We start from the raw sequence: 121,409 nt of genomic DNA on the forward strand, positions 1-121,409 counted from the left end.
GGGGCTGCAGAGAGGGGTGGGGCGGCACGAGGCTGGCACTGCAACTGCCCCTCCCCCTCTGCTCCTGCAAGGGGAGAGGGCGGGGCTGAGCCTGCCCGTGAGCTGACTGGCGGGGAGCGCGGCCAGTGCCTGCCGCAGGGAGCTGGGGCTGACCCCGCCATCCGAGCCGGGCCGCCCCGCTCTGCTCCAGCTGGGGCGGGTGTCACCTGCCACCCGGCCGGACCCCAGCAGGCAGCCATCGGGAGCGGGGGGGCTGTGGGTGCAGGGTGCCCCCTGAGCTTCCCCCCCACTGTGCACAGTGCCCCCTGCTCTCCAAGGTGCCCCCTCAGCTCCCCCATTCTGCATGGTGCCTCTTGCTCTCCGTAGCCCCCCACAGTGCCCCCTGCTCTCCCTGCCCAGTGCCCCCTGAGCTTCCCCGCTCTGCATGCTGCCCCTGCTCTCCCTGCCCCCCATGGTGCCCCCTGAGCTCCCCCTGCTCTGCATGGTGCCCCCTGCTCTCCCAGTCCCCTGCTGACCCCCACTCTGCATGCTGTCCCCAGCTCCCCCACCTCCAACTGTGCACTTAGCTCCCCATATCCTGCAGGCTGCTCCCCATCTTGCTGTGGACCTCCTACTCATCCCAACCTGCACGGCAGCCCCTGCTCCCCCTACTTCACCCCCAGGGGCACGGGAACAGTTTTTGCAGTGGGGGCGCTGAAACCCGTAAAGCACTGGGTTGCTATTATTTGCTTCAAACCAGAGGGTGCTGCTGTACCCCTAGTTCCAGCACCCCTGCTCCACCCAGCTTCAGGAGTAAAAAGAATGCAGGCAGAAGTCCAGCAACAGAGTGGGGGCTTCCCAGTTTATTGCACCCAATGCAGTATGTATGATTACCTATGCGTGCATTCGGTGCAAGGAGCTCCTGGCCCTCAGAGACTGTGTACGGGCTCTGGAGACCAGGGTGACTGAACTGGAGGAGCTAAGGGAGACAGAGAAGTACATAGATGAGATTTTCCGGGACACAGTAGAATGGTCCCACTCCCCAGTCTGACAGCCTCTGTGCTGTTGAGGAGGATGAAAGCCTCAGGGAAGGAGAACAGCACCTCCTTCCAGATGTTGATGTGGTATCCTCTTGCACTGAGGATACCTCTCTGGGGGAGGGAACTCAAGTTATTAGGAAGAGACAGGTATTAGTAATGGGTGAGTCGATCATTAGAAACATAGATTGCTGGGTTTGCGACCCACCGTCAGCCAAGCTCCCCCCTAGCTTCCCCCCCAAGCGCGTCCCCGCTCCTCTACTTACCTCCCAGCGTTTCCCGTCCAGCCGCCGCCAAACAGCTGTTTGGCAGCATTTGCAAGCTCCCAGAGGAGGGTGGAGGAGCGGGAACGTGGCGTGCTCGGGGGAGGAGGCAGGGAAGAGGCAGGGCTGGGGTGGGAATTTGGGGAAGGAGTTGGAATATTTGCAGGGAGGGGGCAGAGTTGGGGAAGGGACTTTGGGGAAGGGGTTGGAAAGGGCGGGGCCTCATGAAAGGGGTGGAGTGGGGGGCAGAGTGGGGGTCAAGCACCCACGGGAAAGAGGGGAAGTTGGCGCCTATGCCACATGGTGACTTGCCTGCCTGGTGCGAAGGTTGCGGATCTCAAGGAGCCGGTGGTTGTGGTTATTGTAGTACCAATGACATAGGGAAGGATAGGAGAGAGGTCCTGGAGGCCAAATTTAGGCAGCTAGGTAAGAGATTGAAGTGCAGGACCTCCTTGGTAGCATTCTCTGAAATGCTTCCAGTTCCATGCATAGAGACAGTTAGGCAGGTAGAACTTCAGGGTCTCAATGCATGGATGAGACGACAGTGTAGGGAGGAGGGGTTTAGATTTATTAGGAACTGGGGAAACTTTTGGGAAAGGGGGAGCCTATACAGGAAGAGTGGGCTCCACGTAAACCAAATGGAACCAGATTGCTGGCACTTAAAATTAAAAAGGTCGTAGAGCAGTTTTTAAACTAAGGGCTGGGGGAAAGCCAACAGGTGCAGAGGAGCATGTGGTTTGGACATCCCTTGGAGGAGGATCTATAAATGGAGATTCCCTGTGTCCTAATAAGGAGGAGAGGATGGAAGATGATAGAATACAGGTAAGATCTGATGTGAAACAGTCAAAAGAAAAGAAAGTCCCATTCAATTACATCATGTAATGGCAGACAACTAAAAAGTGACAAGTTTAAGTGCTTATATACCAATGCTAGAAGTCTAAATAATAAGATGGGCAACTAGAGTGCCTTGTATTAAATGAGGATATTGATATAATAGGCATCACAGAAACTTGGTGGAATGAGGATAATCTATGGGATACAGTAATACCAGGGTACAAAATATATCGGAAAGACAGAACAGGTTGTGCTGGTGGGGGAGCACAATGATAGGAGAAATCTGTCTGTCCGTCAATCCATCTATCCCCCTTTCTCTAGATATATATATCCATCCCCACATTACACACACACCCTTATCTTTCTTAGGGTCAACTGGCATTTAGAGAAAAAAAAGTCAGTTTCTGGTAGAGCTGGTTGGGAATTTTCCATTTAAACTCTTCTTTGCTGGAAAATGCCAATTTGTCAATACTGCTCCTCCCAATTCGAAAAAAATCTCCCAATTTGAAAAAAAAAATTGAATAAAAGATTTGGAATCGTCTGCATTTTTGAAATGAAAAGTTTCATTTTGTGGTCCGAAATGAATTTTCATTTCCAAATTTTAGTTAATTTATACTCAAAAGTCCAAATCTATACAAAAGATTTTAAAACCATTGAAATGAAACATTTTGATTGACTAGGTCCAAACCAATGTTGAGATATCGATTTGTGAATGTGTTCAAGATTTGGACTTTTTATCCCGATTTGGGACAGAGAAAATTTCTGAAAGCTCAAACTTTTGTGGGACAGCTCTAGTTTCCAGTCCTCATGGGGATTGAAATTGGAAAATTTCCAGCCATATGGAGCTGGGGAGACACCATGGGGTACTGTGAGGGGCAGGGGAGTTAGAGATGGCACAGGGAGTCACCATGCATAGTGGGATTGGGGGCACTGGGAGCAGAAGAGGATGGGGGCTGTGGGAGATATGGGAAGCAGGGTGGGTGGAGGGATAAGTGAAGGCACTATGGGGGTCCTCCTCCCATTCATCCCAAGTGCCCCATCCCCATGTGGCGCAGCCTGGGGCTAGGAGTGGTGCACCACAGCCTGGGTGCACATCCACAGTGGCTGGAGCTGCTGCCTCTGTCTGCACCTGGCTCTCTGTGTGGCACAGGCTGGCCTGGGGCAGGCTCCATGTGGAGGTGCAGCCTGGGGATGGTGCTGGACAGAGCGGAGCACTGGGCTCTGGGGATCAGACATGGACCCAGCGTGTTCCCGGTCTCCAAACTCTGCAAGTCCTGTAGGGCTGGGCTAAGGGCCTTCCCGTTCCAGCCCAGGACATTTGGGTCCTGAGCCTGTCTCTGTCCCATGTGTGAGCATGGTGAGTTCCCATCTGCAGCCCCAGGGGATCTCCCTGGCTGGGCAGTGAGTGGGGGCACGAGGCACAGGGGAGACGCGGAGAGTTGCAGCCAGAGGTGGCCCCAGGGAGGGAGAGAAACAGCAGCATAGTAGAGATGGTGAGCTTTGGAGTTGCAAAGAGTTCTTAGAATTAGTCCATCGTTTGAGTCCAATGTTCCATACCAGGGTATTCCAGATGGGACTGGAGATCTCAATCTTGCAGCTCAATACTTCCCTGGATAAAGCAGAAGCAAATTTGAGATGAAAGGATCAGGTCCGAAGAATTCTTTATACAATTCCTGGACAGCACTGAGTTCTTGAATGAACAATAGGCCTTTGATGTAACTTTCGGTTTCCCAAACATTACCGGTAATTAACTACATGGATTAACATAATGTAATTTATCCATTAAGCAGTTCATCACAAACTTTAAAGAAACATATAGACAATGACATTATCACACACACATTTCATCTAAATGTGAACAGTCCCTTTTGATCTCTGAATCAATAGCTATAGTAATAGACAGGAATTGTCTTTTTACATGGTTAACATCTAACAATATAGATGTAAACACATACAATTGGTATTACCTCTAATTCTCTAACAATACAGGTTTGCATTTCAACGTTCTAGCCTATCTAACATGGAACGGCCCGAATTACCATTTACATACTTTTCTAACATGTCTCTAAAGGTTGAATCTGGGTCACTTAGCCTGTGAGCTGCTTAACCCTTTCTGGCCATGTGTCACATCAGGGAATCCACATGGGGGAGAGACCGCACAAATGCAATGAGTGAGAGAGAAGCTTCAGTCTCAGCTCAGATTTCAGAGGCTTCACATGGGAGGGAACCCCTACAAAGGCAGTGACTGCAGGGAAAGCTACCATCACCACGCACACCTTATTGAGCACCAGGGAATCCACACGGAAGAGATTCCCCACAAGTGCCCCGAATGTGAGGCAAGCAGCAGCAGCTCATACATTCTCAGATATGAGAGAATCTACATGAGAAAGAGACCCTATAATGGTCCAGATCTTGGGGAAAGCGTCCACAAGAAGTCACACCTTACTGAACACCAGAGAATCCACACAGGAGAGAGACCCTGCAAATCTCCTGGAGTACGGCAAATGCCTCAGTCACTTCTCGGTTTGTATTAGGCATCAGAAAATCCACCCATGACAGAGACCCCATAAGTGACCAGACTAGCGATGGGCCAAGTGAACAGCACCATGGCTGATTTGCACCAAGCTCACAGGCAGAGCCATCCCTTGGGTATGGCAAATCGGGGTGACTGCCTTGGGCCCTGTGCTTTGCGGGGCCCCCCTGGGAGGGGAGATGAAGCAGGAGGCGGGCTGGCGAGTGAGGTGAGGAGGTGAATGGGAGGCAAGTGGCAGGTGAGCAGGTGTGTGGGGGGGCTGAGGAGGAGCCCCCATACCAGAATCTCCCCCTCCCTCCAGTGTCCCCTGCCCTCCAGCAGGCCCCGCTGATCAGCATCTCCCCCTTCCTCCCAATTCCTACCACCTGCTGCGGATGTTTTGCAGCATCAGGAGGTGCTGGGAGGGAGGGGGAAGAGCAAAGGTGCAGCACGCTTGGGGAAGGGGGCGTAACTGGGTGGGGAAGAGGAAGGGAAGGGGTGGGGAAGAGGTAAGACGGGGCGGGAAGAAGCAGGGCAGGGGTGGGGCTTTGGGGGAAAGGGTGGAGTGGGGGCGGGGCCTGGACGGAGCTAGAGGGGAGCACTCCCCCGGCAGATAGGTGCTGTTGTCCTGGACCCCGCACTCCCCTAGGGACGGCCCTGCTCACAGGATTGGGCAAGGCTGGAGTAGCCACGTAACAAGGGCACTCTGCAGGTTAGCAATAGGCAGACAGCACCCCTCCCCCCCCCTTGAAGTCCTCCGAGAGTCCCCCGAGTCCACTGGACACATACAGTATTCACTGATCTGCTGCTTCCAAAGGAGCAGTATACTCCAGCTTACCAGTTTCACCTCTAGTCACTGCTCTGCTTAAATCACAGCACGTAGATTTGTTTATAGTGAAATCAACCATAAGTTTATTTAACAAACCCCAGAGATCCAAGTAGCAGCAAGTAGAAGTGTTGGGAACAAATGGGGTACATATAAAATAAAATCATAACTCACAATCTAGAGCCTAGATTTAATTAACAAGATATTCTCATGTCTAATAAAGTTATTGCTCACCCAAAATCCCTGCAGTGCTTTCATAGAATATCAGGGTTGGAAGGGACCTCAGGAGGTCATCTAGTCCAACCTGTGGCCCTTCTTTCGTGACACAATCATACTGTCGGTTTGCCCCCTAGGTGAGGGTTTCAGTGTGTCTTTTTGAACTCCAGGGTATACCAGACCAATTTTTTTTCTTTACTCAAGAACATGACACCCCCCCTGCAGTTGTTTCTTCTGTAGATTTCTTCCCTTGTAGATTTCACAGTCACTCAATTCACACCTGGCTCATAGAATCATAGAATATCAGGGTTGGAAGAGACCCCAGGAGGTCATCTAGTCCAAACCCCTGCTCAAAGCAGGACCAATTCCCAACTAAATCATCCCCGCCAGGGCTTTGTCAAGCCTGACCTTAAAAACCTCTAAGGAAGGAGATTCCACCACCTCTCTAGGGAACCCATTCCAGTGCTTCACCACCCTCCTAGTGAAATAGTGTTTCCTAATATCTAACCTAGACCTCCCCCACTGCAACTTGAGACCATTGCTACTTGTTCTGTCATCTGCCATCACTGAGAACAGCCGAGCTCCATCCTCTTTGGAACCCCCCTTCAGGTAGTTGAAGGCTGCTATCAAATTCCCCCTCACTCTTTTCTTCTGCAGACTAAACAAGCCCAGTTCCCTCAGCCTCTCCTCGTAAGTCATGCTCAGTATGCAATATACAATACACAAATGGCCAGACAGGGAGATAAGTGTCAGTTCACCTCCTGCCTGAAAGGAACATCTCTGAAGTATGTCACCTCCTGGTGACCTATCTGAATTCCAAGACCTTAAGACTATAATTCTCAGTATAGATACATAACTCCTTAAATATTATCCATATATACATTTTGCAATGATTATGAAAACCAGTGGGCTACTGGCTCTCAGTAGAGACCTCAGCATGCCACCTTTTGGTGAACTAAAATGCATATATCCAACCAAGAAGATCCCTGTGAAACCCTCTTTTTTTTGCCAGCTGGCACCAATGCGTCCCTGCGTCACAGATCCTGTCTTTCCCATTCCCCTCTCTGAGGTTCCCTTTCCCCCAGCACAGGGAAAGAATGACTCCTGTCTGGATTCTCTGTCTCTGTCCCAGCACCAGGTTGGACAGTGAGTGAGAACAAGGAGAAGAATCCTCAGTAGGAAGGCACTGAGCAAGTGGAACTGCATGGGATGATATCAGGAAGAGCCAAGGGGAATATTTCCCACAGTCCTAAGCAGGTAGAAGCCCATGAGAGTCAGCACAGGGTAGAGAGGCACGCAGGGAAACCAGCCAGGGAAGAGAGAGAATAAATCCACTCACAGGAGCAGAGTGATGAAGAAAATGAAAGGAACTACCCATCAGAGAATCTCCACTGGAGGGAGACCCAACACATGCAGTGACTGTGGGAAAAGCTACACAATCAGGGCCATCCTTACCCATACGCAAAGCACGCAGCTGCATGCTGCTCCAGCCCCTGCTCCAGCTCTTCCCCAGGACCCCTGACCTGCTCTGCCCCAGCCCCACCTCTTCCTGCCCCTGCTCCGCCCCAGCCCCGCCCCCCACTCCCCTGAGCTCTGCAGCATGGCCGGGCCTGCACTCACCGGCAGTGGGAAGTGCAGACCTGGCCTCAGCCGTGCCGCTGGTGAGTGCTGGAGGGTGGTTCCCCCCTGTCACCCAAGCCAGCCCCGCCCCCCCTCCACAAAGGCCTGGGGACAGCCCCCCCTGCTTTCCCCCCACAGAGGCCTGCCCCCCCCCATCCCACGGGGGTCTGCGTAGGGCCCCAGAATAGCTAGGGACGGCCCTGTACACCATGCACAGCTTATTGAGCACTGGTGAATCCACATAAAAGAGAAAGACCCCACCAGCTGCCCCAGTGTGGGAAAAGCATCCACGGCCGCTCATGCATTCTCAGACACGAGAGAATCCACACAGGAGAGAGACCCTATAACTGCCCAGAGCGTGGGTAAAGCTTCAGTATGAGCGGGAGCCTTACTTCTCATCAGAGAAGCCACATGAGAGAGAGACTCCACATGTGCCCTGAATGTGGGAAGAGCGTCCACCAGAGGGCACCCCTTACTGAACACCAGAGAATCCACATGAGAGAGCGATCCTGCCAATGCCCTGAGCGTGGGAATATCTTTGGTTGGTACTCGCAGCTTGTTGCACACTCGAGAAAGACCCTACAAATGTCCTGAGTGTGGGAAAAGCTTCAGTCAGTTCTCAGCTTGCATTAGCCATCAGAAAATCCATGCATGACGGAGACCCTGTAAATGACGTTGACTAGGGAAGGGGCAAGTGAATAACATTTTGGCCTATTATTCCCATCATGCTCAGGGGGTTGGGCATGGCTGCAGTGGCTATGTAACAAGGATGTGCAATTGTTGTTATGTAAGCAGAGATTGAAATCACCATCCTGGAATGTGTCCCGAACTATGAGCCACGGGCTTCCTTGGGGAGCCAGTTCATGGGAGAACCAGCCACAAGTGTTTTGGAGAAATTTTTTGATAGATAGGCCCTTTTTTTTTTTTAATTATGACATTATTAAAGAAGGCGTAAAAATTATCTGCATCTTATCTTTGGGTCTGCGACTTATGCTGCTGCAAGGGCTGGGTGGGAACCTCTCTGTGGCCTCTGCTCCTGCAGGGGGCTTTCAGCAGAGAGATTCCATGCGGGTGGAAGCATTCAGCAGGAAGTCCCTTGGCTGAAAGCCCCCTGCTGGAGCAGAGAACAAAGAGAGGGTTCCAGTGCCGTCACCATTAGCAGAAGCAGAAGCACAAGCAGATGGGGGAAAGGGGCTGAGGGAAGAGAATCATGCATCTGTTCTTATCTAGCCCTGGTGCGAGTGCTGCTGGAATAGCGTGTCCAGTTCTGGTGTCCACAGTTCAAGAAGGATGTGGATAAATTGGAGAGGTTTCAGAGAAGAGCCACAAGAATGCTTAAGGGATTAGAAAACCTGCCTTAGGAGTTGCATACACTTGAAACGCACCAGCCACACAACTGCAGCGCAGCAGCTGCACCACTGTAGCACCTCAGTGTAGACACTATCTACGCCAACGGAAGGAGTTCTCCCATTGGTGTAGGTAATCCACTTCTCTGAAAGGCAGTAGATAGGTTGACGGAAGAACTCTGCCATCAACCTAGCACTGTCTACATAGGGACTTAGGTCAGCTCAACTATGCTGCTCGGAATGTGTGTTTTTCACACCCCTGAAAAATGTAGTTATGTTGACCTAATTTTCTACTGTTGACCAGGCCTTAGAGTGATAAGCTAAATAGATTGAGCTCCTTGAGACTAACAAAGAGGAGGTAAAGGGGCGACTTGATTACAGTCTGTGGTGGTGTATGCACACCCTGTCCCTCTTTGGGGTGGATTGTGGATGTGGTAGTACCGTGGTTACAGTCTGACAGACTAGGGTCCTGGGACTCAAGGCAGTGCGGCTCAATGGTCAGAGTCAAAGTGGCTGCTCTTGGGTTCAGGGCTACGCAGCCTAGTGACCGGAGTCAATATAATGGCCCTCAAGTGCAGGGCTGCGCGGCATAGTGGCCAGATCCAGGGACCACCATCCAATGGGGGTGGTGGCTGGGGTAGAGAGCCCCGGGGTAGTGGGTCCACTGGGATCCCAGGCCAGGACCGTGTCAGCAGTGAGTGCATTCAACATCCATTCAGTGGGGATCCTACTGCAACATGCTGACCTTACACGGATGGGAGATACCACTCACTCCACCTCCCTGGGCCACTTCCTACCATGCTTCTTGAAGCTGTGATCCATGTGACATCGGGGTCTCCAGGCTCCTTGGCACAGGTCACTCCCTGGGACTCTGACTCCAGACGGTCAGTTGTAGGCAACAGGTCTCCGTTCTGGGTCTCGAGATCTCCAGCTCCCACAGGCAAGAGCTGTAGCGGTTCCTGGGCTGGAGCCTCCACCAAGCATCCTTCCTCCTTTGGTGGCCAGCCCAGAGTGAGCTGGGCTGCTCTCCTGTATACTAGCACAGCAGTTGAAGCATGCCCAGCATGGTCTGAGGGGTGGGACTTCCTCCGTCCGTAGTGTGGGATTAACCCTTTCTTGCCTAGTGTGGGTTATGTACACCCCGTCACACAGTCTATACGTATCTACATGGAGAACAAATATTTAATAATGAGCTCTTCAATCTAGCAGAGAAAGGTCTAACATGATCCAATGGATAGACGTTGAAGCTAGCCAAATTCAGACTGGAAATAAGGAGTAATTTTTTTAAGTGAGGACAATTAACCAATTTACCAAGAATCATTCGTGGTGGATTCCCCATCACTGACCATTTTTAAATCAAGATTGGATGTTTTCTACAAGATATTCTCTAGGAAATATTTTGGGGAAGTTTCATGGCCTGTGTTACACAGGAGGTCAGATGAGACCATCATAATGATCCCGTCTGGCCTTGGAATCTGTGACTCTTTATAAAGGAATGATTTTTACCAATTGCTAAGCCTACACATAGCAAACATTTGACTGAAGATGATAATGAACAGACAAGGAAGGAAAGCAGACAGTACGATAATAGTTACATTATGTTTGGATTTGAGTGTCTCCATATTACTGTGGAAAGGCCATACCATAATATGTCATTTGTTTTCAATTGTTAGTAAATGAAAGTATGAGGCCAGGTCAACTACAGAGACATTTAGAAACCAAACACCCAGAATATGTAAACAAGAATTGTGATTTTTCCCCCTTCAGAAACAGGGCCGGCTCCAGGCACCAGCTTCTCAAGCAGGTGCTTGGGGCGGCCGCTCCGGAGAGGGGCGGCAGGTCCAGGTATTCGGCGGCAATTCAGCGGACGGTCCCTCACTCTGCCTGGGAGTGAAGGACCTCCTGCCGAATTGCCGCTGCAGATCATCATCACGGCTTTTTTTAGATCGCGATCGCGGCTTTTTTTTTTTGGCTGCTTGGGGCAGCCAAAACCCTGGAGCCGGGCCTGTTCAGAAATAAGAAGAATTAAAGCGGGAGCGTGGTGTAGGGGTGGGGGTGTCTAAAGAAGCAACTGCCTTTCAAAGAGCCTTAGAAGATTCTTACGTTGTGGGCATGCGAATTGCAAAATACAAACAAGCACACACCATTGGCGAGACCCTTGTACTCCCAGACGCAATAGATGTGTAGAATTAAGATTGGGGAACAAGCAGCCACGGCACTGAAAATCATTCCTATTTCAAGTGATACCATTTGTCAATGCATTGATGGCTTTGCAGAAAATGTCAGGACCCGTTGATGGAGCAAGTTAAGAAGAATAAATATTTTGCACTGCAGGTTGATGAATCCACACCCACAGCCAACATGGCTCAGCTTCTGTGTTATATGAGATTTGTCACAGCAAGTGCAATACCTGAATAACTTTTGTTTTGCAAAGAAATCCCAACCTGAACAACTAACGAGGAAATAGTCAAGATCCTTGATAAATTCATAGTGGATAGACTCATAGACTTTAATGTCAGAAGGGACCATCATGATCATCATTCTAGCCTGACCTCCTGCACTTTGCAGGCCACAGAGCCTCACCCACCCACTCCTGTAAAAGACCCCTAACCTCTGGCTGAGTTACTGAAGCCTTAAATCATGATTTAAAGATGTCAAGTTACAGAGAATCCACCATTTACACTAGTTTAAACCTGCAAGTGAACAGTGCCCCATGCTGCAGAGGAAGGCAAAAAAAACAAAACAAAACAATCCCCAGGGTTTCTGCCAATCTGACTAGGGGGGAAATCCCTTCCTGACCCCATATATGGCAATCAGTTAGACCCTGAGCATGTGGGCAAGACCCAGCAGCCTGATACCTGGCAAAGAATTATCTGTAGTAACTCAGAGCCCTCCCCATCTAGTGTCCCATCACAGGCCATAGGGGATATTTGCTACTAGCAGTCACGGATCAGCTACATGTCATTGTAGGCCGTCTCGTCATACCATCTCCTCCATAAACTGATTAAGCTCAGTCTTGAAGCCAGTTAGGGTTTTTTGCCCCCACTGCTCCCCTTGGAAGGCTGTTCCAGAACGTCACTCCTCACATGATTAGAAACCTTCACATAATTTCAAGCCTAAACTTGTTGAGGGTCAGTTTATAGCCATTTGTTCTTGTGTCCACATTGGCGCTTAACTTAAATAACTCCTCTCCCTCCCTGGTATTTATCCCTCTGATGTATTTATAGAGAGCAATCATATCTCCCCTCAGCCTTCTTTTGGTTAAAGGATGAAGGTCTTAACTGGGCTATGTGGGGGTGGGGTGTATATGCTGATGGGGCAGCTGCCATGAATAGAAAGTAGAGTGGAGTTGCAGCATTAGTAAAGAAAGTGGCACTAGCAGCAGTTTGGACACACTGCATGCTTCACCTTCAAGCTTTGACATCAAAGAAGTTGCAACCTGAAGTACATGAGGCCCTCGGCACTGTTATTAAAATTTACAAAATCGCAGGCAGTGAACACATATTGTTTTAGTATGCTGTGTGGAGATGGGCTCTGACCACACTTTGCTTCTGTTTCACAGTAGAGTTGTCACATGGGAAAGTGTTACAACGCATCTTTGCATTGTGTAATGAAATCAGAATTTTCCCTCTTGGGAAAACAGACCTTGCAGATTGCGTGTGTAATGTGGATTTCTTGACTATGATCGTTTACCTGGTGGAAGTATTTGGCGAATTGAATGCACTGAACCTAACACCTCAGGGTAGGAATACAAATATACTCGATATGACAGAGCAAGTCAGGAGACTCAGGAAGAAGACTCATCCATGGAGATGCCACATTGAAAAGGAAATTACCGAAATAGTTCCATTGTTTCCAGTCCAACTTTTTAAAGAAATAGAGTGAAAGTGATCAAAATGCTATTAAAGACCAAATATTAACTCATTTCTATGGATTATATTTCCATTTTGATTAATATATTCCTGGAGTTGAATGTGAATCTCCAGATACCAAATGGACTCTAAACTGGTTCTCGGGAACAGCTGACTCCATTCCAACTTTAAGTATCTCAGCTCAAAAAAATCTCTTAAATTGTCAAGTGATCACATGCTACCAAACCAGGATTTCAGTTAAAGGAGAGTATGAAGAACCCAATGATAAAGCTGTGAAAGTGTTGCACTCATTTGCTTTATTGCTGTGAGCCTGGGTTTTCAGCAATGGTTTCCGTGAACACTAAACATAGAAATCGTTGACACTTGGAAAATGATTTGGCCCTGGTGCGACTGCTGCTGAAATGCTGTGTCCGGTTCTGGTGCCCACAATTCAAGAAGGATGTTGATGAATTGGATAAATTGATAAATCAATAAGCAGAGAATCCCCCAGGGAGGGAAAGACCCCATCAACATCCTGGCGGAGGGATGAGCATTAGTTGGAGTGCAGCCTCCATCAGCCTTCAGCGCTTCCCAAGGAGGGAAAGACTCCATCAATGTCCTGGCTGGGAGGTAAGCGTCTGTGCAAGCTCTGATTTAGGATCCGTCCTCTCTTGAAGTGGATTATCATAGAGGTTAAGACCAGAAGAGACCATTAGATCATCCAGTCTGACCTCCTGTATGTCACAGGCCATAGAATTCCACTTAATTACCCCTATATTGAGCCCAATTACCTGTGTTTGGCTAATGCCTCTTCCAGAAAGGCACCCAGTCTGGATTTCAAAACATGAAAAATCTATGCAGAATCGATTTTTTCCCTTGGGAGTTTATCCCAATGGCTAATCCGTCTCACTGTTAAAGTGATGACTTCTTTCAAATTCAACTGTATCTGGCTTCAGCTTCCGGTCATGGCTTCTTGTTCTGCCTTTCTCCACCAGATTAAACAGCCCTTTGCTATCCAGTCTGTTCTCCTGTGAAGATATCCTGTAATCAAGTTAACAGATTGAGCTCTTTAATTCTCTCATTGTAAGGCAGTTTCTCCAGCTCTCAAATCATTTTTCTGGTTTTTCTCTGCACCATTTCCAAATTTTTTAATAGCTTCATAGATTCCAAGGCCAGAAGGGACCATTGTGATCATATAATCTGACCGCCTATATCACATGGGCCATAAAACGCCCCCAGAATAATTCTTTTTGAACGAGAACATATCTTTTAGCAAAAGAAATCCAGTCCCCACAGCTCATGGACCGGCCTACATCTGGATTATTTCCATGCCAGCAGGGGACCAGGACCCTGTGCAAGGGTGGATGGGGGAGAGGGACTTTGGAGCAGGATGGGGAACCACATAGGAGGTTCTCAGGATAGTCCAAAGGAGACACAGCAATTGAGACCACAGAGCAACAGGAGACCCTGCCAGGGAACTTCCCACAGCATACTCCCACGGTCACATGGGGATTGACTCTATGCCAGTGCCGGGGGTGGGGAGAGTCCCAGCTGGGGGGCACATCACGTGATCCACAGGGTGGGAGGAGTGGCCCAACCACCCTGCAGAGCACATAAGACGGCCTTTGGGGAATGGCCTTTGCACCACTTCAGAGGCTGTGCCCGAGGTGGGGATGGGAGCCCTGGGCAGCGAGTTTGTCCATTCCACTGAGGCCATGGGGAAGATCCATTCCGGATGGTGCAGTGTGTGAATCGAGAAATTATTCTTAGAGGTGTGATGCATGTGTCTGGGTGTGTATGGTTTGGTGTGCGTCTCTCTGGGTGTGCTGTGGTGGTAGATGAATGACAGGGCTGGGAGGAGGTTGTGATGGGCTCGGGAGTAGGGGGGTCATTTTGAGTGTTGGTTGGGTTCAGTGAGAGCCTCATGGGTAGATGAGAGAAATTATGTACACATTGGAAAACTAGCCCCAACAGCAGCCATGGTCAATGTAAATCAAACCCTTAGGTTTCCATTGTTGCTGGACATCTTGTAATTGGGATTGGTGTGACACTAGGCCCAATCTGGAATGGAGGGGAAGTTAACAAGGCCCTAGTCATGGCAACAGAGCGTCAAAGCTTAGTGCAGAGCCCTTCAACCCTTGGAAATGTGTCACTGGGCTAATTTTTAACTGGTCTCGGAGGCCACCAACTTGCCAGGGCCTCAGCTCCGAACACATCTAAGACTCCACACCTCTCTGCATTGCTCCCCACTTCCTCGAGGGAGGAGAGCCGATGACAATTTTTCAAAAGAAAAGGGTTTTTTTCCATTGAAAAACTTTTTTTTTATTTCTCAAAATGATTTTCACATTTTTTTAATCAAAACATGATTGAAAATGTCATTAAAATGGTCATTGAAACTGTTTAAGGTAAATGGAAAAATTTTATTTAGCAAAAGTTGAGTGTTTTGTAAATGAAAAAAATCTCACTAACATTTTTTATAATATTTCTTATAAAAATGTTCCACCAAGAATTTAGGGAAAACAATAAATGAGTGTTTGGAAACCTGTGAACTGAAAACAACCTCAGCATTTTTACCAAAACTAATTTGTCCTTTTTTGCTGGGCTCTGCCATATGGTTTTTAGCCAAAGGTTACCTTGCTACAGTGCATTCTGCACACATTTCTCTGGCCTTATTCAGTCTATTATTTATGTTATGGTGGTGCCTACAGGCCCCAACTTAGCTCTGGGCTCCATTGGGCCAGGCACTTCACAGACACACGGTGACCAAGATTGGGGCCCTGTTGTGTTTGGCGCTGCATAGATACAATGTCTGCCCCAAAGAGCTCATGTCCCATAGATGTGAAGGCCACAAGGGCCCATTCTCACCATCCAGTCTGGCCTCTTGCATAACCTGGTCAAAGAATCTCACCCAGCAATTCCTGCATCTGGCCCTATGCCTGAGCTAGAGTGGACCCTTGAACAGCTCCCCTCTTTATCCCAGCAGATATCGAGGTCTCCTGCATAAGAACAAGGAGGCAGCATCCATGGGCCTACATGGGTCATTCTCAAGGAATCGCAGAGAGGGCTCATTGCAGACTTCCTCTAGGACAAACAGCTTTGAATGCCAGCACTGGCTGGAGAGTTCCCCACTGGAGTAGGCCAGGGGTGAAGGTACCACAAGTGCCGTGGCAACAGGGGAACTGAAGGACAACATGGCCCCCCACAGGGCCTGCCCCCACCAGTGCGCCCAGCGCTTCCAACAACACTGCACACTTAGCCCTGGTCTACACTACCGGGTTAGGTCAAATTTAGCTGCATTAGGTCAATTTTATAATGAATGTGTCTACACAAGCAACCCTGTTCCGCCGACCTAAAGTGCTCTTAAAATCGACTGCTGTTCTCCTCCCCGGCGAGGGGAGTAGCGCTAAAATCGACCTTGCTGGGTCGAATTTGGGGTAGTGCAGACGCAGATCTACGTTATTGGCCTCCGGGAGCTATCCCAGAGTGCTCCAATGTGACTGCTCTGGACAGCACTTTCAACTCCGATGCACTAGCCAGGTACACAGGAAAAGCCCCGGGAACTTTTGAATTTCATTTCCTGTTTGGTCAGCGTGGCAAGCTCGGCAGCACAGGTGACCATGCAGTCCCCCCAGAATCGCAAACGAGCTCCAGCATGGAGCGAACGGGAGACACTGGATCTGATTGCCGTATGGGGAGAAGAATCTGTGCAGGCCAACTCCGATCAAAAAGAAGAAATGCTAATATATATGCCAAAATCACACCGGGCATTGTGGACAGAGGCTACAACAGGGACACACAGTAGCGCCGCATGAAAGTTAAGAAGCTCAGGTAAGCCGACCAAAAGACAAAGGAGGCAAATGGTAGCTCTGGGTCAGAGCCCCATACATGCCGCGTCTATGATGAGCTGCATGGCATTCTAGGGGGGAACCCTACCACTACCCCACCACTGTCCGTGGACACCTGCAAGGGGGGAGTTTCACACAACAGGGAGGAGGATTTTGTGGATGAGGAAGAAGAGGAGGAGGAGGAGAATGCGCAGCAGGCAAGTGGTGAATCCGTTCTCTCTGGCAGCCAGGACCTTTTCATCACCCTGGAGCCAATACCCTCCCAAGGCGGGATTCCCGACCCTAAAAGCAGAGAAGGCACCTCTGGTGAGTGCACATTTGTAACTACAGTACAGGGTTTAAAAGCAATAGTGTTTAATGTTTGATTTGCCCTGAAGACTTGGGATGCATTCGCGGCCAGTACAGCCACTGGAAAAGTCTGTTAACGTGTCTGGGGATGGAGTGGGAATCCTCCAAGGTCATCTCCATGAAGCTCTCCTGGAGGTACTCTGAAAGTCTTTGCAGAAGGTTTCTGGAGTGGGCTGCCTTATTTTGTCCTCCACAGTAGGACACTTTACCACCAAGCCAGTAGCAAGTAGTCTGGAATCATTGCAGCACAAAACATGGCAGTGAATAGTCCTGGTTTTGGTTGCATTCAAGCAACATTCGGTCTATATTTTTCTGTGTTAGCCTCAGGAGAGTGATATCATTCATGGTCACCTGGTTGAAATAGGGGAATTTTTGTAAGGGAACAGTAAAGGGACCCTGTTCATACTGGGCTGTTTGTGCTTGGCTAAAAGGGATCATCCCTGAGAATAGTCACGCGGTGGGTGGAGGGGTGAAGGGATCATCCCAAATAGCCACGCGGAGGGGTGGGGGAAGGTGTGTGCTGCACATCCACCTGATAACCGCAGCCCCTCCTTTTAAATGGCAAACCCAACCGGCATTGCTTGCTATGGGAAAGGAGGGTGCTGCAGTTTGAAAACATTCCCACATGTTATGAAGGCATTAGAAGCCAAACCCGCATACCCTTTGACTTACCATGGCTGCCTGGAAACCGAATTCTGTTGCCCAGCCCTGTGTGATGTGTCACCATACTGACAGGCGCTCAATATAAAAGGCAAAATGCGACCTTGTACCTAAAGAACATGTGCTGTCTGCTGTGAATTGCTTGATTCACTGTGAAAGAGTCTCGCTTTTGTTCTCAGAAATGTCTCATCTTAAATTTTAATCTCCCTTTTTATCCCCCCTCGGGTACAAATGTTTCTATGCTCCCCCTATCATCTCCATCCCTGAGGTTATCGCAGATTAGAAGGCGAAAAAAAATGCACTCACGATGAAGTGTTTTCCGAGCTCATGCAGTCCTCCCGCACTGATAGGGTACAGCTGAATGCATGGAGGCATACAGTGACAGAGTACAGGAAAGCATTAAGTGAGCGCGATGAGAAGAGGCAGGAGGCGATGCTGAGGCTAATGGGGGAGCAAACGGACATGCTCAGGCATCTGGTGGAGCTGCAGGAAAGCCAACAAGAGCACAGACCCCCCCCCCCGCATCCACTGTACAACTGCCTGCCCTCCTCCCCAAGTTCCATATCCTCCTCACCCAGATGCCCAAGAACATGGTGGGGGGAGGCTCCAAGCACCCAGCCACTCCACTTCAGAGGATGGCCCAAGCAACAGAAGGCTGTATTCAAACAGTTTTGATTTGAAGTGTGGTTACAATAAGCAATGTGGCCTTGTCCTTCCCTCCTCCCCCATCCCACCCCACCCTACCCCAACCGGGCTACCTTATCAGTTATCTCCCTTTTTAAAAAATTAATAAAGTAAGAATGCATGGTTTCAAAACAATAATGACTTTATTTCCTTTGCCAGCTCTGATCAAAGGGGGCAGGGTGGTTGGCTTACAGGGAATTAAAATCAACAAAGGGGGCGGGTTTTCATCAAGGAGAAACACACACAACTGTCACACCATAGCCTGGCCAGTCATGAAACTGGTTTTCAATGCCTCTCTGATGCACAGCACATCTACCTGTGCTCTTCTAATTGCCCTGGTATCTGGCTGTTCAAAATTGGCAGCCAGGCGATTTGTCTCAACCTCCCATCCCGCCATAAACATCTCCCCCTTACTCTCACAGATATTATGGAGCACACAGCAAGCAGTAATAACAATGGGAATATTGGTTGCACTGAGGTCTAACCTAGTCAGCAAACAGCGCCAGCGAGCTTTTAAATGTCCAAAGGCACATTCTACCACCATTCTGCACTTGCTCAGCCTATAGTTGAACTGCTCCTTACTACTGTCCAGGCTGCCTGTTTATGGCTTCATGAGCCATGGGAGAAAGGGGTAGGCTGGGTCCCCAAGGATAAATATTGGCATTTCAACATCCCCAACAGTAATTTTCTGGTCTGGGAAGTAAGTCCCTTCTTGCAGCCGCTCAAACAGCCCGGAGTTCCTAAAGATGCGAGCGTCATGCACCTTTCCCGGCCATCCCACGTTGATGTCAGTGAAACGTCCCTTGTGATCCACCAGTGCTTGCAGCACCATTGAGAAGTACCCCTTGGGGTTTATGTACCGGTTGTCAAGGTGGTCCGGTGCCAAGATGGGGATATACGTTCTGTCTATCGCCCCACCACAGTTAGGGAACCCCATTGCATCAAAGCCATCCACTATGACCTGCACATTTCCCAGAGTCACTACCCTTGATAGTAGAACGTCAGTGATTGCACTGGCTACTTGAATCACAGCAGCCCCCACCGTAGATTTGCCCACTCCAAATTGATTCCCGACTGACCGGTAGTTGTCTGGCGTTGCAAGCTTCCACAGGGCTATCACCACTTGCTTCTCAACTGTGAGGGCAGCTCTCATCTTGGTATTCCTGTGCTTCAGGGTGGGGGAAAGCAACTCACAGAGTTCCAGGAAAGTGGCCTTACGCATGCGAAAGTTTTGCAGCCACTGGGAATCATCCCATACCTGCAACACTATGCAGTCCCACCAGTCTGTGCTTGTTTGACGGGCCCAGAATCGACGTTCCACTGTATCAGCCAGCCCCACTGCCACCATGATGTCCCAGTTGCCACATCCCGTGCTTTCAGGAACGTCTGTGTCCATGTCCTCCTCACAATCGTCCTTGTATTGCCATCTCTTAGCCAGGTTCTGCACATACTGCAGTATAAAGTTTTGAAAGTCAAGAAATACATAGTTAAGGGTCCTCAAAACAATCTTAGCTCTGAATTGAAGGATTTGGATACTCACATTGGAAATTCCATCAACAACTGTGTTGTAGATCGAAGCAACAACCCACCGGCCTCTGCATGGACCCTGTGTCCACTTCAGCCTCAGCGACAGCAACAAACCCAAACACCTCACCTCTCAATTCAGGCACATGCAGAAGCAGCATGAGAACAGCCTCACTTACTCCCTGAAGCTTCATAAGCCACTAGTATGTCATGACACATGGTATCATAGTCTCATGAGTTGGGTTGGGGTCAGAGTTAAGGTTATTGTGGAGCCTAGGCTATGAATTTATTTAGAAAGCAAATGGTTTGCTTGCTCTCGTAACTGGGAAGCTCTGCTGATGCTGGTGATGTGGATGCCTGTGAGGTATCTTAGAGGGCCCAGTGGTCCCCTCTGCTTAAGAGCAGGAGAAAGATGGTGTATCCTCTGTATGTCCCTGTGACAGGGGACCTGCCCCACACTGGCTACAGAGAGACCAGCACCTGGGGAAGGGCAGGTGCTAGCAGGGACCGGGGAAGCTAGGGAGAGCTCCTGATGGGCTGCCAGGATTTACAGGCTCAAGGCTCTGGGAAGAGGGCACATGAGCTGGAGCCAGAGGCAGGAGCAGAAGGAACTGAGGCTGCGGGAAGTGGCTCAGGGAATAGAGACAGTGGGCTGGCAGGAAGAGGCACCAAGAAGCTGCTGTTTGCAGGGTCCCTGGGCTGGGGCCCGGAGGAGTGGGAGGGCCTGCCCCCCCCCACTAGCTGCTGAAAGAGTGGCCCAGCTGTGGACTGCCAAGCCACTGCGAGGAGTGGCTGGACTCTTGTTGGACGAGTTCCCCAGAAGGGGGGGAAAACGGATGGTGACACAGCCAGGGGGCTGTGCCACAAAATAGATGCCGAGCAGAAAGGAGCCATACCGGGCCTGCAAGCAGAGACGAGGACGGGAGACCCACCACCACCCGAGGGCGCACCTGCTGGGACTGAGCTAATTCCCAAAATGGCCAGCAGGAGGCGCCTATGTGGTGAGTGACCCTGTGACAGTCCCTTTTGCCACCTCTGTAACATCGTCCCCCACTCATCCTGGACACCTCTACAATTGTGCTCTGGGGGACTTGGGGAGGGGACATCCACTCACTGCACTACAGAGCTACTTTCTGTTGGAAAACCAAACACCTGATAACAGACCATTTCTGGCAAGAACCTGAACATATTTCTGTTTTTAGCAGGTTTTAGCTCCCCCCACAGAGATGTCTGTAGTTGCATGTTAAGTGCCAGCCATTCGCTCCACCAGCTCCGGGTCCAGCAGGGCCTCTCTGCGGTGCCAGAAGTGCCTTCGTGCTGCCCATCCTCTCCGAGCCGTTAGTGCATCCCACGCCAGGCCGGCTTCTCCATTGCTGCCTAAGTGTGAGCTTATGGCATTGGCATTACTGCCCTCCTGCACATTGATGGGGTTTCACACCTGGTCTGTGAACCCCCAGCTTAATGCATGTTCCTACGAGCCAGCCCCAACCCTACTGCTCAGTGACAGGGCTCCCCACAGTCTCTGCCCCCCATGAGTCATCCCTGTCCATACCATGCAGTGACATGAGAGGGCTCCCCTGAAGTCTGGGCCTTGTGTCCCTGGAGCACGTTTCAAGGCAGCTCTCCCCTTCCCCATGGCCAGTGCGGGTTTGGGGGTGGCTCTCCCCTTCCCCATGGCCATTGTGTCTCTTGAGGCCTCTCTCTCCTCTCCCTCTGAAGCAAGTTTCTGGGTGACTCTCCCTTCCCCTCTACTGATGCATCTTTTGTTGCTGCTTTGTCTTTCGCTGCCCTCAGTGCATCTTTCAGGGTTGCTCTCTCCTCATCCACCGCTGGTGCATCTTTTGTTTGGCATTCTTTGCGGCATGGCCTGGGGTGGCTCTGTCCTCCCCCTGCCCGGGCCATTTTGAGGGGCAGCTCTCCTCTCATCAGCCCCAGGTTTGGGGGTCAACCTTTTCTTCCCTGCAGCCAACGTGATTTTTGTTGCTGCTTTCTCCGTACCTATGCCGGTGTGTGATTGGTGGTAGCTGCGTCCTTCCTTGTGGCTGATGTGTCTTTTGAGGCCTCTCTCTCCTTCTCCCTGCCAAAACATCTTCAGAGACAGCACATCTTTCCATGCTGTCTTTCCTCCCCTGTGCCCAGCCCATGTCTGGGGGTGTCTCTCTCCTCTCTTGTGCCAGGGCCATTTTGGGGAGTGGCTCTCTCATCCCCCATTCCCGGCCCATGTCTGGGAGGAGCTCTGTCCTCGTCTGGCCTGTCTCTGGGGGTGGCTCTTTCCACCCCACTGTCTGGTCTGTGCCTAGGAGTGTCTCTCTTCTCCCCTGTGCCAGGCCTGTTTTGGGGGACAGCTGTGTCCCTGGCCAGCACAGTGCAGGGGACTGCATGGGTGCGTCGGTGTTTGACCAAGTGTGAGGCCTGACTGAAGCACTTGCCACACTCGGAGCAGGTGTAGGGGCGCTCACCCGTGTGGACGCGTCGGTGCTGAGCCAGAGTGGAGCGGTCACTGAAGCGCTTGGCGCAGACACTGCACTCATAGGGCCGCTCGCCAGTGTGGGTGCGTTGGTGGAGGACAAGATTTGAGTTGTGGTGGAAGCTCTTGCCGCACACAGAGCAAACATAGGGTTTCTGGCCCAAGTGGATCTTACTGTGGGTCCGGAGGGTGGAACTCTGCGAGAAGGCGCGGCCGCACTCCCCGCACTGGTAGGGCCGCTCCCCAGTGTGCGTACGGTGGTGCACAATCAGGTTGGACTGCAGCCGGAAGCTCTTCTCGCACACCGGGCAGTGGAAAGGCTTCTCTCCCGTGTGGATGCGCCGGTGCCGCTGCAGGTCTGAGCTCTGTCTGAAGCCCCGGCCACACTCAGGGCACTGGTTGCACCTCTTAGACTGGGGCAGGCTATTGCTAGTGGGGGAGCCTCCCATGATCAGGTTCTTGCAGCAGGAATTGACGGGCGACGACAGAGGGGGCTGCTGTGCCTGGCGGAGAGTGGGGTGTGGCTGTGTCCTGGGCAGGGCAGGAAGCAGCTGTTCCATGCACAGAGGAGAGAGTGGCTGTTCCTTGTGCATAGGAGGGGATGGATGTTCCCTGCCAGGAGTGGAGGGCGGCTGGTCCCTGCTCAGGGGAGGGGGCGGCCGTTCCCAGCACACACGAGGGGACGGCTGTTCTCTGCTCAGGGGAGGGGGCAGCTGTTCCTGGCACACAGGAGGGGGCAGCTGTTCCCTGCTCAGGGGAGGGGGCGGCTGTTCCCGGCACACAGGAAGGGGCAGCTGTTCCCTGTCAGGAGCAGGGGGCAGCTGTTCCTGGCACACAGGAGGGGACGGCTGTTCCCTGCTCAGGGGAGAGGGCGGCTGTTCCCTGCTCAGGGGAGGGGGCGGCTGTTCCCTGCGCAGGGGAGGGGGCGGCTGTTCCCTGCGCAGGGGAGGGGGCGGCTGTTCCCTGCCAGGAGTGGAGGGCGGCTGTTCCCTGCTCAGGGGAGGGGGCGGCTGTTCCCTGCTCAGGGGAGGGGGCGGCTGTTCCCTGCTCAGGGGAGGGGGCGGCTGTTCCTTGCCAGGAGTGGAGGGCGGCTGTTCCCGGCACACAGGAGGGACAGGATGTTCTCTGTGCACAACAGGCGATGGCTGTTTCCTGCGTACAGGAAGGAAATGCTTTTGCATGCGCACAGAAGGAAGCGGCTGTTGCATGTACATGGGACAGGTGGGGAGCTGCTGTTTCCCACCCTCAGAGGGGGCTGCTGGCTCTTCTCCATCCAGAGAGGGTTTCTTTCTCTTCCGGCCTGGGCTCTGGGCCGCTTTCCTCTTGGGTCGACTTGGTGAGGCCTTGGGCGTTGGAGCTGCTTTGACAGGTACCTCCGCCTCCCCGCGGTGCAGCACAGCCAGCTCCTCGGTGTCTGCGGGAACCAAGAGAGAAGTGGTGCGTGAGCCGGGCCCCAGGCGCAGGGGGAAGCCAGCAGAGGGATCTAAACTAACAGTGGCGGGAAAGTGGAATTCAAAGTTCACAAAAAATATTCGAGTTTTTGGAAAAAAGTTTGTCCTGAATTGGGACAAAAAACCCCAAACTGGAAATGTTCCCCACAACTTGAACCCCGCAATACTTGGTTTGGGACACACCGAGCTGCAGGAATGTGTGTGTGTGTGAAATGAAATGTGTTCCCTGGGATTCTCAGCTGCCCGTCCAGGCAGGTGCCGTGGAGTCAGGAGCGCCTGGGAGCCCCGGCTCCGGGGCAGCCACCAGGCCAGCTGCTGATGGCCCTGGGAGCTTGGGAGCCGGGTATCCCAGTGCTTCTAGGCTCCTGACACCTCTGTAGTTCAGAAACCCCAGGCCAGTGGCAGCTGCTGAAGTGCTGGGGAGGGACGAGCCGGAGAGACACCAGGCAGGTTTCTGTCAGTCCCCGGCCTGCTTTCTGCCCAAATTCTGTCAGAACTGAGATGTTTCTATGGAACGTTTCAAATTTGGCAAATCGTCATTTTGTTATGGAAAAAATCTCCAGCCAGCTCCAAAGTAACCCCGTTATCTAAACCAGGGCAAACTGTTTCCACTTGCATGGAACTGAATCAAAACAAGCTTGGTTAAAACCAGAACAAGGACATCCACACGGCCCAGTGCAGTGTTTAACTGTGTATTACTGTGTAATACTGTGTATTGGGGGGGAATAGCTCAGTGGTTTGAGCATTGGCCTGCTAAACCTAGGGTTATGAGTTCAATCCTTGAGGGGGCCACTTAGGGATCTAGGGCAAAATCAGTATTTGGTCCTGCTAGTGAAGGCAGGGGGCTGGACTCAGTGACCTTTCAAGGTCCCTTCCAGCTCTAGGAGATAGGATATCTCCATTATAGTATGCAAAAAGCCTAGAAAACAAGCAGGGAGAACTGGAAGTCCTGGCACAGTCAAGGAATTATGATGTGATTGGAATAACAGAGACTTGGTGGGATAACTCACCTGACTGGAGTGCTGTCATGGATGGATATAAACTGCTCAGGCAGGGCAGAAAAGGTGGGGGAGTTGCATTGTATGTAAGAGAGGAGTATGACTGCTCAGAGCTCTGGTATGAAACTGCAGAAAAACCTGAGAGTCTCTGGATTAAGTTTAGAAGTGTGAGCAACGAGGGTGATGTCATGTTGGGAGTCTGTTATAGACCTCCAGACAGGGGGATGAGGTGCACAAGGCTTTCTTCAGGCAACTAACAGAAGTTACTAGATCACAGGCCCTGGTTCTCATGGGAGACTTCAATCACCCTGATATCTGCTGGGAGAACAATACAGCGGTGCACAGACAATCCAGGAAGTTTTTGGAAAGTGTAGGGGACAATTTCCTGGTGCATGTGCTGGAGGAACCAACTAGAGGCAGAGCTTTTCTTGACCTGCTGCTCACAAACAGGGAAGAATTAGTAAGAGAAGCAAAAGTGGATGGGAACCTGGGAGGCAGTGACCATGAGATGGTAGAGTTCAGGATCCTGACACAAGGAAGAAAGGAGAGCAGTGGACTCTGGACTTCAGAAAAGCAGACTTTGATGCCCTCAGGGAACTGGTGGGCAGGATCCCCTGGGAGAATAACATGAGGGGGAAAGGAGTCCAGGAGAGCTGGATGTATTTTAAAGAATCCTTATTGAGGTTGCAGGAACAAACCATCCCGATGTGTAGAAAGAATAGTAAATATGGCAGGGGAACAGCTTGGCTTAACAATTAAATCCTTGCTGATATTAAACACAAAAAAGAAGCTTACAAGAAGTGGAAGATTGGACAAATGACCAGGGAGGAGTATAAAAATATTGCTCAGGCATGCAGGAGTGAAATCAGGAAGGCCAAATCACACTTGGAGTTGCAGCTAGCAAGAGATGTTAAGAGTAACAAGAAGGGTTTCTTCAGGTATGTTAGCAATAAGAAGAAAGTCAAGGAAAGTGTGAGCCCCTTACTGAATGGGGGAGGCAACCTAGTGACAGAGGATGTGGAAAAAGCTAATGTAGTCAATGCTTTTTTTGCCTCTGTCTTCATGAACAAGGTCAGCTCCCAGACTGCTGCACTGGGCAGCACAGTATGGGGAGAAGGTGACCAGCCCCTTGTGGAGAAAGAAGTGGCTCAGGACTATTTAGAAAAGCTGGACGAGCACAAGTTCATGGGGCCGGATGCACTGCATCCAAGGGTGCTAAAGAAGTTGGTGGATTTGATTGCAGAACCATTGGCCATTATCTTTGAAAACTCATGGTGATCGGGGCAGTCCCGGATGACTGGAAAAAGGCTAATGTAATGCCCATCTTTAAAAAAGGGAAGGAGGAGGATCTGGGGAACTACAGGCCAGTCAGCCTCACCTCAGTCCCTGGAAAAATCATGGAGCAGGTCCTCAAGGAATCAATTTTGAAGCACTTAGAGAAGAAGAAAGTGATCAGGAACAGTTTGCATGGATTCATCAAAGGCAAGTCATGCCTGACTAACCTAATTGCCTTCTATCATGAGATAACTGTCTCTGTGGATGAGGGGAAAGCAGTGGACATGTTATTCCTTGACTTTAGGAAAGCTTTTGATACGGTCTCCCACAGTATTCTTGCCAGCAAGTTAAAGAGGTATGGGTTCGATGAATGGTCTATAAGGTGGATAGAAAGCTGGCTAGATCATCGGGCTCAATGGGTAATGATCAATGGCTCCATGTCTAGTTGACAGCCGGTATCAAGCGGATTGCCCCAAGGGTCAGTCCTGGTACCGGTTTTGTTCAATATCTTCATTAATGATCAGCAAGTTTGCAGATGACACTAAACTGGGAGGAGTGGTAGATATGCTGGAGGGTAGGGATAGGATACAGAGGAACCTAGACAAATTAGAGGATTGGGCCAAAAGAAATCTGATGAGGTTCAACAAGGACAAGTGCAGAGTTCTGCACTTAGGACGGAAGAATCCCATGCACTGCTACAGACTAGGGACCGAGTGGCTAGGCAGCAGTTCTCCAGAAAAGGACCTAGGGGTTACAGTGGACGAGAAGCTGGATATGAGTCAACAGTGTGCCCTTGTTGCCAAGAAGGCTAACGGCATTTTGGGCTGTATAAGTAGGGGCATTGCCAGCAGATCAAGGGACGTGATCGTTCCCCTCTATTTGACATTGGTGAGGCCTCATCTGGAGAACTGTGTCCAGTTTGGGGCCCCACACTACAAGAAGGATGTGGAAAAATTGGAAAGAGTCCAGCGGAGGGCAACAAAAACGATTAGGGGGCTGGAGCACATGATTTATGAGGGGAGGCTGAGGGGACTGGGATTATTTAGTCTGCAGAAGAGAAGAAGGAGGGGGGATTTGATAGCCGCTTTCAACTACCTGAAAGGGGTTCGAAAGAGGACGGATCTAGACTGTTCTCAGTGGTAGCAGATGACAGAACAAGGAGCAATGGTCTCAAGTTGCAGTGGGAGAGGTTTAGGTTGGATATTAGGAAAAACTTTTTCACTAGAAGGGTGGTTAAGCACTGGAATGGGTTACATATGGAGGTGGTGGAATCTCCTTCCTTAGAGATTTTTAAGGTCAGACTTGACAAAGCCCTGGCTGGGATAATTTAGTTGGGGATTGGTCCTGCTTTGAGCCATAGGTGCCAACTTCTCCTGGTGCCGGTGGGTGCTCGTGCCCTCTGGCCCCGCCCCAAATTCACCCCTGCCCCGCCCCCATTCCAACCCCTTCCCCAAAGTCCCCGCCTCAACTCCGCCCCCTGCCTGCCCCATTGAACTCCTTTCCCAAATCCCCGCCCCAGCCTCGCTGCTTCTCCATCTCCTCCCCTGTCCCCTGAGCACGCCGTGTTCCCGCTCCTCCCCCTCCCTCCCACAGCTTGTTACGCCATGAAACAGCTGTTTCGTGGCAACAAGCAGTGGGAGGAGAAGCAGGGAAGGCACGCTCAGGGGAGGAGGTGGAGATGAGCTGCGGCGGTGGGCGGGGCAGGGAGTTGTCGGTGGGTGCAGCACCCACCAATTTTTCCCCGTGGGTGCTCCAGCCCCGGAGCACCCATGGAGTCGGCGCCTGTGATTTGAGCAGGGGGTTGGACTAGATGACCTCCTGAGGTCCCTTCCAACCCTGAGATTCTATTATTCTAGTGTCTATCTCTGGCATTGACAGGCCCCAGCACCATAGTATGCAGGCACCTCACAATCCTTAATGTGTTTATCCACATGCATGCCTGGGAGGCAGGGCAAGGCTGTTATCCCCAGTGTACAGATAGGAACTGACACACACAAGGACTAAATGACTTGCCCAAGGTCACACAGGGAGTCTGTGTCAGAGGTCAAACAGAAGCTAGGTCTTCATCATCCGAGGCCAGTGAGTAAGCACTAGGCCACACTTCCCGATCATGCAGCTATCTGCACCACTGCATTGCTGTGCACAGCCAAGCCCGGTGGATGTCAGAGTAACAATAGCTTGGAAGTGGTGACCGTGAGAGTCTCACGCCTGGATTCATCGTGGTGAGGAGTGGAAAGGAAAGGCAGAACATGTCTTGATTCTGCCTCCCACATGGCTCAGTGGATTCGGCTGGGGCCGGGCTGCAGGAGCTCCTGGCTGTGTGACTAAGCTCTGCCTTCCCCATGGCTCTGCAGACTCAGCCAGGAGGCACTGCCATGGGAACTTGTGGCTGGGATCCCAGGATTTTACTTTCTGAACTGGCTGATTCATCCCTCACCTGTTGGGACGTCCCTCTGGGTCTCCTGCTCCTCAGGGGCTGGGGGATCTGGGATGCACGGCTCCTCCCCTCGCTCCAGCTGAGAGATCAGGGCGGGTTTGCGAACCGGACAACCTGCCCATGGGGAAGAGAAAAGAAGCAATAAGGGCACGGTCAGCGAGCCCCAGGGCTTGGTACAAAGGTCCCTGTCTGCTGGGGAGAGGACGATGGGGAAGTGTGACAACCAGTGGGAGGAGGGGCAGGCACAACCCAACGGTGACAACTCTGAATCTGCAGAGACAGACCAGAGCACTCTCTGCTGGAACAGGAACCCCAGCTCAGGCAGACAGGGAATACAGGCAGCGTGTGTGTGTGGGCATGTGTGCATGCGTGTACTCAAATAGGGAACCCCAGGATAGCATCACAGGTTCAAAAGCCAGCAGGGCCCATTCTATCCAGACAGTTTGGCCTGCTGCATTGAGCCAGGGAGGGATAGCTCAGTGGTTTGAGCATTGGCCTGCTAAACCCAGGGTTGTGAATTCAATCCTTGAGGGGGGCCATTTAGGGAACTGGGGCAGAAATCTGTCTGGGCTTTGGTACTGCTTTGAGCAGGGGGTTGGACTAGATGACCTCCTGAGATCCCTTCCAACCCTGATATGCTATGATCTAGGTATGTAAAATTCTACAAAAAAAATGTTTCCTTTGGACAATGCCATTTCAACTTAAGGAAATTTTTCACACAAGCAAATAATTTTCAAAATGAAAATTCTTTGGAAAATATAAAAATGAAAATACTGCAAAATAAATGTTGTTTTGAATATTTTCTACATTACATCGTTTACATTATGAGCAGGGCATCACAGGACATAGTTCAAAGTGTCTCCTGTTCGAGCTGCGGTTTCTTATTTATTTATTATTTGTGTTATGGTAAAGCCGTAGGAGCCCCAGTCATGGAGCAGGACCCTATTGTGCCAGGTGCTGTACAAGCACACAACAAATAGACAGTCTGTACCCAAAAAAGCTCACAGTCTAGTACATGACAAGAGACAACAGATCTATACAGACAGACGGAGGAATACAAGGAAAAAATGATGTAACTGTTACCATGACAACCAACTATACAACAGTAACATTGTCTAAATAGACAAAACATAGGGTGGGGGAAGAGGTAGAAGAGAGACAACAATGTCATGCTAGTTCCAAGATTTATGTCTCACGTTAGTTCCACAGGTATCACACTGTTTCACTGCAACATAAATAGGAGATACTTTGATCTAGAAAATAAGTCAAGATGTTTCAATCTATACTAAGCAGCCATGGCCCTTTGTGTATTTAATAAATAAATATTTTGACTATTATGTCATAAGATTACAAATCATGACATAAGAGTACATGTCCTCGTGTGCACCGTATATCATGAAATAATGTAAAAATAATATAAAAATGAAAACAAAACACATTTTAAAACAATAATTTTCAGAGAGTCTGTTTCATGGGAAATTACAAGGATATTTGGTTTTGTTCTGATCCAGGGTGAAAACAAATTTTGAAATGTCGAAACGAAACAGAAATGTGGAGTTTTGACCAGACTTGCTCCTGCATAACCCAGGCCAGAGAGTCTTACCCAGCGATTCTTGCTTCCAGCCCATCGCAGAGGTGCTCAGGAAATTACTTTTTCAAAAAAATGTTGATTAAAAGCAGGGTGTGTGTGTGTGTCTTTTTTTTAACCTTTTCTGGCTTTTGATGGAAACACACACATTTGGGGTTTTTTAGCAGCTGACACCCAACATATTTGATGGAAAGTTTTTGTGAAAATGTCAGTTTTGTTGAAAAATCCAATTTCCATAGAAAATAATTTTGATGGGAAAGTTTGGAGCAGTTCTATACTTTATGTGCATGTATTGTGTTTCTCAATCTCCTTGAAAACAAGGGGTGCAAAGATTAGTCTGGGACTCTAATGCCACCTCCCACCAGGAACCCAAGAGACCAGGGAATAGCCTGCAACTAGAGATGGGTGAAAAAGTTTCCAACACAACAGTTTCAGTGGAAACCATGAAGCTGCAAGATTGGCTGGCTCTCTGAGAGATGTTTATAAATTCCATTTTGGTTCTTCTGACACGAAATTTTTCAAATATTTCAGTTTCATGGGAAATTTCTAATTTCTGACTTTGTTGTCTGAATTTTAGAAATGCGAAATTTCTCACAAGCCAAAAATTCTGGTTCCTCACGGTGCTACCAGGAGCCCACCAGACCTGGGCATAGCAGAGAACTCACCGAGAGAACTGCTCAAAGACTAGCCATCCAAACTTTATTTTCAACTAAAATTGGGACATTGAACATAAAAATTAGCAGAAATTTTCTGCTTTGCTCAACATTTTTTGTTTTTTTTTTTTCACTGAAAATTTATACAAAACCCAAACCAAAAATTAGTTTCCACTGAAATTTTCCATGGAAAAAAATCTCCGTTTTCTGTCCAGGTCTACTCACAGCCAGAGCTCGTCAACATTTTTTTGTTCGACAAAATTTTCGGATGAAAAACAGACTTGATTTCCATGTAAAAAAATTCTACTTTTCAACAAAAGAGTTTCCAGTTTTTGTTTTTTCTCTCTCGTTTTTCGTTTATTCCCCCCAGTACCAAAACAGTAAAAGTCACGGGGGAGAGAAAGGAAAGAATGGGGAAAAAACATAGACGATTTAGTTCTTGTTGAAAAACTTGAAATATTTGTGAAAAAAATATTTGTAGTTTCTTTCAAAAGGTGGAAAAGATTTACGATTTTCCAGACAGCTCTGCCCAGAGCGTCCACATGAGTCAAGAAGTTTGGATAATCACCCAACTAACCCAGTGAGCTAATGCTCCGGTAATTCTCCTGCATGACAGTCTCATACAGCTGCCTCTGCTCCTCATCCAACAGCAACCACTCTGCCTCAGTCAGAGTCACAGCCACGTCCTTGAACTGCACTGGCATCTGCAACCACAAAGACATCCTGCTCAGCACTGACCGCTCCCGACAAATCCTGCCCCGCACTACGCTGTGTGCCAGTCCTCCCCTGCCCAGCTCAGTGCCAGCTGCTCTGGGGCCTATCCCTGGAATTAGGAAAACATGCACAGAAGCAGGGCAGGGTGTGACGTAGTGGGGAATTTCCCTTGTTCTGTTGTATGTGAGCCTATGTGAGTCTTCCTGTTTTGCATGAATGCTGTGTGTGCCTCAGTTTCCCGGGGTATTGCACCAATGGCTAGGTGGTGGGAATAAGGGTGTGTGACTTTTGAGGGGGCTGCTCCAGCTGGAAGCAAGTCAGTCTTGGCTGGCTTGGGGTTCAGGGGGGAGGACCAGAGCCCTGGCTCTGGGCTCCCCGCCCCACAAGATAGACTTGGCTGAAAGTCACTGATTTCTGTGCTAACAAGTTCTGCCCTACGCTGTGTTCCTGTCGACTAATAAACCTTCTGTTTTACCGGCTGGCTGAGAGTTACGTCTGACTGAGGAGTTGGGGTGCAGGGCCCTCTGGCTTCCCCAGGAGCCCCGCCCGGGCGGACTCGCTGCGGGAAGCACACGGTGTGGCAGGGGATCCTGAATGCTCTGAGGTCAGACCCAGGAAGGTCAAAGCTGTGTAAGCTTCTTGCCCTGGCGACAGCATGCTCAGAGAGGGGAGGCTCCCCCAGAGTCCTGACTGGCTTCGTATGAAGTAGTTCCAGAGCATCGCCCCGGTGACTCCATGACACCGAGCCAGTGTCGAAGGAAACAGGACACACAGAAATGGGATGTGCACGGTGGGGATTAGTGTGGGGAGTAGTGTTCGCAGCCACATCAAACACTAACCACACTGTGCCTAGACAGTATCTCTGGTGAGGAGGTGGCCCGCCTGTCAGTGTGAAGCGCTTCAATTTGGAGAGCACATTCCCTGCAAGACAGATAGCCTCACACAACGAATATGAGGACCAGGCTGGCACGATAGCATGAGGCCCTCCTCCATTTTGGGAAGCACGTTCCCTTCAAAATGGCGGCCCTCACAGACTGAATCACAGACTCTCATGGAGACTCAACACGGGGCCTTTTCACCTCAAACCAAACCTGTTCAGATCCAAAGCTGGGCTGCGTACTTGGGAACGCACAACACTGCAGGAGAGAGCACTCAGATGTCACTGTTATAAGGGAGACTTTAAATGAGAGCAGACCGTCTCCCACTCTCCCCAGTAGTATATTTTCCGGCCTCTTGGAACGTCTTAGCACAGGTGTGTTTGAGATGCCACGTGTGGCAAATTCACTCCCCCAAAATCCCCTGATTAGCAGGACTGGCAGCTCTCGCTAGCTGAGGTCTCTCATTGACCCTTCTAAATTGTTGGGGCTACATGAGTCCCCAAGTGCTCAGATGCCCACGAGTGGCCGCTAACTTGGGGCACTACAGTTTTTAGTTGTCCAGCTGGGAGACGGGTGGGACCTGGTTTCCAGGGGGGATGTGCTAAGGATAACACAGATGTATCTGCGCAGCACCTGAACCCTCTGGCCCCAGTTGACTCATGTTGGGCACCCAAACTCTGAAGCACCCACACTCCATGGAGATTCTTGAGCAAGGCTTTACAGGGACAAATACAGGAACCCTGGCTCCCCTGTGGCTTCCATAGTCTGTCTCCCCTTCCCACCCTGGTCTCTCACTGAGATGATCACTCTCACCTGTAGCCCCAGCCACTGGGCCTCTGGCTGCCCCACCTGGAACCCCTCTGCCAGGGCCACCGCTTGGGCGCCGGTATCAGGACCACATTCCCAGACCCAGTCCTGCATTTCCTCCGGCAGGATGGTCAGGAACTGTTCCAGGATCAGCAGCTCCAAGATCTGCTCCTTGGTGCGGCTCTGCGGCTCCAGCCAGCGATGGCAGAGCTCCCGGAGGCGGCTGTAAGCCTCCCGGGGCCCCTCGGCCTCCTGGTAGCAGAATTCCCTGAAGCGCCTGCGCTGTGTCTCTGGGCTGATGCCATAGCGATGCAGGATGGTGGCCTTCACCTTCCCATAGTCACTTGTCTCTGTGATGTCCAGGCTGCCATAGGCCAACTGGGCTTTCCCGGTGAGGTACAGCTCCAGTCGGGTTGTCCATTCCCCTCTCGGCCACTGGCAGGCGTCAGCCACCTGCTCAAAGGTGGCCAGATAGGCCTCGATATCGTCCTCTGGGGCCAGCTGTGGCAGCTCCAGGGTTCTCCATGCAGGTGCTGGAGTTGGCTTAACCTCGGCAGGGGTCTGCGTGGCTGACAGCTGCTCCTCTCGACACGGTGCCGTCTCCTCCAGCAGCTCGATCCCAGCCTGCTCCAGACCCCTGGGTGACTCACTGTCCCCCTGGGAGGTGGGGTTTTCACACCTATGTGCACAAGTCGGTGCTGGCACAACTCCGGGAGGAGGCAACAGCTCTGGTTCTCCATGCCTGAGGGCGCAGGCTGGAGCCGGCCCCACCTCCGGGAGGATGCGCAGAGCCTGCAGCACCTCCTGCCAGACGTCCTCCCAGTGCTGCAGCATCTCCTTCTGCGACGCATACTGGGCCTGCTGCGGCGCCACCCATCTCAGCAGCTCCCCAATGGTGCCGGACTGCACCACAATAGGCAGCCCGCCCGACCGCTCCAATCCCACATCTGGCTCGGGCCCAGCTGAGACCTGCTGCTCCGTCAGCCCAGCGGGGCACACCGACTGCTCCACCTGGATCTGAAACTGCAGGTCCAGGACCCCCTCTGCCCCCGGCCCTGCAGCCATGGCTGCTCCCCGGGGGTGTCCTTATCCCAGCAGGGGATGAGCCCCGACCCCAGGCCTTTCTGTCTCATTCATGCCCCTGGCAGGAAGCATCCAGCCTCTGACTTCATACACCAGTGCCTCGTTATTGACACCACGTGAGCCGGGTGGGGGATCAGGTCCGAGGGCCCAGAAGCACAAACTGTCTCGTAAAACCAGAGCGACCTCCTGGAGCGGCAATGCTGCTGTCTGGAAAGAGGGGCTTCTCCCAGGGCTCCTGAGAGGGCAAGGGAAACACAGACAGTGAGGGAGCAATTCCGTGGTACCGAGGGATTTGACTGCTTAGCTCAACCTGATAACTCCTGGTAAAAATGACAACGGCCGAGTTGTCCCCTGGAACTGTGCATCGTGTTCACTAACATTCCTGTCCTCCTAGTGTGGACGCACCCTTCCCTGCCAGAAAAGCTGTGTTCTTACAGCCAGCTAGTGACCACCTCTCCTTGTTAGAGGGGGGATGGGGAAATGGGGGGCACAAGCCAGGGACCTTTGATAAGCCGAGTTCAGTTCCCTTCTCTGTCAGACTCTGTGTGTGAGGCTGGGACACATGCAGAGCTTCCAGAGAAACATTCATAACAGAAAGACCCCTGCTCACCTCTCCCACCCCCAGCTTCCTACCCCTCTTAGCACAGCCAACCCTCTCCTTGCATAGGGTGATATGGGGTTGCAGCTGTGTTATTAGGGTTTGTCTACATAGGGAAATTGGCTGGCACAGCGACAGTGCAATAACCATGTTGTTGGGCTGAATCTGCCCCCCATGCAGCATAGGGCCCACACTGGCTCTGACAAATGCCCAGCTGGCCTGACCCCCAGAAGAATCATAGACTATCAGGGTTGGAAGGGATCTCAGGAGGTCATCTAGTCCAACCCCCTGCTCAAAGGGGGAACCAATCCCCAGACAGATTTTTGCCCCAAATCCCTAAATGGCCCCCTCAAGGATTAAACTCACAACCCTGTGTTTAGCAGGCCAATGCTCAAACCACTGAGCTATCCCTCCCCTCAGGAGGCAAATGGGATCCCGGGTGGGTCTGTTGCCCCCTCCCCGTCACACACTTTGTAATCCTTCGCCTCCTCTTACACAAACACCCCCCAACTCCTTCTGTTAGCATCACACTCCACATGCTCTCCCCATGCACTCGCCCCCCACACTCCCCACCGGCAAGTGCTGGGGTATTGTTCAGCCGCGCCGGCAAGCCCCCCCGCTGTCTGTGTGCAGGGAGAAAGCTGCAGGCTGATCAAACCGGCTGTTGTTCTCTCCAGTTCCCCCTTTGCCTGAGCTTTCCCTGTCGTGTCTAACTCCTCCCTACTTGTGCCCTGCATTTTAACCCCACGTTAGCCTGCTCTGTTTCCACCGGGCTTAGCGCTTCCACTGCATTTGGACAGAGAACTCCTCCTCCCTCCTGCCAGACAGAAGCCTCCCGGAAACGGGGAAAATGTTTTGTGGGCAGAATTTCCCAATGATTACGTTGGCAGATGACACAAAGCTGGGTGGGGGGTTACCAACACTTTGGAGGATAGAGCTAAAATTCACAGGGATCTCGATAAATTGGAGAACTGGGCTATAGCCAACAAAATGAAATTCAGCAAAGACAAATGTGAAGTGTGGCACTTAGGGAAGAAAAACCAAATGCACAAACACAGAGTGGGGGGAAACTGTCCTGGCAGCAGCACTGCTGAAAAGGATCTGGGAGTTGTGGTGGATCACAACCAAAACACGCGCCAGCAATGTGATGCTGTTGCAAAAAAGCAAATGCAATTTTGGGTTGCATTAACAGAGGCAGAGCATGCAAGTCATGGGAGGTGATAGTACCGCTCTACTCGGCATTGGTTAGGCCTCAGCTGGAGTAGTGTGTCCAATTTTGGTCACCAACGTATAAAAAGGATGTAGAGAGAAACTGGGAAGGACCCAGAAGTGAACGACAAAGATGATGAGAAGGAATGCAAGTCATACAAGCAAAGCCTGAAGGAACTGAGTATGTTTAGTTTGGAAAAGAGGAGATTAAAGGGGGACGTGATAGCGGTCTTCAAATACTTGAAAGGCTGCCATAAAAAAGATGGAGAAAAGAGGCAATGGGGTCAAACAGAAGATTTATGTCTATACTGGCAATTGAGCGACAAAACTGTTGTCGTTCAGAGGTGCAAACCACTCCCCCTCCCAAGACAAAAGTTTTGCCATGGCAAGTGTTATTGTGAACAGTGTGTTGTCGGCAGGAGCGCTCTCCCGTCGACAATGTGAACGCTGTTCATTGGGGGAGCAAGTATTTTGTTGGCAAGAGTGCTGACAAACAGCGGCTACACTGCCCAACTTTTAGCGACACAGCTGTGTCGACACGGCCATGTCACTAAAAGCTGTGTAGTGTAGACAAAGCCTAAGATTAAATCTTAGAAAAAACTTCCTAACAGTAAGAACAGGAGAACAATGGAACAGACCTGCCTAGGGAGGTCAAGGAAGCTCCTTCACTGGAGGTTTTCAAAAGGAGGCTGGATAACCAGCGGTCTTGGATGGGTTAATGTGACACATGGCTAGAAAGGGTTAAACATCCTGCAAAATAAATACCCCTAAAAAGACATGTGGGGAGATGATGTTTGTGTTTTTGTGTATTTACATATGTATGAGTAGGGTCCACAATGTAATCAACACTCATATCATTTAAATTAATTGTAATGTACTGCGAATGGTGGAGGAACAAGCAAATGGCCTTATGTTAATTCATATAGCTAAGTACCGGTGATGGACCTCCTTCAAAGTCATCCTAATTACCTTTTGTTCCCTGAGGAACTCCAACTTGTCAAAAGACATGTGTAGCGGGGTGGTCACCCGCTCCTGCCCTGAAGGGCTTGAAACAGCCCTTGGAGAGGGTTATGGTAGGGGAAACCTGGGCTGATTGGGGAAGTAGTCACAGCTGGGCCACGCCCCAATCAGGCCACAGTTGGCCCTATAAAAAGGCTGTGAGCCAGGCACTCAGGAGACTCTCTCGCTAGCCTTTGCAAGGGAGGGGCCTGGCTGCTGGGGAGTGTACCTGAGGTGGAGCAGGGCTGGGGGAAGGCCAGAGGAGCTGGGGAGCTCTGGCCTGGAAACCCCCCAGGCTGCAGGCCTAGTATCAGGCTGAATAGGTATTGGGATTGCAGGGGCCAGCCCAAGGGCAGAGGAAGGCAGCAGGCCCAAACCCACCTTGCCAGTGATGAGTGGCTTATACTGCAGTCTGCCCCAGGGAATGGGGGCTAGTTGGTGACTGGCAGTACCCTACGACTGAGGCGAGGTGGAGATAGGGGGTGGGGATTCCCTGGGGAGGGGAGACCCTGAGACTGAGGGGTGTACAGCCAGGGGGCAGCACCCCAGATAATGGGGCACTGGAGTCCAGGGAGGGACAGGGGGGCCAAGTGGCAGCGGGACACCGGCCTGCAGAGGGCGCTCCGGAGGCTGGAGAGCTAATTCTCTGAGACGACCAGAAGGAGACGCCGCAGGGGTGAGTCCCACATTGCTACAACATGAAATTGTATAAAAGATCCTTAGGTCCTGATTCTGTCATCTCAGATCTGCTTAGGCTTCATCAGGGGAAGTTTGAGTCACAAGGCTGAGGTCCCAGTTATGCTGGGACGCCCTGAATATGAGATTTGGACATTGGACTATGAACTATTTTTGAAAGAACTCTTTGCAACTACAAAGCTCACCATCTCTGCTATGAATTTGAACCTCAATATACATACAGACATGAGTTCGATTTATTGATCTTTTAATCATACTCTCTCTCTTGTTTTTTAATAAAGTTTAGTTTAGTTAATAAGAATTGGCTGTAGCGTGTATTTGGGTAAGATCTGAAATATTCATTAACCTGGGCGGTAATGAGTCCGATCCTTTGGGATTGGCAGAACCTTTTCTTTTATATGATGAAATAATATTTACAGAAATTTTCATCATATTTGACGTGGGTACCTGGATGGGGACCTGAGGCTGGATCACTTCAAGGGAACTGTGTTGTTTGGACTTCTGAGTAACCAGTAAGGTAATAAAGAAACTGTTTTATGCTGGCTTGGTAAATCTAAGGGTACGTCTATACTTACCTCCGGGTTCGGCGGTAAGCAATCGATCTTCTGGGATTGATTTATCGCGTCTTGTCTAGACACGATAAATCGATCCCGGAAGTGCTCGCTGTCGACGCCGGTACTCCTGCTCTGCGAGAGGAGTAGGCAGAGTCAATGAGGGAGCCTGCCTGCCATGTGTGGACCTTTGGTAAGTACCTTTAAGTTCGAACTAAGGTACTTCGACTTCAGCTACATTATTCACGTAGCTGAAGTTGCGTATCTTAGTTCGAACTGGGGGGTTAGTGTGGACCAGCCCTAAGTATTGGAATATCCACCAGCTTTGGGGATTGTCTGCCCCATTCTTTGCAGTTCACCCTAATTGAGTGACCACAGCTGGCTCCCCACTAGAACCCCGGTCACAGTTAGACACAACAAATCCTGCATCTTGCAGGAGGTTAGACTAGATCAGTGGTTCTCAACCTTTTCAGACTACTATACCCCTTTCAGGAGTCTGATTTGTTTTGCGTACCCCCAAGTTTCACCTCACTTAAAAACTACTTGCTTAGAAAATCAGACATAAAAATACAAAATGTCACAGCACACTAGTACTGACACATTTGCTTGTTTTCTCATTTTTGCCATATAATTATACAATTAATCAATTGGAATATAAATATTGTTCTTACTTTTCAGTGTGAAACTTGAGTCTGTTTTTTCACTTGGGAGCCTTGTCTGAAGCCGGAGCCGCAGGCAGTGGGGCTGAAGTCCAAGCCCCACCACCCAGAGCTGAAGTATGTAACTTTGCTTCACAGGGGTACCTGTCTATAACTGCCTATAACCTGTCCCGTGACCACTGATCTAGATGAGTTGAGTACCCCTTGGAAGACCTCTGCATACCTCCAGGGTACGCATGCCCCTGGTTGAGAACCACCAGACTAGATGACCCCTGCGGTCCCTTCTAGCCCTGTGGCTCTATGACCCGGAGAGGCAGAACTGTCAGCTGAGCATTCTACAAAACATTGTGTGGTTTGCAGACCAAATGGCTGACAGACATTCCCATTAGAAGTTCTTGTTGCCAAAAGCTGTTAGCTTTCACCTCCAGGATGGCCTACATTGATCATGAGGCAAATTATTGAGTTATTTACATGCACTGCTTTTCTCTTGTCATTGCACAGACTGCAGCGCTGTGCTATGCAAGAGAGAGCAAGAGCACCCTGTGAATGAAATGAGAGAGCAGCCCAGATTAACGCACTGCTCAGCACCAGGACATATCCCACCCCAGTACCCGGCAAGCGCAGCAACATTAGGATGCAGTTACATGGGTCTGGCACGGGTAGCGCATAGTAGCAGGGAGTTTCCCATGCCCAGGCTAGCTCTGCCGTGAAGAAATACCCTTAGTGTGGTGCTGAGATTCCAGGCTGAGACACTGACCTGAGGAGGGGACTGCTGACAGCAGAGGGACCTTTAACCACCAGACAAAGGCAGAGCACGATCCACTGGCTGAGAGCAGAAGGGAGACAAATTCAGACAGGGAATAAGGGGCCCGTGTTTACCAGGGAGGGGAATGAACCACTGGGAGAACTCCTCTCAGGATGGAGTAGATTCTCCCTCACTGGGTGTCTGTCGGTGGAGAGGGGGCATCTTGTTCTCAAAGCCCTGCTCTAACCCAGCCAGGAATTACTGGGCCAGGGGCAGGAATTGCTGGGGGGAGATGGGTTAGCTAGCTGGGTCTGGGAGGCTGGGCTGGATGGCCATAAAATGAGATCCCAGTGGGTAGGGAAAGGGCTCAGAGTGTTCCATTGGAGGGAGATGTCCGTGTACGTGAAAATGAGACAATTTCATGTGCTGCCTCTAGTGAGACTGGAAAATATTTAGACTGAGGCAGAGCTGGTGAATTTTCATCTTTCATCCAAATGTGGGAGGGATTTTGAAAGGAAACAGCTCTTCATCAAAATGGACATTTCTGCAAATATGTATTACATTTTTTTTGTCAAATTCCTTGATTTTCACTGGAAAAAACGCCAAACCCCAATAAATGTTCAGTTTTCAGTAATCCAAGCCCAACAGAGTTTCAGCTTTAAAAACAAAACCGTTTTGGTTTCAGAAAAGTAAAGAACTTTCAGTTTTTCAAGGGAAACCAAAATATTAAGACAAAAATGGAATATATTTTAAAGGAGGGAGGAATAATCTGCTTCCCCATCCATCGACTCCTCTGTGTCTTGTACTTTGTGCTAAGGGCAGGGCTACACCCAGCCTTGGGCACTGCTTGGTATAGAGACTACACAACCAGGGATGCGCCCTCTCTTTGGATTGTGAGAGAAGAAATCGCTCTCCCACTCCCCAGAGCCCCAGTCCTGTTGCCAATGGGCAGAAGCACATTGAGATCTGGATGGACATGTTTGCCGATTGCAATTTAAGGTTCCTGGAGTCTGGCTGTGGGGGAGATGTTTGCGGACAGGCGCTTCTAGAGACACAGGGCTGGCCTTAGGTAAAATGGTATCCTGAGTAAACTTTTGGTGCCCTTTCTTTGAGTCTGGATATGGGGGGGCGGATGGGTGGAAGGGGGCAGGCCTGGGGGCACGTGCCCTCTCTCCTGGGATCCCCCAGGCTGGGTGTGCCTGCACCCACAGCTTGCGTCCACATTGGGAGTGTCTGACTAGGAGGCATTTCCACTCACCTGCCACAGTGAATAGCCAGCACCCAACTGCCCCCAGCAGGTGAGATGTGGTTGGAGACCAGGGTTCCCTGGGAAGTAGAGGCTGGAGAGCTGCTGGCTGCCCCCAATCATAGTGCTTAGGAATAAAACCATCCCAACAATTAACAACAGCTGGGCAGAGCTGGGACTGAGCCATCCCAAACGCAGGGCCTGGCTCAGATGGGACTAGATGCAGGGGCTGTCCCTGATGCCCCATCTTCTCCATCAACTTCCTGCAGGGCCAGGATAGTGCTAGGTTCCCAGTGCAGATCCCTGGCTCCCTGGTGCCACTACTCAACAGCCATCGCTGGCTCTGGAGCTCTTCCCACATTGATGGGGTCTCTCCACCACCACAAAGAGGGGCTATTGGGGACTGAGTAAACTGCCCCACTAGTGGGACATTGATGGGGTCTCTGCCCCCACAGGCTGGCTCTGTCCCACAACCAGCACATGAGCAGGGTCTCTCCCCAGTGTGGGCAGGGAGGTCCCTGGTGGGTGGCAGCCAAGGGTTGAGCTGAGAGAAAAATGGCTCCCATGCTCCAGGGACTGACGGATTCTCTGCTCCACATGAGAGAGAGAGAGGGGCTCTTAGGTGTGTGCCATGGGCTGATCTCTGGGGTAAACAACCCCTAGCATAACTAATGCAGCAACAACTGCCTGCATCTGCAGGGAGCCTGAGACAATTGCTCTGAGGGGGAGCTGTCCTGGGTAGGACCAATACAGAGACGCTGGCTCAATAACCAGAAAACTAATACAAAGAACCCAAGGTGTATTTTTAGTTTACTCTCCCTTTTTTTTTTTTTTTTTTTTAGTCAGTCTCCTGGTCGGTGACCACTTTGGGTTGGCGAGGGTGTCTCAGTGGGAACTCCCCACTTGACGGCTGTGGAGCAAGTCACACAGAGACCTGAATATAACCCTGTCCCATGGACAATGGAATCAGCTGTCTCTAGTGACTGAGTATTCATAGACTGGTAGAATTAAAGCCGGGAGGGACCATTTGATCATTAGTCTGACCCTCTGTATAGCACAGACCACTACATTCCATCCAGTTCCCACTGTATCGAGCCCAGTAACTTGTGTTCAGCTAAAGCATCATCCAGGAAGGCCCCCAGTCAGGATCTGAAAACATCAGGAGATGAAGAATCCACCACTTCCCTTGGGAGTCTGTTCCAGTGGTTAATGACCCTCACGGTGACAAATATGTGCCTAGTCTCTCATTTAACTTTGACTGGCTTCAGTTCCCAGCCATCAGTTCTTGTTCTGCTTTGCTCCGCTAGATTAAAGAGCCCTTTAGCACCCAGTATTTTTCCCCCAGGAAGGCACTTTGACTTCCTGGTGCAGATAGCAACAGGCAGAGTCACAGTAACATAGGCATTGTCAGACTGGGTCAGAGCCAAGTTCCATCCAGTCCAGGGTCCCATCTCCAATACCAGAAGCTGCAGAGGAAGATATAAGAACCCAGCAGTAGTAGATGGGGGATAATCTGCTCCCCTGAGCCCTTAAGCAGGAGGGGTTGCCAGGCATTTTTTGCATTAACTATTCTAGCTCTGGATATTCTTGTTATCCATAGAAATGCCCAGTCCCTCTTTGAATCTTGCTAAGCTCTTGCTCTCAGTGGAATCCTGTGGCAGTGAGTTCCACAGGATAATTATGTGCTGTGTGGAAAAGTATTTACTTTGATCAGTTTTGAATTTCCCAACTTTTATTTTCATAGTGTGTCCCCTTGCTCTTGCATTATAGGACAGGGAGAACAGAAACGCCTTTCTCTCAGATCTCCTTTCTCTCGACCAGTCAATATTTTATAGACTTTGATCATGTCCCTTCTTGTTCACCCCCTATCAAAGGTTACAAATGCAGCTACGTCTCTCTCTCTCTCTCTCTCTCTCTCTCTCTCCAGGAGGGAGCTCTGTCCCTTCATAGGTTTTTAATAAAGCAAAATGTATACAACTGTGCGATAAAGACCTAATAACTCAAGTTGTCTCTGTTATAATATAACGCGCTTTTATTTTATGGGGAGGTTTACTGTGAACGCAGCAGAATAGTCAGCAGGCGATCTAACCAAATTTTCTGTTATATCGGGTGGAACAGAAATAGGTTTGCTGCCAGGGTTGCCAACATGTGAATACTGGGCGATCCCTGTCCCAGGAGGTTGCAGAAGTTTTGAGGAGAGCAAGGAGTGCACTGTGACACAGGGGTTGCTGACTATAGGCAGATTTGGTGGCCTGCATCCCCGTCATCTTTTGCCCAATCTGCAGCATCTAAGGCCTTGACTACACTACAAAGTTTTGTCGGTAAAAGTTATGCCGCTTTAATTAAAGCGCGTTCATTAAAACCGCTGTTGCGTGTCCACACTAGCGTGCGTGTCCACACTAGCTCCTTGTGTCGGCAGAGCGCATCCACACAAACAGCTCTTGCGTTGACACAGAGCAGTGCACTGTGGGTAGCTATCCCACTATGCAACTGGCCCAGGGTGCTTTGGGAAGGGTTTGCTGCTTGCAATGCCTCATGGGGCAGGTAGAGCATCACATGATGCAGGATTCTGTCAGTCGCTTTTTCAAGGGAAGGGGGGAAGGGAGAGGAGAGTGGTGTGTCTGGGGCAGGGGAGACAGCAGACAGCAGGCTGACTGACCTATCCTGCGGCAGAGGGAGGGGGATAACCCGCCATGTCAGCCCCCGGCTCAGCCCACTCTGCCTGCAGTTCTGTGATTCCCTCCCACTTCTCCCACAGCCGCCTCAGCTGCCGGGAGAGGCAGCCTGAGCAGCTCTGTGAGCTCTCCATGGCAAAGCGGCCCAGCAGTCTCCCTCCCCCACTCCCCGCAGCAGCTGTGTTCCTAGTGCAGGTGGACCAGGCATTCCACGTGAATGATTTGCTCTTTGTTCCCCAAAGGGAGCAGCACACTCAGCGGTCAGCTACTTCCTGGAGCTATGAAAGGGGAGGGGCGCAGGATGCCTGCCGGGCAGCAGAGATCAAAACGCTGAGCAGAGCGGTCCCGGCAGGCATTGTGGGATACAGGCGGATTCCGGAAGCCAGTCCTGTTGACAAAACAAACAGCAGCGTCTACACTGAGGCTTTGTCACTTTAATTTGGCTGCATAAAGTTTTATGCTCTCGTTGAGGTGGTTTTATTTTGTCGGCAAAACAGCAGAGTTTTGCCGACAAAACTTTGTAGTGTAGACAAAGCCGAACTAATGACTTCAAAGATTGTGATCGACCAGACATTGTGCTGATTCACTCAGGCAGAAATGATCTGGGCCTTATCCTCATTCAATGGATGAAAGCAGATTGGGTCTGCATCAGAGATTTGCGTCCAGGACCTCTGATAGTTTGGCTAAAGCTTTGTCTACACTACCAATATATGTTGGTATAACTACATGGCTCAGCAGTGTGGAAACCTAACCCCCCAGTGTAGAAAGCGTTTCTCCTGTTGACATAGCCAATGCCTCTCGGGAACGCGGAGAACCTACGCTGATAGGAGAAACTCTCCCGTTGGCATAGGTAGCATCCTCACGAAGCGCTACAGCCGCGCAGCTGCACCAGCGCAGCTGGGCCCCTGCAGCACTGTTCATGTAGACAAGCCCTGATTGTCTGCATAATTCCAACAATGACAATATGGCAACCATTACTAAGTGTTGGAAGAACATTAATCGGGAAATGAGAGGGTTCATGGCTAGGGTTACCATATTTAAAAAATAAAAAAAGAGGACACTCCACAGGGCCCTGGCCCCGCCCCTTTCCCACCCCTGGTCCCGCCCCAACTCCGCCCCTTCCCCAAAGTCCCCGCCCTAACTCCGCCCCCTCCCCTGAGCGCCCCGCATTCCCCCTCCTCCCTCCCAGGCACGCGAAAAGGGCTGCCCGAGCGCTACCGGCTTCACGGTTTGCTGGGCAGCCCCCAGACCCTGCGCCCCCGGCCGGCGCTTCCCCAGCGCAGCTGGAGCCCGGGAGGGGAAGCGCCCAGCCGGGGGCGCAGGGTCTGGAGGCTGCCCGGCAAACCATGAAGCCGGTAGCACTCGGGCTTCGGGCAGCCCCCTTGCCTCCGGACCCTGCGCCCCCGGCCGGGCACTTCCCCTCCCGGGCTCCGGCGGCTGCTGTGCTCCCTGAATTCCTGGGCTCTGTAAGCACCGAGCTGCCCAAACGCTACCGGCTTTGGGCAGCCCCCATGCCTCTGGACCCTGTGCCCCCGGAGCCCGGGAGAGGAAGTGCCCGGCCGGCGGCTCAGGGTCCGGAGGCATTGGGGCTGCCCGAAGCTGGTAGCGCTCGGGCAGCTCGGCTTTAAACAGAGCCGAAGAGTCAGAGGAGGAGCACAGCAGCCGCGGGAGGGGAAGTGCCCGGCCGGCGGTATTTTTCCCGGACATGTTCGGCTTTTTGGCAATTCCCCCCGGACGGGGGTTTGATTACCAAAAAGGGTGTCATGTCCAGGAAAAACCGGACGTATGGTAACCCTATTCGTGGCTGACTGGACAAGGTGTAGGGTTTGTCACAGAAACATTATGAGCTCTGACCCAGCAGTGTTTCTCAGAAATGGAGTCCATCTATTGGGCAGGGGACAGAGGATCTTTCTCTCAACCATAAAACTGTCAATATTTTGGAACAGAAACCCTGTCTGTGATTTCTCCCACCGGCCCGGCTACAAACTCCACCCTTCAACCATTCTGAAGCACAACCAGGAACACCACTGCACTGTAACAGAGCTGTCCTTCATTCCAGGCACTGCATGTGAGTTGGGTTATCAGAGGGGATAAGTAATGGCAATAGAAACGTTGTATATCAGGGAGTGAGGAGTCCAGAGAGATGCATTCCCTCCTTGCTGTGGGGTGGGCGGGGAGGGGAGCCTGGAAACAGTAGTGTGGAGGAAGCTAGGCTGGAGTGGGGAAAACTGTGGGACAGGGGCATAGCTGGGGAGGTGTGCCAAAGAAGTGCTAGTGAGGGGCCCAGATGATGTGTAGTGAGGGGCTGGCTGGCTGGGTATGCCAATTGCAGGACATGATATGTACAACTGCCTAAATGACTACTAACTCCTACCAAAAGAATATCTTCTCCTGTTCAAAAAAGTAGGAAATTCAATGACAGAAATGCATTGGTCCGATATACCACCAAGCAACCATCACTCTGCGTTAACATCGTTTCAAACTTCTGAAAACCAGGAAATGCAATTTGTGCTGATGCCATGCCCTGGTGAACACCTGCCACTAATTATTGTAGTCCCAACCTTTGTACACCTGTGCAATAAAGATTTAACAACTCAAGTTGTCTCTGTTAGAATTTTTATTTTATGGGGAGGGTTACTGTGAACACAGTAGAATAATCAGCAGACAGTCTAACCAGCTCTGCCCTCTTTTAGCAATGCCCCAATATACCATGTTACAGGTATACCTTTTTACTTGGCCAACCCCACAATTGCTGAAATGTAAAAGCTCCTTTTACCACTCATTCACAGGATTCCATCTGGCACTATTAAAGGACAAAAAGGAAAAAACAAAGTTGCCCAACTGAAAAAGGGCAGAATTAAGGTTATACTGGCAACCTTAACTCTTCATTTCCTGGTTTTCAGAAGTCTGAATTTTGCTCAACTCAGCATTCTGAAAGGGCATACAACCAAGCTAGCTTAACTCAGCCTGAATGTAGTTCTTTTGACATTGAAATCTGGATTACCCTTGTGGAAAAGATATCTTTGGTGTGTGACATTGTTCTTGTAGGTTAAAAGTTCTTTTGGAGTGCGTGTAGGATTTTACGTGGGTCAACCTGGTCTGCTGCTGACATAATCCGGATGCTGTTGGAGCATGTGGCAGCCCTTGATCATTACAGCTAACTGTGTGGCTGCTTTTTATTTTGTTTTCCTTTTTATCCAGCCCCTTTGTAATTTTGTAGTTTTCCCATTGTGATCTAAAGAATGTCCAGTGGCTGAACACATCTCCTTTTGTGTCTGCTTGTTCAGGGACAGGGATTTGGCAGGTCACCAGGATTTTTGTTAGGCTTGGGAGGATGAAAGTTTTATCGGTAAATGTCAGTAAACGTCAATTTCTCCCAACACACACAAACAGATGAAAAATGATTGCCACCAGTTACAACTGAAATTTACAGATAGGCAAAATAAAACCAATGCTGCTGGAGAACTACTTAGAATTCAATTTAAGAATATTTACATTGTATATTTTGACATGTGGCACTGCCAATTTGTGTTTTAATGGTTATAAAACTTTAATTTTTTGAATTTCAACATCTGTCATTAAATAAGTATTGTCTGACCCACCCATGCAATTTCAGGAAATTGCGAAAATGTAAATCGATAAAAATAGAAAAAAAAATATTTAAAACCCACACATTTGTGCAAATATGGAAACTGAAATTGACAAAAATCTAAAAAAAAAAAAAAACTTTAAAATAAGCACAGATATTATCCAGTGAAATTAGAAAAAAGAAAATTCAGTCCCGACAAGTCTAATTATTATTTCCTCTTTGAGTTTTGTTTTTCTGCAATATTCTTAGTTTTGAATCTCAGGTACCTCCTGACACCATGCTCAGTTTTCTAGCATAAGAGAAAGAGCTAAGGTAGCGCGACAGTCTGGTTTTATTCCTTCCACCACATCTCCAGTCCTCTCTCATCAAGCAATTACTGACCGTGGAGTTCTCTGCATTCCTAAACATTACCCTATATGAGCATCCTATCATACAATTGTAACAGCCCCCTGCGCTGGGGAGAGACCCCGCTAATGTGCTGGCTGTAGGGCAGAGCCAGCCTGTGGGGGCAGAAACCCTATCAATGTCTGCGTGGAGGAGGGGGCATGAGGGCAGATCACTTAGCCCCCAGTAGCCCCCCCCCATGACGATGGAGAGACCCCATCAATGTAAGAAGAGCTCCACAGAGCCAGCGACAGCCACTGAACCATGGTGCTGGGGAGCCAGGGATCTGAACTGGGCACCCGGTGCTGCCCTGGGTCTGCGATCAGCCAGTTGGGGAGGGGCGGGGTGTCAGAGGCAGCCCCTGAACTCATGGGGCCCTGACACCCCCCAGCCTAGTTTGTGCTAGTCCCTGAGGCTGGGATGGCTCAGTCGCAGCACTGTCCAGCTGCTATTAATTGTAGGGTTGGTTTTATTCCTAATCACAGTGGCTGGGAGCAGTTGGCACCACTCCAGCCCTTAGTCCCCAGGGAGACCTGGTTATGAGTCATCTGCCAGTTTAGAGCTGGCTATTCACCCTGGGGGATGACTGGAGATGTCTCCCGGTCATATACTGCCAATACAAACACAAGTGCTGGAGTCAGTGCAACGGTGCACTGGGCTGCCCCCAGGCCTGCCCCCAGCATCCCAGAGTGGCTGCATCTTAGCACCAGGCTGAAGGATCTCTGCTTAAACAGCCTCCACACCCCACCCCAGAATCAGCTGCATCTCTGCACCATGCAAAGTATAAACCGCTGGCATGCCCCACTCCAGAGATGGCTGTAACTCAACACTGGACAAAGGATCCCTGTATAAACAGCCCCTGCAGCCCACCCTGGAGGCAGCTGCATCTCATATTGGGATGAGGGGCCTTGTATAAACATCCCTAGTGCCCCACCCCAGAATCAGCTGCATCTCAATGCCTGGCAAGGGATCCCTGGATAAAGGACCCCCAGCACCCCAGAATCAGCTGCCTCACAAAACTGGGCAAGGGATCCCTGGATAAACAGACCCCGTTCCCCACCCCAGAGTTAGCAGCATCTCAGCTTTGGCTGAAGGATCCCCGTATAAGCAGCCCCGGCACCCCACCCCAGAGGTACCTTTATCTTAGGATGGGCTGAAAGAACCTGTATTAAGAGCCACTGGCATCAGCTGCATCTCAGCACCCTCTGCAGAGAGGGCTCCCTGTATAAACAGCCTCCATGCTGACCCCACCCCAGAAGCGGCCTCATCTCGGTGCTGGGCAAGGGACGTCTCTGGGCAGCAGGACCCGAGAGCAAGCTGGGGGTGAGCGAGCGAGTGGGGGAGGCGCAGCAGCACCCTGCAAGTTGCATGATGGGAAAAAGTCTCCTCCCTCCACCCCCGGCATCCGGTCCAATAACTTCTGGCTGAGCTAGAGCGTAGCCCGGAGAAAGAGAGGGACAGACCGATCCCCACCAGGGAGCAGCCGCCCGGGTTCCCAGCGTGAACCCCCAGCCCAGGTAACCACGGGCCCCGTATTCCCAGCCTGGATGGGGCTCCCAGCCGCTCCCAGCCAGCGGATCTGGCTCTGCCTTTGTCTGGGAGCTGGAAGCGACCTCTGCTTCCTGCCCCCCGCCCCGGGACGCACCGAGGCACAGCTCAGGGAGGGAAGCGGAGAGCCCGGGACCCGCGGGGAGCCCGGCCCGGTTGGGTGAGTGCGGACGGGACAGGCGAGCGCACGCAGGCACCAGAGGCAGAGTGACGGGGGAGGGTGTGAGCAGCGCTGGCTGCAGGCAGCAGCAGACTCCTTCCCGAGGGGCTCCGTGGGAGCCGGTTGGGAGATCTGGTTTTTGGTTTTGTTTGTGGAAATGAAGCAAATCGTATTCTTAGGGGGTGGGGGAGGGGGAAATGGGGGCCCCAAAATATTCCTGGTGGCAGAGGGGCAGTAGAAGAGATGGGAGAGCCCCCACCTGTGAAAGAGACCAGGCGCCTGTGACAGGGAGAGAGCATGTGTGTGTGTGTGACAGGCAGAGAGCATGTACTCCTGTGACAGGGAGAGAGTGCGTGTGTGGGTCTGATGGGCAGAATGTGTGTTTGTGTGACGGGCAGAAAGTATGAGTGTATGCACACATGTAACAGGGAGGGACCGAGTGTGTGTGTGTCGTGGGCAGAGAGTGTTGGTGTGCATGTGTGATGTGCAGAGAGGATATATGTGTGCGCATGTGATAGAGAGAGTACATGTGTGTGTGCCAGGCAACTTGTGTGTGTTTGTGTGATGGGCAGAGAGCATGTGTGTGCGTGCATCACATATGACAGGAGAGAACATGTGTGTGCCAGGCAGAGAGTGTATATGTGTGTTACATTAATTTATTGAAATATATGGACTTAGAGTCACAGGTGTCCAATACTAAACAAGGTTCAGGGTTTGTTAGTAATAGTACTTAGTACCCTGGCAAACACCCCATTAAAGAGTCTTTTAATCCTTTAATAAAGATACAAAAAAGGAAGGGACAACAGTTAATGTTTGACATGTAACGTACCAAATAAGGCTTTTGTTTTAACAAATTTTCTCTTTTTTTAAAAAAAGCTGGAGGGAGTTTCTAAAAGGAGTGCTCCCTCTTCCCCCCCCCCCCACGCCATCATTTGACAAACATTTAGATGATATTAAAGATAGTAATAACTGTTAAAAAGTTAAGAGAAATGGGCCAGAGCTGTTATTAGTGAAGTTTGATTTTTGTTATTTAAAAGGCAAAGCAAGATGTGCACACCTCAGGGGACAGAAAAGAATAGCAGAGAGAGAACATGCAGTTTCTGTCTGTGTCATTGTTGACTTTTACTTGCAGTTTCACTGTTGGGTGTGACGGGCAACACGTGTTTTTCCATCTGATCAGTCACACTAAGACTTGGCAAACTTGTACCAGTATCAGGCTGTTTAGGGGATTGCTTTTAGTTGCCTTTTTGGTCTGAGGTTTACAGCTGTATTGCAAAATATACAGCCTTGGCTGGCTAAGCCAGACGATTATTAAATAGAAGGCAAAAGAAGAGGGATAGGAAAGAGAAATAAAATGGGGAAGGAAAACACCACATAAGGGTGGAGGGACAAAGTCTTACATCCCAGGAGGTGTTTGGGATTCAGTCAGAGCCAGGGGAGGTGGTGATGTCATCTGGGTCCCTTTTTTTGACTGAGTCTGGTCAGAAAAATCTCTTAGGATCAGGATGACAAAGACCCAACAGTGTCATGGTGGATCCTGGTCATCCAGGAGACAATGTGGTTGGGCAGTCATGATGATAAATCTTGTTCCTTCCTGATCCTCTCTTTCAGTCTGCCTGCATCCCCCTTTGCCACTTTTCCTCCTAAAGTCTCTCCTTTTTTTTTTTTTTTTTAAGGACCTCAATCCAGTGTCTGCACACCCCATCCCCCTTTTGGGGTGGATCTTGGGTGAGGGGGCACTGTGACAGACTGTCCTTGTGCTTAAGACAGCACAGCACACAGGTTAGAGTCAATACAGCTGCCCTCGGGTGCAAGGCAACCTAATGGGCGGAGTCAGGGGCCACTCGGGGAAGGGGAGGTTGACAGCTGGGGTAGGGGGCCCAGGCTCTCCCTGCTCCACCAGGTCCCAGCCCAGGGCCCTCTCAGCAGTGAGTGTGGTCATCACCCAGTCAGCAGGGATCCTACTGCAACACGCTGACCTTCCTCAGGTGGGAGATACCAATCACTTCGCCCCCCCAGGGCCACTTCCTACTGTGTCTCCTGAAACTGGGATCTGTACGTCATCAGGGTCTCCAGGCTCCTTGCACAGGTCACTCCCTGGGATTCTGACTCCAGTCAGCCCACCGTCAACAACAGGTCTCTGGTCTGGTCCTGGGGATCCCGGAGTCAGGTGCTGAAGCAGCTTCTGGACTGGTGCCTCCACCAAACATCCTTCCCACTCAATGGTCAACCTAGAATGAACTGGGCTGCTCCCTTTTATACTAAAGCAGCAGTTGAAGCATGCCCAGAATGGTCTGAGGGGTGGGACTTCCTCCGCCCACAGTGTGGGGTTAACCCTTTCTTGCCTAGTGCGGGGTATGCACACCCTGTCACAGACCCCAAAAGGGGAGTGAGGGGTGGAATAGCCCATCCCCTCATTATTTTGTCCACCAATAGGCCCAAATCTGACACACCGATTTTGGTTCATTGACTTTTGGTCCCAGGCATGACTGTAGCACAGTTTTGAAATATATCAGTAGGCCTTTTTGTTTAGATTAATTCAGGCTTTCTGTCTCCCTTTTGCACCTTTTCCCACCATCATATATTGTTAGAGGTTATTGTAACATGTTTGTAAACTTTTGTTTACTTTTTCATAGTTAGGCTCACAATAATTGCTAGGCCCCAATTGTTCCAACAGTGTGTGTGTGACAGGCAGGGAATGTGTGTGTGTGAGAGAGAGAGAGAGAGAGATAGGGTGACCAGATGTCCCAATTTTATAGGGGCTTTGTCTTATATGGGCCCCTATTACTCCCCACCCTTTGTCCCGATTTTTCACACTTGCTATCTGGTCACCCTAGTGCGAGATGGGCAGAGTGTGTATGTAAGGGTACGTCTATACCCAGCCGCTAGTTCGGCGGCTGGCAATCGAACTTCTGGGTTCGACTTATCGCGTCTTGTCTGGACATGATAAGTCGAACCCGGAAGTGCTCGCCGTCGACTGCGGTACTCCAGCTCGGCGAGAGGAGTACCGCGGAGTCGACGGGGGAGCCTGCCTGCCGCGTGTGGACCGAGGTAAGATCGAACTAAGGTACTTCGAACTTCAGCTACGTTATTCACGTAGCTGAAGTTGCGTACCTTAGTTCGATTTGGGGGGTTAGTGTAGACCAAGCCTAAGAGAGAGAGAGAGAGAGAAATGGGAAGAGAGCATGTGATTACAAAGACAATATTTTAGTGGGGAGAAGGTCTATGACGGGCAGGAGCATGTGTGGAGGACATGCAAGAGAGGTGAAGGCTAAGAACACGTGGGGGTGACACTAAAACAAGGTGCACATGAGAAGCGTGTTTGGGTGAGGGGTGGCCATGTGGGTGAGGGGACGTGTGTGTGTGTGTGTGTCAGGAGGGATACAGTGGGAGGTGTGCTCATATGTGAGGAGGCAAAGACTCATGAGGGGACGTGTGTGTGAGTGCAGCGGGGAAATGTGTGTGTGTGGGGGGGGGGGGGGGGGGAGAGTGGACATGAATGCTGCAATCCTGTTCTCCTCGCCTGCGGGTTCAGATCAGTTTAATGCTGTCAGAGCCGGTGCATATCCCTCCCCCGGGTCCTTGCACAAGGAGGGTGGATTGTAATTCCCACCAGCCAATTTCCCCATGTAGACAGACCCTAATAACCTAGACATAACCCCATATCCCCCAGCACTGGGCATGGAGGAGCCTGTCTGTGCTGGGTGGAACAGGGAGCTGAGGGAATGGAAGGTGGATGGGGAGGTTAGAGAGGGGCCTGTCTGTGCCGGATGGGGACAGAGAGCTGGGGGTATGAGTGTGGGAGATGTGCAGGGGTCTTTCAGTTATGCAGAGCTTCCAGAGAAAAAGTCATATGTGGTATGAGCCATGCAAATCCTGCCGGCACTGGGAACTTTCACTCACTCCCTTGTTCAAAGATAAGTGAGGAAGAGCGTTCCCTGTTAACACCGTGTGTGAGCGTCCCACAGGCCTTCATGCATTTATCCTCACACATCACTGTGAGCCAGGGCAGTGCAACTGCCCCCATGGTACAGGTGGGGAAACCGAGGCACTGAGAGACTAAGGCCTGGTCTACCCTTCAAAGCTTTACGGGCACAGCTTGGGAAGGGGATGGAGGGTGTGATACTATTACTGACATAGCTATATCAGTAAATGCCCTAGATGCAGTTACACAGATAGAGCTTATACCAGACACCAAACCAGCATTAGCTATATCAGTGCTATATGTTTTATACCAGCATAACTGCATCCCCACTCCAGGGTATTGGCCGTGTAGCTATGCTGATGTAATCCTACCACAAACCCCACCTCATGTAGACGAGGCTAGAGTGACTGTCCAAGACTCACACACGGAGTCTGACAGAGCAGGGAACTGAACTTGGATTTCCCACGTCCCTGGCTCGTGCCCCTCATTTCCCCATCCCCCCTCTGGGATGATTCTCTAAGAAGGAGAGGTGGTCACTAGCTGGCTGTAAGAACACAGCTTTTCTGGCAGGGAAGGGTGCGTCCACACTAGGAGGACAGGAATGTTAGTGAACACGACACACAGTCCCAGGGACAACTCGGCCGTTGTCATTTTTACCAGGAGTTATCAGGTTGAGCTAAGCACTCAAATCCCTCGGTACCACGGAATTGCTCCCTCACTGTCTGTGTTTCCCTTGCCCTCCAGGAGCCGCGGGAGAAGCCTGTCTTTCCAGACAGCAGCATTGCCGGCTCCAGGAGATTGCTCTGGTTTTGCGAGACAGTTTGTGCTTCTGGGCCCTCAGACCTGATCCCTCACCCGGCTCACGTGGTGTCAATAACGAGGCACTGGCATACGAAGCCAGAGGCTGGATGCTTCCTGCCAGGGGCATGAATGAGACAGAAAGGCCTGGGGTCTGGGCTCATCCCCTGCTGGGATAAGGACACCCCCGGGGAGCAGCCATGGCTGCAGGGCCGGGGGCAGAGGGGGCCCTGGACCTGCAGTTTCAGATCCAGGTGGAGCAGTCGGTGTGCCCCGCTGGGCTGACGGAGCAGCAGGTCTCAGCTGGGCCCGAGCCAGATGCGGGATTGGAGCGGTCGGGCGGGCTGCCTATTGTGGTGCAGTCCGGCACCATTGGGGAGCTGCTGAGATGGGTAGCGCCGCAGCAGGCCCAGTATGCGTCGCAGAAGGAGATGCTGCAGCACTGGGAGGACGTCTGGCAGGAGGTGCTGCAGGCCCTGTGCATCCTCCCGGAGGTGGGGCCGGCTCCGGTCTGCGCCTTCAGGCCTGGAGAACCAGAGCTGTCGCCTCCTCCCGGAGTTGTGCCAGCACCGACTTGTGCACGTAGGTGTGAAAACCCCACCTCCCAGGGGGGCAGTGAGTCACCCAGGGGTCTGGAGCAGGCTGGGATCGAGCTGCCGGAGGAGACGGCACCGTGTCGAGAGGAGCAGCTGTCAGCCACGCAGACCCCTGCCGAGGTTAAGCCAACTCCAGCACCTGCATGGAGAACCCTGGAGCTGCCACAGCTGGCCCCAGAGGACGATATCGAGGCCTATCTGGCCACCTTTGAGCAGGTGGCTGACGCCTGCCAGTGGCCGAGAGAGGAATGGACAACCCGACTGGAGCTGTACCTCACCGGGAAAGCCCAGTTGGCCTATGGCAGCCTAGACATCACAGAGACAAGTGACTATGGGAAGGTGAAGGCCACCATCCTGCGTCGCTATGGCATCAGCCCAGAGACACAGCGCAGGCGCTTCAGGCAGTTCCGCTACCAGGAGGCCGAGGGGCCCCGGGAGGCTTACAGCCGCCTCCGGGAGCTCTGCCATCGCTGGCTGGAGCCGCAGAGCCGCACCAAGGAGCAGATCCTGGAGCTGCTGATCCTGGAGCAGTTCCTGACCATCCTGCCGGAGGAAATGCAGAGCTGGGTCTGGGAATGTGGTCCTGATACCGGCGCCCAAGCGGTGGCCCTGGCTGAGGGGTTCCAGGTGGGGCAGCCGGAGGCCCAGTGGCCGGGGCTACAGGTGAGAGTTTAACTCCGGTTATCTCAGTGAGGGACCGGGTTGGGAAGGGGAGACAGACTGTGGAAGCCACAGGGGAGCCAGGGTTCCTGTATTTGTCCCTGTAAAGTCTTGCTCAAGATTCTCCATGGAGTGTGGGTGCTTCAGAGTTTGGATGCCCAACATGAGTCAACCAGGGCCTCCCTGATGGTTCAGGTGCTGCCCAGCTACCGCTGTGTTATCCTTAGCACATCCCCCCCTGGAAACCAGGCCCCACCCATCTCCCAGCTGGACAACTAAAAACTGTAGTGCCCCAAGTTAGTGGCCACTCATGGGATCTGAGCGCCAGAGAACGTCCCTGAAATAATTCCTAGAGCAGAATTTTTAGAAAAACATCCAGTCTTGATTTAAAAATTGTCAGTGTTGGACAATCCACTCCTCACTCTTGGTAAATTATTCCAATGGTTAATTACCCTCACTGTTAACAATTTACACTGTATTTCCAATCTGAATTGGTCTAGCTTCAACTTCCAGCCATTGGATCACATCAGTCCTTTCTCTGTTAAACTGAAAAGTCCATTGTTAAATATTTCTTCCCTATGTCAGTACTTACAGACTGTGATCAAGTCACCCCTTCTCTATGGCTAGGTCTACACTATGGGGTGGGAGGGTGGTTTCGACCTAAGATACGCAACTTCAGCTACGCAAATAGTGTAGCTGAAGTTGCGTATTTTAGGTTGACTTACCTGGCTGTGAGGACGGCGGTGAGTCGACCGCTGCCGCTCCCCCGTCGACTCCGCTTCCGCCTCTCGCTGCAGTGGAGTTCCGGAGTCGACAGCAGAGCGACCGGGGATCGATTTTTTTTTTTTTTTTTTTTTATCGCGTCTACACTAGATCGAGTGAAGACGTGCCCAGATTGAGCTCCTTAAGTTTATCACTATAAGGAAGGTTTCCTTATCCTTCAATCATGTTCATGGATCTTCTCTGAATCCTCTCCAATTTATCTACATCCTTCTTGAATTGTGAGCACCAGAACTGAACAGAGTGTTGCAGCAGTGGTTGTGCCAGTGCCAAATACAGAGGTAAAATAACCTCTCTGCTCCTACTCGAGATTCCCATTTATGCATCCCAGGATCGCATTAGCTCTTTTGGCCACAGTGTGACACTGGGAGCTCATGTTCAGCTGAATATCCATCATGACTCCAAAATCTTTTTCAGAGTCACTGTTTCTGAGGATAGAGTCTCCCCTCCTATAAGGATGGCCTCCATTTTTTGTTCCTAGTTGTATATATTTACATTTATCTGTATTAAAATGCATATTGTTTGCCTAAACCCAGTTTACCAAGTCATCTAGATCACTCAGTATCAGTGATCTGTCTCTTTATTACACCTCTACCCCGATATAACGTGACCCGATATAACACAAATTTGGATATAGCACGGTAAAGCAGCGCTCCGGGGGGGATGGGGCTGCGCACTCTGGTGGATCAAAGCAAGTTCGATATAACGCGGTTTCACCTATAACACGGTAAGATTTTTTTGGCTCCCGAGGACAGCGTTCTATCGGGGTAGAGCTGTATTTACCACTCCCCCGATTTTTGTGTCATCTGCAAACTTTCTTAGTGATGATTTTTTGTTTTCTTCCAGGTCATTGTTAAAAATGTTAAATAACGTAGGGCCAGGAACCAATCCTTGTGGGCCCCACTGAAAACACGCCCGCTCAATGATGATTCTCCCTTTACAGTTATATTTTAAGACCTAGCAGTTATCCAGTTTTTAATTCATTTAATGTATGCCATGTAAATTTTATATCATTCTAGTTCTTTAATCAAAATGTCATGTGGTACCAAGTCAAATGCCTTACAGAAGTTTAAGTATATTATGTCAACACAATTACCTTTGTCAGCCAAACCTGAACTCTCATAAAACAAAAAACAAGATAACTTGACCGGACCTATTTTCCATAAACCCATGTTGATTGGCATTAATTACATTACCCTGCTTTAATTATGTATTAATTGAGTCTTGTATCAGCCCCTCTATTATCGTGCCCAGGACTGATGTCAGGCTGACATGCCTGTAATTATTCAGGTCATCCCATTTACCTGTTCTATAAATTGGCACATTAGCTGTCTTCCAGTCTTCTGGAACTTCCCCAAGGCTCCAAGACTTATGGACTATCAACACTAACGATCCAGTGAGCTCCTCAGCCACTTCTTTTAAAACTCTTGGATGCAAATTATCTGGGCCTGCTGACTTACAGATGTCTTACAAATAGCTTCTGTTTAACGTCCTCCAGAGATACTAAGGGAAAGAGTGTTATCATCAACATATGACGAGGCTAAATCATCTGCTTTTCTTTTCCCAATACAGCACAGAAATATTTATTGAACACTTCTGTCTTTTCTACATTATTATTGATAATTCCACCATTTCCATCTAGTAATGGACCAGTACTATTGTCAGGATTCTAACCCCCACCATGCACACCCCAATTCTGGGGGGTCCTGTTTCCTCGGCACTTGGCCCTGACCTGCTTCTGTGCCTGATCCCCTGATTTCAGGGATTGGCCCTGGAAAAGCTGGCACTAAGTGGGATGGAGGAGGACTGGCAGAGGTTGGGAGGGAAGGGCTGGTCCCTGGCACAAGCATTGGTGAGCAGGGGATAGCCTTGGAGTGGCCTGTGCTGAGGAGGATGTATTTGTGGTTGCAGGTGCCAGTGCAGTTTGAGGACGTGGCTGTGACTCTGAGTGGGGCAGAGTGGTTGTTGTTGGATGAGGAGAAGAAGCAGCTCTACAGGGACGTCATGTACGAGAATTACCAGAGCATCAGCTCATTGGGTGAGTTGCATTATGGTCCAAACTTCTTGCCCACTGTGGAAGCTCTGGACAGAGCTGTCCAGAAAATCCTAAACCTTTTCCACTGAATTTTATTTTTTAAAGAAACTGAAAATATTTAAAAAAATATTTTTTTTCCAAAAATATTCCAAATTGTTCAACAAAACCCAAACTGAAAATCTAAATCTTTGCCTTTTCTTTTTTCCCCTCCTCGCTCTGCTTTTAACCATCCTTTCCTCTCTCCTTCTGCTCCCTCTTTCCCTCATTTACTATTTTGCTACTGGGGAAAAAAGGAAAAACTGGGGAAAAAAAACAAAAACTGGAAACTTCTTTTGTTGAAAAACTGGAAAATTTTCACTTGCAAGTAATGTCTCTTTTTCATCCAAAGATGTTGCAGAACAAAAAAAATTGACCACCTCTGGCTGGCTTTGAGCAGAGCTGGATAGAAAATGGAGAATTTTTTCAATAGAAAATTTCAGTGGAAACTAATATTTGTTTTAGTTTTTGTTGAAGTTTTCAGTGGAAAATTTATACTTTTCAATGTAACCCCAACATTTTGGGTTCAAAAACTGCCCCCAAAAATTTAAAAATCAATAGAATTAAAATAATAGCCAAAATCTGGGTTTTGGCTGAAAATTTTAAATTTTGGGGACTTCGATGTTCACATTTTTTTTTTAAATTGACTAAAGCACACACTCTCTGCTAAAATTTTTGCTCAATCAAACCCCAAATTTTCTGTCACAGAAAGAGTCTGGATGGATAGTTTTTGAGCAACTCTCACAGTGAAGTCTCTGCTACCCCTAAATCTGGCAGGCTGCAGAGAGATTAATGATCAACCAGAATTTTTTACCTGTGAGAAATTTCACGTTTCTGAAATTTGAACAAAAGTCAGAAATTAGAGATTTCCCATGGAATCAAAATGTTCAGAAAATTCTGTTTATGAAAGAACTGAAATGGAATTTTATAAAGATTTCTAGCTGGAAATAATTTTTTTTTTTTTATAAAACTGATATTTTTCACAAAACCTTTGCACCAAATATTTTTGGATTTCAGTCACTGAAAACCCTCAAATACGTGTGTTTTTCAACAAAAACCTGAAAAAGTTCTAAAAAAATCCTCCCCCTTAAAAAAAATTCACAGTGGGGAAAGAAAAATAATTTCCTGAGCCACAGGCACCAACTTTCTGATTTTCCTGGGGGTACTCGACCCCCACTCTGCCCCAGGCCCCGCCCCCATTCCACTTCTTCCACCAAGGCCCCACCTCTTCCACCCCCTCCCCCAAGTGCGCCCCACCCCCGCTCTTTCTCCTCCCCCACCCAGGGCCTCCTGCCTCCAGCTTCTCCCAGCAAATAACTCCGAGGGTTTCAGCTGCAGGGGGAGCAATTGCTGCTGTGCTGGTGAAATTCACCCCTTGGAAAGCGTGACCCTTCTGCCAGGTGCTGGTGGCAGCTCAGAGGGCCAGGGTCAGTTCTCCAGCGGGGTGGTTCGGAAGTTACTGGCTGGGACACCCACCAAAATCCCAGCTTGGCCCAGGCACTTTGCCAGGCAAAACTGCCCCAGGCCCAGCGTGTGGGGCTTGGACATGTGGAGAGCTTTGTGCCTGGGGGTGAGGGCAGGGCCCAGGCTGGAAACAACCAGCACTGGATCAGCCAGCCCCAGCTACTGAGTCCCGCTGCCTTGGCCATAGCCTGGCCCTCTGCCCCCTCAGTGCACTGAGCTGTTCCCTGAGTGCCACCCCAGCACTGGAGCACCCACGGAGTCAGTGCCTATGTCCTGAGCAGCTCTGTGATGGGCTGGATGCAGGAATCAGTGGGTGAGACTCTCTGGCCTGGGTTATGCAGGAGCAGGTCCAGTCAAATCGCTGAAATTCCGTTTCACTCGACATTTCAAAATTTGTTTTCCTTCAAACCAAAACCAAATGTTCTTGAAATGAAACACAAATTGTGAAAAAAATATTTAGGCATTTATTTTATTTCTTTTTTCTTGTCAGTGTTGTACTATTTGCATTATTTTTACCTTATTTCATGACATGTAGTGCACACTATGGCATGTCCTCTTGTGAGAGAGAAGTTGGGTGAGGTAATTTCTTTTATTGGAACAACTTCTGTTGGAGAGAGAGACAAGTTTTGAACTTACATGGAGCTCTTCTTCAGGTCTGAAGGTTACAACACCACTTCATACAACATGTCCTCTCATGTCAAGTCATATCATAATATGGCATATTATGACATAATATTCAAAATACTTTTATTTTATTTTTTAAAATATTAAGGGGAGTGGCTGCTTAGTACAGATTGAAACATCTTATTTTCTAGATCAAAGTGTCTCCTGTTTATGTTGTAGTGAAAACATTTAACACCTGTGGAACTAACATGATGTGAATCGTAGAATCATAGAAGATTAGGGTGGAAGAGACTCAGAAGGTCATCTAGTCCAACCCCCTGCTCAAAGCAGGACCAACCCCAACTAAATCATCCCACCCAGGGCTTTGTCAAGCCGGGCCTTGAAAACCTCTAAGGAGATTCCACCACCTCCCTAGGTAACCCATTCCAGTGCTTCACCACCCTCCTAGTGAAATAGTTTTTCCTAATATCCAACCTAGACCTCTCCCACTGCAACTTGAGATCATTGCTCCTTGTTCTGTCCTCTGCCAACACTGAGAACAGTTGAGCTCCATCCTCTTTGATACTAGGTAGTTGAAATACACATAGTAAGAATACTATGGAAAATAATCCATTTTTCCATTCAACTTGATACAATGAATATCTTGTATCATATATGAGCTGCTACCATCCAAAATTTCAAACAGTGCTTGGTTTGTTTTATTTATGTTATTCCTAATTTTAATTAATTGTGAATTTTTTTTCTTTAATGATTGTTTTAGCTGTAAAGTTAATAGTTTATATGCATGAAACACTGGAGTACTTCGTTCAATGAGATCCCGGTAATCTGGGTTGCTAAGAATGGCATTTTCAAAAACATTGGCGATATTGTCGTATGCCCAATAACTGTAGGTACTTGTTGCTTAATGCAAAAATTTGGATTTGTGCCCATACATCCAAGATGACCATAATAGAATTTCTTGTGATTAGTTACTACACATTTCGTAAAAGATTTCCATTTGGTTAGTTGCACTGGGCAGGATACCAGTGTTGCATTGCGTTGGTACCTTTCCAGCTGGTCACATAGTGGAGTTGTTACCTCAAACACATTATACCTACAGATCCATTGATGCCCCTTTTGAGAGCAGCAAGCAATTCATGGGACTTTCCATGCTTGGACATTTTGGTGGGGGTACTTGGATTGTTTCTTATAGATGTCATTTCTAGGTGGCCTATGGAATGGACAGCCAATTGATCACATGCATCCTTATCTGGATCGAACACTAGCAATGATACTGTGAACGAGACATATAAGGATCGTAAAATGTCACAGGTTTTATTTAAATAATGTGTCATAATTTGGATGCAACGTCACAGATCCCAAGTTTCTATTTGAACCAAAAGATTTTTTTTTTATATATATATTTGGTTTGGCATTCAACTTTCTCTCCTCCATGTTTTGAATACAATGTGGACAATACCAATTCAAAATTGGTTGATCTCTGATTAATTTGGGTATTTTCCTTAGTTCCAAGAATTAATAGGTATTATTAATAGTGTCTATTACATATTCACCATATAATGAACAAATAATTTATTTTCCAAGTGAATGATTTTTCCATTATCATTATTATATTTTATCAATTGATCAATCTTATTTCGAGTTTCATTAAACAAATTGGTTATTTCATGCATATTATACACCATAAATCATTGTTTTATTTTGCTAAACCATAAAGTCCTTTAACATGGGGTCAATTACTTTTTTAGCTTCTTTTTTTAATCACATAATTGATATGCCTTTTGATTCTTTTAACATTAACCTTATTTCAGATTAGCACTTCTGTACTAATAAACCTGTGATACTGTTCAAAACTTCAAAAAGATTCATTTATTGTTTTCTTCTGGCAACATAAAGATTAGTTTGTATTTTGATTCCTAAATTGGTAATAGTTTGTACTCACTGTTGATAAGCATTAAACTTATCTATGAGAAGTACTGAAAAAGTTGCAACCTTAGTATCCTTACAATAACTAAATTCACTTATTTACCAATTAGATTATAGTTAATACAACAGGGATATGAATGAACTGAACTTGATTAATTAAGACCCTGTATAGACGTAGCTGTGAGACCACTAACAGGGCCTTCTTGCAAACTGAACATTTCACAGGGTTCTGTGAGTAATGGTCTTTTCCATTACTGTTGCTTGTACCTTTAAAATATTTATTAATAAACTTTTACAATACCTGAAGACTTAATTTGGCTACAAGCTTCATATTCTCCTTTATATTTATAATTTTGGTTATATATATGTGGTCAATGTTTCAGTTTTTACTGAGCTTGGATATTCAGTTTTGTTTTTCCATGATCCCTATGGGATTCCATACTTATTGGTGAAGATTTACCTTCACTTGCAATATGTTTTATATCCTCCCACACTGGATTTCTTAATTAAGGGAGAGATTCCCCCCCTCCCCAATCTACATAAGGCATGTGTTTATTTCCTTTTGTGTTATATTTAAGAACAAGTTTCTTATCTATTACTTTTTTACCTTTTGATAAAATTTGTTATGCGTGGTTGGAAGAAGTATTTGACTAACTACGTTTCTTTGGTTTTGGATCTCCAGTGGAAAATCCTTTCCACAATACAAACTTTCAATGTTAACCATATCCTTATCCTTCAATGCTAACTATATCCCAATCTATACAGACCTGATATATGACTTTGTACCTTATGTATTTTAAAAGTTGCACTATTAGTTAATGCTGAAAACAATGTTTTAACCCAAATCTTAATTATAAATTGTCCTTGTGCTGGCTGATAATTCCATTTGACGAAAATTTCAGTTGAAAAGCGTTGATCTTTCAGTTCTTGATCTGGTTTTATTTGTTCTTGAGCCCAGATCACTGTTATAATTGCATCCTGAGCAACAGGCAAGTTTGAGTTTAGTTCCAACATAAAAATTTGATTGGCCTTGACTATTCTTGGTTCTTGTTGTACTGGGACAGTCTGTTTGGTTTGAAGTGCAGTATTAAGGCAATAATACAGCATCAGTGTTGTTAAGACATGCATTTTTTTCTTTTCCTGCTACTGGGCTGGCTTTCTCTGATCCTTTACTTCCTCTTTTGTGGTCAGTGTGTCTGATTCTTGTGCCTGTGGAGAAATATTTCTTTTCCGGTACAACTTTAATTCTATTAACATGATAGAATGTATCTACCTTTTTTTTGTTTCTGATTCTGTATGCAGAGGAAACTGAGTCTATTTATAATATAATGTGGTCCAGTTCATTGGTTACGTAAATTGTGTTCTGTTACAGCATATTATCACCTGATCTCCAATTTCCCAAGCATTCTCTCTTTGGCCTTTATTAAAATAAACCTTTGCCTTCTGTTTGGATTTTCCTAATTTGATAGATGATTTAAGTGTTTTTTTTTTAGTGCTTGCACATAGGTTTTCCGTTGACTTCCTCTAGCTGTGTGCCACTGGTATGCCACAAAAGATGCTTTGACATTCACATGGTTTGCCCAGTCATCACCTCAAAGGATGTATGATCTGTGGAAGCAGTGGGAGTTGCCCTGAATGCCATTAAAATGAGTGGAATCTGGGTATTCCAACTGCATCCATTGGCATCTACCAGTTTCGGCAGCATTAGTCTGATGGTGCAATTTGTTCTCGTTTGCATCCCTGATGATTGAGGTCTATATGAAATGTGCAGTTTTGTTGCACTCCCAACAACTGTACACATCTTTGGAACACTTGGGCCTGGTCTACACTCTGAGTTTAGTTTGAATTTAGCAGCATTAAATCGAATTAACCCTGCACCCGTCCACACAACGAAGCCCTTTACTTCGATATAAAGAGCTCTTAATATCGATATCTGAACTCCTCCCCAGCGAGAGGACTAGCGCCGAAATCGGTATTGCCAGTTTGAATTAGGGTTAGTGTGGCCGCAATTCAATGGTATTGGCCTCCGGGCGCTATCCCACAGTGCACCATTGTGACCGCGCTGGACAGCAATCTGAACTCGGATGCACTAGCCAGGTAGACAGGAAAAGCCCCGCGAACTTTTGAATTTCATTTCCTGTTTGCCCAGTGTGGAGAGCACAGGTGACCACGCAGAGCTCATCAGCACAGGTAACCATGCAGTCCGAGAATCGAAAAAGAGCACCAGCATGGACCGTACGGGAGGTACTGGATCTGATCGCTATATGGGGAGAGGATTCCGTGCTAGCAGAACTATGTTCCAAAAGACAAAATGCCAAAACATTTGAAAAAATCTCCAAGGGCATGATGGAGAGGGGCCACAATAGGGACTCACTACAGTGCCACGTGAAAGTTAAGGAGCTCAGACAAGCCTACCAGAAAACCAAAGAAGCAAACGGAAGGACCAGGGCAGAGCCACAGACATGCCGCTTCTACGCTGAGCTGCATGCAATTCGGGGGGGGCACCACTATCCCACCCTTGAGCATGGATTCTGAGGAGGGGGTAATCTCAGCCATGCCTGAGGATTCTGCAGATGGGGAAGATGTTCTGCAGTGAAAGAGCTCATCTGAATGAGTGGAAGGACGCGGTATCAAAGTACAGGAAAGATGCCAGTGAACGTGAGGACATGAGGGACCAACGTGAGGACAGAAGGGACCAACGTGAGGAGAGGAGAGATGCTCGAGATGAGAAGTGGCGGCAGGAAGATCAGAGGAGGCAGGATGCAATGCTGGGGCAGCTGCGTGAGCAAACAGACATGCTCCGGCGTCTGGTGGAGCTTCAGGAACGGCAGCAGGATCACAGAGTGCCACTGCAGCCCCTGTATAACCCCCCTCACCATGTTCCATAGCCTCCTCACCCAGACGTGTAAGAATGCGGGGGGAAGGCTCCGTGCACCCTCCCACTCCATCCCAGTGGACAGCCCAACCAAAAGGCTGTCATTATTTTGAACTTTTTTAGTGGCCTTTTCCTTCCCTCCTATCCTCCTCCCAAACCCCACCCGGGCTACCTTGTAAGTTTTCTCTCCCTCTTTTTATAATCAATTAATAAAGAATACATGATTTTTAAACAATAGTGACTTTATTTCCTTTGAAATCAAGCTGTGATCAAAGGGGGAGGGTGGGTTGCTTACAGAGAACGAGTTAATCAAGGGGGCGGGTTTTCATCAAGGAGAAACAAACAGAACTTTCACACCATAGCCTGGCCAGTCATGAAACTGTTTTTCAAAGCTTCTCTAATGCATAGCACTTCCTGGTGTGCTCTTCTAATTGCCCTGATGTCTGGCTGCACGTAATCAGTGGCCAGGCGATTTGCCTCAGCCTCCCACCCCGCCATAAACGTCTCCCCATTACTTTCACAGAGATTGTGGAGCACACAGCAAGCAGCAATAACAATGGGAATATTGGTTTGGCTGAGGTCTGATCGAGTCAGTAAAGTGCGCCAGCGACCCTTTAAATGTCCAAATGCACATTCTACCACCATTCTACACTTGCTCAGTCTGTAGTTGAACAGCTCCTGACTACTGTCCAGGCTGGCTGTGTATGGCTTCATGAGCCATGGCATTAAGGGGTAGGCTGGGTCCCCAAGGATAACTATAGGCATTTCAACATCCCCAACGGTTATTTTCTGGTCTGGGAAGTAAATTCCTTGCTGCAGCCATTTAAACAGAGTAGTGTTCCTGAAGATGCGAGCGTCATGAACCCTTCCCAGCCATCCCACGTTGATGTTGGTGAAATGTCCCTTGTGATCCACCAGTGCTTGCAGCACCATTGAAAAGTACCCCTTGCGGTTTATATACTGGCTGCCCTGGTGCTCCGGTGCCAAGATAGGGATATGGGTTCCATCTATCACCCCACCACAGTTAGGGAATCCCATTGCAGCAAAGCCATCCACTATGACCTGCACATTTCCCAGAGTCACAAACTTTCGTAGCAGCAGCTCAGTGATTGCTTTGGCTACTTGCATCACAGCAGCCCCCACAGTAGATTTGCCCACTACAAATTGATTCCCGACTGACCGGTAGCTGTCTGGCGTTGCAAGCTTCCACAGGGCTATTGCCACTCACTTCTCAACTGTGAGGGCTGCTCTCATCCTGGTATTCTGGCACTTCAGGGCAGGGGAAAGCAAGTCACAAAGTTTCATGAAAGTGCCCTTATGCATGCGAAAGTTTCGCAACCACTGGGAATCGTCCCACAACTGCAACACTAGGTGGTCCCACCAGTCTGTGCTTGTTTCCCGGGCCCAGAATCGGCGTTCCATGGCTAGAACCTGCCCCATTAACAACATGATCTCCAAAGCGCCGGGACCTGTAGTTTGAGAGAATTCTGTGTCCATGTCCTCATCACTCTCATAGCCGCGCTGCAGTCGCAGCCTCCTCCTCGCCTGGTTTTCTAGGTTCTAGTTCAGTATAAACTGCACGATAATGCGCAAGGTGTTTACAATGTTCATTACTGCTGTCTTGAGCTGAGCGGGCTCCATGCTTGCCGTGGTATGGCGTCTGCACAGTTCACCCAGGAAAAAAGGTGCGAAACCGTTGTCTGCCATTGCTTTCACGGAGGGAGGGGTGAGGCTGTACCCAGAACGACCAGCGACAATGTTTTTTGCCCTATCAGGCATTGGGATCTTAACCCAGAATTCCAATGGGCAGGGGAGACTGCGGGAACTATGGGATAGTTTTGGAATAGCTACCCACAGTGCAACGCTCCGGAAGTCGACACTAGCCTCGGTACATGGACGCACACCGCCGAATTAATGTGCTTAGTGTGGCCACATGCACTTGACTTTATACAATTGGTTGCCCAAAATCGAATTCTGTAAATTCGGAGTAATCCTGTAGTGTAGACATACCCTGGCTCAGTAAAATGTGTTCCTCTGCCTGACTCTACCCTAGCGGGGAGTTTCCAATGAGAGAAGACTTGTTTCACCACATTTTTTTTTTTGTTTTGGCTAAAGCAGCATTTGCCTTAAGGGGAAATACTTCTCCCTCCTCCCCCATTTGGAGAATGGATCAATAACAAGAAGATATTGGTTTCTCCTGATCATAATAATAAGTTTCTGTGATTTCTATTTTGGAAGGTATTGATGTGGAAATCTGGGTTCAGATTTTCCCTGGATTAACATCTGGGCACACACAAGGGTTCCCAGAATACAACAGGGCATCCGGCAAAGGAGATAGGGTCCATGTTATACCTTTGTCATGCAGTAACAAAGTCCAGTGTGCTAGCTGAGCATTAGACACCCGTCCATCCTTGATTCGATTAGAAAGCAAGAACTGGAGAGGGGTGTGTGTGTGGAATGGAGAGCTATTGGGTTTAAACCAATTAAAAATGCAAAACGCTTGGTTGTCCAGCTGGTGACCAATAAATATTTTTCACAAGTGGAATATTTAGGTTCCACTAGGCTCATTCTTTTAGAGCACAGGCTACTGGCCTAAATTTTTCCATGACTCTCTTTAGAAACTACTGTTGAAAGTGCAATTGCACTCAGAGACCTTTTAAGTGATACGGTTTGCTGGGATCTGGAGATGCTTGAATTACTGCTCACTTCAATTTTACAAACTGAACTGATCTGATCTGCCCTGGCCCAAGCAATCCCCTTTCTTTCAGAAGTTATACAGTGGACCTGCAATGAAAGCAAAGTTAGGAATGAAGTCTTGATGGTATCCTACCGATCCTAGAAAAGATGATAAAGAAGTTATGTCAGTCGGCATGTGCATGCACTGTTTGTACTCCCTGCGTATCTGAGCTGGGGTTCCTGCTCCAGCGGAGAGTGCTCTGGTCTGTCTCTGTGGGTTCAGAGTTGTCAGCGTTGGGTTGTGCCTGCCCCTCCTCCCACTAGTCATATGACTTTCCCATTGCCCTCTTTCCAGCAGAGAGGGCCCTTTGTACCAAGCCCTTGGGCTCACTGACTGCACCCTGATGGCTTCTCTTCTCTTCCCCATGGGCAGGTTTTCCGGTTCGCAAACCCACCCTGATCTCTCAGCTGGAACGAGGGAAGGAGCCGTGCATCACAGATCCCCCAGCCCCTGAGGAGCAGGAGACCCAGAGGGACGTCCCAACAGGTGAGGGATGAATCAGCCAGCTTAGAAAGCAAAATCCTGGGATCCCAGCCACAAGCTCCCATGGCAGTGCCTCCTGGCTGAGTCTGCAGAGCCAGGGGGTAGGCAGAGCTCAGCCACACAGCCAGGAGCTCCCCCAGCCCCTCCCCAGGGTCAGATCCACTGAGCCATGGCGGAGGCAGAACCACGAATTCCTGGTTCCCCAAGTTGCACTCTGTCCAATTTGGGTTCTGTCACAGACTCCCCGTGTGACCTTGGGCCAGTCACTTAGTCCCTGTGTGTGTCAGTTCCCATCTGTAGACTGGGGATAACAGTCCTGCCCTGCCTCCCAGGCGTGCATGTGAATAAACACATTAAGGATTGTGCGGCACTTGCATACTATGGTGCTGGGGCCCGTCAATACCAGAGATAGACCAACACTAATAACCCATGTCTGTTAAAGAGCTGCACTGGGCTGTGTGGACGGCCTTGTTCTGGTTTTAACCAAGCTTCTTTTGGTTCAGTTCCATGCAAGTGGGAACAGGTTAAGGGTAAACCAAAGTAGGCACCTCCAGGTGGCAGATTGCCCTGCTTTAGATAACGGGGTTACTTTGGCGCTGGCTGGAGATTTTTTTTTCCATCACAAAATGACGATTTGCCAAATTTGAAACGTTCCATGGAAACATCTCAGTTCTGAAAGAATTTGGGCAGAAAGCAGGCCGGGGACTGACAGAAACCTGCCTGGTGTCTCGCCAGCTCGTCCCTCCCCAGCACTTCAGCAGCTGCCACTGGCCTGGGGTTTCTGAACCACAGAGGTGTCAGGAGCCTAGAAGCACTGGGATACCCGGCTCCCAAGCTCCCAGGGCCATCAGCAGCTGGCCTGGTGGCTGCCCCGGAGCCGGGGCTCCCAGGCGCTCCTGACTCCACAGCACCTGCCTGGACGGGCAGCCGGGAATCCCAGGGAGCACATTTCATTTCACACACACACACATTCCTGCAGCTCGGTGTGTCCCAAACCAAGTATTGCGGGGTTCAAGTTGTGGGGAACATTTCCAGTTTGGGGTTTTTTGTCCCAATTCAGGACAAACTTTTTTCCAAAAACTCGAATATTTTTTGTGAACTTTGAATTCCACTTTCCCGCCACTGTTAGTTTAGATCCCTCTGCTGGCTTCCCCCTGCGCCTGGGGCCCGGCTCACGCACCACTTCTCTCTTGGTTCCCGCAGACACCGAGGAGCTGGCTGTGCTGCACCGCGGGGAGGCGGAGGTACCTGTCAAAGCAGCTCCAACGCCCAAGGCCTCACCAAGTCGATCCAAGAGGAAAGCGGCCCAGAGCCCAGGCCGGAAGAGAAAGAAACCCTCTCTGGCTGGAGAAGAGCCAGCAGCCCCCTCTGAGGGTGGGAAACAGCAGCTCCCCACCTGTCCCATGTACATGCAACAGCCGCTTCCTTCTGTGCGCATGCAAAAGCATTTCCTTCCTGTACGCAGGAAACAGCCATCGCCTGTTGTGCACAGAGAACATCCTGTCCCTCCTGTGTGCCGGGAACAGCCGCCCTCCACTTCTGGCAAGGAACAGCCGCCCCCTCCCCTGAGCAGGGAACAGCCGCCCCCTCCCCTGAGCAGGGAACAGCCGCCCCCTCCCCTGAGCAGGGAACAGCCGCCCTCCACTCCTGGCAGGGAACAGCCGCCCCCTCCCCTGCGCAGGGAACAGCCGCCCTCCACTCCTGGCAGGGGACAGCCGCCCCCGCCCCTGCGCAGGGAACAGCCGCCCCCTCCCCTGCGCAAAGAACAGCCTGTCTCCCCCCTGCGCAGGGAACAGCCACCCCCTCCCTTGAGCAGAGAACAGCCTGTCTCTCCCATGCGCAGGGAACTGCTCCCTACCGAGCTGCCTCACCTGCCGTCCCTGTCTAAGTCCTGCAGCAAGGAGCCAGCAGAACAAGATTCCCCTCCCAGCAGGAGCCCGCCCCCCTCTGAGAAGTCCTACCAGTGCCCCTTGTGTAGTCAGAACTTCAGACAGAGCTCGGACCTGCAGCGGCACCGGCGCATCCACACGGGAGAGAAGCCTTTCCACTGCCCGGTGTGCGAGAAGAGCTTCCGGCTGCAGTCCAACCTGATCGTGCACCAGCGCACCCACACCGGGGAGCGGCCCTACCAGTGCGGGGAGTGCGGCCGCGCCTTCTCGCAGAGCTCCAACCTCCTGACCCACAGCAAGATCCACTTGGGCCAGAAGCCCTATGCCTGCTTCGAGTGCGGCAAGAGCTTCCACCACAGCTCCAACCTCATCATCCACCAGCGCACCCACACCGGCGAGCGGCCCTACGAGTGCAGCGTCTGCGCCAAGCGCTTCAGCGACCGCTCCACCCTGGTGCAGCACCGGCGCCTCCACACGGGCGAGCGCCCCTACGCCTGCTCTGAGTGCGGCAAGTGCTTCAGCCAAGCCTCACACTTGGTCAAACACCGACGCACCCACGCGGGCCCCTGCACCAAGAATAGCGCTGCCCCCAGAAAAGCACCAGTCACAGCGGTGGAGAGAAACAGTCCCAACAATGGGGCAGCCGTTGGGGAGAAGAGAACTACCCCCACTCATGGGCTGAGTGAGAGGACTGCCACGCCCCAAAATGGAGCAGCTATAGGGGAGGAAAGAGCAGCCCGGAAAGATACACCCACTGTGGGGAAGGATAGAGCCACCCAGGAAGTGGGTTCAGAGGGGGAGAAGGACAAAGCGGCTCAGAAAGTTGCTTTGGCCACAAAGGAGATAGCCGCCCCCAAACACATGCTGGCCAGGGGGATGGAGAGGGCGGCAACAAAGGACCCGCTGGCCGCAAGGAAGGAAAGGGTGACCCTCACACCTGGGCTGGGTGAGTTGAGAGCTGCCCCCATACACAGGCAGGGCACAGGGGAGGACAGAGCCACTCCAAAAGATGTGCCAGCCATGGGGGGAAAGAGAGCACTGACTCCAGGTGCACCAGCCGTGCATGAGGAGAGAGATGCCCTGAAAGATGCACTGAGGGCAGGGAAGGACAAACCAGCAACAAACCACCCATCAGCTGTGGAGAAGGGGAGAACTGCCCCCAAACTTGCGCTGACCATGAGGCAGGGAAGAGCCGGCCCCAAACACACACTGGCCATGGAGAAGGGGGGAGTCAGCCCCAAACACACACTGGCCATGGGGAAAGGGAGAGCCGGCCCTGAACACGCATTGGCCACAGGGAAGGAGAAAGTCAGCCGCAAACACGCACTGGCCACGGGGAAAGGGAGAGCCGGCCCTGAACACGCACTGGCCACGGGGAAAGGGAGGGCCGGCCCTGAACACGCACTGGCCACGGGGAAAGGGAGAGCCGGCCCTGAACATGCACTGGCTATGCGGCGGGGGAAAGCCGGCCCCAAATATGCACTTGCCAAAGGGAAGGGGCGAGCCGGCCCCAAACATGCACTTGCCACGGGGAAGGGGAGAGCTGGCCCCAAACATGCACTGGCCACGGGGCAGAGGAAAGCTGGCCCCAAACATGCACTGCCCACGGGGAAAAAGGGAAATGCCCCCAAAAACACATTGGCCACGGGGAAGGAGAGAGCCGGCCCCAAACATGCCCTGGCCACGGGGAAGGGGAGAGCCAGCCCCAAACACGCACTGGCCACGGGGCAGGGGAAAGCCGGCCCCAAACACGCACTGGCCACGGGGCAGGGGAGAGCCGGCCCCAAACACGCACTGGCCACGGGGCAGGGGAGAGCCGGCCCCAAACACGCACTGGCCACGGGGCAGGGGAGAGCCGGCCCCAATTACATACCAGGCACACGGGAGCGCAGACGGCAGGGGAACCCTCTCATGTCACTGCGTGATAGGGGCAGGGATGGCTCACAGAGGGAACAGACTCTGAGGAGCCCTGTCACTGCACGGTAGGGTCCGGGCTGGCTTCTTTGGACATGCATTCAGCTGGCTTTTCACTGACTCGGTGTGAAACCCCATCAATGTGCAGGAGGGCAGTAATGCCAATGCCATAGGCTCACACTTAGGCAGCAGCGGAGAAGCCGGCCTGGCGTGGGATGCACTAACAGCTCGGAGAGGACGGGCAGCACGAAGGCACTTCTGGCACCGCAGAGCGTGTCCCCCATCCCCCGGGACCGGAGCTGACAGAGCAAGTGGCTGGCACGTAAAATGCAAACACAGACATCTCTCGCTTGGGGCAGGGGGAGGAGGAGGCTGAAATCTTGGCAGGCAACAGGAAGGGAGAGTTGGGTGAATTTTAAACTCTCAAACTGGGCCCTGAGCCAAGGGAGTGTAAAAGAAGCCCTAGAAATCTCCCTTTTTGTGGAATTAAAATGAGACGAATGGTTCCGGTGTGACCAGCTCTTGTGATCTGTGGGCTGTCTCTTAAAGCCCCAGCTCTGCTTTTATATATAAAAAGAAAATCTGTGTCTAGCCCAATGACTGGGGAGAAAAATCAAGGAAACTCCAACCCCATTGGCTACGACGCAAATCACTCCATGTTAATTTATTTTATTTTATTAAATCTCACGATTTTTTAAAACGGCTTTTGTGATATTTTGGGTCTGACGCCATCTTTCTTTGAAGGCTTGGGGCTTTTGGGGGAGGAGGGGCTGATAAAGCCACAGGAGGCAGTTTTAGAAGCCCAGCGAATGTATCCTCCAGCGTCCATTGCAACCCACATGCTGCATCCCAGGTGAGCCGTAATGGGGAAATGGACGAGACGTGGCAGCCCCATTCTCAAGGGGTATCTGCATCGTGCAATCTTATACCTGCAAAACGCTGTTGGGATTTTTCTTGGCAATTTGTTGTGGCCACAATGGAAGAAGTTTTAAAAAAAAAGGCCTAATTTTTAAATGGACAGTGCCCCTTTTGTAGCTTTTTAGGTCAGAACAGCGTGACGGTGTAGTCTGATCTCCTGCATAACACTGTCCGTGAATTAAATGCTGCTTCGAGCCCAATAGCTAGGACCCTGCCAAATTCACTGTCCATTTTCATAAATTTCACAATCAGAGCATTGTAAAAAATCTTGAATGTCACCGTTTCAGCTATTTAAATCTTAAATTGCACGGTGTTGTAACAAACACAAATATGTATTTAAACACAGCAAAATATAAACAGGCACAGCCCTTAAGATTCAGCGTTTCTCAAACTGGGGGTCCTGACCTAAAGGGGGTCGCAAGGTTATTGTAGGGGGCGGCCGGAGAGCAGCGGCTGCTGGCCGTGTGCTCAGCTCTGAAAGCAGCGCTGCTGACAGCCGGAGCGCAGCAGTAAGGGTGACAACACTGTGACCCCCCTACAATAGCCTTGCGACCCCCTTTTGGGTTGGGGCCCCCAGTTTCGGAAAAGCAGTGTACTTCTGTATACTTTTCCCCTATAGTCTAGGGAACTTTTATAATATAGGTAAAAGTACACAAAAGACCAGATTTCACAGTCCGTGATGCGTTTTTGAAGCTGTGAATGTGGTAGGGCCCTATTGATAAGCTATATTAGCTGACTAGATTGTGCTCCTTGGGTCTTTCACTGCCCCTTTCTCTGAGCCAGTCTTAAAACAACTCGGTTCAGCAATAAAAGTACTTCACTGGGCTACCCCAAGGATGTAACCAACAGAGGAAATCTTTATAACGTAGGCTACACTCCAGGGGATGAATACGTGTCATTCCCAGTCTCACAGGGATGCTGTGAGGGTCTTGTGACTAAAGACCAGGCTAGGAATTTCCTGAGTTGATTTTTTAAGAAAGCATTTTTAAAAAACACGTGTGTGACAATGGGCTGTAGATGATTTTATCTCCTTCGAGATTGAGATTACGGTCTGGAGCCAGCTTCTGGAAGCCCTGATTCCAGGGAGTAGCACCCACTCCGAGGGCCTGATCTGTTGAAGGTTGCTGGAAAGATTTAACAGAGCTTTGGACAGACCCGTGGTCTCATTGTGTGCAATGAGACGACTCCCACGAGTGAGGTTTTGCAGGCCTGGCTCCTACCTTTGCCCGTAGCTCCAGGTGTCGTGACATGCTGGAGCGCGTTGGTCAAGGGGTGCGTCTTTACGGCAGGGTTAGCCCCCAGGTCTGAGTACTTGGGTTAGCCTAGCCTCAGTGTTAGCCACCACAATGCAAAGCCTGACTTAAGTTACTGTGTCCTGGTGGGTGCTACCCTCCCCCCACAAGTGTTGCTAGGACTTCTGGAGACATAGTCCATGGTGCTTTGTGCTGCAGCAAGCTGAGCTGCGCTATGATTTTTTCCCCCCAGAGCATTGTGGGAGAATTTTTGACCTTCTGGGCCCATGGAGGCATTGTGGAAAGGCACTGGAGGTGCGGGTTAACCTGCGTCCTCACTGCAAAGTGGGCAGGTTAGCAGCCTGAATGAAAGCTGCAACAGGGCTTTAACCCCCCAAGGAGCCAGGCCAGCAAGCCCGCCTGGGTTTAAAACACCTACATCGATCAGGAGAGAGGATTTTGCGTATGGACGGGGTCAGAGTAAGGACGACAGCTGGGTAAGAGCAGTGAAGACAGCCCCTGTGAAACACAAGACAACGTACTAGTCGAATCGGCAGAGTCTGTAACCTGCTTGTCCCGGCGGAGCGTGGCTGATGGCATAGGCTTCGACTTCTGCTCCCACCAGTGGGTGCTCAACCCACCCCTCTGCCCCCGGCCCCACTCCGACTCCCCCCCCTACCCCACCCCCATTCCAACCCCTTCCCCAAAGTCCCTGCCCCAACTCCGTCCCCTCCCTGCCCCTATTCCGACTCCTTCCCCCAATCCCCGCCCTGGCCCTGCCTCTTCCCCACTTCCTCCCCTGAGTGTGCCATGTTCCCGGCGGCAGCAAGGCGGGAAGCGCTGGGAGGTAAGCAGAGGAGCTGGCAAGCCTGGGAGGGAGTGGGGAGGAGGAGGAACACGGTGCGCTTGGGGAAGAGGTGGGACTGGGGTGGGGATTTGGGGAGGTGTCCAATAGGGGCAGGGAGGGGACGGAGCTGGGGTGGGGCCAGGGGGCACGAGCTCACTGACCTCAGACTTCGCCAAAGCAACCCGGTGGGCAGGAAACCACACATGGGAAGTTCCCAGTGGAAATTGTCGGCGTTTTATAGGAAACTGGAAGTGAAGGGAGCACAGCTTGAAGGTCTGCTTGGGATGGAAAATGAAAGGTGACTGGAAAGGGAAAATTGGCTGTTTATGATACTCAATTTTTTTCATTAGAAATGTGGATTCCTGACTTCTGATTTTGCTAGGGGGTCCCTTGGGGAGGCGGAGAATTTAGCAGGGTTATATCACATGAAAGCACAGACTGAAATCTGAGGCTAAAGTGTTGAGATCCCAATCACATGCCGAGGCACCTGTCTCTATCTGCAATGCCAATCGGGCTGCCCAGCCAATTCTCATTGCAGGCTGGTTGCATCAATAGCCTGTATGGTTCAAAGCTCTCACTCAGGCTTGGCAGAAGCCCTGTGGGTAAGAGATTCACCCCCTGCTAACTGAGGAATCATCCACTCCAGTTTTCTCCTAGCAGTTCGCCGGAAAAAATCAGAGAAGGCAAGAATTGATCGCCAGGGCTCAGATTTTCCAATTAGCACCCAACTGGTAAGATGAAAAGAACAAGCAGAGAAGAGCTCTGTCTGAACAAAAGGGGAAGCCCTCTAACATCATCTTCCCACATCTGAAGGAGCAGGAAGAAAAAAGCCCAAGGTGTTATTTCTCTCTTCGCAGGTCACCCAGGGTGGTGCCCTTTCAGAGATGCTGTCCTTCTCTAGCATGAAACCTTCTTCCACTTTCATTTGATTTGTTTTAAAATTAGGATTACAGGTTTTAAATATCAAAATGATCTATTCATAGTAATGATATATATTGCCCTTACTGTTCTGTTGATGCAAAAATATTGCTACACAGGCTGTAACGCAATAAAACAAAGTGACTTTGGGTTCTTTTCACTCATTATTATACTTAGCTGGGACCTGATTTTTTATATTTGCATTAATTTGATTATGTTTAACAATTTATAACACAGATAAGAACCCAGGAGTCCTGAGTCCCAGCCCCACATGCCAGACAGCATTCTCACTGCCACTGGACAGCAGCCCCTGTGGATAGGACACCAGCTCTGCCGCCCCATCTCGCAGCATGGTCAGCAAATCTTGGGGGAGCTCCTCACTTGCATGGGCACCCGTCAGGTTCCCTCAGGCCTCCACGCCGAGCAGCTCAAGGATCGAGCTGTCGTTCCTCTGCACCATCCTCCAGGCAGCGGGATGGGAAAGAGAACACAGCACAGTGCCAGATACAGACTCTTATTGCCTGCTGGAGCTGTGGGCACGTGGAGGGAGAGATGGGCAGCAGGAGATCAGGATGCAGGGAGAGAGAAGGGTTTGGCGCAAATGGCTACATTACACCTGGGGGAGGGTGTGGCTCCCTGCACCCAAGAGGGGGAGGGTGCAGCCTTGTGGGTTCAGGAACCCCACATACTCAGGACACAGATACACACCCCAGCATTCTGGGTAAGGAGTCACTGATGCCGGCTGGCAATAGCCCTTAGTAACCTGGCCAGGGAGTCAAGAAACAGGGCAAGCACAGGCCTTCCCCATGGTACAGCTCCGCCCCACACACACCAAGGGGGTGAGCCAAGGGAAGGAGCAGCACAGCAGCAGGAGAAACCACAGAGAAGTGGGGGGCTCTGAGCAGGGGCTGACAGTCTATGGGGCCATGGAGAAGCCCCGGGAAGACTAGTGGGCGGGGGGAACTGGGTGTCTGAACCACCACATCTCAGCAACTCTGGGGTACAGCTACCAAGTCTTCCCCTGATCATGGGCCCAGCACCAGCACACCTACTAGATTATGAACTCACCTGCACCTGGGATTGTTTGGATCAAGCAGTGCCATAGCTGGAAGGGCCATTTATGTATAGAGAGCCCCTCCCATGGGCCGGGTTGTGTCAGGCAGGGTATAAGTGGTGCAGTACACAAAGGAAGGATCTGGAGTATGCTGGAGCTGTCAGTCAGGTCGTGTTGTAGATTTCAGGTTCAAGCTTTTAGAGCAGGGATGGCCAATCTGAGCCAGAGAAGGAGCCAGAATTTACCAATGTACATTGCCAAAAAGCCACAGTAATATGTCAGCAGCCCCATATCAGCTCCCCTCCCCCCATTCCCAGCACCTCCCGCCCACCAGCAGCCCCGCTGATCAGTGCCTCCCCTTCCCTCCCCCCAATCAGCTGTTTTGTGGCATGCAGGAGGCTCAGGGGGGTGAGGAGTGAGGGCACTGGAGGCTCAGGGGAGGGGGCGGGAATAAATTAAATTAATGGAGATATCCCATCTCCTAGAACTGGAAGGGACCTTGAAAGGTCATCGAGTCCAGCCCCCTGCCTTCACTAGCAGGACCAAGTACTGATTTTGCCCCAGATCCCTAAGTGGCCCCCTCAAGGATTGAACTCACAACCCTGGGTTTAGCAGGCTGATGCTCAAACCACTGAGCTATCCCTGGTGAGTGGGGGCAGGGCCTGTGGCAGAGCCAGGGGTTGAGCAGTGAGCATCCTCCGTCTAGCACATTGGAAAGTTGGCATCTGTAGCTCCAGCCCTGGAATCAGTGACTATACGAGGAGCCACATATTAACTTGTTGGCTACCCGCGGCTCCAGAGCCATAGGTTGGCTATCCCTGTTCTAGCGTACAAGTTTCAGGATGGCACGAACTGGCTCGCAGAGCCTGAGTGGTGAGAAATCGAGTTTTGCAGGGAAACTCAGAAACATTCCCTCTTCTGCCCCTTTGGGCAGTTTCTTCAGTGGCTTGTCTCGCATGTCTTTTCCAGAGCCCTTTTGGGAGAAATTGAAACTGCTCTGGGATCTGCACTTGGCAACTTCCCCCCCAAATCAGGGATACACAGCCAGTATCACACACACACAAATATTCAAAAATCCTGTGCCTGTCCTACACACACGCACACACCATGACCTTGAAAAAATAATCCATGCTGGGTTGTGTTTACCTTGGAGCATGTGATTACTCTGGAGAGGCGATTTCAATAATACACTGAGCCACCACATGCAATGAGGCATAAACTGACCGTTCTTGTAGCTCAGTAGCCCCTTCCCTGAACTGACACGAATGAATCTAGCTGTTCAGATTTTACCTCTTTTAGCTGCTGTTTATATCCCCCGGTCCACTTGGCAAATATTATAGAGTGTGCAGCAGGCCGCTATGACCACAGGAATATTTTCTTAATTTAGGTCTAACCTGTCATATAGGCAGCACCAGCGCGCTTTTAATCTGCCAAAGGCACATTCTATGGTCAGTCTGCATCTGCTCAACTTATTGTTGAAGCTCTCCTTGCTTCTGTCCAGGTTTCCCGTGTAAGGCTTCATGAGCCACAGGACCAAGGGTCTCCCAGGATCACTATAGGTATTTCAATATTCCCCGCTGGACTCTTCTGCTTTGGAAAGAAAGCCCCTGCTTGGAGCTTTTTGTACAGGCCAGTGTTCCTGAAGATGTGTGCATCATGCACCTTCCCAAACCACCCTGTGTTGATGTCAGTGAAATGCCCATAGTGAGCTACAAGAGCCTGCAATACCATAGAGAAGTATTCCTTTCTATTGATGTACTCCATTGCAAGATGGTCTGTAGGACAAAATTGAACATGCGTGCAATCTATCACCCCGTCATAGTTAGGGAATCCCATTTCATAAAATCATAGAATCATAGGACTGGAAGGGAACTCAAGAGCTGATCTAGTCCAGTCCCCTGCACTCATGGCAGGACTAAGTATTATCTAGACCTTCTGCAAAGCCATCCAATATGTCAAGCACATTACCAAGAGTCACAGTCCTTCGTAGCAAGATGCAATTAATGGCCCTGCACACTTGTGTTACCGCAGCCCCAATGGTCAACTTCCCAACGCTGAACTGATTCGTGACCAACCAATATCAGTCTGGAGTTGCCAGCTTCCACACAGCGATCACCATGTGCTTCTCCACCGAAAGGGCAGGTGGCATAGCCCAGAGGAGAGGGCTTGAGTGCCTGAAAGGCTGGTGGTGTTAGGGGGCTGACACCCACCTACCACAGGCAAGACTCCCTCTCACTGGGTGGTGGGAGGGGGGTAACAGGATGACTCAGACTCATGGATACCCCAAGAACTGCCACAGCAGGGTTCCTGGGAGGCAGGGACACAATTCCCGGGGGGGGGGGGGGGCAGGAGTTCTCAGGGGAAGCAGGTAGGGTTCCCAGGGGCAGGGTTCCTGGGGGAGTGTCAGGGCCCATAATGTCAGCAGTCTGACCTAGCAGCTGGAGCCCAGAGTAGAGTCAGGGTCATAGTCAGGAGTCACGCCAAGGGTCCCAGCCGGTCAGTAACTGGCGGTGGGGTGAGGAAGCAGGGACAAGGAGCAGGAGCCAGTCCAGAAGGCAGGGGTCTGCTCAGCCCAGCAGCAGCTGCTCAGAGGAGAGATTTGGCAGGAGCAGGATGCCATATGCCCAGAGGGTCTGTGGGAAGTCAGCAGCATGTGCTGAGTCAGTGGGAGCAGGCCCTGTCTGCGGGGGATCAGCCGCAGTTTCCATGCTGGGCCTTGCCGTGGGTGGCACGGGCTTGAGAGCTGCAGGGCCAGATCAGGAACGGGTGGGGTTTCTGCAGGGTGGGGCTCCTGCAAGAACAGTTCTCGGGCAGAGGGGGGCTCAGGGGGCTCCCAGGATGCGATTCCCAGAGGCCAGGCAGCAGGCTTCAGGGGCCGGGGGGTGAGGGGGTTCCCAGGGGTTGGGTTTGTGGGGAGGAGTGTGGGGGTGGGATTCCCAGAGGCTGGCAGCAGGGCTGGGGAGAGGTGAAGGGGCTCCCAGAGGTGGGGTTTGGGGGGTGGGATTCCCAGAGGCCAGCAGGGCGGGGGGGGGGGGAAGGTGAGGGTGCTCCCAGGAGTGGGGTTTGTGGGGAGGAGGTGGGATTCCCAGATGCCAGCAGCAGGGCTATGGGGGAGGTGAGGGGGCACAGGAGGGTTATGGGGAGGGGGTGGGATTCCCAGAGGCCAGCAGCAGGGCTGGGGGGGACGTGAGGGGGCGCCGGGGGTGGGGGTGGAGAAGAGGCGGGATTCCCAGAGGCCAGCAGCAGGGCTGGGGGGGGGAGATGAGGGGGCACTGGGGGATTTGTGGGGAAGGGGTGGGATTCCCAGAGGCCAGCAGCAGGGCTGGGGGGGGGACGTGAGGGGGCACCGGGGGTGGGGAGGAGGTGGGATTCCCAGAGGCCAGCAGCAGGGCTGGGGGGGGAGGTGAGGGGGCACTGGGGGGGGGATTCCCAGAAGCCAGCAGCAGGGCTGGGGGGGGAGGTGAGGGGGCACTGGGGGAGGGGTGGGGATTCCCAGAGGCCAGCAGCAGGGCTGGGGGGGAGGTGAGGGGGCACTGGGGGCGGCAGGGGAGGGGGGGATTCCCAGAAGCCAGCAGGAGGACGGGGAGGGGTCTTTGGAAAGGGGTGGGGCTCTAAATAGCCAGGTGCTTCAGGGCTGGGTCACTGCCCCCAAGCTCGCCCCCAGACCCTCTGCCCCAGCGCTGCCCAAGCTCCCGCCCCACGTGCCCGCCAGGAGGCAGCTAGCGCAAAGCCAACCTCAACCCCCAAGAGGGCGGGGCCAGCAAGGGGGCGTGTCCGCGCCGCAGCTCGCACTCCCGTGATCTGATTGGCTGTTAGCGGAGGGCCGCGGGGTTTCTGCCGCCATGTTGTTCCGGGGCGGAAGTCGCCGAGGGCGGTCCGTTAGCGGGCGGAGAGGCTGGTTCAGGAGCCATCTTTGTTGAGGGCAAGGCGGGCGGTTTGACCCCGCGGTGTCCGAGGAGCTGCCTGGTGAGCCTCGGCCCTGCGGTACCTGCGGGCGGCGGGGGCCTGGTGCCGGCTGTGCGCGGCCAGGGGCACCCCACAGCACGTGGGGCCAGACGCTGCCGCGCGAGCCTCTGGGAGTTGGGGCCGGGGTGCAGGTGTGGAGGGTGCAGAGAGATGGAGGGGGTTGCAGGGGGTGGAGGGTGTGGGGGTGCAGGGGTGGGGGATACAGAGATGAGGGGGTTGCAGGGGGTGGAGGGTGTGGGGGTGCAGGGGTGGGGGATACAGAGATGAGGGGGTGCATGGGGTGGAGGGTGCGGGGGTACAGGGGTGGGGGATACAGAGATGAGGGGGTGCATGGGGTGGAGGGTGCAGGGGTGGGGGATACAGAGATGAGGGGATGCATGGGGTGGAGGGTGTGGGGGTGCAGGGGTGGGGGATACAGAGATGAGGGGGTGCATGGGGTGGAGGGTGCAGGGGTGGGGGATACAGAGATGAGGGGGGTGCATGGGGTGGAGGGTGCGGGGGTGCAGGGGTGGGGGATACAGAGATGAGGGGGGTGCAGGGGGATGGGATGCATGGGGTGGGGGTGCAGGGGTGGGGGATACAGAGATGAGGGGATGCATGGGGTGCAGGGGTGGGGGATACAGAGATGAGGGGGTGCATGGGGTGGAGGGTGTGGGGGTGCAGGGGTGGGGGATACAGAGATGATGGGGTGGAGGGTGTGGGGGTGCAGGGGTGGGGGATACAGAGATGAGGGGGTGCATGGGGTGGAGGGTGTGGGGGTGCAGGGGTGGGGGATACAGAGATGAGGGGGTGCATGGGGTGGAGGGTGCAGGGGTGGGGGATACAGAGATGAGGGGGGTGCAGGGGGAGGGGATGCATGGGGTGGGGGTGCAGGGGTGGGGAATACAGAGATGAGGGGGTGCATGGGGAGGGGATGCATGGGGTGGGGGATACAGAGATGAGGGGGTGCATGGGGTGGAGGGTGCGGGGCTGCAGGAGTGGGGGATACAGAGATGAGGGGGGTGCAGGGGGAGGGGATGCATGGGGTGGGGGTGCAGGGGTGGGGAATACAGAGATGAGGGGGTGCATGGGGAGGGGATGCATGGGGTGGGGGATACAGAGATGAGGGGGTGCATGGGGTGGAGGGTGCGGGGCTGCAGGAGTGGGGGATACAGAGATGAGGGGGGTGCAGGGGGAGGGGATGCATGGGGTGGGGGTGCAGGGGTGGGGAATACAGAGATGAGGGGGTGCATGGGGTGGGGGATACAGAGATGAGGGGGTGCATGGGGTGGAGGGTGCGGGGCTGCAGGAGTGGGGGATACAGAGATGAGGGGGGTGCAGGGGGAGGGGATGCATGGGGTGGGGGTGCAGGGGGGCATGCATGGGCTGTATACACTGTTGCCTTGGCTCCCTCCAACAGAAAGGGAAAGGTCGGAGCCTGGGCCTGCCCCTACCCTGCTGGGTGTGGGGAATTCCCTGTGTGCCTTCTGCAAAGCCAACACGGGACTCCCAGCTGCAGAAGCCTGTTGGCTCCTGTTGGTGGGGAGCTGCCCAGCCCGGGCCCCTGTCCCTTGGCCAGGGTGGCTGGAGTGCGGCCGCTCCACCTGGACTTGGTGCACACAGTGACTCCAAGTCCAAATATTTCAGCACGAGCAAAAGCTGGAGAAACCCCTCGGCCCAATTCATGGCTATTGTGAGAAAGTTTGCGAAGGTGGCGAATTGCGACAGAGCTGCAGAAATTGCAAAGAACAAGCGAGTGGGCCAACCGAGATCTCAGGTGGGAACCTTTTTGCTGAATGCAGTGGAAAGAAGGAGGAGACGCCCAGAACGGACTGACTTTGGCTAAACATCTGTGATTGTTAGACTCAGACTCTGAGGATGAAGGTACTGATATTGCTGCATTGCCAAGTACATCAGAAGGAAGCTGGATCCAGGTCAGCCAAAGACAAGGAGCAGGAACTATTATGTTTTTTTCAATCATAAATGGTTTTGTAACAAAAACAACTCCAGAACTGAAACAAAAGAGTGACTGGAAAATTGCTAATTTTTTTATAGCTGTAATACTCCCTTTTCTGTTGTTGAGCATCCAACTTTTCAAGCAATGATCAGCTGCCTATGGCCAGGTTACCAAGACCCAGTCAAAAGCAGGTAGCAGGTGAACAGTTAAATGCAGTTACTGATGGCTTGAGGGGTGGAAGCATGCAACAAATTACATGGAAAAGCAGTTACGTTATGGCTGGCGTAATGTGCACAACCAGTGATTGCTAACTGTGTGCAAATAGGGAAGACTGTGGTTCGTGCATCAGTGGTTGATACTGGATGGAATGAGAAGACTGGACAGTACTATGCTACACTGGCAAGAGAAGCCAAGGCATTAGCAAATGAACTGTACGGTTGCATTGTGAAGAGCTACATGACAGAAAACAAGAAAAAGATGCAAAGTCTGATGAGTGATTTGGAAGAAGATGACGGCACTGGGTTATGTATGGATGTGCATCATATTGACTCAATCTACTTGGACAAGAACCTACACCAAGTACTTTGATGAAACGTTGTAGATTGACAAAAGTATTTTGGTAATCGCGCCCGGCCTGGAGCTTGGTTAAAAGAATGCCAAATCCCCAGTGACACGATGGAACAATCAGATAACATGCCTGGAAATGTATGTTAAAAATCGGCCATATTATCTCAGGATGATTTAGTTGGGGATTGGCCCTGCTTTGAGAATGGTCTTGCACTAGATGACCTCCTGAGGTCCCTTCCAACCCTGATATTCTGTGATTCTAGGATTTTGAGAAATCATGAGGCAGAATTTGAAGATAGAGCAATCAGTATAATTAATACTCAAGGAATTTACCAAGAAGCAAAGAACTTGATCGCTCAGTTGAAACCAGTTGCTGTGGCACTTGACTCACTCCAAAGGGACACACATCAACAGTTGCTGTTACAGGGGAAATATGGTTGGATCTGCAGATAAATGAAGACCTTGCACCACATAAAGCAAAAGTACAAAAGAGAGGTCATGAGTCAATTACTCCTGTACACATGTTGATCAGCCTCCTTCATCCAAAATATGCAGGAAAGAAATCGTCAGCTGAAACAAGAATTGCAAGGCAGTGGGTGCTCGGCAAAAATCCGGACGTTGTGCCATATTTACTTTCATTTAAAGCAGAAGAATCTCTGGATTCAAAAATCTACGTTTTCATCCACTATGAAGAAAAAGGATGGAAAAATCTGAAGGCTGCTGATAGTCCATCTAACGTCATAGAACGGGTGGTGCAATTGCATCAGTGCCCAGCAAGTGCAGTAAGCATAGAATTAATTTTAAACTTTGGATACATCCATTCATAACTGAGGAATAGGCTCGGTCTATCCGCTGCATCAAAGTTGCTCTTCTGCTGCAGAATGCTGCATGGCCAAATGGGCCCAGACTGGTAGCCTGCAACTCTGCATGCTTCTGATTGCGTAATGCGTCAAGCCTTCACCTCTGCATTACTGTCGCTTTCATCTCCTCAAGTGGTTTTGATTATTTGTATAATATTGAAAACCGAAATGAGTCATGACCTGTATGATTTCCTTGAGGAAAATACCAAACCAAATTGGACACAGGCATTCCGACGTTCCTAATTACATCTATTCGTATTGTGCCCAGTGCAGTTTTACTTTTTATTTGTACAACCCTAAATTAATCACTGAATCTACTGCCTTATGGAACCACAATTTGAATATGTAACTAAAACCAAGTATAAAGTGGTGTGCATTACTGAAACAGTGTTTAAAATGCCTTAAAGTGGGACTAACTAGTTTTTCCCAGGGAGGTAAAAACCATGATTTTACCTGGTTTAAAGAAAACACCTCTGATAAATACCATGCTATCCCTGGTGTGCATGGGGGTGGAGGAAAGGATGGGTGAGCGTACATAGCAGTGATTGGGGGCGAGAGGGGGGAGAGTGCATGGGGATGAATGGGTGGAGGGATAGGAGGGGTGGGTGTTCATAAGGGTGGCATAGTGTGGTGGTGGGATGGGTGGGGATCATGGTGGTGGATGGTTGTAGCAATGGGGCGTGGGATGGCAGTGGGTGAGTGGAGGCATGGGGAGATGTGGGAGGAGGTGCATGGTGGTGGAGGGGATGGGTGAGCAGGCATGGTAGTGGATGGGTTCTGCTAGGGCTGCTGTGAAGGGAATCCAAGACTTTGTGCTCGGGATCCCTGGGGTCTTTCAAACACCCAGAGCCTGAACAGAGTCCAGCTACTGCCCCAATCTCAGGGTCCCTAGGCACACACTCAGAGCACCGACCTGCTATCTGACACCTCCCTGTGAGTGTTGGAACCCACTGTCCAGCCACCTACCCTCTCTAGGCTCCCCAGTACTTGAACTCATTTGTCACAGACCCACGGGATCGGTGCTAGGCCCCAGTTTTTAAACAGTGCTTGGAACCCTTCAGTGCACCAGACCTCCAAGGGGTCCCACTCTTCCTTCAGGGCAGGCCCCCCGGCCTCACTGCCTCTGAGATGGAGCTTCTGGCCTCCAGCCCCCTTGCTCCACCCAGTGAGCTCTGCCCTGCGAGCTGACGTGGCCGTGGTTCGGTGAAGGGCAGCTGGCCTCAGTTGCGCTGTCCTCTCGCTCTCTCTGCAGGGTGTGATGTTCCCTGCCCTGCACCATCTCCGCCTGGGCGCCCGCCCCACGCTCGGTGCCACGCGGGCAGGTGGCTCTCCCCGGGGGTACCTGTCCCAGGAGAACGAGCAGCGGTGCCGAGGGCTGCTGGAGACCTCCACCAGACGCTACCGGCAGGAGGCGGTGGCTGCGGCTGTGCTGGTGACACTGTGTTCTGTGAGCGGGTACCCTGCGCTGCTGTACACGCTGCGCTCCAGCACGCTGACGGGCCATCACAAGGGAGATGTCAGGTACCCCGGCCCTCGACTCACTGAGTGCCCTGCTGCCCTGCTCCCCAAGCCCTACCTCCACTGCATGCACAGCGGCCGGTGCCCCTCAATTCCAGCCTGCACCCCCTGCCATCCCAGCCCTGGGCTCCCCCCAGAGCTCTGCCGGTGCCCCTCAATCCCGACCCACAGCCCCTACCATCCCAGCCCTGGGCTCCCCCTAGAGCTCTGCCGGTGCCCCTCAATCCCGACCCACAGACCCTGCTATCCCAGCCCTGGGCTCCCCCTAGAGCTCTGCCAGTGCCCCTCAGACCCAACCCACAGCCCCTGCCATCCCAGCCCTGGGCTCCCCCTAGAGCTCTGCCGGTGCCCCTCAATCCCGACCCACAGACCCTGCCATCCCAGCCCTGGGCTCCCCCTAGAGCTCTGCCAGTGCCCCTCAGACCCAACCCACAGCCCCTGCCATCCCAGCCCTGGGCTCCCCCTAGAGCTCTGCCGGTGCCCCTCAATCCCGACCCACAGCCCCTACCATCCCAGCCCTGGGCTTCCCCTAGAGCTCTGCCGGTGCCCCTCAATCCCAACCCACAGACCCTGCCATCCCAGCCCTGGGCTCCCCCTAGAGCTCTGCCGGTGCCCCTCAATCCCAACCCACAGACCCTGCCATCCCAGCCCTGGGCTCCCCCTAGAGCTCTGCCGATGCCCCTCAATCCCGACCCACAGACCCTGCCATCCCAGCTCTGGGCTTCCCCTAGAGCTCTGCCGGTGCCCCTCAATCCCGACCCACAGCCCCTGCCATCCCAGCCCTGGGCTCCCCCTAGAGCTCTGCCGATGCCCCTCAGACCCGACCCACAGCCCCTGCCATCCCAGCCCTGGGCTCCCCCTAGAGCTCTGCCAGTGCCCCTCAATCCCGACCCACAGCCCCTGCCATCCCAGCCCTGGGCTTCCCCTAGAGCTCTGCCGATGCCCCTCAGACCCGACCCACAGCCCCTGCCATCCCAGCCCTGGGCTCCCCCTAGAGCTCTGCCGATGCCCCTCAGACCTGACCCACAGCCGCTGCCATCCCAGCCCTGGCCTATCCCCACCCCTCCCACAGCTCTGCCGGTGCCCCTCAATCCCGACCCACACCCGCTGCTATCCCAGCCCTGGGCTCCCCCTAGAGCTCTGCCAGTGCCCCTCAGACCCAACCCACAGCCGCTGCTATCCCAGCCCTGGGCTATCCCCACCCCTCCCACAGCTCTGCCGGTGCCCCTCAATTCCAGCCTGCAACCCCTGCTATCCGAGCCCTGGGCTCCCGCCAGAGCTCCGGTGCCCCTCAATCCCGACCCACAGCCCCTGCTATGCCAGCCCTGGGCTACCCCCACCCCTCCACAGCTCTGCTGGTGCCCCTCAATCCCAGCCTTGGGCTCCCTCCCACCCCCCTTTACAACCCTACCGGTGCCCCTGAATCCCACCTACATGCCCCTATTATCTCAGCCCAGAGCTACCCCCACACACCTCTGCCGGTGCCCCTCAATCCTGACCCACAGCCCCATTATCTCAGCCCAGGGCTCCCCACCCCCGAGCCCTACCGATGCCACTCAATCCCACCTCACAGTCCCCTGCCATCCCGGCCCTGGACTCTCCTCACGCACAGCCCTGCCAGTGCCCCTCACTCCCGACCCGCAGCCCCTGCCATCCCAGCCCTGGGCTCTCCTCACACACAGCCCTGCCAGTGCCCCTCACTCTCAACCCGCAGCCCCTGCCATCCCAGCCCTGGGCTCTCCTCACGCACAGCCCTGCCAGTGCCCCTCACTCCCGACCCGCAGCCCCTGCCATCCCAGCCCTGGGCTCTCCTCACGCACAGCTCTGCCGGTGCCCCTCCACCCCCCCGTTGTTTCAATAGTTAACGGAAGCTCTCCTCTGCAGTGCTGTGATAAGTCTGTGCCCCTTTCGCCAGTCCCTGAGCGTCCGGTGCCAGGGTGGAAGAGGCCCCTCCTGCCTGCCACAGCGCCTGGGGCAATGGATCCTGCCTGCCCTCTAAGGAGACTCTGGTTTTCTTGCTGCAGTTTCCCGGGCGGCAAGTGCGACAGCTCCGACCAGGATGTGATCGCCACAGCGCTGAGGGAGACGCAGGAAGAGCTGGGCCTGCACTTGGGGGCTGAGAGCGTCTGGGGGGTCATGAAACCCCTACCCACCGGGGTAACACCACTCCGCTCCCCTAGCAGTGTTAGGGAATCACTGGGGCAGGGCAGTGTGAGGGAAGGGGGGGGAGGTGTCTCTCTGGGGCAGGGTCCTGTGAGGGGAGCGGGGGATCACTTTGGGGCAGGGCGGGTTTCTCTGGGGTGGGATCATGTGGGAGGAGCAGCATGAAGGGTGGGGTGTTGCTCTGGAGCAGGGTCCCATGGGGGGCAGCCATGTGAGTTGGGGTCCCCTTGGGGCTGAGGTCCACTGGGTGTGGTAATGTGAGGGGAGGTGCAATGAGGCAGGAGGGTTCTTTTGGGGAGGGGGTGTACTGCACAACAGGGAAGGGTCCTATGGGGGGGTGCACTGTAAGATGGGGATGTCCCATTGGCAGTGTCTCTGAGGTGGGGTGTGTCACGGGGTGGGGCGCTGTGAGGTAGAGGGCCATAGGGGCGTCTCAGAGGAGGGAGGCTACTGTGAGATGAAGGGGGAGATGCTGAGATGGAAGGCCACGGGGGGGATCTCTCTGAGGCAGGGTGAGTCCCGTGATATGGGGGTGGTGAGGCAGAGAGGCTATCGAAGGGGGCCCTCTCTGAGGAGGGGGAGATTTGGGGGGGGGTCAGCATTGTGAGGCAGAGGGTCTATGGGGGGTCATCTGAGGAGGGGAGAATTCAGGGGGGTGGTGCTGTCAGGAGGAGGGTCCATGGGGGGGTCTCTCTGAGGAGGGGGGTGGCACTGCAAGGCAGAGGATCCATGGGGGGCTCTCCCAGGAGGGGGGAGATTCTGGGTGGGGGCCAGTGCTGTGAAGCAGAGGGTCCATGGGGGGCTCTCCAAGTAGGGGTGGGTTCTGTTGGGGCTGTGTTGTGAGGCCGAGGGGTCTCTTAGGGAGGATTCCGGGGGGTGGTGCTGGAAGGTGGAGGTGGGTCCTGTGGGCAGGGGGTATCTCTGTGAGACAAAGGTGGGTCCCGGAGGGGGGGGGAGGTTCCTAGGGAAGCCAGTGTCAGTGGGGGGGTCTCACTCTGGTTTCCTTCCAGAGGGGACTGACTGTTGCTCCCGTCCTGGCACATCTGGGCCCCTTGGAGTGTGTGTGTCTGAGCCCCAACCCACAGGAGGTGAGCCCCACGCAGACCCCACCCTGCCATGGCTGTGCCGCTTGCAGCTGCCCTTAGCACGTGCAGGGCCCCCACCATCCTTCGGATCCCTGGCTAGAGGGCAGCGCCCCAGCCTGGTTAGCGTGCTGGCCTCCTGCAGGGAGGGAGATCAGCAGAGCCCCTGGCCTATGGGCAGCTGGGGCCAGTGTCACCGTGGACCTGGCTGCCTGCCTCAGGCTCCCCCTGTGCGGAGTGACTCATGGTCTGGCCAGAGAGGAGCTTCCCAATCACCCTGGCTGAGTTCCTGCCCTGCCCAGCCCAGAGACCCCCAATCCAGCAACCCAAGACCATTCCAGTGCCCCTTGCTTGGGGACCCCTCTGCTGCCCAGCAGCTCCCCTCCTGCAGCAACTGGAGCCCCCCACCTAGCAACCCACTCGGGCAGGAGCGCCGCCAGCTTTTCTGCCGCCCTAGGCGGCGGAAGGTCCCGCCGCTGAAATACTGCCACGGTCGCCGCCCCCCAAATTGTAGCGCCCTAGGCGACCGCCTAGGTCGCCTAATGGGTTGCGCCGGCCCTGCACTCGGGCAGTGGTGTCCTGGCTGGGGGAGAGCCCATCTCCTGCAGAGAGACCCTGAAGCCTGCTGGGCTACACTTAAATGTTAGGGTGAGCTACAGCTCTCAGGGGTGTGAAGAGTTCCCCTCCTGCCCCGAGCGCTACAGCTGCACCAGCCTAGTCCCTGGAGCGGACAGGGCTAGGTCGACAGAAGACTTCAGAGGACCTAGCAGCCGCTGCTCACAGAGGTGCAGTTCCTGCAGCGATGGAAAAATCCCTCCTTGTAGGAAGTGTCTCTGCTACAGCAGCATAGCTGCAGCACCCTTAGCGTAGACATGGCCTGAGAGTTCACTGAAGAATGATGGGGAATCCACCCTGCCCTGGGCACCTTGTACCAAGCATTATTTCCCCTCCCTATTAGCCATTTGTGCCTCATTTTCAGTCTGACCCCAGCCCTGGGGCCTCACTTTGCCTGTGTCCTTTGGAGATCCTTATAGACCAGAGCAAGTCGCCTCTTCATCTTCTGTGACTGTGGGAAATTTTTGTAATATGTTTATGAATGCTATGTGTGCCTCAGTTCCCCGGCCACGTACTTTGCAGTACTACCCAGTGGTGGAAAATGTTAAATGGGAAATTGCACTGAGAAGGTGTGTTTCCAGTAGGTCCCATGGGAATTGGTCCTTGGCCCTACGCTATTTAACATTTTTGTCAGTGACCTGGAAGAAAAAAACAGAATCATCATTGATAAAGTTTGAAGATGACACAAAAATCAGGGAGTGGTAAATAATGAAGAGGACAGGATCCCAGATACCGAGCGATCTGGGAAACTGGGCGCAAGCAAAGAATCTGTGTTTAAATTACAGGTAAATGTATACATCTAGGGCCAAAAAAAGTAGGGTGTGTTTAGACGATGGGGGACTGTATCCTCCGAAGCAGTGACTCTGAAAAGATTTTGGAGTCAGGGTGGGTAGTTAGCTGAACATGAGCTCCCAGGGTGATGCTGTGGCCAAAAGAGCTAACGTGATCCTGCCTAATCTTGAGTAGGACAAGGGAGGTTATTTTACCCCTTTAGTTGCCACTGGTGTGACCACGGCTGGGTCCAGTTCTGGAGCCCACACTTCAAGTAAGATTTGGATAAGTTGGAGAAGGTTCAGGGAAGATCTAAATGATTACCTGCCCTATAGTGATAGACTCAAGGTGCTTGATCTATTTATCTTAAAGAGAAGATTTTAAGGGGCAACTCAATCACAGTCCATAACTACATACATGGGAAACAAATAGTTAATAAGGGGCTCTTCAGTCTAGCAGAGAAGGTCTAACAGGATCCAGTGGCTGGAAGTTGAAGCTGGACAAATTCAGACTGGAAATAAGGTGTCAATGTTTAACCGTGAGCGTAATTAACCATTGGAACAATTTACCAAGGGTCATGGTGGAGTCTCCATCTCTGGCAATGTTCAAATCAAGACTGATGTTTTGCTAAAAGCTCTGCTCCAGGGATTGTTTGGGGGCAGTTCCCTGGCCTGGGTTAGACGGGAGGTCACATGAGATGATGACAACAGGCCTTTCAGGCCTTGGAACCTATGAAAGAAGAGTTAAATTTGCATGTGGGGCAGCACAGGAGACATGAGGTGTGGGGCGTAATGAACAAGGAACGGGCTAGAACTGAGCCATATCAATGCCTAAGCCAAAAAAGACAATCGGAAGCCCTAGGGACGAGAACGTGCACACGTAGCAACCAAGAGACATGAGGAAGGAGGTTTCCCCCACCTCGGCAGGGACGCAGAGCCAAGGCCAGAGAGGCCGGGAAGGGATAGGAGGGGGCGTTTGAGAGAGACAGTGTGCTCACGTGAGACAGGACAGACAGAGCCTGAAATCGAGGCTATGCAGCTTGGCTAGTTGATGGCACCGGCTTGGCCAGATGGACAGTGTCTTAACCTTTATCTCTCTCTGCTGCCCCAAGAAACTCCCCAGATTGGTTCCAGGTGACTAATAAACCCTGCTGTGTGTGGAAAAGGCTGCCTGGTGTCGCTGCAAACACTGGTTGGGGTGTATTAGTCCCTGCAGGGTGTAAAAGTCTCTGAGCGGGGGTCTGGCTCAGTGGGATGCGCTGGGCAGAGCTCATGGGATGGAGCCCAGTGGCTCCCTCTCAGAGGTAGTGAGGCCGCATGGCCTGCCCTGGAGGAAGAGTGGGACCGCTGGGGAGGCTAGCACACGGCAGCTCCTAGGGGGAACGGCCAGATGCTGTCCTGCTGCAGCTGTATCTGTGCTCGAGAATACACTCCTCTAGGGGGGAGGGAGGAGGTGGACATGGGGCCAGGGAGGCTTGTCAAGGAGGGAGCAGCCGTGGTCCCAGCTGTTCCTCTCCTGAGTCCCTACTCTACTGTAGGGGGTACTGCGTGCTGGGGGCGCAGGGCACTCGGGTGTGCTGCTTTCCTAGCCCAGCCCAGCCCGTGGGCTGAGGGCCAGGCACAGGGGTAACGGGACCCTGCCGGGCAGGGCAACACCAACATGCCCTTTCTGTCTCTCTTTGCCGCCAGGTTGAGGATGTTTTCACCATCCCCCTGTCTCATCTGCTGCAGGCCCAGAACCACGGTTACACCCACTTCTGCCAGCAGGGCCGCTACAGCTACACGCTGCCCGTCTTCCTCAACGGCCGCTACCGGGTGTGGGGGCTGACGGCCATCATCACGGACCTCACGCTGGAGCTGCTGGCGCCTAGCACCTACCGCCGGAGAACACGCCCACCCAGCACCCGCTGAGCCCTCAGCCCACCTGCGCTATGGCCTGCCCTGGCCCCACAGCATGGACAGAGCCAGCTGGCAGGGCTGGGTGAGGGCCCCCTGGAGGCAGAGAGAGCCAGCGGGGCAGGCTAGGCGAGGTGTCCCCCCATCTCAAGGGCAGAAAGAACAAGGGGGGCAGGCTGGGTGTGCCCCTCCCAGAGGCATGGGACAGAGCTGAGGGGGTGACTCCAGGAGGGAATTGGGGGCAGTTACACGGTGTCTGGAGGGGGGATACTGACGAGACCTGCGTGAGCCGTGATGCTGGCAGCTGCTGTATTACATGTGGGGTCTACTCATAAACAAGCCTCCCTGAGCTCAGCGTGCCCTCTCAGTGCTGGGGGACCCAGGGCCAGGTGCTGCCCCCTGCTGGGCCTCAGCTCCTGCCCTGCAGGAGACACTAACAGGAACTCACGAACAGCCCCCTTCACCCCACCCCTGCCAGCAACGGGGGCTGGAGCCAGCAACAGAGACTGGGGGAACCCCTGGTGCCCCAGCCTGGCCCCCTGCCAACCACATGTGGGCCCCAGCCAGGGTCTCTGGGGCCAGTCCTCACCTCCCCACCAGACACTGTGGATGCCCTGCCCACCCCCATTGCCCCCGGCTCTTCTCCCCCCACCCCCCCACATGCAGTGCCACTCCCCAACCACACACACCCCGCCCTCCCCCCATACTGCAACCTGTTCACTAGGGTCCGGTTTGGGTGAAGTGAGGTCAGAAAACAGCCCAACCCCGTGGGCTCCGGTCGGATCTGACCGCCGCCTGCTGCCCTTGGGGTTGGCACAGCAGCAGCCACCTGCCCGTCTCTTGCCAGTTGCCGGCCACACTGCGTGTGCTGCAGAGTGAGCGTGCCGACGAGTCACAGCACCTCGCCGCCGTGCACCCAGGCAGGAGGGGGACACGGCCGCTGCCACACTGAGCTCCCACGCAGGGACAGATCGCAGGCAGGGGGCCTGGGGGCAGGAAGCCCCCAAGACAAGGAGGTGGCAGCAGCACTGGCTCAGGCTTGGGGGAAGTGTCAGGTCGGGCTTTCAAATGAGAGCCAAGCAGAGCTCAACTGGTACCAGATCACCCCCAAGAACAGCCAGACTGTCACAGCTGTAAGGGAACCCAACCTGCCGCTCTCCTGGCAGGGAAGGGGCGGCCGTGTGAGGGACGGCAGCCTGTGGCTCGGCGCCCAGCTGCGCCCTGGCGTTACACAGATGCGCGTTCGCACAGGAAGGAGATACCGGCTGCCACCACAGCACGTTTATTGGGGAGCTCACCCAGCAGGGGAGGGTGAGAAGACAGCACAGCCAGGGGGGTCTCCCCCTCATGCAAGAGAAACCCCAATAGACACACAGGTAAGTCACCCGCCCCGCACATGCCAGAAAAACCCATCAACACCCAGAGGCACCAAGGGCTGCCCCCATGCGGATCCCAGCCAACGTGTCAAGTGCTCAGCCCCTCCCGCATGTCGTCATGGGGGAGAGGCGCTGACCATGCACAGAGAGGCGGGATCCGGTCCCCTCCATCACCGGGCACCCAGCCCTCACGCGGACGCTTGCCGAGCCTGGGTCTCCTCGTGACGCCGCATCCGCTGCTCCAGCTCTGGGCGGAAGTGACGGATCAGCCCCTGCAAGCAAGGAATGAGTGTGCAGGGCTGCCAAGGTAGCGCCCCACCCCCATCCTGCATCTGCCACCCACCCCTCACCACACACAGAGCAGCCCCCCAGATGTACCCCCGCATCTGCAGGAGCCTCTTCCCCCCAACTGCCCTTCTGCCAGGCTAGTTTATGAGCACATCCACCATCTACCCACACACCCCTTCCCTCTGCCAGGCCACCCCCTGCCCTGGTGCCCAGCCGCCCGCTACCTGCACAGGCCAGGCGGCCCCGTCGCCCAGGGCGCAGATGGTATGGCCCTCAATCTGCTTGCTGATCTCCCAGAGCGCGTCAATCTCGGCTGCCTGCGCGTTGCCTTGCACGAACCGCCACATCACCTTGTTCATCCAATCCACACCTGGGGGGTGGGCACCACAGCCAATCACAGCCCGCACGCCGGGGGGTGAGGCTCCATCCACAGAGCTGCCCTCCCCTGATCCCACCCACAGGCCCTGACAGCTGGGCATCATCCCGCCACACCACAGATCCAGCCAGTCCAGCATCCTCACCCCCAATCCCACCCATGGTCCCAGCTAGTTGGATATCCTCCCTCCCCCACCTTACCCCCAGTGACCCCAGCCAGCCCGCCCGGCATCCTCCCCACCACCCCCAGTGACCCCAGCCCGCCCAGCATCCTCCCCACCACCCCCAGTGACCCCAGCCCGCCCAGCATCCTCATCCCCCACCTCTGATCCCACCAATGGGCAGTCTGGCATATCTCCCCCCAGCCGTACCCAGATCAGCAGCAGCCCAGCTCCCAGCACTCACCCTCCCTGCAGGGGGTGCACTGCCCACAGCTTTCGTGCTTGTAGAACTCGATGAGGCGGGCGATGGCTCGGACAATGTCTGTCTGGGGGAGGAGGAGAGGGTGAGTGCCCTGCTGCAGGAACCAGGCCAGCTGGCGGGGGGGGAGAGGGGGGTGCCACAGGGGGCGGGGGCCTTACCGATTTGTCCATGACGATGACGGCAGCTGTGCCGAGCCCAGTCTGCGCCTGCACCAGCCCGTCAAAGTCCATGGGCACCGTCTCACACACCGACTTGGGGATGAGGGGGGTGGAGGAGCCTCCTGGGATCACCGCCAAGAGGTTGTCCCAGCCCCCACGCACACCTCCTGCGCACAGAAGGGGCAGGGTTAGGCCTAGGCGCTCCCCCTCCCCACAGCAAACCAGATCCATGATGCCCAGTGCTGTCCCCTTCCCCCCAAGCCTCCTCCTAGTGCGACCTGCTACTCCAGGATCTGGGTGGAAGCGACGGATCAGCCCCTCTGCACAGGCCACAAGCAGGGTTAGCAGGCCAGCACCTGTCCCCCCCAGCCTTACTTTTGTAGGGCGAGCCACCCACAGCCGCAACAGCTGGAGCTAGACCTGTGGGGCAGCCCGGAGACGAAGTGGCCTAAGACGGGAAGAGGGGGGAGTCCAGCCCTGTCGCTCACCCAGCAGTCAGGGGAGGGCCAGGGTTTGGCATCTCACCCGCATGCTTCTCAATCAGCTCCTTGAGCGGCACCGACATCTCCTCCTCCACGGTGCAGGGCGTGTTCACGTGCCCGGAGATGTTGAAGAGCTTGGTGCCCGAGTTGCGTTCACGCCCAAAGCTGGCAAACCAGGCTCCCCCGCGCCGGCAGATGGTGGGCGCCACAGCCACCGTCTCCACATTGGCCACGGTAGTGGGGCAGCCGAACACGCCTGGGAAGGAGAGGGCAGTGACGTGGACACAGAGCAGGCTGGGTTATCCTGGTGCCCCCAAAAACAGTGTGAACCCCCTGCCCCACAAGCAGCTGGGCAGGGGGACCCAGCTAGAACACCACAGTCCCTCAGTCCCCTAAAGAGGGCAAGCGAACCCCCACTAAGGCACCCCCCATCTCCCCCACAACAGCACAGTTCCCCGGTGGTTCGTACCAATGTCAGCCGGGAAGGGCGGTTTGAGGCGTGGCTTGCCCTGCTTGCCCTCAATGGATTCGATCAGCGCTGTCTCCTCCCCACAAATGTAGGCCCCGGCGCCCCTCACCACAAACACGTCGAAGTCGTAGCCTGAGCTGCAGGCGTCTTTGCCCAGCAGACCTGCCTCATAGGCCTCGCGAATCGCCACCTGCAGGGAGACAGGTCAGCACAGCTGCTCCCCCGGCCCTGCTGCTCCACACCCACCTGGCCTGGCTCCCTGGCCTGCCTTGCCCTCTGTGCCCTGCAGAGAGACTGGTCAGAGCAGCTGCTCCTGCCATCACAACCCCAGCCCTGCCCTCTGTGCCACATGGGGAAATGGGTCCAAATGGCAGTGGCTGCCCCCACCCCAAGCTCTGTGGATCAGTGCACCTGCTCCCCCTCTAGCTCCTGCTTACCTGCAGGTTGGAGGCTTCATTGTAGAACTCCCCACGGATGTAGATGTAGGCAGCCCGGGCCCCCATGGAGCGCCCTGCCACCAGGCAGCCCTCCACCAGCTTGTGTGGGTCATGGCGCATGATCTCGCGGTCCTTACAGGTTCCTGGCTCCCCTTCATCCGCATTCACCACCAGGTACTTGGGCCTGGAACACAGACCCCATCGGACTGACCACAGCAGCCCTCCCCGCGTGAGCTACCATCCCACAGCAGACCCAGCTCCACTACCTTGCTGCCAGCAGAGAAGGCTCGTTGGGCCAGCACTGCCAGCTGTCCCCACCCCAGGGAGCCAATGGGACCCAGGCACGCTGCAGCTCAGCGGCCCCATGCCCTGCAATGGGACTGCCCCTGGGGTGGAGGTATTCTGGGAACGCTTGTTAGTGCTGGGGGCTTGCAGCCAGGATGTCTGGGTTCTATGCAGGCCCCAGCACTGCCCACCCCCCAAGCCCTGCCCCACAGGGATGTTTCAGACTAGGAGAAGGAGCTGTACCGCCCTGAGCCATTGTCCACCCCATGCTGTAGAGGGCCCAACAGTGGCAGCCCTGCCCCACTCACCTGCCGTCTGAAGGCTTGTTCATGAAGCTCCATTTGAGGCCTGTGGGGAAGCCAGCCCCGCCCCGACCTCGCAGGCCCGAGGTCTTGATCTCGTTCAAGATCCAGTCGATCCCTTTCAGCAGGATCTCCTTGGTTTTGTACCAGTCACCCCGGCTCATAGCCCCCTTCAGCCTGGACAAGAGAGAAAGCAAAACAGCTGGCTACATTATGGGGATCAGCAGTACCAAGCCTAGAGCACAAACCTAACAGATACAGGCTCTTTTACCTCCCTGGGGCACCAGCTCTGACACAGCCCCAGGACAGGGAAGGGGGACTGGCAGACTCAGGGTTGGGGAATGGAATGCAGGACCTCTCCCATCCAGGGGGCACTGACTCCAATCTGACTCCAGGGCGGAGGAATTGGTTGGTTCAGAGGGGTGGGGAATGTGCAGGGTTTTTCACCTGTAGGAGGTGCCAGCTCCAATCCAGCCCCAGGCAGGAGGAGGGGGTCCAGCAGGCTCAGCTGGGTGGAGAATGGGACATGGGGCCCTTTCATCTTTGGGGGACACTGCCTCTGATACAGCTCCCTTCCTTGGGAAGGCAAGGAATGGGACATGGGGCTTTTCCTCTCTAGAAGGTGCCAGCACCCATCCAGCCCTAGGGCTGGGAGTAGCAGGGGGGGACTGGAACATGGGATCTCCCCAACCCATCCCCAGGCTGCTAGTGCCCACTGGTCCACACTCCAGCTGCAACCAGAGTAGAAGTACAGGGCAGCATCCAATGGTCCAGGAGCGAGGAGTCATATTGTAGGCTGTGCAGCTTGGATCTCACCTCCAGTCATGGCGTCCGTAGAGATTTGTGAAGATCCGGTCCTCGTCCTTCAAAGAGCCAAACTGGGTTTTCTTAGGCGCTGTCTGCAGAAGACACATTGCCAAGGTGAGTTGGTACCAGCCCCACAGCAAGCAGCACCGCTCCCTCATGGGCAGGCATTAACCTGGGACCACCCCCCAGCACTACCCCAATCTAGGGTGATCAGATGTCCCAATTTTATAGGGACAGTCCCGATTTTGGGGTCTTTTTCTTATATAGGCTCCTATTACCCCCCCATCCCCATCCTGATTTTTCACGCTTGCTGTCTGATCACCCTACCCCAATCCTACCCAGGGCTGCCATGGCACCCAGCGGTAGCAGAGGAGGGACAATGTAGTGGGGGATAGCTCAGTGGTGTGAGCATTGGCCTGCTAAACCCACGGTTGTGAGTTCAATGCTTGAAGGGGCCCATTTAGGGAACTGGGGTAAAAATCTGTCTGGGGATTGGTCCTGCCTTGAGCAGGCGGTGTGACTAGATGACCTGTGGTCCCTTCCAACCCTGATATGCTATGATTTTTTGTAATGAGAGACAGTGTTGCCTAGTGGCTAGAGCATGGGCTGGGACTTGGGTTCTATTCCTGGCTCTGCCACTGCTGGGGGGGGGGGGGCAGTCTCGGGCTGGGGTCAAGCAACTGCCCAGCTCCGGCCCCTGCCCTGCGGGGGCTCCAGGGCACTGGCGGGTGCAGGGGCGGGGCCGGCGTCACTCGGCTCCAGAGTCATCGCCTGGGGGGGCGGGGAGAGGAAGGCCCCAGGCCCCGCCCCCACTCACCGAGCCGGCGGCGGCGGAGAAGCGGCGCAGGGCGGCAGCCCCGCGGGGGCTCAGCAGCTGCCGCGCGGCCATGGCGGGCGGGTGGGGCCGGGGATCGGGTCTGTCCGGGCCGCGCGCTTCCACCCGTCACCTTCACCCAGCTGTGGGGGGAGAGGGGTCGGCGTCGCGCGTAAATAACGTCACGTCGCCGGGACCCACTTCCGGCGCATCGGGCCCGGCGTCACGTCCCCGGAAAAGAGGCGGCCCAGCGCGGAGCCTGCTGGGAGCCGTAGTCCGGGGGCGGGGCTGGGGGAGCCCAGGAAGCCGCGCCCTGAGCACTGACACGCGCTGGCCGCGTGCTCTCGCCTCTCTGGCCGCTGATTGGCCAGGGCGCTCTGCACCCTGCAGCCCGGCGCGCTGGGGTTGGTTGGTCTCAGCCGAGCCTCCCTGTCTTGCCAGCGAGCGGGAGAGCCCAGAGCCCGGGGACCAGGGTGGGCACCGCCACGTGGCGCCGGGAGTGACAGACAATGGGAGGCGCGGGGGGTTAGGTCAGCCAGTCCCTCTTCCATTTTTTGAAAAATCACCAGGGACCTCACACTTTTTCACCATTGACACTCGTGTCCGTGTACGGACGCGTTGCTGAGCCCTGCGGGCTGGGGCGGCGCTATGTATTTTGCCGCCCAGAAGAAAGAACACACAAACACTTAGGAAAACGAAGAAAAACAGGAGCGAAGGCACTATACAACGGAGTGTGCTGGACCGTAAACAAAAGATGGCGGCCTTCCGGCTATTACCAGCCCAGGGGGACACTATGCAGGGTGTCACTCCTAGGACGAGTCCCATACGAGTATGAGCTTGGCAGGATTGCTTCACGACACTGCCATCGCCGACCTCACATTGTCCCCGAATTTATCGGCAGTGCGATTATTTATTTATTTAAATAAGGGATGGAGGCACGGTCAGAATTTTACCAGTAGCAGCTCGCCAACAAAACGCTGCCTTAAGAGACTGATAGCAGATGTATTTGTAGAAATAGTCATTTTACCAGTGCAATTATCGTTCTTTTCTCAGCCCTGGCTCCCACCTGTCAATAATGAACAATTAGCGAAGGGTGAGGGTAAGGGTATGCGTGTAGCCAGATGGGTATATTTTTGTCATATTTGAACGAAAATGTCTCTGTTTAGCGAGAATCTTCTTTTTTCCCATATCTCCTTTATTTATCCACCAAGTTTGATAAAATCTGAAATGGAGTCAGTATTTTCTTTTTCAGAGGCCCCTCGTATTGGTAGGCCCAATCTGTAGTTTAGTTAGTTTATGTGTTAATCCGGCACTGACTGGCCACAGCTGGAGAGCGCTGGGTGATGGAGCAGGATGGCCCCTGTGAAGTGGGCTGGGGCTGGGAGTGCTAATTGCAACTCCTGTTTCATGGGCTGTCTCTGCATGGTGAGGGGGACCGGGGTGGGCGTTGGCAGGTATGGGGCTAGCCTGGTGCTGGGGCAGATAACAATCCAGGGCTTTGGGAGCATCTCCTCCCCACCTCCTGGCCAGGCTGTGCTAATCCCCTTTCCATCTCCCTCCGCCAGCCCCGCCACGCTAATCTCCTACCATCCCCCCTAATCCTCCCCGTCTCTTTTGCTGCTCTTGTCCAGAGCCTTGCTGTCCTTCAGCTCCAGATTAACGAATTAGCACTATCCGGCTGTGCTAACCCCCTGTTAAATGGACTAAGAAGTGGCTAATGGACGGCGCTCAAAGGAGTGGTCAATGGGGAATCGCCGTCCAATAGGCGCTTCTGCAGGGATCGGCACTAGGCCTGACCCTATTTAACGTTTCCATCGACCCGGCAGCAAATATTAAACCTCTGCTGAGGAGCTGGGCGGCTGGCGCCACTGGGGGTGTGGGAAAGAGTGAGGCGGCCGGGGCAGTCAGACAGCGCCATCGGGAGCGCTTGGTAAACTAGGCGCATTCGAACAAAATGCGTTGTAACATGGCCAGATGCAAAGTCAGCGTGCAGGAGCAAGGCCTGCAGCCCACACTTACAGACCGGGAGTCTGCAGAGGATTTAGGGGGTAGCACGAGTCTCACACAAGCCCCCTCTCTCCGCTGCTCACTAGACTGCTGGGGGCGGGGTGGGATCCAGTTGCTGGGTTTCCAGGTGTTTTAAGCCTCTGTCTCAGTCTGGGGGTCCCTAAGCCAACTCTTGGGGTGAAGACCCTCTGGCTAGCACCCCCTCCTGTCCAGGAGCCCAGGCCCTGGGCTCAGAACTGACCCTTCCCCCTCCACCCCGTAGCTTAAATCCCTCTCCCCTATGAGGTTGCCAAGTTTCTAATTGCACAAAACCGAACACCCTTGCCCTGCCCTGCCCCTTTCCCGAGGACCTGTCCATTCCCCTGCCCCTTCTCTGAAGCCCTGCCCCCACTCACTCCAGCCCCCCTCCCTCTGTCGCTCACTGTCCCCCACCCTCACTGGGCTGGGGCAGGGGGTTGGGGTGCAGGAGGGGCAGGGGCGGCTCCAGGCACCAGCACAGCAAGCGCGTGCCTGGGGCGGCAGGCCGCGGGGGGCGGCGTGCCGGTCATCGTGAGGGCAGCAGTGAGGCCGCCTTTGGCGGCATGCCTGCGGGAGGTCCGCCGGTCCCACGGCTTCGGTGGCAATTCAGCGGCGGGTACGGCGGAGGTGTGGGACCGGCAGATCACCCGCAGAAACGCCGCCTAATCTGTGTGACCGCGGACCACCCGCAGGCGCGCTGCCGAAAGCCGCCTGACTGCCATGCTTGAGGCGGCAAAAAACATAGAGCCGCCCCTGGGGAGGGGGGGAGGGCTCCCACTGGGCGTGAGGGGTTCAAGGTGCGGGAGGGGGCTCCAGGCTGGGGCAGGGGTTTCGGGTTGGGAGGGGGTGAGGGCTCCAGCTAGGGGTACAGGCTCTGGGGTGGGGATAAGGGTTTGGGTTGCAGGAGGGGGCTGCAGGCTGGGGCCAGGGGGTTTGGTGTGTGGGAGCGGGCTGAGGGCTGGGGCAGGGGGTCGGGGTGCAGGAAGGGGTGTGGGCTCCAGGTAGGGGTGTGAACTCTGGGGTGGTGCTGGGGGTGAGGGGTTTGAGCCCCAGGAGGAAGTTTGGCTATGTGAAGGGGTTCCGACTTGGGAGAGGGGATTGGGGTGGGGGTGCAGGGTCTGGGAGGGAGTTAGGGTGTGGGAGGTGGGGCAGGGAGTTCGGGGTGTGGTCTCTGGCCAGGCAGCACTTACCTCAGGCGACTCCCATTCGGCAGCGCTGCCCTGCCTGCCCTGGCCTTGCGCTGCGCCCACAAGCGGCCGGCATGTCCAGCTCTGGCCCCTCAGTGGAGGTGCTGCCAGGTGGCTCTGCACAGTGTGCACTGCCCATGCCTGCAGGTATCGCCCCTGCAGCTCCCATTGGCCAATGGGAGCTGTGGGGGTGGCTCTCAGGGTGGGGGCAGCGCGGGGAGCTTCCCTGAACACCCCTGTGCCTAGGGGCCAGACATGCCGACAGCTTCTGGGAGCTGTGCGGGAGCCAGGGCAGGCAGGGAGCCTGCCTTAGCCCTACTGCGCCACTGACCAGACTTTTTACGGCCCAGTCAGCGGTGCCAACCGGAGCTGCCAGGCTCCCTTTTCGACTGGGCGTTCGGGTCGAAAACCGGACGCCTGGCAACCCTACTCTCCCAGCACTCCACCGAAGGGGTGAGCCGGCTGGGTTCCCAGAGGCCTGCGGTATGTGAAACAGAGACACACGCAGCCCCTTTGAGTCTCCCCCATGGCGTCCCTTGAACAGCACAATAGTCAGACAACAACAACCTTGCCGAGCATTTCCCTGCCACAGCATCCTCCCCACTCAGGCACATTCTTGGGCTAGGGTCAAATTCCTGTGGGCCAGCCAGGCCCTTGTGCTACAGAGCAGAATTTGTCTGCTGCCATTTGGCGCTTTCTCCCCCAGCTCAGCTCCCCTCGCGTGGCTGTCTGCACCCTCTGTCCTGCCCAAACTTCCTGCGTCTCACCCCAGCTCCCCGGGGGTCTGTTTAATGTACCCGCCCCCCACCAACACTTGGGTCTTTTTGGTGATTTCCCACTGCCCCCAGCACAGCACAGCCAGGGAGGAAGGAAGTGTCTTTGTCCAGCAACCCCCTTAGCCAGTCCTGTTATGATCTGAGCATTCCCCATTGTCCTGGGCTGGGACACAGTTCTGCTAGACAGTGGGGCACAGACAGGAGGGTATTTATGCTTTCCATAGCAACAGTGTCCCACCATCACCTGTCCAGATGAGGCCCTAAAATCATCACAGGGCAGGGCTGGCTCCAGCCACCAGCTAAAGAAGCAGGTGCTTGGGGCGGCCAATACCAAGGGGCGGCACTCCGGCCGCTATTGGGGCGACACGTATGTTGCCGCCAAAGAGTGGAGCGGCGCGATCGCGCTGCCGCAACTTTTTTTTTTTTTTTTTTTGCTGCTTGGGGCGGCAGAAAACCTGGAGCCGGCCCTGTCCCAGGGCCAAACGTCCTGTCGTCCGCTCCCGGTGCGATGCTGTGGCTAAAAAGGGCTGGTGCAACCCTGGGCTATATAAACACGGGAGCGGTGAGCAGGAGCACGGAGTTGGATTTATCTCTGCGTCTGGCACTGGGGAGACCCACACTGGGATGCTGCGTCCAGTTCTGGGGGCCAGGTTTTAAAACGGATGTTGAAAACAATTGGAGAGGGGGCAGAGAATCACCAAAATGATTCGAGGGCTGGCGAAAACGCCTGACAGGGAGGGACTGACAGAGCTCAATCTGCCCAGCTTCTCAAACCCACGCCTGAGAGGTGACTCGATAACAGGGGTGAAGTCCCTTCAGGGAGAGGGAATACCAGGTACAAAAGGGCTCTTCGATCTAGCGGAGAGAGGCGGGGCCAGACCCAGTGGCTGGGCAATGGAGCCAGGCACGTTCCCCTTAGAAAGGAGGCACAAATGTCCAACAGTGCAGGGGAGGAACCCCTGGAGCAAACTCCTGAGGGCCAGGGAGGAGGCTCCATCACTGCTGTCTTCAGAGCCAGGCTGGAGCCTTTCGGGACGATGCTTTGGTCAAACACCAGTCACAGGGCTCAGTACAGGGGAAGCGGCTGAGCCAATGGGCCCATCTGGCCTCTCCATCTCTCAGTCCCCTAGCACCATCCCCGGGGCTGGCATGGTCCCTGGGCATGGCCCACAGCAGCTCCTCCTTCCACCTTTTCCCATTGGAGGGAAGATCCCCTGGCCTTGGGGTCCCCATGGGGAGTCTCTTGGGTGGCTGCATCCCCTCCCCTCCCCATGACAACCCCATTCCATATGGCTGGGAAGAGGAAAGGGCACCACGCCTCTCAGATCCCTCTGGGGTGGCTGTGACCAAGGACCCCCCCACCTTAGGGAAGGGGAGGGTTATGTGCCCTGTGCAGTGAGACGGAGCAGTGGGAACGGATGCGGGAGGAAGGGGATCCCAGCACCACGGCACATCCACAGTGACAATTCTCTCACCACACCGGGCAATGGGACCCCTGGCTGGGAGTGCCAGTCCTGCTATGGAAATTGCCCTCCCCCCCCCCCCCCCCCCCCGCAAACCAGACCTGCTCATAGAGCAGTACTGACCGTGTGCCAGGGGAGCCTGTCCTAGCGGGCTGGGGTCTGTCTATGCTTCACCAGCAACTCCAGCTCCCACCCAGCTCCTCCCCTTGGCAGCCAGCCTAGATGAGAGATGCCCAGGGGCAGCAGTGGCTGAAAACAGGGAGACATGCTGTGACAAAGGGGGAATTCTTTGTAATTTTTTTTTATGAATCCTCTGTGTGCCTCAGTTTACCCCGTAGTTTGCATGTGGCTACCCACTGGGGGAAACAGGATGAAGTTTGCTTTCAGGGCAGGCTAAGAGACGTGGCAGGAGGGTTGCCTAGCTGTCTGAGTGGATCATTAAAGGACCAGTGAGGCCGACCCATATCAGCGGAAAACGTGAGGAGACAATGGGAAATCCAGTCACGAGGACCGGGACACCTAGCAACCCGCGCCCCAGTGGAAGGATTTTGCAGCCTCTCAGCAGGGAGGCTGAAGGAAGGACTGCGCTGGGAGGTGGGGGAGAAAGGTTAGCTGCTGGAGGAAGCCGGGGGGGCTCTCTTCTGGGAACTGAGGAAAGAAGGAAGTCAGAGGCACAGTCTGAACATGGAGTTTGGGTGAGGTTGGGGGCAGGTTCAGGATGGCTTTAGGGGCAGGGTTGGGCTTGGCTGGTGAATTGTGGCTCGACCAGAATGGATGATGCTTTAACCCTCGGGTCTTCCTGCTGACCTAGGGCCTCGCTGGGCCGTGGAACCGGTTTGACAATGCTGCCGGCTGTCACTGCAAACAGGGGCTGGGGTGTCGGAGCCCCCGAAGAGCGGCCAGGTCTCTCTAGGGGTACGGCTCAGTGGGACACGCTAGGCAGAGCTCGCCGGGTGAAGGAGGGTGGAGCCCAGAGGCTCTGCCGCTGAGGCCACGTGGCCAGCCCTGCAGGAAGAGTGGGGGCCCTGGCGCACTGAAGGGCTCCTCCACAGGACAGTGTAAACGCTGGGGCCTAGCGCTGATCGTGGGGATCTGTGACACAGGGGCTGCCAACCGCCCATGGGGCCACGCCAGGCCAGGCCAAGGGTGGGTCCCATGGAGGAATCACACACCCACTCTGGGGCTGCCTGGATTCTATCCCCAGCCCTCAAAGGGTGGGTGGAGTCTAGTGGGTTAGGGCAGGGGGCCAGGACCCCGGACACCTGAGTTCCACCCCTCCCTGGTACAATGCGGATAGCCCCGCTGGCACCAAGGGCTGAGGGGAGGCAGACAAACAGCCTTTTCATTTAGACTGAAAGAATTAGATTTTAGGGGCTGAGGACCTGCTGAAGCAGCCCCAGCTCCTGCAGAGGGTGACCTGCCCTAAGGTGTGCTCCGCCCTGCCTCTCCCCACCCTGGATCCCTTTGGAGGGGAGTTTGCCCTGCCTCACCCTGAGCCCTCAGGGCTGGTGTTTCCATGCTTGTGGGCATGCAGCTGGCAACACAGCCTGCCCCCGGCAGAGCCTGGCCTGATGGAACAGGGCAGGATAAGTGCAGGGCACATTATGGGCACCACTCTGGGTCAGGGCACTGGCCCCAGTGGCTCCTGCACATCCCCCCACAGAGGTGGCTGCATCTCTCCCCTGGGCAATGTCCCATCTTGGGCACAGCCACCAAGCAGAGTAGCACTGGGGCTCTGGGAGGAGGTAGCCCATGTGCCTGGGTAACACTGCCCCACTCCTGCCCCCGAGCTGCACACAACAGCAGCACCATGGGACCCAGGTCCCAGCAGGGTCCTTGAGCCCTGGGCAACAGGTGCCTGCTGGAGCCGTGTGTGGGGCTGCTTCCGGGACTGGAAATGGGTTTCCTCTCTCATGCATTAAACATCAACTCCCCCCTGCCCCCCAACAACACACAGGGGTCTGGTCTGGGAGCTGTTTATTGAGCCACGGGAGTGCCCCCTCCGTCCATCCATGGGGGTCACTGCTTGCCATTGCCATTGATGGGCCGGTCGCGGTGGGCGGCCGACTCCAGGTAGGTGCGCAGGCGGGGCCGGGCACTCACCCGCTCCACATAAGCGGCCAGCAGAGGGCAGGAGGCCAGGCAGCCGGGTGCCAGCACCAGGTGGTTCCGCAACAGCTCCACCAGGTTATAGTCTGCAAAAGAGATCTGGGGAGAGAGGGCAGAATCAGCACATGGCCATGCCCCCAGGCAGCTGAGGAGACCCATCGGTTTCAGGGCCAGGGACAGTAAGACCCTGGTCACCTGGGAAGGAGGAGACTGATGGACAGATACCCCAGCCACCGTGGGGGGCAGGAGTGGGGAGACAGCCCCCGCCCCAAACACACTCACCTGATCTCCGACGATGAAGGCCTTGCCGGCGCGGTTCTGGGACAGCAGGGTTTCAAAGGGGCGCAGCTGCACTGGCAGTGCCTCCACATAGGCCGCTTTACCGTTCTCCTGCGGGAGACAGGGGTCAGGGCCCAGCTGCTCCCCCAGGAACCCACCCCCACCCAGGGCCGGCTCCAGGCACCAGACGAGAAAGCACGTGCCTGGGGCGGCACATTGTAAGGGGCGGCATTCTGGCCAATTTTGGGGCAGCCAGCCCTGCAGGGGCATGAACTAGCGATCCCCGCCGCTCACTGTGCCGCCGGGCTCCCCGGGACATGCCACTCCCCCCCGCCTGCACCAGCCTCCGCCTCCCGCGCCGCTCTGAGCCCAGCCGGGCCGAGCCGCCTTTAAAGGAGCGGCTGAGCCAGCACCTCCTGCAGCCCCTGGGGGCTCTCCCTGCCCAGCCAGGAGAGGCACCCCAAGGCCGGAAGGCTGCCCATGGGCGGAGGGAGCGGGCGCGTGCCGCCCTTCACCCCCCTGCAAGCCCCCTTGACTGCCCTCCATGCGCTCTGGCCGCCGGTTTTTTTTTGCCTGGGGCAGCAAAAAAGCCGGCCCTGCCCCCACCACAACCTATCCTAGTGCTGGACCCACCCCCGAACACGACAGGGCCCATCCTCAGCTGGACCCACCCCCACCAAGACCTGTCCTAGCACTGGACCCACCCGCACCACAATGGGGCCTGTCCCCAACGCTGGGCCCATGCCCTCACTCCCCATCCTAGCGCCAAAGTCAACCCTGCCCTCACTGCAATGGGGCCCACTCCTGCCTCCAAGCGCAGGAGCCACCCCCACCCCCCAGGCCTATCCCCCAGTGCTGGAGCTGCCCCCTCCTGACCCCACTCCTCCCTCCGGCCTCGGCTCACGTAGTTCTGGTAGATGAGCTGGATATATTTGAGGCGCAGATCTTCCACCCCGTCATTCACCATGTCCAGCAACGCCGCCTCCCGCTGGTCCTTTCCGTAGAGCCCTGCCAGACCAAGAGCCACCATCAGCAGGGGGAGACCTCCCGCTACCCCCAGCCCTGCCAGCCACTGGTCCTGCCCCTAGAGCCCCGCCAGAGCCACCATCAGCAGGGGGTGACCTCCCCCTACCCACAGCCCTGCCACCCGCTGGTCCTGCCCCTAGAGCCCCGCCAGAGCCACCATCAGCAGGGGAGACCTCCTCCTCCCATTCCCCTCCCCACACCTGCTCCCTACACCCAGCCCTACCTCCCCAAGCTCCTTCCCATATAGCACTGTCAGAGGAGAGCTGTGGCCAGCACAGGGAGCCCCCCTACACCCAACTCCCCCCAGCTGCCCAGTCCCTCCCTCCCCCAGCCGTACCATAGGTCCTGGCCAGGTGCCGCAGGAAGGCGTTGGACTGGTACAGGGTTAAGTCGCCATCCCGAAACTTGGGCAGCTGCCCGAACAGCTGCAAGGAGCACAAGGTGAGGAGTCACAAGCCCCAGACTGGGCCGACAGGGTGAGGCCGTGGGACGGACGGACAGACACAGCAGAGCAGCCACCCCAGCGGGGCAAAAGATGGGCCAGAAAGCCATCGGGGGAGGGGACTCTGAACCAGTGCTCCAACCTCTGCTGGGATCCCCCTCCTCACCCCGCCAGGGGGTCATGCCCCCATCTCCCCTGAGGATCCCCCCTCCCCACCCCACCACGGGATCATGCCTCTCCCCCCCAAGGGTTCCCCCACACCTGCCATCTCCCCCGGTACCCCCTCCCCACTCCCATGGGGTCACATCCACAATCTCCCCTGAGATGCCCCCCCCACCTCCCCTGGGATTCCCCCATCCCCACAGGGTCACTTCCCCCCATCCCCCAGCAGGGGATCCCCTCTCCTCTCCCCTGCAGGGTCACTCCCCTCACCTCCCCCACTCCACTCAGGGACTCCCCCCCTGCCGCTCAGTGCCAGCCACCTCCAGGGGTTTCACTCACACAGGATTTCTTGAGCTCTCCCTTCTGCCACAGGTCCATGGTCACTACATCCTCCTGCCACTCCTGCCCCTGGTCGCTCAGCAGCATCCGCACGGCCTCGCAGCGCCCTGCGCCACGGGATGGGCAGACCCTCACTGGCTGCCCCCGGGCACAGACCGACCCCTCCAGTGCCCCCAGCAGCCCTCCTGGGCATAGACAGACCCCTCCAATCCCATCCCCCCCGCAGCTCCCCAGGGCACGGGCATCTCCATCCTCCTCACCACCCAGCCCCCAGTGTCATGGACGCCCCTGCCCCACGCCCCCCCACCACCCAGCCCCCACAGGGCAGAGATCGGGCAGAACAGACACCCCCAGCCAGCGCTGCTCTCTGCACCCAGGGCACCAGTAGAGCTAGAGAGGATGGGGGTTGTGGGGGAGCCCAGGGCTGGGCTAGCAGGGGTTATAGGTCAGGAGTGAGGGGCACCGGCAGGGCTGGGAGGGGGAGCCCAGGGCTGGGCTAGCAGGGGCTGTGGGTCAGGAGCGAGGGGCACTGGCCGGCTGGGGGGGGGGGGGGAGAGCAGGGGCTGCAGGTCCGGATCGAGCCCCCCCCGGCTGGCTGTGCCCCCCCAGCACTCACCGCGCACGGGGAAGTAGGTGATGGTGAAGGGCCCAGGCACTGCGGAGAGAACAGAGCGGAGTTAGCGGGGTGCGGGGTCTGGGACGGGGCGGGGGACACACCCCAGGGCTCCTCGGACTCACTCTCGGTCTCTCTCGCTGCAGCTGCGGAGCAGATGGATCCCGCCCGGGGTTAAAGGGAGCCAGGAAAGTGCTGAGTCACCTGCCCCCCAGTGCCTTAAAAGCAGACGGACAGGCCCCCGCCCCCTCCCCAGCCAGGGGGGCGGAATTTGCTGCTGGGCGGGGACTGTGCAGCGCCTAATCCGCTTCCCAGGCTCTGGTCTTAAAGCGCCAGGCTGGCCAACGCCTGCCCGCCGTGCATGGCGCTGCTACGGGAGACTGGAGTCCGTGACATAGTTTACATCCCCCCCCCCTAAAAAAAATACACTCGCCAGACATTTCCAACTCCCCACTCCGGCTCTGGGTCTGCAAAGCTCGGCGCTGTTCTGTCCTAGCCGCTGCTCCGGCTGTGAGCCGCTGTCCCCGCGGGTTCACGCCCTGGCACTACTGATTTCCGAGAATGTGCTTTTCATTACTCGTAGCCCATCGTCCTGGACCTCCGTTCCCGTTGTGCAGCTGGAGGCCCCAGGGTGTCTTGTGACTACCGGGGAATGGCTGTTCCTACTTTGCTCATCGCTCCAGGCAGCGATCACACTGATTCTAGGGCAGCACTTCCTGTTTGCCTGGCAACCTGCCTTTGTCATTCCACATTTTTGTTCTTTTTTTAATTGTATTTTACTTTTTTAATACCCAGGGTTATTCTTTGGCATCATATGACGTCCAGGCTGAGTGATTTCCTGGCTTGGTGTCCAAACTTTTTCAGGTTTCAGAGTAGCAGCCGTGTTAGTCTGTATCCGCAAAAAGAACAGGAGTCCTTGTGGCACCTTAGAGACTAACACATTTATTTGGACGTAAGCTTTCGTGGGCTAAACCCCGATGCATGCAGTGGAAAATACAGTAGGAAGTTATATATACACAGAGAACATGAAACAATGGGTGTTGCCATACCAACTGTAATGAGACTAATCAATTAAGGTGGGCTATTGTCACTACAAAAGTTTTTTTTTTCTTCCTGCTGATATTATGATACGATTATGGCATAATTATGACACATTTTGTACAAGATAAGTCATGTGAGGTGTCATTGGAGAAGTGATGATTTGCCAAATATGATTATCCTATTTGTGTGCATGTATCAGTTTTGTATCTGAAGTTATGATAGTGACTATGCCTCTGTATTTCAGATGTAGTTACACCTGGGTAGCGGCCACTAGACAAGATGCTTTCAGTCTAGATAGCTGGATGAGAAGGGCCCATTCCTGGTAATGGGCCATTAGGGAAAACAATCGGTCTTAGGAGATGTTTATCCACCACCTGAGCCTTTCTGAGGACACTCCAGACAACCGGTGAGTAATGCCTGTTATGACTCAGCAGGTATGCAAGCGCATGTGACCAGGTCACATGATTCCAGACTCCATCTTGGGATGTCCGTGTTTTTCCACAAACTGAGTTTGGGACAAAGGGTTCCCGCCATCTGCTAAAGCTCTATTACGCAGGAAGTGGCATCATCTGCGGTTATTCACTCCCCACCTAAGAAAACTCCTGGAAATATCTAAGGAACAAAGATTGAACTGGGGGAAGTGCTGGATCCAGGCTAAAGGGGTTTCTAGCCTGTGCAAGAAAGGGCAGCTTGCTCCTTAAGAATCTGCAGCCCACTTGTACCATAAGTTAGTGTGAGAATCGGCTGTTCATATCCAATCTATTTCGTATACCAAGCTTAGTTTGTGTTTTTTGTTCATTGCTAGGGAATCTGCTTTGATCTGTTTGCTAGCCCTTATAATCAATTAAAATCTATCGTTTGTCGTTAATAAACTTGTTTTTGCTTTGTCTAAAGCAGTGAGTTGGAATGAAGTGTATGAGAATCCTAGCTCAAGGGGCAAAGGCTGTTGCATGTTCTTCTCCACATTGAGGGAGGGGGTGAACTTTATGAGCTTACACTGTACAGTTCCCTGTGCAGCACGTGACGGTATTATTTTGGGGTTTTACTCCCATGGGGGTGCGTGCCTGGGGAGCTGGGAGTTGCCTTAGCTGTAGCCTTTCTGTTGTTGGTTGATTGCAGGGGCCGGATAAAGAGCCTGCATGTACTGCATCTGGATGTGTCCCTACTTGTGTGAATGCTAGTGAAAGTTCAGGCTGGAGGGCTTTGCAGCTTGTCACCATAGCATAGTGAGAGAGGGAGCCCAGGCTGGTGGGTCAGAGAGCTCAGTGGTACTTCAGTTCCAGGTGCACCCCTGCGGGAACCCGTCACAGTGGCATGGTCAAGCAGGGTGATATGCGCGGCTTGTTGCTCTGAGTGAGATTTGCACTTCATACATGGGTGGTGATTTTAAGTGGGAGTTTAAGTGTAGTGGCTTGAGATTAGTCAAAGAGGTTACCGGTTGTTATTTTCTGTTTGCTTATTTCAGGCAAGGGAGGTAGGGACAGAAAAGCAGCAAGATAAGTGAAAATAGTGAAACCATTGTGAATTTGGAGCTGTGCAGAGTGCAGGCAGAAGAAAAAGAGGGAGAACCCCAAAGACTGTTGGAGATAAAAGAATTACAGAAAAAAAGTAATTGAAGCCCAGAAGCAAGTCATGAAAGCACAGAATGCAAGGCAGGAAGCCGCACACCAGAGTGTTTTGGAACTGAAACAGATAGAGGAAGACAAAGAAATTAAGATCCAGAAATTAGCCGTGGAGGGGGGGGAGAGAGAGAGAGAGAGAGAGAGAGCAGCAACTAAACTTGCGAAAGAAGCAGAACCACATAAAAGATTTATTGAAAAAAAGGATTGTACATTTTTTAAAAAAGTGTAATCATTTGCGTATTAAGCTGAAACCCCAGAGGAAAAGGATAAAGTCTCAGGTACTGCTGCACTAAGGGAGAGTGTCTCTTTAATTCCTCTGCAGCAGTGAGGAACTGTATGCTTCCGGGGTGAGTGTGGTTGAGACCAGCTCTCGCACGGTATCTGAAGGCAGCATTTCCCCCAGAAAGGAGGTCAGGGTGGTGTTGCCTGCCAGTGAGAAAACTGTCCAGGGGTTGCTGGCTGCAGATAAGCAAGGGACAGACCTCACATGCATAGGGAGATGTGTCCTAGAGGGAAGCCCAGCGGAGGGTGGTGGAATTGTAGAGACCACTTTGGTGGGTGAGGGTTCCATTGACTCTGTAGCTGGAGGCAAACCCAACTCCGAGAGGAGGAGGAGGGTGTAGTGCCTGCCTGTGAAAGAACTGTTCAGGCTGTTAGCTGTGAGCTCATCACAGCTGGATAGGGGATAGATCCCACTCTAGAGAGCACAGAGGTGCGTGTTTGGGGGGGGGGTCAGAGGAGGAAACTGAAAAGAAATTAGTGGGAGTACAGGGATGTGTCCTCACTGATCACATGGCGGGAGGGGTTTGCCCAGGAGAGAAATGCCAGGTCAGTTTCTCTGCAGCCAGGCACCCAACCTGTGGCTCAGGTTTTAAGAGGGAACTGTGTAACTGATCTCCCAGAGTGGAGCAGTCACACAACAGACCTCTTGGGGATAATGAGAGGGGTGACAGAGGATACCCCAATCCAGGTCCCACTTTTGCAAAATGGTGTTCCTGATGTACTTGTGGAAACTAACTCTGTCTCTTTAAGACAGGATGAGAATCCTACTAAAGACTTGAGTGTCAGTGAAAATGCTAATGACCCACCTGAGCAAGGGGAGGAGGAAACAATTTCCTGGGTGGGTAAGATATAGCAAGCAGCAAAGGAAAAGCTGCTGGAGGATCACAGCCCTCTAGGAAAAGAGGGTGGGGAAAGTCCCGGTGCTGGGAGGGTAAATCACAAGGAAATCCTAGGAGCGGGGGTGCGGATTTTTTTGCATGGGCATAACCCTGGAGATCAAATGCAGCTCCACAGAGGGGAGACACAATGCAAGGTCCCCTCACACCCTTGCCTCACCAAAACCCCAAAGACATATATAACTGAGAACCCTTTGTGACATTCTATACCTTGGGGGTGTGTCCTGGAACCCCCATATTCCTCATTTTTATATAATGGTGATCTTACATATAAAACATGCCTTGTAAGGTACCAGGGGAAAGGTTATGACTTGCTGAAAGTCATTTCTCTCTCCATATGTGTATCGTTAATGCATATGAAGTTATGAGAATTGTGTTGTATGGTGGTCACTAAAACATGCTGTAAATTGGGGAATCAGGCAGATATCAGCTCCTGAGAGGCAACAGGAAGAAAAGTAACCAACCCCCTGGGCGGGTGTCAAACAACCATCAGCAACCATTGTACCATAGCAACAACCATAGCAAGGGGGCTACAATGCAATGACTCACCTGCATGAGGCCCCACTAGGAGAATTGCTCAACATTGCCTGGGGACTCAGCAATGCTCCCCTCCCACCCCAGATGTGCCTGGACTTGTACTCCCCAAGCACATAGGACTCAGAGTATAAAATCGACCACAGGGGGCCCATGCTTGGCCTTTCTCCCACCCCACTGATACTGCAAGCAACAAGGACACTCTGAAGACTCCAGCTGAGGGGACTGGCCCAGATTTCAAGGGTGAAATCTGTGCACTATGAACTGCAATATGCAGTGGGGTGAGAAAAACTGCTGAATCTAGTTGTTGCCCAGTCTAATAGGGTTGAGAGTTCAGACTGCCTGGCTATATTTTATTTCTTTTGGTAACTCTCTGACTTTTTCCCTATCACTTAAAATCTCTTTTGCAGTCAATAAACTTGTTTTACTGTTTATCTTTACCAGTGAGTTTGTAGGAAGTGTGTAGGCAAATCTGCTCCGGTTTTGCAAAGGCTGGTGTATAGCCACTTTCCATTGATGAAGTGGTGAACCACTTCATAAATTTGCACTGCCTACCTTGAGCAGTGCAAGAAGGTATATTCCTGAGATACAGTGCTGGGAGCTGGGGGGATTTGGCTAGTGCCTTTCTCTGTGTGATTCATGAGTGGCTCTGGGAGCATTCATGCAATCTAGCTGGGTGTGGGGCTCCACTTGCTATTGGGCCGAGTGATCACAGCACCTGGAGGGGTTTGCTGCTGGTCACTAGCAAAGCATTGTGAGAGACAGCCTAGGCTGGAGAGCGTTAAGGGGGAACAGCGGTCTCACAGTCCCAGGCTGCACCCCGGGGATCATATCACACCCTACTGAAGGGGACACTGGAAAAAAACACTAACTGGGAAGAAAGACCAGTATCTGAACACCTGCTGTGGTTCAGGGAGCAGTTGGAAAAAAACAATGAGAATTAAACAAACCAGACTGTTTAAACAGAAGGCATGGTACTTGGAAACACCTCCCTGTCATGAGTTTGCTGGTACTGTTAAGTTTCATAATACACAGTTTGTTGGTTATATTGAATCCTTTGAAAAGGTGTAACATGTATGATTGTGGGGAAGAACTTTTGAACATGCCAGGAGTGGAATCAGGGAAGTCCTATAAGGATACTGCTTCTCAACTAATACCTGTAAACAGGATTAGAGCTTGGCACAGCAGAAAAAGCATAACAAACCCAGTCTGCTGTGTGGAAGGGGAAACTGAGGCACACTATCTCATGGCATGGGTAGCTAAATGCCAAGACACCTACACTCTAAAATATATTGATATCTGCACTGTGTTAACAATGCTACACACAAGAATGTTTTCAGGCAACCTGGGGAAAAAAACACAAAAGAAACTGGGTGACAGTAGAATGTTTGGTAACACTTGGGAGTTGTAGAGCCAAAACCTAAAGAGGGCATTAGGCATACTGCCTCCGCATTAGTCAGTGACTAACCCTCTGGCAGTGATCTAAGGGGCGAGGTGTGGCACCGTGCCCCGTATTCTTCACAGTGATATTATGATATGATTGTGGCATAATTATGACACATTTTGTACAAGATAAGTCATGTGAGGTGCCATTGGAGAAGTGATGATTTGCCAAATATGATTATCCTATTTGTGTGCATGTATCAACTTTGTATCTGAAGTTATGAATAGTGACTATGTATCTATATTTCAGATGTAGTTAGACCTGGGTAGCGGCCACTAGACAAGATGCTTTCAGTCTAGATAGCTGGATGAGAAGGGCCCATTCCTGGTAATGGGCCACTAGGGAAAACCATTGGTCTTAGGAGATGTTTATCCACCACCTGAGCCTTTCTGAGGACACTCCAGTCAACTGGTGAGTAATGCCTGTTATTGTAAGGGCCTGTGACCAAGTCACATGATTCCACTTTCGGATGTCAGTATTTTTCCACAAATGAAGTTTGGGACAAAGGGTTCCCGCCAGAGGCTAAAGCTATATAAGAAAGGGAGTGACATGATCATCTGTGGTTCTGCCCTCCCCACCTAAGAAGACTCCTGGAAACACCTGAGGAACAAAGACTGAACTGGGGAAGGGATTTTTAGCCGGTGCATGAAAGATGTGGGGCATCCAAGCTGTAAAGAAAGGGAGTTGTCTTAGCTGTAGCCTTTCTGTTGTTGGTTGATTGCAGGGGCTGGATAGAGAGTCTGCATGTCACTGCAGCTGGGCGCGTCCCTACCTGTGTGTGTGCTGGTGAAAGTGCAGGCTGGAGGGCTTTGCAGCTTGTCACAGCAGCATAGTGAGAGAGGGAGGCCAGGCTGGTGGGTCAGAGGGCTCAGTGGTACCCCAGTTCCAGATGGCACCCTGGGGGGAACCCGTCACACTTACCTCACCTAGTTTGTCTTTTGGTGAAACTAACATGCCTTGTCTCCACAATGTTTTTACAGTGGGGTAGCCAATACATGTTATTCATAGCTTGATTGCTCGGATAATGATTGTGTGGCTAACGCTGCCGCATTGCCATCAGGATATGATGGAATACAGCCTTGTGTTCACACCCCACACATTATTGTGAATAATGTTTGTACAAAGTATGCCTGGTGAGGTATCGTTTGAAAACTCATAATTTGCTGGTCAGTATTGTCCTGATAAAATAGGTGTGACAACATTGTATGGGAAATTATAAGATTTTCCTGTATAGTGATTTTGAGAGATGTTCCAACCCCTCCCCCCCAGCCCTACCCAAACAAAAGTCAGCAAACAGGTCTGTCCTAAACAAAGGAATGTATGCTTGCCTTTATTTGCATTTAAGCCATAAACAGAGTCATGAAGCAGGAAGGGAAACAAAGGAAACTCAAACAGATGGAAAAAAAAACTCTTTGACTCCTGGTTCTTGGCTGGAAATGTTTTTCAAGAGTGGGACTGGAACTATAACAAGCCGGGAAAACACCCCAGCCACCCTCCCTCTCTGCCCACTTCATTTGCTGCACCTAAGAAGACAATTGAAATAGCCATTGGACACTAGGGTAGGGGTCCTGACCTGAAAGTTTTGTCAGTAGGTCTGCTGCAGCATGTGGTGAGAAAGTTTGCTTTGCAACTGAGGTAGTTTCTTAAGCAGATACTAGTAAGTTTCTCTCTATTTTTCTTGTAACCATTTCTGACCTTTATGTCTCATTACCTTAGGCGCCGAGTTTCTAATCTGCTGGGGGGGGGGGGTGTTCCCCCCTGGCTCTGCCCAGGCCCTGCCCCCACTCCACCCCTTCCCCCAATGCCCGCCCCACCTCTTCCCTGCCCCTTTCTTCCCCCTTCCACTCCCCCCCCTCAGTGTCTCCTGATGCCATGAAACAGCTGATCCGTGGCAGGTGGGAGGTGCTAATGGGTGGGGGCCCCCCAGCAGGCAGGATGCACTGGGGGGAGGGAGAGGTGTTGATGGAGGGGGGGCTGCCAGTGGGTGCTCAGCACCCACCATTTTTTCCCCGTGGGTGCTCCAGCCCGGGAGCACCCATGGAGTCAGCGCCTATGCTCACTACTTGTACTCACTTAAAATCTCTCCCTCTCTGTAGTTATTAAACTTGTTTTACTGTTTTATCTAATCCAGTGTGTTTAAATTGAAATCTTTGGGTAACTATTTAAGGTAATAAGCTGGCATATTGTTCCCTTAAAGGAATAATGGATTTAATGTATTTGTCCTGTCCAGGAGAGGGCTGGGCAGTTCAGGACACACATTTCTAGGGGGAAATCCAGGACTGGGAGTGTGTTGGGGTCACCCTGCGATATAACCAAGGCTGGTGAGAGCCAGGGTGGAGCTGGCAGGCTGCAGTTACACACAGACACTCAGGATGTGGCTTGCATGATGGGAGTCTGTTTGTGAGCAGCCCAGATGGGAACTACTTCAGCAAGGCCTTGTAAGGCACCCAAGGTTGCAGGGCAAGGGTGACACTGCCCCCCACTGGCCTGAACTGTACCCTGGTATGTCACAGGGAGGTATTTGCATCTGAATGCCCCCTATTTGTGTGGATACTATGGAAAACCAGTTAAAACATTTTTAACCAAAGGAATTAACAGAGGCTTTCGTCCTCTGAATTTCCCTTATTAAGAGCTTGTCTAGACGATGTGACCCTACGGGAGTGAAGTTGACGCACGTACGTTACAAGGCCTTAAACCCCTGTGTGGACGCTCTCTTTCAGAAGCGGCCTCGGTTTTGACAACAGGAGTCAGGGCCGCCACAGAAGATTGCAGGAGTTTTCTCCCAAACACTGTTCATCATCAGGCTTTTGAGCCGTCTTGAAGCTTTTGACAGATTTGTATAGTCCAGGTGTGTTCCCTGTTTGACTCTTTAAGTTCAAGGAGAAGGCAGGCAGCCCTGGTGCCCTCATCTTAACTTTCCTGAGTGTTGCACTGTGCGGAAAAGTCTGTGCAATATTTCACAGGCATCAATTTTGGGCTGACAAAATTTCAATAAATGGTTTAAGGTTAAAATTGCAGGTGATCTTGCTCCTTCTTTCTGTCCTGTGCTGGTCAGGCCATCTTCCGTGAAGGCCCAACAGTGGTAGGTCCTGCTGCACATACTCAGGGTGTTGGCCTGGCTGTATAGTGATTCCCTCTATAAGTAATGCATACAAAGGGCTGACCCTCTTAGCCCATTAGAAGTAACAGTTGTTCCATGTTTTTGGTGCTTTAACTGTAAAGATTCCTCTTTGATCGCAGCCTCTACCTGCTCGCTAATGACACATCATATAAACATTTTCTTTTACTGACGATGTGATCACAGGAAAATATAACTTACAAATGCATTTGTTGTGTTTACGCCTTCCTTATGTCATGATGGTGATGTTAATGAATCCACGCAGGGCTTAATTTGTAAGGAAAGAGGTGCCGGGGCTCAAGCAATTTTTGTACTTTCATAACTGATGCAGTGAGCCCAGAGGGGCCGGGGCTCTGAACTGCCAGGCCCAGAGGGGCCGGGGCTCTGAACTGCCAGGCCCAGAGGGGCCAGGGCTCTGAACTGCCAGGCCCAGAGGGGCCAGGGCTCTGAACTGCCAGGCCCGGAGGGGCCGGGGCTCAGCCCTGGCACAAATGAAACACTGAGTCCACGACTGCGATAGCCACAAGGTGCCAGGATGCAATCGGATAAGCTGCCATGAACATCTTTGCACCTCACTTAAACCATCATGATGTTGTGTCCCAGCACATAGGTGGAGCACAGGGCTGATCCCCTGAGCCAGAAGCAGCCAGAGACAGAGGGCAGAATTTACTAGACGTGCTCAGTATTTGTTTCTGAACCCATATAGGGTGTTTTCCACCTAATCTCCCTCAGTGCCTATGTTTTCAGGGTAAGAGTTCCTTAGATGCCAAAGTGTCTGCCTCTGAGCATGCGCACCACTGCCTTATCCTAGGCATCCAGATGCAGATATCCTATGCACTTCTACAGACTAGGGACCGAGTGGCAAGGCAGCAATTCTGCAGAAAAGGACCTAGGGGTTACAGTAGACGAGAAGCTGGATACGAGTCAACAGTGTGTCCTTGTTGCCAAGAAGGCTAATGGCATTTTGGGCTGTATAAGTAGGGGCATTGCCAGCAGATCGAGGGATGTGATCGTTCCCCTCTATTCGACATTGGTGAGGCCTCATCTGGAGTACTGTGACCAGTTTTGGGCCCCACACTACAAGAAGGATGTGGAAAAATTGGAAAGAGTCCAGTGGAGGGCAACAAAAATGATTAGGGGGCTGGAGCACATGACTTATGAGGAGAGGCTGAGGGAAAGGGGATTGTTTAGTCTGCAGAAGAGAAGAATGAGGGGGATTTGATAGCTGCTTTCAACTACCCGAAAGGGCGTTCCAAAGAGGATGGATCTAGACTGTTCTCAGTGGTACCAGATGACAGAACAAGGAGCAATGGTCTCAAGTTGCAGTGGGGGAGGTTTAGGTTGGATATTAGAAAAAACTTTTCCACTAGGAGGGTGGTGAAGCACTGGAACGGGTTACCTAGGGAGGTGGTGGAATCTCCTTCCTTAGAGGTTTTTAAGGTCAGACTTGACAAAGCCCTGGCTGGGATGATTGAGTTGGGGATTGGTCCTGCTTTGAGCAGGGGGTGGGACTAGATGACCTCCTGAGGTCCCTTCCAACCCTGATATTCTATGATTCTATAATCTAGCCCCAGAGTGATTCATGAACCAGGGAAGATTTGGGGGGGCGCAATGCTTATCTAGTGTGTGGGGCCCAATTCGGTAGGTGTACTCAGAGGCTGCCTACTGGATCGGGTCCCATTCAAAATCTGGCTGGAGGAGGAGTTTAGATTCCACCCACCTTATAACTTCTAGTCCAGTGGTTAGAGTCCTTGCCTGGTATGTGACACCCGCCCCCCCCCCCGTTCAAATCCTGTCTCCCACAGCCCAGGTGAGTGCTCTGAGCACTGGGCTAGAAGCTGCAAAGCAGGTACCACCCCCTTCTGTGCCTGTCTGGTGGGGAATTAGGCACCTGCTAGCTCTGTCTCACAAGAAACAGCTGAGAGGCACCTAAGCCCCCTGACTTCTGGAGACGGGTTCCCGTTTGCCAGGCAGAACTAGGCTCCTACCTGCAGCGGGGACTTAGGTACTGAACTTGCAGGGGAGGGGAGGAGGTCTTTCTGTTCAGCGTCTGCTATTGGCTGGTTTAGGCAGCTCCCCACCCAGCATGCTGGCTTTTGAGGTTCCTGCTCTGAGGCGCCTCTCTCCTGCCAGTCATTGCCGAGGGAGCTCGGGCACCTCGCTCGGGATCTGTGATTTGCAGGGTGGCCCTGTGACTATTTTGGTGCCTAAAAGCTAGTGAGGCTGAGCGTTCAGTGCCTAAGTCCCTTAGGCCTCCTCCTCACTGCTACAAAAGGCGATCTTTGTTTTGTTTAACTCGGGGGAGCTAATCTGAGCTAAAACCACAGTGAGGACAAGGCACTTGGGTTTTTGCAGTGAGGAAAAGGCCTGAGAAAATGTCTTTGGAATAGATGGTGGGGGTGGGGAGCACGCGCCCATATGGCTGTGTGCCAAAGGAGAGAAGTGCAAATTTTGTTTTGAAAATTGGATCAATGTGTGTAACCGTGTCAAAGGGGGAGGGCAGGGTGGGTGTAAAAAGCAACGGTGGATTTCTCCTGCCCAACCGCTTGTGTTTAAAAGTTATTCATGAGTATTTCAAATACTGTTTACAACGCTTCCCCGCTAGTTACAGTGTTTGGCGTACATTAGAAACTGGACAGCCGGCGGTAAACAAAACACTAATCTACAATGGAGAGGGACAAAAAGGGGACAAAGCCCTTCCGTCAGGGTTTTACATAGAGCAGCCGTGCACACTGCTTCTCCGGCTTACAGAAATACTGGTCTTTATTTGTGTCCACATTTAAACGGGAGATTTCATCACGGTAGCAAAGGGGGCGGGCAGTGGCCCCAACCATCACAACAGGCCACCCCCGGCCCAGGAGATGGGGAAAGGGGAGAGGTAGTGGATGGTGAGGGCCTCTAAAAGAGCTGTAGCCCACGAAAGCTTATGCTCAAATAAATTTGTTAGTCTCTACCGAGTACTCCTGTTCTTCTTTTCTATTAGGCTAGGTCTACACTACCCGCCTGAATCGGCGGGTAGAAATCGACCTCTCGGGGATCGATTTATCGCGTCCCGTCGGGATGCGACAATCGATCCCCGAATCGACGCTCTTACTCCACCAGCAGAGGTGGGAGTAAGCGCCGTCAACGGGAAGCCGCGGAGGTCGATTTTGCCGCCGTCCTCACAACGGGGTAAGTCGGCTGCGATACGTCGAATTCAGCTACGCTATTCACGTAGCTGAATTTGCGTATCTTAAATCGACTCCCCCTTGTAGTGTAGATGTAGCCTAAAAGAGCTGCTAGCCGTCAGTCATAGCTACCGGTAGCACGTTGTGCCGGTAGAAGTTTCTAACATTACAGCCCCAGCCAGGACCTTGCCCCGTGGACTGTCTTATCCTTGGGTCTGTGACCCACATCTTCCCCATCCCGCGACATGGATTGCGCTGCACCCCCGGCCCCTTCTGCCTCCACTGGCATAGGCTGGGTTCAGTGCCCCCACAACCGGGTCAGACTGGGCTCGGGGCTCCCACCTACCCGTGCCCCACTCTGGGTCACGCCGGGCTCTGTGGCCACCCCCTTCCCCCATCAATTGATGCTGGACTCGTTGCCTTGCCCCCCGGCTCCTCTCCGCATCAGGTGATGCTCCGCTCGCTGTCTTGTTTCCCTGGCCCCATCACTCCCCCTTCTCTGGGTCACGTGGGCTCTGTGCCCCTGGCCTCTCCCCCGTCTCTGAGGGCGGGGAGGGGCAAGGTACATTTGATTTATTTCCTGGACCGGTTAGTCCCTGGATGGCATTTCTGCCGTTATCTTGCATAAT

The 121,409-nt window shown here is 52.9% G+C and overlaps 5 protein-coding genes across 15 annotated transcripts; 2 read left to right on the top strand and 3 right to left on the bottom strand.

The window, feature by feature from the left end:
• Window positions 1–18,145: 18,145 nt before the first annotated feature.
• Window positions 18,146–48,560, bottom strand: LOC101952830 (neurotrophin receptor-interacting factor homolog). Of its 6 annotated transcripts, none has more exons than XR_010600880.1 (6): window positions 35,068–35,825; window positions 32,820–34,131; window positions 30,992–31,118; window positions 28,174–28,287; window positions 21,098–23,426; window positions 18,146–19,471 (listed from the first exon to the last, which is right to left on the bottom strand). XR_010600880.1 is itself a non-coding variant. In XM_065594249.1 (6 exons), the coding sequence occupies exons 3-6, from the start codon at window positions 33,876–33,878 to the stop codon at window positions 21,637–21,639; spliced, it is 3,090 nt and encodes a 1,029-aa protein (XP_065450321.1). In that variant the 5' UTR covers window positions 33,879–34,131; window positions 38,621–39,434; window positions 48,384–48,560; the 3' UTR covers window positions 18,146–21,636. The 6 variants fall into 6 exon arrangements, 4 of the variants coding, with proteins under 4 accessions (XP_065450321.1, XP_065450319.1, XP_065450320.1 ...); XR_010600879.1 differs by having other exon boundaries at window positions 19,562–23,426; XM_065594249.1 differs by lacking the exon at window positions 35,068–35,825 and adding exons at window positions 38,621–39,434; window positions 48,384–48,560 and having other exon boundaries at window positions 18,146–23,426.
• Window positions 48,561–48,585: 25 nt separating this feature from the next.
• On the top strand, window positions 48,586–75,763 carry LOC122172106 (zinc finger protein 777-like). Of its 2 annotated transcripts, none has more exons than XM_065594223.1 (5): window positions 48,586–48,764; window positions 53,625–54,937; window positions 57,626–57,752; window positions 67,784–67,897; window positions 69,098–75,763. In XM_065594223.1, exons 2-5 carry the CDS (start codon window positions 53,879–53,881, stop codon window positions 71,767–71,769), a joined length of 3,972 nt encoding a protein of 1,323 aa, XP_065450295.1. In that variant the 5' UTR covers window positions 48,586–48,764; window positions 53,625–53,878; the 3' UTR covers window positions 71,770–75,763. The 2 variants fall into 2 exon arrangements, with proteins under 2 accessions (XP_065450295.1, XP_065450296.1); XM_065594224.1 differs by lacking the exon at window positions 48,586–48,764 and adding an exon at window positions 48,771–48,955.
• Window positions 75,764–80,495: 4,732 nt separating this feature from the next.
• On the top strand, window positions 80,496–92,388 carry NUDT8 (nudix hydrolase 8). 4 transcript variants are annotated; one of them, XM_005289446.4, is made up of 5 exons: window positions 80,496–80,632; window positions 85,248–85,516; window positions 87,538–87,670; window positions 88,687–88,764; window positions 91,833–92,388. In XM_005289446.4, exons 2-5 carry the CDS (start codon window positions 85,254–85,256, stop codon window positions 92,052–92,054), a joined length of 696 nt encoding a protein of 231 aa, XP_005289503.2. In that variant the 5' UTR covers window positions 80,496–80,632; window positions 85,248–85,253; the 3' UTR covers window positions 92,055–92,388. The 4 variants fall into 4 exon arrangements, with proteins under 4 accessions (XP_005289503.2, XP_023968920.2, XP_042716965.2 ...); XM_024113152.3 differs by having other exon boundaries at window positions 80,624–80,763; XM_042861031.2 differs by lacking the exon at window positions 80,496–80,632 and adding an exon at window positions 83,517–83,917.
• A 903-nt stretch (window positions 92,389–93,291) lies between these two features.
• Window positions 93,292–98,436, bottom strand: NDUFV1 (NADH:ubiquinone oxidoreductase core subunit V1). The gene is made up of 10 exons (XM_005289447.2): window positions 98,259–98,436; window positions 97,451–97,533; window positions 96,641–96,811; window positions 96,048–96,231; window positions 95,611–95,800; window positions 95,185–95,397; window positions 94,660–94,826; window positions 94,484–94,565; window positions 93,928–94,073; window positions 93,292–93,687 (listed from the first exon to the last, which is right to left on the bottom strand). The coding sequence occupies exons 1-10, from the start codon at window positions 98,328–98,330 to the stop codon at window positions 93,604–93,606; spliced, it is 1,392 nt and encodes a 463-aa protein (XP_005289504.2). The 5' UTR covers window positions 98,331–98,436; the 3' UTR covers window positions 93,292–93,603.
• A 7,230-nt stretch (window positions 98,437–105,666) lies between these two features.
• On the bottom strand, window positions 105,667–109,379 carry GSTP1 (glutathione S-transferase pi 1). Of its 2 annotated transcripts, none has more exons than XM_065594465.1 (7): window positions 109,110–109,379; window positions 108,680–108,718; window positions 108,064–108,170; window positions 107,458–107,545; window positions 106,999–107,102; window positions 106,098–106,205; window positions 105,667–105,914 (listed from the first exon to the last, which is right to left on the bottom strand). In XM_065594465.1, the coding sequence occupies exons 1-7, from the start codon at window positions 109,114–109,116 to the stop codon at window positions 105,726–105,728; spliced, it is 642 nt and encodes a 213-aa protein (XP_065450537.1). In that variant the 5' UTR covers window positions 109,117–109,379; the 3' UTR covers window positions 105,667–105,725. The 2 variants fall into 2 exon arrangements, with proteins under 2 accessions (XP_065450537.1, XP_005289505.2); XM_005289448.4 differs by lacking the exon at window positions 109,110–109,379 and adding an exon at window positions 108,802–108,970.
• Window positions 109,380–121,409: the final 12,030 nt, after the last annotated feature.

This window comes from Chrysemys picta, chromosome 4 (assembly GCF_011386835.1).
Source record: "Chrysemys picta bellii isolate R12L10 chromosome 4, ASM1138683v2, whole genome shotgun sequence".
NCBI lineage: Eukaryota > Metazoa > Chordata > Testudines > Emydidae > Chrysemys > Chrysemys picta.

Excerpts from the sequence above, each read along its gene's own strand:
- NDUFV1 (XM_005289447.2), bottom strand. The coding sequence starts at position 98,330 with ATGGCCGCGCGGCAGCTGCTGAGCCCCCGCGGGGCTGCCGCCCTGCGC. Across the intron at positions 97,534-98,258 it reads TCTCCGCCGCCGCCGGCTCG|ACAGCGCCTAAGAAAACCCA; the intron begins GTGAGTGGGGGC and ends TGTCTTCTGCAG. Across the intron at positions 93,688-93,927 it reads GGGCCGCCTGGCCTGTGCAG|GGGCTGATCCGTCACTTCCG; the intron begins GTAGCGGGCGGC and ends CCTTGCTTGCAG.
- LOC101952830 (XM_065594247.1), bottom strand. The coding sequence starts at position 33,878 with ATGGCTGCAGGGCCGGGGGCAGAGGGGGTCCTGGACCTGCAGTTTCAG. Across the intron at positions 31,119-32,819 it reads CCCAGTGGCTGGGGCTACAG|ATGCCAGTGCAGTTCAAGGA; the intron begins GTGAGAGTGATC and ends TTGTGGTTGCAG. Across the intron at positions 28,288-30,991 it reads CCGGAGCATTAGCTCACTGG|GTTGTCCGGTTCGCAAACCC; the intron begins GTTAGTTGGGTG and ends CCCCATGGGCAG.
- NUDT8 (XM_042861031.2), top strand. The coding sequence starts at position 83,657 with ATGTTGATCAGCCTCCTTCATCCAAAATATGCAGGAAAGAAATCGTCA. Across the intron at positions 85,517-87,537 it reads CATCACAAGGGAGATGTCAG|TTTCCCGGGCGGCAAGTGCG; the intron begins GTACCCCGGCCC and ends TTCTTGCTGCAG. Across the intron at positions 88,765-91,832 it reads TGAGCCCCAACCCACAGGAG|GTTGAGGATGTTTTCACCAT; the intron begins GTGAGCCCCACG and ends CTTTGCCGCCAG.
- GSTP1 (XM_065594465.1), bottom strand. Across the intron at positions 107,103-107,457 it reads GCACCTGGCCAGGACCTATG|GGCTCTACGGAAAGGACCAG; the intron begins GTACGGCTGGGG and ends TTGGTCTGGCAG. Across the intron at positions 106,206-106,998 it reads AGCTCATCTACCAGAACTAC|GAGAACGGTAAAGCGGCCTA; the intron begins GTGAGCCGAGGC and ends TGTCTCCCGCAG.
- LOC122172106 (XM_065594223.1), top strand. The coding sequence starts at position 53,879 with ATGGCTGCAGGGCCGGGGGCAGAGGGGGCCCTGGACCTGCAGTTTCAG. Across the intron at positions 54,938-57,625 it reads CCCAGTGGCCGGGGCTACAG|GTGCCAGTGCAGTTTGAGGA; the intron begins GTGAGAGTTTAA and ends TTGTGGTTGCAG. Across the intron at positions 57,753-67,783 it reads CCAGAGCATCAGCTCATTGG|GTTTTCCGGTTCGCAAACCC; the intron begins GTGAGTTGCATT and ends CCCCATGGGCAG.